Source organism: Vitis vinifera, chromosome 14 (genome assembly GCF_030704535.1).
Source record: "Vitis vinifera cultivar Pinot Noir 40024 chromosome 14, ASM3070453v1".
NCBI lineage: Eukaryota > Viridiplantae > Streptophyta > Magnoliopsida > Vitales > Vitaceae > Vitis > Vitis vinifera.
Window position 1 is genome coordinate 4,323,732 of NC_081818.1, and position 144,179 is coordinate 4,467,910.

The window sequence follows — 144,179 nt, forward strand, 5'->3', positions numbered from 1 at the left end:
CACTTTCTTGAACCACAACTATTCCAAATATTATTGAAAATGAATAAATAAATGAAGCTATTGAAGTAAATTCAGATCAATCTTTGACATGGGATTGGTGCCAAAGGCCCCAGCCCAAGCCCAGATCTCAATGTTAAAGTCCCATTGGTAGCCAACTTGGGCATTGTACCCAAGTTCAGATTTGCCCAACAATAAACAAAGGAAAACTCATTTGATGACAGTGACTTTCCATGGACATGTTGCATAGCAGTGTGACCTTGAACCAGCTAATTAAGGTCCAAAAAAAAGGGGGGCAAGGAAAAGGAAAGAACTAAAATAATACGGCAAAACATAATAAACCTTCAAATCAAACAAACCCAGTTTCTTGTTTCTATCATATTCAAATTTGGGCATGGAAAGTCAATTAAAGAGGACTGCATGTCTCTGTCCAAAGCTTAGCTGTTCCTTGCCATTTTAATATTCTTCGAAAGCAAATACCAGCAGCTTCAAAGCTCTGTCTGAGGCTTCTCAATGTGGTCCCTTCTCAATACCATCCAAAACTCCAACCACCAATAAGTGCCTTCAAAACAAGCCAATTTTTGCATTTGTCTCCATTGCCAATCTCTCCAAACTTATCATCTTCAACATCTGACAAAGAATGAATCACATCAATCTCAAAAGATGGCAAAATTTGCAGAGATATGAATTTGCCTCCAATCATTCATTGCAAGATATTGACCACACCCTCCTTTGTTTTGGGGTTTTGATTCAAACTTGTTTAGGACATTCAGTTAGTAGATGTATTGTCTAATGGCTTTTACTGGGAAGTTTTTGGGCAAATTCAATTGATGGATTGCACACGTATCTATCAATTAAAAAAGCCTTATCTCAACTAGTTGAGACACATAAGAATCATTTATGAACTAAAATCTCAATTAAATGCTTTTGTGGTAACCGAAACCTCTTTAATTTGGCAAAGACAGCCTACTTATGCAGAAAGTTAAGCCAATGGGGCAGCCAAAAAGCTGGGCAAACTAGCACAAGGGTTCCTTTTCCTAGCTACCATAAGCCATTCCTATCATTGTGCATCTTGTGATCATATCCACCATTCACTCTTATTTCAGGGATACAAGACAACTTCTACACACATATCTAGGCAGTTGATTCAAGGAAACGCAGGACAAACTTCAAACACGAGGTCCAGCATACAAATCCTGGAAATTTTATCCATCACCAAAGCTTTCATTTCATAGAAGGAATGGTTCCAAAGTCTAAGCTGTCTTGCAGCGTTCCAAGTTTCAGACTTCACTCCTTTTAACACTAAAAAATTACTAGAAACCAGCTATTAGCATAAAACATGTCCATTCTGTAACAAATTGAATCTCTCAGCAACTCTAAACCAAAAAGAAGCAGTTGGAAAAAAGTATTTACAGAATCATTCAACATAAAAGTCAGGTATATTTGACTGTAAGCCTCCAAATAGAGCATAGTAAGTCTGATTTCAAGCAGCCTTTCTAAAATGAATCTGTTTTTCCTTAAGAGAAAAAAATGAAGCAGAAACAGCAATAGAGGGAAAGATGTGAACAACAGATAAGCAAACATCTTTATATAAATTCTAGAACATATGTATAAACATACAGGTTCACAATATCATGGAAGGTTTCTCATCCACGTCTTAAAATTAGCTATATAACATTAGCCAGGCACCGACCCCAATTGATCGGCCACCAAACGATTACCCGCATGTGCCTGTCTTCCTCTCCTTATGGCCGGAAGTCAGAGGGGTAATCTTAGATTTGGTGGGTTTGCTAAACTTAGTCAACCGGCGGCTCATGCTGCCACAAGAGCCTTCATCAAACCATAACACCCGCAGTCATGCCACTTGGATGTGGATGTCCCAAAGACACAAGATCCTAATCCAGCTAGATGCTGAACCAAGCCTTCTACTCCCAACAGCCAAGCCCAGTCATCTCTATACCAAGAAGAACCAGACCCCATTGGGGAGCAGAATCTTAACATCGCAATGATCAAGAAAACAGTAAGTAGTAATACTACACAAGCTTATCAACTGCAAACAACCCCTTCAGGAGAAATATAACCCCGAGTGAAATGTCAACCTTCTGTTATGTATGGCTGCCTGTCTGTAAAGTTAAGTCTATTAACAGTTAGAACTCACAAAGTTACTTATCTCATCCATGACAGTATAGAAGTGGTCGTTGTTTGGCAACAAGTAGAAGCCGATTGTTGCCTTGTCCAGGTATAGATGTTTCACCTCTTGACCAGCTTTCTTAAGCCCTTCAACATAAGCCAATTGCCAATCCTGAACAAGATCCAACCCAGCAACCACAACAAGACTCTTGGGGAATTTCATTCCTACAAGGCTTTTACCATTGGGACCAAAAGGGTTACAGGCCGCATGGTCCCTATCTTCCCCTTCAGGGAGAAAAGCTCTCCAGTACCAGTCCCGGTCTTGGATAGTGACAAAATATTTTCCATCTAAACGCTTTTCTGATTCAGTTCTCTCTTGTCCACCAAACATTGGGTTCAGTAGTATATTTCCCAATACTTCAATTCCGGATTCTACTGCCTTCAAAGCAACATTGTGAACAATGTTGCCCCCAGAGCTATCCCCAACCATGTATATATGAACTTTTGAGTCCTCCTCACTTTTAAGCCATGGCCTCGAGTTAACCCACTTAAGAGCAGCCCAGCCATCATCATAGGCACAAGGGTATGGGTTTTCAGGTGCTCGCCGATAATTCACAGACACAACAACAGCCTTGCATATGCCAACAAGGCGCCGGCAAAGTGTGTCATATATTGCACTATTAGCAGAGGAATGTGCAAAGCTCCCACCGTGGAAGAAAAGTATGACAGGAACAATATCACCCGTCACCGGCTTTTCAAGCTCCATGATGCTGGGGAGAGCTTCTTCTCCTGTGGCCGGTCGATAGATTCGGCTAAGGAGACTTGTGCTCCGGTCGATGATGACATCAAAAGAGAACACCCCCTCAACTGGGTTTGCATTGGCAGGGACTTTCCTGTCAAGGAACTCAGCCAAGTGGCGATTGAAGGTGCCATCAGGACGGCGCAGAAGATTGTAAGCCAGCTTGAAATTGGATATTAGAATCCATGTATTTAGTGGAACCACCCTCTGTATATACAAGAACAGGAGAAAATTCAGAAATTTTAGAATTCAACTCAGACAATACAGACCAAAAGCGGTAAACTTCTTCCCCTGCATATAGGGTTCAAATGAATCCACAAATGAGGAGAAAATAAATGAAGACATGAACAGAGAAGCCCCAGAAACCACGCAAATACGAAAGAAACCACTTGGACAAAATAACAAAATCGATAAGGACATGCTCATATACAAGAAAATTCAGCATACAAAACCCCAAAAAAAACCATCAAAGCCTTCAAATCATATCATATCAAAATTCCAAAGGAACTCAAAACCCGTACGAAAATCAGCTAATTCAACTTTTCAATGAGAAAATCACAATCCCAAAACCCAAAATTCAAAATACAGACAGGATAGAACAAACCCATCAGCAAATCCAAATTTGATCTTCAGAATTCGATCAAAATCCCAAACAAAACTGATTAAACCATACGCAACAAAAATTTCAACTTTTAGGAACAAAAATGAGGACCGCAAAGGCCACATATTCAAAGAACCAAAAAGGGCAAAACAAACCCATCAACAAATCCATATCTGGTATCAAAACCCCAAACAGAACCTGGCCCAAAACCAAGCTAAAATCAACTAAGTTTCAACTTTTCAAAATCAAAATCACCAAAACTCGGAAAACCAACAAAACAAAACCAACCCATCATTTAATTTTCAAATCGAACCAAATCCCCCAACAAAGCTGCTCAACCTAACCTCCTCCAGCCAAAAATTCGAGTTTCAAGGAAAAAAAAAAAAGAATCACAATCCCAATACCCAAAATTCAACCAACCCACAACAAAAAAATGCGAACTTGATCACCAAACAACAGGCTTGCGCCAAACCAACACAAACACACAAACTAAAAATCAATATACCTTGGACTCACTGAGGTTGACTTCATTACTCCCGGCCATGAACCTGGCCTTTAGGCCCTCCAAGATTCAATAGAACCAAAAACCCTAAAACCCAACAGAGATCTTCCCACAATTACCCACCTCACGACTCATCACCACAATTCCAAACCAAAACCACAACCCAACACAGCACCACACAATCAAACAAAAAATCTCCACTCTCTCTCTCTCTCTCTCTAGGAGCCACACTTATTTAACCCACCCAACAAACAAAATTAAAAATAAAATGAAAATAAAAACGGAAAAGAAAAAAAAAAAAAGAAAAAAAAGGAGGATCAGAATAACAACAGAAAACAAAACCCTAATCTCTGAGAGTGTGTCTCCGAGATTAAAAAATCTCTATTAATCTGCCTGCAATAAAACAGAGGAGAGAGAGGGGAGGTGTGGAGGATAAGAGGGGGAGGCGCAAGATAGCAGGAGAATAGAGACAAATGCTAAAGAACGACTAGGGTGAACGGAGACGAGAGAGACGACAAAGTGAGCGGCCGAAAGAAACTGTTAGGTGGGACCCTTTTTATATAAATAAAAATAAATTAATTAAAAAGAAATAGGAAATGATTTTCTGCGAAATTGTTTTTAAAATAAAAAAGGGAAAATAAAAGTGGGAAGATGGAGACAAAGGAAAACGGAGGAAGTGGGGGGACAAAGGAGTGCGAGCGTGCGGCCGACGCCAAGGCGCGTGAGGACAAACGGAGTCCGTTCCAAGGTGAAGTGACAGTTTTACCCCCTTTCCCTTTCTGTAATAAGAAAAATAGAAAATGTATGCAGGTACCGTTTTGTCATATTATGCGCTTGGCAGTGTGGTTGGGGTTCACTTGTTTTTTTCCCCCTGGACACTTTCCCTCGTACTTCTATCTCTTTCTTTTTCTCTTTCTTTTTTATTTTCTCCTCTTATTTATTTTTAATATATATATATATATCATTAAAATTAGTTCAAATTTTAAATATTTTTAAATTATTTAACATTTATATAAAAATAATAATAATAATAAGTAAAAATGTAAAAAAAAAAGTTAGTGCATATTTGATAACTGTTTTTTAAAATAGTTTTTAAAAATAATTTTTAAGAATATGTTTTTAAAATTGTTATTAATGTTTTGTAAAATAAAAATTTATTTGAAAACCTAAAATATTTTTAACTTGATTTTAATATTTTTAAATATATTTTAAAAATTATTTTTGATTTCTAATATTTTATTTTTAATAATTTTTTTAAAGTAATCCTAAAAAATTAAGTAAAAATAACTAAAAGATGAAAAAAAATATAAAAATGTTCTTAAAGACGTTTGTCAAAGAGGTTCTTACTCTTTCAATTCTTTATTATTATTATTTTGTTTTTTTTAATTAATTTTAATTATATTTTATTTTCTTTACTATTTTCTATATAAATAAATAATAGAAAGTCATGTTTTCAATGTTTTTTTCCTTTTTCTTAATACTTTCTCGAAACCTAACATAATATGAAATATTTTGCATTATAGCATTACAAATTCATATACACTTCTCAAATAGGATCCTAACACAAAAAAGGAACTTCTAAAATGATTTTACAGATACCCTCTCACTTAACATGGATTAGACCATGTATTATTGCCCTCTGCCACCTCTAGTTTTGCATCTTAACTATTGATTGATTCCCGTCTTGGCAATCAAGTTCATTATAATGAACTTTATTTTATATAATTGTTCATCTTTTTCAAGTGTGATTTCTATGTTCTTTTGTTTTACAAGATTAATTTTTTTTTTTTAAATATGCATCAATCACCTAACACTTAAGTCATGTTTGGTACATGAAAACGAGAAATGAGAACAAATATTTCATTTCAATTTTTATTTCTCCTTGAATATGAATGAATTTGATGGTTCCAATTTTTATGTTTGAATGTTTCAATTTCAATGTAAGTAATAATGAAAATAAGAATAAATAAATAAATAAATATAATTTTTAACAATAAAGTGAAAATAAAGAATAGTTTTTAGAAAATAAGTATAAATTATTTTCATCGATTTTTAAAAAAGAAAAAGAAAAATATAAAGAAATAAGAACACAATCCCTTTGTGTTTCATTTTTTTCTCCACTACTCAATATCAATATAAAAAATCTTAAAAATTTATTATAATATTACTATTTATATCTTATTAAAAACTATTTATTTTTAATTTAATGTACATATAAAATTAGTTTTAATTAGATTTCAATTAAAATCAATTTATATTATATAAATTGAATTTGTAATTTTTTTATAAAATCAAAATAAAAAATTATTTTTTAAAAAATATCATCCAAACAAGTTTTTGTTTTTGCTTTTTTAAAACATTTTCTAAAATAAATTACACTATACATAAAGATTAATTGAAATCTCATTTATAATTAACAATTCATTTCCATTTGAATAATTCTTTATTCTATTCTCATGTATCCAAACTTGAAACCAACCAAAAAAATAAAAATAAATGAAATCCCATTTTCATCCTTCACTGTTGCATATCAAACATGACTTTAGTGTTATATAAAAGCGATAATTAATATGTGTATACGATGTCAAATAACATTTTTTATTATTTAACTAATTTGATCAAAACTTTAAAAGATATTTTTGAAATGTTAAAATAGAGAATAAAAATGGGAAATCAATTTCATTCATATTTATTAATTTGTTTAAATCACTTCTTAGAACGAAAATTTCCTTATCATGGAACCTAAATCCTAGTCTCATTGGGATTTTTAATTCTCCTTATTTCACATTGGTTTCCCATCATAATTTTCATTCATATTCCCCACAAAACAACCTGAAGAGGTGGGACTTAGAGATGATGTGTTTTGGGTCTCACCTCACTCTAATTGACTTGTACATTTTTTAAGACTCCATAACCACAATTTTGTCCATTTTCGGAGGACCACACCTTTGCTTCACTCCCAATCATGTAGATGAAATGTGGCATGCACCTAAAAACACTACCCCATTATGTGTTTTCCTCCATCAATTCTCTACCCAAATCATTAATGCCAAAATATATATATATATATATATATATATATATATATATATATATATATATATATATATATATATATTATATGAGTAATTTTGGGTCGTTTCGATTCCCAAAAACTATTTTTTTTATTTTTTATTTTATTAAATCAAATTGGGTTAATCTCACTTGGACACCCAAATCCAATTCAAAAAATATAAAATATAACTCTCTTGTGGATTTGATATTGAAAATATGGAGAAAATTTTATCAAATTTAAATTTTATTTATTTATTTATTTTTTGTTAAATTTCTACAAAAATCAAATTTCTTAAAGAAGATAATCATATGATAAAATGCAATAGGCAGTGTCTGAAATTTGTCTTTTATGGAACTATGAGGTTGGCATGCAATGTGCCACGTCTCAAGTAGCGTCCCACGCGATTCATTCGCAAGACCTCACACACCTTTGCCGATGACTTCGTTTATTTGATTTGCAGTGAAGTGGTTAAGAATTTGGTAACTATTTTGAAAACAGTTTTTGAGCAGAATTTTTTAAAACTGTTGTTCAAAATTTTGTAAAACAAAAATTTATTTAAAACTTAAAATGTTTTTAATATTTTAAATATATTTTAATAATAATTTTTATATTTAATATTTTATTTTTAATCACTCGTCTATATGATTATTGTTTAAAACAATCTTAAAAAAATAAATAAAAATAATATAAAACAACTAAAAATGTTATCTCAAAACACTATATATTTTTTGTTTTTTAGAATATAAAATAGTTTTTATTGTCAAACATTTTTTTTTTTTTTTTACTTCATATGACAAAAATTCTCAATGTTTTTGTTTAGTTATTATTAAAAAATTCATATTTAATCTAATAAATATAGGTTCCGCAATGCTTCTATTCGAAGCATTTTTAAATGTGGTTTACAGTGATTTTAGAAAATATTTTTAACCTTTTTAGCACTTGAATGATAAAAATTTTTAGGCGTTAAAAAAAGTTATAAACACTTTTTTAAAATCACCATCAAATGAGCTCTTAGTAAAAATATTTATTTTTGAAATATTTTTAGGAAAATAATCTATCAAGTATTTCTTCAAAAAACACTATAAATAATTTTCCAACATTATAAATAATTTTTCTAATATTTCTTAAATTTTACCAAACACTTCGGTGGTGTTTGTTTTTTTTGTTTTTCACTTAAAGCAATTTAGTTTTAAAATTTAGGTTGTTTGTTTTTCTACTTTTTTATGACTTATTATAAACTTTTTACTAAATAGAAAAAGCCAAAATATGTAGCTTTTTCTAAATAGAAAAAATAACATATTGATTTTTTTTACCTTTTAATACTTAATAGAAATAAAATACTACAAAAACAAACAACATAATATTTAACACTATTAAGCATTAAGGTTCTATTTAGAATTAAGTAAAAAAACAAACACCATTTTTTTCAAAAACACTTTTTAGGTTAAAAGTATCTTTTAGAACCACTACCAAATAGATTTTAAATATTTTTAAAGAAAAAAAAGCGTTTGAAAAAATTTTAAAAATACTTTTAAAATTTTGAAAAATCACTCCTAATGTCTTTTAGAGAAACATGTGTTAAGTGATTCTCTCAAAACATTTATGGAGAAAACATTTCGATTATAAACATTTTAAAAAAATGCAATCAAATGCAGTATAAACAGATCAATTCGAATATAATACAAATAATAATCAAATTAAAAATATAAATCCAAACACGATATAATTAAAAATTAGGCAATGCATCATGAACTCATTTAAGAATCGGTTAGAGTTAATATAATTAATCTCATAATCTAACATATTTACGATCTAATTCACCTATTTATTCAAAATTAAATTTTAAACAAATGTGGATTAAATAAGTTATAAATAAATTCAAATTATCTATAATTACCAAGCAAAATATAGGAGAACTTTTTTTACCAACGGTGAAAACTGAAAAGAGTTTCCAGGGAGCAGTAAAAATTAAATAGAGGGGGTGGGGAGACGGAAAAGGCAGAAAAAAAAAAAAGGGGTGGGAGGAGGGGGGCTGTGGGCATTAAATGCGTACGGAGGAAAGCACGATGTTCCATCACAGAGACGTGTACAAGTGTCTTTTTCCCCACTGCTTAACTTCACATGACAACTGGATAATACAGCTAAAGTTTGATGAGCTGGCAGCCTCCATGGCCCCCACCTGAAAGCGTGTATCGTGTTTCTGACTTTGTGTGATGCTCAACACGACACCGTTTTCTCTCCTTCTTTTGGGAGTGGGACCCATTTCTCGAAGGCGGTGGGATAATTTGCAAAAATCATCGTTTTTAAGGAATATCAAATATCTGCGTGTGTGTGACACACTCACACCCATCCTTCCTTCTCTTATTTATTATTTATTTTATTTTTCATAACAAATAAATAAATAAATAAGTTGTACCTCTATATTCGTCCTTGGGGAGCTCTGCGTACATATATTTGTACTTTGGATAAGTTGCAACAACTTGTCCCCACTTTTCTCACGATCAAGACCGTCCATTTGGTGGACCATATGGTCCACATCATACATTGACGCTTTGAAAATTTTGGTAATCCAATGGTCCACATAAACCCCACATTCAAATATTATATTTTTTGTTAAGAATAAAAAGTAGTTTTTAAAAATAGAAGAAAGTAGTTCTTATCTATATTATTTAAAAATTTGAAATAAGAAAATATTTTAAGAGTTTTTCTATTATGTTATATGTGTATAATATTTTCATGATGATTTAATTTGAAAATTATAAGTTTGTTTGATAATTATTTTTAGAAATAACTTTTTATTTTTAAAAATAAAAAATTAGAAAACAAGTTGGAACGAAAAAAAAAATTAGGGTATTTTTAGATAATATTTTTTTAATTATTTTTAGTAATTTATTATAATTATTTAAAAATAATAATTATATAAACATATATAATGATTAAAAATAAAATTTTAGACATAAAAATTATTTTTAAAAATATTAAAAATAAATTAAAAATATTTAAAATTCTTAAACAAATTTTTATTTTACAAAACATCTTAAAAAATAATTGTAAAATATGATCTAAATTTATAATAAAAAGTTTACTCACAATAAAAAAAAAATGTTTGAATATTTTTTATTAAAAAAATAATACTAAAGAGGTGGGGAAATGGCTTTTAGAAAATACTTTTATGTTGCAATATAACACTGGTAAACATGTTTGTTTTTCGAAATCATTTTGAAGCATTGAAATATATTCAAAATATTTTATAAATTTCAACAACAAAATAATTTATAAAAATAAATTATGCTTCTAATGACTTGTTTGTCCTCCTTGTGTTAAACCCAAAAGTAGGGTTTTAGTAAGCAATATATTTTTAATACCCAATCATTAGTATAATACAAGACATTAATATCCTTGTTTTTTTTTTTTTCTAAATGACAAATAATTTCAAGTGCCAAATTTAGAGGAAAAAAAAATTAAAAAATGTTCAATCATAGATAGAAAGTGGAACATGGATGAATAGGTCTTCCCATAATAATTATGTGGTCCCAAATACAATTTATTAGCCATTAATTTTATTAATAAATAATATAAATTATAGTCTATGAATTAAATTTCTACTCATCCACACATCATGTCAGACAATTATTCTTTGTCACATCCAAGTGGGTGACGTGAATAATAATTCAAATAATTTTTTTTACTATTTACTTAAAAAAGAAAAAAAAAGAAAAGAAATTATCATATTTTTAAGAAAATATCCCAAAGGGCCAAAAGCCCATGAAACCAACCTTTTGAGAGTCACATGCCCCTCACACCCTTTATATCTATGGACTAAAATACCCTAAATTGGAATTAACAAACATGCCCTTTTTATTTTTGTATTTTAAAATGAAAGTTTGTGTGAGTTAAGATTGCATGTAATATTACACAAATTTTTAAAAACTTTATAACTCATTTTTTAATATCGTGTAATTTTGAAATTTGACAAATATGATAAGAAAATAAAAATAAATTAAATATATTTTATTTTATTTAATACTTATTACTTAATAATTTAAGTTAATGTTAAATTAAATTATAATTGAATTATTGACTTAAAATTTATTATTTAATTATTATTTTAAGTATTAAGATTGTTTGATAAAATCATTTAAAATTTATTACTTAATTATTATTTTTAGTAACATTTTTCATATATTTATTACACTCTTCATATTTATTTTACAATTTTCACAATTTAGTATCTTAGTATTTTTTTTTCTTTATTTCATTTTTATACTTTAGTCACATTTTTTTTTGTGAACATTTTTTACATATAAATTATAAAGTCTTATATCTTCGTTCATGGTCACATGTATTGCTTTTTGATCATATTCTTTTTATCCTTGTTTATTTCATTTTTATTATACTCGTGTATTTTATATTATCATATTTAATATTTTTATATAATTTTGAACCAACAACTCTCATATCTATATGGTTTACTCCAAGTTCAAAAAAGACTCTTGTAAACGTAAAACATATTTACATAATTAAAAAAAATTCATATTTATATAATATTAAAAAATTCCCCCCTATGTAATATAGGATATCGCATTGTTTTTATGTTGATTGTATTTTTTATACCCTAGTTACATCTTTCCCCCCTAATCATGATTTTATACCCTACCTATATATTTTTTAGCACTATAATCACATTTTTCATACCTTAAATCACACTCTTCATACATATGTACAGTACTAATATTTTTTGTACTATACTCACATTCCTTATACCTCGATCACATATTTTGTATCCTAGTCACATTATTTATATTATAATACTATTTTTTTATCCCGTCATATTCCTTATTCCCAATTTATAAATTTTATATTTCATCACCTTAAACATACTTTTTATACGTGGATCATATTTTTCATACTTTGATTACATTTTTTATATAGATACTTTTTAAAAACATCTACTTTGAACATTTTGCAATTCCGAATAAGATTAGACATGAATTAGTTTCCAATGTAATGCATTGATTATGTCTATAACTGGACAATCATCTAACATATGAAAAATTTTAATCAAATGAAGTATTTCATTAATGGATCCAATTGTTTGCCCCATAAAAAATCAGGTTAGGCCGAGGGTAGAGTGGGGAGAAGATTTTGGTGCCTTGAAAGGACATTTTTGGTATTCTATAAAATAAAAAATAAAAAATAAAAAAGAAATAAAATGTGGAGAAAATGAGATGGAAAAGTGGGATGCTGACTTCATCAAATTGGATTGATGTGTTGTCCTCACATATGTGCCACGCCTTCCCATCCTTTTCTTTGGTTCCCTCTTCCTTGTTTGCTTCTCAATACCAAATGCCCCTTTCAAAACAAAAATACAAAGTGTTCTTCCTCCTATAAAATTTTAATCATTTATTCACAACCACTCTTTCTTTCTCACCCATTATTGCAAATCTTGGTCTTCATTTAAATTTTCCTAGAAAATGAAATTTTGTATGAGAACTTCATAAAAATTAGGTGTTGTTTGGATACATCTCTTTTCAATTATACAGATTTAAAATTTTATTCTTATCTACCAAATTTTAACCTTTTTGATGAAAAATGGTCATAAGGGTTGGAGCTTAAAATTTGATATGATATATTAATATATTATCAAAGAGGTATCATGAAATTTTCTATCTTGTTTAGATTCTTGGGATCCAAACAACAGAAAGGAAAGAAAAGTACAGAGCATGCAGTGCAAATAGTGAAAATGAGTTGTGTTGTATTTGGGAGTGATATGGTATTATGGGGAGTATAGTAATCAAGGTGCAGCCCAATTGATGTTGGGTTAGGTTAGGTTAGGTCAACAACTTGGACTGAACAGTTTTTGTTTTCTTCTGCTTTACTCCTTTCTCTTTTCCTTTTTTATTTTTATTTTTTTATATTTTATATTTTTAAATTTAGTTCTTACCCTTTAATTTTTTTTATATATAAAGTAATTGCTACAATTATTTTTTATTTTTTGTGGACTCCATCTCAACACCTCCTTTTTCTTTATAAAAAAGAAAATAATTTTATTTGTCTTGTTGTGCATTTCTGGCTCCTTGCTCTCATGTTATTTCTGTCACTTGCTTTTTGGTCCTCTCCATTCTTATCTTCTAATAATATGGGCATTTTTCAAAAAAATAATATCTTCTAATTATTAAAAAATAATTATTTTTAATTCAAAATTTAAATTAAAAAAAATAATTCCTAATTAAATTCTTAATATGGTCCAGGTATTTGCATTATGAAAATAGAGTTATACACTTGAGACAAAAAATTAATCAGTAAAATAACCAATGAAGATTCTTAGACGTCTTAAAGGCAACTCAAAAGTCTTTGACTATGTTTGATTCCTCGTGTTTAGTTCTACTATGAAAAATAGGAAAGAAAATTAAATATAATTAAAATTATGAAGAAATTTTTATATTTTAAAATTATTTAATCTTTGTATAAAATAGTTAAATAAATGAAAAATATTTTAAATAATATATTAAAATAATTTATGGACTTTAAATCTATTTTTTCTTTCTTTTTATTTTTCTTTTCTATTTTATTTTCCTTATATTTTCATTTTTGAGAACTAAACATAGCCTTAATTTCAATCATTAGGATTGAGAGAGGAAATGAAGTAATTTAAAACAAGTATTTTTAATTAAAAAACATAATTACTGTGAGGAGAAAAGAATTTTTTTTAAAACATTTGAGAAAAAAAAAATAGAAAGAGAAAGTATATATATATAAATTATCTTAACATATTTCATCAAACTTACTTAATTTATTCATTTTTCTGATTAAATCGTTTAAAGATACATAAAATTTTAATTAAATTAAATTATATTCAGTTTTCTTTTATTTTTTTTTATGGTAAATAAAAAATAAGAAAAATGAGCCAAACACAAGAGTCAAGCAAATACACATTTTTCACATGCATAATACAACATTTTTCACATGGTTTTCTCCGTAAAACTATGGTCAAGGTACTTGCATTATGGAAATATAGTCATAAACTTGAGACGAAAAAATTAATCAGAAAAATAACCAATGAAGATTCTTAGGCGTCTCAAAGGCAACTCAAAAGTCTTTGGCTATATTTGATTCTCAAAAAGTACTAGAAAAAGAAAAAAAATGCTAATAAAAATTATTTTTCATGTTTAGTTCTACTATGAAAAATAGGAAAGAAAGTCAAATATAATTAAAATTATGAAGAAATTCTATATTTTAAAATTATTTAATCTTTGTATAAAAGAGTTAAATAAATAAAAAATGTTTGAAGTAATATATTAAAATAATTTATGAACTTTAAATATATTTTTTATTTTCTTCTACTTTTCCTTGCATTTTTTTTTGGAAAACCAAACTAGCCTTAATTTCCATCAATAGGATTGAGAGAGGAAATGAAGTAATTTAAAACAAGCATTTTTAATTAAAAAACCTAATTACTGTGAGGAGAAAATATTTTTTTTTTCATTTTTAAAACATTTGAGAAAAAAATAAATAGAAAGAGAAAGTAAAAAAATAAAAATACATTTAAAATTAATAAATTATCTTAACATATTTCATCAAACTTACTTAATTTATTTATTTTTCTTTTTATGATTAAATAATTTAAAGATACATAAAATTTTAATTAAATTCAATTTTCTTTTAGATATATATATATATATATATATATATGTATATATTATGGTAAATAAAAAATAAGAAAAATGAGCCAAACACAAGAGTCAAGTAAATACACATTTTTCACATGCAAATGTGCTTCTGATTTTGTAAAATATTACAGAAATGGAAATCAATCAGTAGAAAGAGCATATTCAAAATCTGGAAACAAAATCAAACAGTTTCCTCCACAATTCTGCCACCCACTGACTGTTGGTGGTGCAGTTCTTCATATGAGTTTCTGCAGATAATCCTCAATTTCATGCTCTTTTCCATGTATGATAGAGAGCTGTAAATGCAATGGAGAGATCCCCTACTTGGCATTCTCATGAGTGAACTGCAAAAGGGAGGGTTTCTGACTTACCACCAGGGGACTTGGAACAGAACCAAACACAGTGGAATGAGCAGTTAATGGAGGAAAAAGGGCTGAGAAGTCTGCATGTTTGGTGTCAAACTTCAGGCATAAACCCCATCCATTTCAATGTTAAGAAGTGAGTTTGGAGAAGTGGGCTGTGGTCCTAACATGGAGTTATGAATAGAGAATACTACCATGGTCCATGGTCCATGGCCCTCTTTTTCAATGACACCTTGTTTTTTTTGTTTTTTGGTTTTCCCATCATCCAATCACCCCCAAGAAAATTCCGTCACTGGGCACATCAAGAGTTAAAGAGGTGAAAGACCTCTTAAAAGTGAGGGTCTGAAAGTAGGTTCCCCACTTACTACAGGGAGTTCAATTGGAGATCAGAGCTTGAATGGGCCTGTACCTTGGATCAGCCCTTTTAAGTGGGAAAGAGAGTATGGATAGAATTTAAAAAAAGCTCTCCTAGAAAGAACCTTTGGGCATGTTTGGTGGGTGGGAATAGGACAGAAATTATGATAGAAAATGAAAGGGAATCGTGATTCTGTGTAAAAAAAAAATTAAAATCTTAATAAGAGTAGGTTTAGTTTCCACAACAATGAATTTTTTATTAATATTATAATGTTTAAAAGCAATTCAAAAGATAAAATTGATTTCTCGTTTCCATTTTTTATTCCAGCATTCCAAACATGTCCTTTTTGTAGGTTATGTTTGGTTGTTTGAAAGTATTAAGAAAAATAGTTTTTTTCATGTTTGGTTTCATTATAAAAAATATGGAAGAAAAAATCAAATATAATTAAAATTAGTTAAAAATTTAAATATTTTAAAATTATTCAATCTTTATATAATAGATGATAATAGATGAAATGAATTTGAAAAAATATATAAAAATAATTTATTAATTTTAAATTTATTTTTTATTTTCCTTCTTTTTTTCCTCTCTTCCACTTTTCTTTTCTATTTTCTTTCATATTTTCCCTCAAACTTTCTAGAACCAAATATAGCCGTAATGGTTTGAAAGAAAACATTTTTAAAGTTCAAGAGGGAAAACATGAAAATGATGTTTAAACTTGAGCCCAAATGATTTCCTTAAACTAAAAGGGAAAAGTCGGACAATCAAGGCACGACACGAAAAGGAAATTATAAAGAAAAGGCCGGACCATGGCACTAAAAGAAACATAAAAAGAAAAGTGAAAATAATTCAAAATTTTTATTTTGTCATCATAATCAGATAAAAGAAATTAAAATTCCTTCCAACAATATTTGTGCCTTTTTTCGTATAGGCTTTTTTAACAACGAAACAAGGCTTTCAAAACCATTTTGGGCCGGTTCAAAAACTGGGCCTGCTAATGTTTCCTAACAAGCGGGCTGCCGCCAATTCATGAGGCATTCACACGAAACGACGTCGTACTAGCCTTTCCCTCTCAAAACTCAACAACCCCTAAAATCAAAATGAAAATAGTTCCCGCGAATCTAAAGTACCTGCCACGTTGGCAATCCCCGTGAAGGCGTATCAACCAATCAGATCACACACTTTGCTTCTATATAGACACCGCTCTCTCAACATGCATTTCAACATTCACATCCGCCGTCTCATTCACAGCCAAAATTTTAGGGTTAGGGTTTTGGATTCGTTTAAGGTAGAGATTTGAGATTGAAGATGAGTTCCACGGGATCAACCAAGGGAGGTAGAGGCAAGCCAAAGGCCTCAAAGTCGGTATCGCGGTCTCAGAAGGCTGGGCTTCAATTTCCGGTGGGGAGGATTGCAAGGTTTCTCAAGGCCGGAAAGTATGCCGAGCGTGTTGGAGCCGGCGCCCCCGTCTACCTGTCTGCTGTTCTTGAGTATCTCGCGGCCGAGGTAAATTAGGGTTTCAATTCTGGAGCTTTTTTTTTTTCCATTGTTTTTGATCGGGATGTATATCTTTCTTGGTTCTTTCTGTTTGAGCATTTTATCCAATGAAAATAGAGTTTTTTGGATCGATTTTATCAATTAAAAATGGGGGAAAAAAGGTTTCTTTTTGCGATGTTTTGACGAATTGGAACCCAAGAAAGCATAGGATTATACGGGTTTTAGGATTCGCTCTTTTGAATCAAGACTCAGATGGTTTGATGGTGTGTTGAGTCAGGTTTTGGAGCTTGCTGGAAATGCAGCGAGGGACAACAAAAAGAATCGCATTGTACCTCGCCACATACAGCTAGCAGTAAGGAATGACGAGGAGCTAAGCAAACTATTGGGGTCAGTAACCATTGCTAATGGAGGGGTTTTGCCCAACATCCACCAGACTCTGTTGCCAAAGAAGACGGGTAAAGGCAAGGGGGAGATTGGGTCTGCTTCCCAGGAATTTTAGAGAGTTGTGTTAATGGCCTCTCCTTGTCCTTTGTCTTTTTGATAGATATGTAGTATACACATCTTCTCTTCCTTCTATGGATAAAGTTTTGTTCTTCTAAACTCTTTGGAACAAAATGAAGTTCTAAGCTTTTTGAGGTGCTCCATGTACTCTTTTGATTCATGGAAGACGGAGCGGTTGAATGGGTTTTGTTATGTGGGTATGCCTCTCAGATTTCTTAGCACAATTTTGAAGATAAGTGATGGTCTTGAATGGTTTTAAAATCAATTAAATGATTAGGTTGCACTGTTCAATTTTGAAATTGAATGCTTTCTGCAAGATGTATTCTGGTTCACCTAGAGTTTCCTTAATTTCTCACCTGTGAGTAAGACAGTGCTTTGATTGTGAAGGATTTTTGAATTTGTGTTGTTTGCAACTCATCAGTGGGTTGCTTTGATTCTTGTATTGTTGCAGCCAACTTGTTATGATACCATGGTTTGAGGGTTAGGAAAAAGGCTAATCTATGATTCTCGGGTTCAAAAGTGTGTTATGTTTATGATATTAGCAAATGGCAGGATTGTCTGGTCTAATGGTGGAATGCATATGACAGTGGCAGTGTAACAAATATTTGCAAGGGAGAATGGAATTTCCATTACTCAAATGGAGTTGTGGATCATTTTGGGTAGCTCAAAGAAAAGGCGGAAATTTAGTACAGCCCTTCAAGTGAAAATTGTGAATGTTTATTCTTCATCATTGCGATCATGCCATGAAGGAAATTTCTTGCCCACAATCTGGGACTGGTCAAGAAACAGGCATGCACAACTCAGAATAGAAGTTTATGTGAGCTCAAGTCTGATGAGTAGCTAACCCCCCAAATGCAGTGTAGCAATAATCTATCAAGTTACAATGGGAGATCTACTAAACAGCAGGGAGAAATTTTTTAGTTAATTTGATATATTAAACAGCAGGGAGGGTAATCAAACCTACACAAACGATGGCTGATGGCTCTTGCCTGTTTGTGATTTTCATTAGTCAATACCAAATGCCTGGCTTCCTTGGTTCCAGCTCAATCTCTCAGACATATTCATTTCTTCCTCTTCCTTGTGATAATGCAAAGTTGATCTATATCCTAGGAGATGGAGGAACGCAAAAAGCCATAAAAATAAAACAAAAGCCATGAAATTCTCATACAAAGGAGAAAGTAACATGTGAAGAATCAAACCTTACCTAAATTACTTCATTTATAACATTCTCTATTGTATCAATACAGTAGCCTACTGATTTTCCCAATGCCATGGCCTTCGCCAGTCTTAATCTAGCTTCATGGTGACGACTCAATATCAAAACAGTATTCAGTACAGCCCATTTCATTTGGGAGTAAGCTTCACCCTCTGAGAAGCCCAGCCACTTAAGCACTTCGTCCAGCTGTTTGCAATTGAAAATATTTCATTTAGAGATCCCAAGCAGTTTAGTGCAATTCTAGATGTTTTGTTACTGAATGTTAAAACAGGAGTAGTGGGTTCTAACCTGTTCAACATCAGAATGAAGCCCTTCAGAGCATCCAAATACTAGGTACTCTGCTATCAATCCTGCTACTATTACACATGAAAACCTGTTTAAGGTCTATAGAAAAAAGAAAGAACTATAATTAATATTAACATTTGTTAGTAAAACTCTATAATTGAATAATCAGATATTTTACCACAACAAGAGCTAGTAATCCTGAATAGCTAAAAAAATTATTTTCTTGTCCAAATAACCACTTGGAAAGGAATCATACTATTTTACCTTGGAAGAAATTTTGCCTTTTTTGGACTGCATGCCACAGAAACACATATATTAGAGACAACCATGACACTAAAGCAACAAAGTAAACAAAAACTTTCAGGATAATTATCACATAGCACATTGACATCCACTATCAGACCTTTGAATTTTCTCTTTTACATAACTTTGTGATCATGTCATTATTAAACATGACTGATAAAGGAAGTAATGGTGGCTCATCGTATTCTAACCAGGCAATTCTCAGTCAAGAAAGGTGCTTTAGCTCTTAGAAAAGAAAGCATTTATATGGGAATATTTCTTTTGGTGGATTTCATGAGGGAATGGCCAAAACAATAGCAAACACCCTTTTTTTTTGGTGCCTTCATGGTGTATGCAGCCCTACTTCTGAAAGGATTTGGGGCACAGAATTAATCTTGCAGATGACATAAATACCACTCAGAATTACATACATGATTAGTAAATAAAGTTTCCAACATGCAGGTTTGAAGTAGACTATTCTCCCTGTCATTCATTTTATACCACAGATATCTATCCTTGAGAAAAAATTCAAGCAGGATATCTTTTATGAAAAAGTCAATAAAATCATAAAATACATCAAACACCATAATGAAGGCATCAATAAAGTCAACTTTTTATGAGGATGAAGTGAACAAGACAAATTGGTTCACAGATGGTTCTGTTCTAGCAGTCAGATGGATTGCAATTTCACAACACCTGGAAAAGAATGAGATGTATGACAGCAGGAGGGCATAACTTTCAAGAAAATGAATAATGCAGAAGTGATGCTTGTATATTGCAACTTTTCCATGAATAAGGTGAATATAAAAACAGAAAAGTTTCATCCTGTCACATACTTTCCCTTTACTGAATTTTTTCTCTACTATCTCTGTTGTTCTAACCTGCACAATGGTACAATGACAAAATAATTATTAATAAAAAAAGGTTAAAACATATAAATGTTATAACAAGCAGATAAGAATATTTCTATCTCCATGACCAATCTTTAATGTCTCAGCATTTAAATGACAGATTTAGATCAAAATCTTAAACAAATTCAAGGAAAGAGCGAATGATATCTAATGACCACAAACCTATTACCAGCACACAGAAGGTGATTTAGACCAAGTTCATAGTCAACTACAAGGAAAACAAAATCAGAAGTACAATCGGTCATATGGCAATAAAACATGAATTGCAGCCCAATAAATCCAATTTATCCATTGAGAATTGAACCTGAACTATGAATGAAGCTCTAAGCTCAAAACAGAACCAATCTGAGATTTACTAATTCCACCAGAGGTGGTGAGTTCTCTGTTTTGATATCTAGCACTAACCTTTTGAACCAGAACTAGATCCATGGACAGTGGCATGAAACTCGAATTCTGGTCAAATCTAGAATTCCTCTATCTAATGCACTTTTTATCAATTGAAAGCCCAATCCCTGCTTCCCTATCACTCACTATGGCACATAAGAACACCACTATATTTATTCCAAGTCTTGCATCTCGCATTATGTGCCGCTAAATGCTTAATTCATTTAGGACTACCACGTTTTTACCAAAACATATGAAATAAGTTCATTTTATAACCATGCTTCACATTCATCTCTCATCTTTACTATGATTCAAAGTATTAACTCCCCATATTACTATTTGTCCATATGGCCAAATTTGCCAAATGAAGTGTGAGGATGAACCAGCATTTATTTTCTGCATGATCCAAAACATGTCAACAAAATCCTCACACGTATTAACCCCTATATTAGTACTTGTCCATATGACCAAATTTATCTGATTAAGTGTGAAAACGAACCAATATCTACTTTCTACATGATCCAAAACATGTCAACAAAATCCTCTTCATACGTATAATAATCTATTTATTTGTTAATTTATTCACAGTAAGTTCTAAACCACATTGTATACATATAAAAATCCTATAATAAATACAATTTGTTTCACCAAATATAAACTTCGTTGTAAAAGAAAAATGGGAATCAAGGGATTGTAAACCAAATGCTTGAGATTTCTACAAATTGGACCATCTAAATGAAATATGTAGATATGGAAATCACATTCTTCTCCCTCTCTCTCTCTCTCTCTCTCTCTCTTGATAGGCAAACAAGAATATTATTAACAATACCTAATAAAAAAAGGCACACCAAAACACATAGAGCATACAAAGGTGCCAAAACAGTAATGAGATGGAGAGAACAACCGAAGACACCTCTTTGCCATAAAAAAGAGCCCAACCAATCAACAAAATATAAAATAAACACAGAGGCTCCATCTAAAGACTTGGAAATCATAATTATTTGAAGTCTTTGATGGTTCCAAGTACTACTATTATATGAAACAACGTAGAAAAATGCTCAAGCCATTTAAACCAAAACACTTGAGAACTCTACAAAATGAACCATCCAAATGAAATATATAGATATATAAATCATATTCCTCTCTCTCTCTCTCTCTCTCTCTCTCTTCCCCTCTCTCTAGGGAAACAAGAATATTATTAACAATGCCTAATAAAAAAAAGGCGCACTAAAGCACATAGAGTAAACAAAGGTGCCAAAACAGTAATGAGGTGGAGAGAATAACCAAAGACACACCTCTCTTCCATTAAAAAGAGCCCATCCAATCAACAAAATCTAAAATAAACATAGAGGCTCCATCTAAAGACACGGAAATCATAATTATTCTAAGTCTTAGATGGTTCAAGTACAACTTTTTTTTTTTTTTGATAGGTAAAGAAAAGTCATATAAAATGCTCCAAGTACAACTATTGTGTGAAACAAAGCAGAAAAATGCTCAACCCAATGGGTTTCAGTTTGAAAAGAAGCACAATAAATGACAAGAATGTCCTTACTTGTCTAAGGAACTCAAATCCCACAAACTCCACTCTCCCTGCAGCAAATCTATCTTGCCTTAAAGCTTCTTTGCTTGGTATTTCATATCCTCGTGGAAGAACCCCGAGCAAGTAGCCAACTAGAAAATGACCAGCTTCATGCTGCAGATATAAATACATATAGATAGATCAAGATCGAGAGATTGAGAGAGAGAGAGAGAGAGAGAGAGAGAGATGTTAAAGTATTTTATGATGAAATTGTATGAAACCCATATACTAAACTGAAATATCTCTGGAAGTACATTCAGTTTAACTTAGGCAAGTAACAATTATCATGCAGCAGAGTTGCAAGCAAACAAAAAGGTTAGTCATGCAATATGCTGTCCATAACCCTCTGTTTGAAGCATTTCACCAGTAAAAACATGAAAACCGCCACATTTTATTCGCTTGCTGTTGATGTAATTAGAAAGAGAGCATCATGGCCAGAAAAGCAGTTGTTGCACCATGATGGAATTCTCTTCCACCAGAGTACTGGTTGGATAACATCCTAGAAGAAAATCTCCAACTTAGTATCTCTTTACAATTCTATTGAAGCATCCTCCTTTATAACTCCCATATTTGAGTAAGTAGGCAATTATAAGTAAAATCTAAACCAGTTTTCAAAGGGTAGGAATATTTGCAACAGGGAAAATTATGAGATTAACTAGAGGATATATTTCCTTATAATAAATCAAAAGGAAAATAGGAAGAAAGATCCTACACCTAAGAGGGCATCTACCACATTATTCCATAAACACGTGTGTCCTACCAATTAATTGGCCACTGACTTGATGTGGATATTGGGGTATCATTAAGCAGTGCAGTAAGAAAATGATAGCTTACTGAATTTTATAATCCTTCCTTCAGTTTTATGCTCACTAAAATGTCTGCATGCTTTCATGAAATTGCAATTATTTTTAATCTTGTTATATTTGGATCACCTGAGGTGGCCATTAAATTATAACTAGTTTAAAAAAAAGGGCCTTCTTCAAATAGCGAGAGGCAAGTTTATTCACAGGATAAGAGAAAATCAATTAAGATGGTTCAGCTAAATCCTACACAGACTAGGTTTTGCACTAGTAAGGACTGTCATGGTCCAGGACTCTGGGATTAAGGTGCTGCAAGAATAAGAGGTAGACAAAAGAGGACAAGGGTTGACATTGTGACAAAAAACACCTTGAAGGATGATTTAATATAAAGTATGGCAGTAGATAAAGCAGAACAGTGAAATAGCATTATGTAGCCAATCCCAAAAGGTTAAGACAGAATGCTTTGTTAAGTCAGGAACAATAAATGCATATCTGCTAATAACGAAGTTGATGGAAAAAGAAGGAAATTCATCTTACCTGTGTGTACAAAAAATGATCTTCGTCACAATGAGATTCATTGCCTTCATCAGGCATTGACTTTTCTAATGCTTTCACTGAAACCTGTGAAATAGAAGCTGAACAAGCTGGCTTAAATTCACAAATATTATAACAGAGAACAAAGTCATGATCAAGCATTACAATATCAGAAATTATGAAAATATCGCTGGTTGGATTTTATGGAAATATTGGAAAAAGGACAAAACATCTGTGGGACAAAAATTCATCAAAACTCAAAAAAAAGGGAAACTCCAAGAAATGATAAAATAAGTATATATATATATATATAATACAACATACACAAATCGCAAACACATTTACTCTTAAAATGATGATCTATCTTATTTAGATGCAATGAATATAAAGGAAATAATGATACATGTATAATTTCTTTTTTTGTTTAAAAATGTTTACAACCTATTTATAATTTTATATTCATTTGTATGTAATTACTGTACAAAACATAATAAAAAAAAAAACTCAGTGAGAAGATTATCATGATGTTTTTATATTATCAAAAATAAATCAAATAGAATTTAAAAATGATTACGGTTATGGTCCCATAGCTTCCCTTTCTTTTATATTTTTAAACGAGGAGTGCACTGTTGTGGGGCTGCCGAGTTTGGGGCTGAAAAATGACCAAAAAATCAGTGATAATGCTGAAATTCACCAAAAATTTGGCAAAACTCGGTTGGAGCGATTTTTCTTCCCTGATTTCATATTGACCATGACCGATAACCGATATTTTTTAATCACCGGTCATGATAAATGCAAATGTAATATATCCATGTATTCAGATCTGAAGAAAAGAAGGAATCAACCTTTATTCTGCAAGATAAAAAAGTCCTATCTATCACAAGTCACAACCTACCCTCCAAAAAGTGAACTTCTCTGATATACAAGAAGTAGACAGAGTGAGGGAAAAAAAAGTCAAGAAAAAAGAAAAGCCACACCCCAGCCCTGGCACTAGATCAAATTAAACCTGGAGCAATCCTGATGGAAATCTATAAAAAGAACTCTGAACCGAGACAGGAATGAGCACTAAACATGATCAGTTGATCCAGTCACAATTACCCTCATAGATGCACCATCAAAAGCTCTTCTGCTTCTCTCCCTTCAAATGGACCAAGGAATTGCAAAAGGGGATGCTTTTCACAGGTGAAGGACTTTAGCTGTCTAAGCTTTGTATATGCACCAGTTCACAAACTCCTTTGCTGATTTTGACATGGCCCGAGAAATATCAAGTTATTCTGCTTCTCTTTAAAGCAGTAACATACACAACTGGAAAACTAAATGAGACAAATGTTCCCGATATTTTATTGCAATAAAATATTGGGAAATTTGAATTAATATCCAGACAGGCTAAAATCATCCAAGGAATGGCAAAATATTATTTTATGCAATACTCTTCATAACTGCTTGCAATAAATGATAAAAGAAGTATGCTCCAAGTTAGGGGAAAGTATATAACACAGTTATATCCATGATACATGGTTTACCTTCCCAAAAATTGGTTCAAATCTATTGAATATAATGTATTTATAGTGTACAATCTTTCTTTCCTTTCTTAATATAGGTCACATATATGGTAGTTAGTTCAACCTGGCCTTGTATATGTATTTCTCTATTGTAAGAAGTTAATCATATATGAATGAGAATTAAGGTTTTCTCTCTCTCTTTCAACATGGTATCAGAGCCAAGGGAGAAAACTTTATTCTTTCTAGTTTACCCGTGTAATTAATTCCGGGAATCCGTCCAGTGACCGTGTTTCATTCCGGTCACCTTTTCCATCTCCCAAAGTTTTTCGGTTAGTTATATTCTGGTTAGAAAACCCTCATCACCGTCAACATTTTTCTAAAGACTTTTCCAGCGACTTTTTTTTTTTTTGGCGATATTTTCCGACACCGACCACATCATCAGGAGCGCAAAGAGGAGATCTGCCACTTTTGTCAAAGCACTAGAGCCAAAAACCGATCCACGCGCCTCCCATGTGCCGTTTTTCTCCGGCGGACTGAATCCCACGCGCCGGCGCGTGAGGGCCTATGGCCCACTTTTTGGTGCCAAGGTTCTACCAGCAGGCTCATTCGACGCCGTCTTGCACTTCTAAGCCTCCGTCAGTCCTCTCTGAACCCTGTTTCTCCATTTTTTTGGCATTTCAGCCTCCTTCGGCCTCTTACAGCAACTCCCTTCCTTGGCTGAGACCTGTGTGTGCCTTGGGAAGGCCTCTTCTTCATCTCTAGTCACTTTTCTCCTTTGTTTGGGTCCCGACATACCAGGTTCTTCTTCCACAGCTGTGATCCGACCTCCCTTTAGGGCTCTCTTCGATCCAAACGTGATTCAATCTTAGGTGAAGTAGATATGGCGACTAAAAATCCTATTTTTATATCCGTCATCTTTGGATCTCCTACTATCACATCGGAAAAATTGATTGGTAATGAGAATTATCTCTCCTAGTCAGCATCCGTGGAACTCTAGTTTATGGGACAAGGTTATAAGGATCATCTTGTTACACCTGAGGATGCTATACTTGATGTTGACAAAGTGCAATGGAAGAAAATCAATGCACAATTATGCAGCGTATTATGGCAATCTGTTGATCCCAAAATTTTACACCATCTTTGTGCCAACAAAACTTGCTTTAAATTTTGGACTCAGACTAAAGGATTATACACGAATGATATTCAACGATTTTATAAGGTGGTTTCTGATATTGTTCATGTGAGACAGCAGGACATGGATCTGTCTACTTATATTGGCCGGATTGCGTCTCTTAAGGAGGAGTTCTTAACTTTGATGTCCTTCACTAATGGTGCTAAAGCTCAACAAATACAGACTGACAAGTTCTTTATGGTGTTAACCCTCATTGGCCTCCGTCCAGATCTTGAGTCTGTCTGAGATCATATTCTTGCTAGTCCATCAGTACCATCATTGGATGATGTGTTCGCTCGTCTCTTACACCTCTCCTCTACTCAGACCTTGTCGACTGATGGTCCTTCAAATTCATCTGTGTTAGCCTCTCAGACTAACTCTCGAGGAGGACGTAGTGGCAATCGGGGTCAATATTGTAATAAGTTTGGTCACACTCGAGATCGTTGCTATCAGTTACATGGACGGCCTCCTCGCACTGCCCACATTGCTCAATCATTTGATCCTTTGCTATCTCGACCTGACTCCGCTGCGAGCTCCACATCTCAGAGTATCACCCTTACTGGTAGTGATTATGATGTCTATCTCCGATATCAGGCAGCCACATCAGCTTCTGTTGCTTCTGTTGCCCAGACCAGTAATGTCTCTGTCTGCTTTACTCAGTCTCCTTCTCTTGGCCCATGGATTCTAGATTCTGGAGTATCTGATCATATCTCTGGTAATAAACACCTTTTCTCCTCTATTACTACTACCTCTGCCTTACCTACTATTACTTTAGCTAATGGTTCCCAAACTATGGCTAAAGGTATTGGTTTGGCTCATCCTCTCCCTTCCTTACCTCTCCATTCTGTTCTTTATATCCCTGAGTGTCCTTTTAATCTTATTTTCATCAGCAAAATAACTCGCACTCTTAACTGTTCTATCACTTTTTCTAATAAATTTGTGATCTTGCAGGACCGGAGTACGGGGAAGACGATTGGCATAGGGCGTGAGTCTCAAGGCCTTTATCACTTCACATCACCTTCATCTCCTGCAGTTTGCATTTCCACCGATGCTTCTCTTCTCATTCACAGTCGCCTGGGTCATCCTAGTCTTTCCAAGTTCCAAAAGATGGTCCCTCGTTTTTCCACTTTGTCGTCGCTTGCGTGTGAGTCGTGTTAGCTTGGGAAACATACTCGTGTCTTGTTCCCAAAGCGTTTGAATAATCGGGCAAAGTCTCCTTTTGAACTTGTCCACACTAATGTTTGGGTTCCGTGTCAGACCGCATCTACTTTAGGATTTTTAGTATTTTGTCACTTTCATTTATGACTATTCAAGATGTACTTGGCTATTTTTAATGAAAAATCGAGCTGAGTTATTCTCTATTTTCCAGAAATTTTATGCTAAAATCCAAACACAATTCAATGTTTCTATTCGAGTGTTACGCAGTGACAATGCTCGGGAATATTTTTCTACACCCTTTACTTCTTTTATGTCCGAACACGGGATCCTCCATCAGTCATCTTGTACTCATACTCCTCAACAAAATGGGGTTGCTGAACGTAAAAATCGACATCTTGTTGAGACAGCTCGTACCCTCTTTCTCCATAGTCATGTTCCCTTTCGTTTTTGGGGGGATGTTGTTCTTACAGTCTGTTGCTTGATTAATCGTATGCCCTCATCTATATTACATGACCAAATCCCTCATTCCCTCCTTTTTCCTACCCAACCTCTTTATTTCCTTCCTCCTCGTGTCTTTGGTTGTACTTGTTTTGTTCATACTCTCACACCTGGACAGGACAAGCTCTCCGCCAAGGCTACGAAATGCATTTTCTTGGGATACTCTCGACTTCAGAAAGGCTATCGTTGTTATTCCCCTGACACTCATCGTTATTTTCTCTCCGCTGATGTCACCTTCTTTGAGGACTCTCCATTCTTCTCATCCTCTAAATCTCTTCCCATTTCTGAAGTATTGCCACTTCCCTATATATCCCCCCCTTCAGATGCGCTCTTTCGTCCTCTTTAGGTTTATCATCGTCGACATCGTGTTGTTACTCCTCCTCTCTCTTCAGCTGAGGTACCTGATGACTCACCTCCTGTCCCACTGATTTCTCCTACCCGGGCCCTGTCATCTACTGACCATTTGCCTATTGCTCTTCGGAAAGGTAATCGATCTACTCGTAATCCTCATCCTATTTATAATTTTTTGAGCTACCATCGATTATCTTCATCCTATTCTGCCTTTGTCTCTACTTTATCTTTTGTTTCTAATCCTAAGAGCACTAGTGAGGCACTTTCTCATCCTAGGTGGCGACAGGCAATGGTTGATGAAATGGCTGCTCTGCACTCCAATGGCACATGGGATCTTGTTTCTTTACCTCCTGGTAAATCTACAGTTGGATGTTGTTGGGTCTACACTGTTAAAGTTGGTCATGATGGTCAAGTTGATCGCCTTAAGGCCCGCTTGGTTGCTAAAGGTTATACTCAGATTTATGGTTGTGACTATGGTGACACCTTCTCTCCTGTTGCCAAGATTGCTTATGTTCGCTTATTTCTCTCCATGACAGCTATGTGTCATTGGCCTCTTTATCAGTTAGATATTAAGAATGTTTTCCTTCATGGTGAACTTCTCGAGGAGGTGTATATGGAGCAACCACCTGGTTTTGTTGCTCAGGGGGAGTCTGGTTTAGTGTGCAAGTTACGCCACTCTTTATATGGCTTGAAACGGTCTCCTCGGGCATGGTTTGGGCGTTTTAGTTCAGTTATTCAAGAGTTTGAAATGCTTCGGTGTGAAACAGATCATTCAGTTTTCTATCATCATAACTCTTTGAGCCAGTGCATCTATTTGGTAGTTTATGTGAATGACATTGTCATTACAGGTAGTGATCAGGAGGGTATCCAAAGACTAAAGCAACACCTTCTCAACCACTTTCAAACCAAAGACTTGGGCAAACTTAAGTACTTTCTAGGACTTGAAATAGCTCAATCCAGTTCAGGTGTGGTTATGTCACAAAAGAAGTATGCCTTAGACATCTTGGAAGAAACAGTTATGTTAGAATGTAAACCTATTGACACTCCTATGGATCCAAATGTCAAACTTGTACCAGGACAGGGGGAGCCTCTAAGAGATCCTAGGAGAAATTAACAACTTGTAGGCAAACTGAACTACTTCACCATCAGTCGGCCAGACATCTCTTTTCCTGTGAGTTTGGTTAGTCAATTTCTACAGTCACCATGTGACAACCATTGGGATGTTGTGATCCGCATTCTTCGATATATTAAAATAACACCAGGCCAAGGTATGTTGTATGAAGACAAAGGTCATACCCAAATTGTTGGTTACACAGATGCAGACTAGGCTGGTTCACCCTTAGATAGGCGTTCCACCTCAGGGTATTGTGTTTTTATTGGAGGTAACTTAATATCCTGGAAGAGTAAGAAACAAGATGTAGTGGTCAGATCAAGCGCCGAAGCTGAGTATCAAGTCATGGCTTTGGCAACATGTGAACTCATATGGTTGAGGCAACTCCTTCAGGCATTGAGATTTGGAAAAGATGAATAGATAAAGCTAGTCTGTGAAAATCAGGCCGCATTACATATTGCATCCAATTCAGTCTTTCATGAAAGGACCAAGCATATTGAAGTTGACCGTCACTTCATTAGAGAGAAGATCGCATCAGAGTGTGTTGCTACAAGTTTTGTTAATTCAAATGATCAACTAGCAGACATCTTCACTAAATCTATCAGAGGTCCTAGGATTAAATACATTTGTAACAAGCTTGGTGCATATGACATATATGCTCCAGCTTGAGGGGGAGTGTTGAATATAATGTATTTATAGTGTACAATCTTTCTTTCTTTTTTTAATATAGGTCACATATAAGGTAGTTAGTTCAACCTAGCCTTGTATATATATTTCTCTATTGTAAGAAGTTAATCATATATGAATGAGAATTAAGGTTTTCTCTCTCTCTCTTTCAACAAAATCTATATAGGCTTCAACTGCCAACACATAAGTTGTTGAGTATTTTATCAAAGAATGAAAAATAAAAATAAAGAAGAGGCTATTATGGCTATAGATGCATGTTTGCATGCACTAGTACATGCAAACCAGATTTATATACTATCCAAACCAGCACAAAGTTCTTTGCCTTCCAAAACCCAAATCCTACTTTCTAGGCTTTATTATTTAAAAATCAATAAACAGATAAATCTCAAGGCTCACTTCTCTTTCTTATCCTACATGGTTCTATTTCCCTTGCCTATTTATCAATTTTTTTAGAAGTATTTCAAAAGTAAATCTAAAGCTAAGAAGGTTTTAATTCACACACACGTTCTAATTAGTTTCTAACATCTCTCTTAATTTGCTTTCAAACCTACCAAAAATGGAAATCTAATTCTATGATGTTCTGACTAAGAGTTTTATTGAGCACCAATTGGAGAGTGATAAAATAGAGCAAGATTATCCTGAATTTGTCAATCTATTTTCAAGCCTGTAGTTCCTGTCCTCTGCTCCCTCCACTTCATGTGAATCCTTGGCATCAGCACCAAAAGTAATAGCAACCCAATTTCTTTTCTTAAAGCTTGCTTAGAATCTTAAACTTAGAACAGGATTTATTTGCTTAAATGACTATTTCCATTTTCCACAAAGGAGTAGTTTTCTTAAACACCATGTAAAATGCAATGAAATGATGTCACTTCCATGTGACACTCCATTTTTCTAAAGCTAATGTCTTAGATGGAATTTCTCAAACTGCACTTTCAAGTTAAAAAGCTTAACATACCTACCAAACTAAATGGTAAAAATGACCAGCAAAAGATGACTTCCAAAAACCAGAAAACTTCAACTTGAATAGTTGATAATTAGAATAAAAGTAAAGTAATTAGTATACCTCATCCAACATAGCAAACTGACGACACTTTTCCATCAAATCCAGTATTGAATCAACCAGTGATTGAAGAGATTCATGAAGCTTTAAGTCATCCAGTCTGTGGGATACCTACACCATGATTTACTAGCACACTCAATACAAGCGATTATGAGAAGAGTCAGAAGACAACACAAAATGCAACAAAATTGCAGCCAAACTTTGAGTGAGAAAAAGATTTCAGTGAACCTGTGCTCACACACATATCCATAGTATTACACAAGGTCAAGCTCTCTTTATGTGTCACATCTGTGAACATTATAGATCATTTGCTTAAAATTGACATTAGAAAATCCAAAGAAAGGATAAGATAAGTTTAAAAATGATAGATATTTAACCAACAATACTTGAAGGTGTCCCCTCAAACCCAATAAAAAATGCAGTAACTTCTTAGATTTTATTTATCCAACAGGGCATAAATCCCCTTAAATTTGTAATAATTACCAGCCATGTCATAGAGTCAAAATGAGAAGAACAAAGCATTTTGTAAACCAATATTCTAGGGCTTTAGTGCTAGTTGGCTTCATGTACATCATTAGTCAATTAACGAACAACTTAAATTTTAAGTCAAGTTGGCTGCTTAACATGTTATTAGAGCATTGGTCTTCAAGAGGTTATGAGTTTGAATCTCATTAATGTTTATTTCCTCCATTTATTGAATCCACACTCAAATCTGAAAAAGGTTGCCCGTGAGCAAGGTTTGGGGCTTTTGCCTAAGTAGTCATATCAAATATCATATAAATGATATTTCATTTTACAAAATGCATTCAGTGAATAGATTCTTTAAAATCCCAATGGCACATAAATTATGATTATTTAAAAAATGAGAGGCAATGTGGGTACATTCATATATCGCATGGTAGAATTTTGGATAGTTCTTGTTAGTGTGCTGGCATAGCTAAATTGAGTTGACAATTTGCTCCAAATTGTCCTCTAATCTGACTTTGCTTACTTCTAATGAGACTTATCACTTCAAAGCAAGTTAGAGACACGTAGAGAGACAGTTATGGTAGTATGTGCTTCAGATTTGAGTCAAAATAATGGCAGTATAAATATAAGTTTCAAGTTGTGAAAGTGTGAAGAAAATGTTCAACCTCTGAACAGTTTAAAGTTCAAGATGTGAACACTGTAACATCATATCATGAATAGCGCAGAGTTCAAACCATGAACTGTGGACATTCAAATGCACTATAAGGGGCATTCAAACGTCCTTGGATGTTCAAACAATCCTTTGAGGAATGTTCCAACAGTCGGTGGAACTTTTAAAAAATACATATTTTTAAATTATAAAAATTCCATTTTAAGACTTTCCTATTTGAATAGGACTTGAACACCTAAGTTTTGCCCATATATATATATATATATATATATTTGATAAGTAAAGGAAAATTGTATTAAGAAAACCGCTAAAGCAGCGGCTTAAAGATTACAAAGAAGAAACACCCCCCACTCCCTAGCTGGATGCCAAGGACGGAGGAGCAGCCCGAACCCCACCCTCAACGGGTTCCTACCCAATCAATAAAATCAACTAAAGTCGAAAGACCATATTTTATAAACAGTTTCGTCTCCGACCAAAGTAAATATACAAAAGAATTCTTAAGTCTTTGGATTGACAACTCTTCTTCCTCAAAGGCAACTTTGTTCCTTGCCTTCCAAACCGTCCAAAAAAGACACAAAGGGCTTGCTCTCCAAACATCCTTCCTCTTTTTTCCCACAAAAGACCCGTCCCATACCAGTAGCGTCGCCTTAACTGTGGCTGGCAGCACCCACTGCACCCCAAAAAGAGAGCAAAGCAATGCCCAAAGAGTCCTTACTTTGGTACAGTGGAGAAGAATGTGATCTATTGATCTTCGTGCCTTTGACAAAGGTAACATCAGATTCTTTGCCCATATATATATATATTGATAGTCAAAAGAGCAATATAGATTTAAGAGCCAAAAAAGGGCTACACCATGTATACAGGAAGTATACATGTGTGCTCCAAAGAAGAAACAACGAATCCCTCCCCTTATTGGTAACCTAACCAATTGATAAAATCAATCAAAAAGAAGGACTCTTGCCCTAGACCCCCTTTGGACCATTCTAAAAAGTTACACAGAAAAGAGAACTTTAACTCTTCATTTGAAAGCTGAACATTTTCAAAAGCCCTTCTATTCCTCTCTTTCCAAATAATCCAAAACAAACAAAGAGGAGTAACATTCCATGCCTTCTTTCTCCTCTTTCTAATGGTGCAGCTGTGCCAACTAAGAAGTGTTGCTTGGATTGAGGTATGCAACAACCAAAGCACTCCAAACAAGGAGAAGACCAATAACCATAACAAACTTGCCTTAGAACAATGAAGAAGGATGTGATCGCAAGATCCCTCCTCGCCTTTGCATAGAAAACATCTATTCACTGATGTCCACCCTCTCCTCTTCAAGATGTCCATAGTTGAAATCCCTTTCCATGTTGCTTCCCAAATGAAAAAACTCACTTTTGTTAGAGCCCAAGAATTTCAAATAACCATTTCCGAGAAAGATTCTAAACCCCTTTGAACCATCCCATCATAGAAAGTTTTAACTGAAAATTTGTCAACCTTCATGACCATCCACACCCCCTTGTCATCTACCTCCCTATTCACTAATTTACCTTGCAAACACAAAAGAAGCGTCCATAAATATCTGAGGCTAATTCTTTATGAGTGGACACATGTGCTTAATTGAAATATATTGTTATTACTTTGCCTTGAACTCTAACTCTCAAATATCTTTCAAGACTAATCTTGAAAGCACATTTGATCGAAAGGCGATGTGGTGTGCCAATCCGCATGCCTGATATAGTTTTGAAGTGATTTCCTAAGTAGCATAAGATGCTACATTAAAAACATGAAAGCAAAATATGGTTATTGGCTCGTGTAATCTATGGTCAACTAGAGTCATGATTTTACATCTATGAAAGTTTCATAGATGGTTTCCATGTATACCTGATATCTTGATTATTGTGATAGGATTATCGCTATCATTGATTCTTTTAATTCCTAATCATAAATAGATTGAACCTTATAATTATTGCAAAAAATAAATTTGGGATTAAATATCCTGGACCATCTATTCATCCCCTGGCAATTCTTTGTATCAAGAATGCAATTTCAATTCTAGTTTCAACCACTTGTTTTCCCACTTGATTTGTCTTTTAAGTTCACCTACACCCTCTCAAAGTTCACCCCTAAACTTTTCCACTCTACCCTTTTTTCTAACCTTTTTATCATCCTCCCATTTCTCATCCTCATTTAAACCCTAACCATTTAAACCTTTGGCCTCATGTAACTTGAAAAACAGGTAAAGGGATTGATTAGTTCACAGCAAGGCTACCTTCACTTTCAGCAATGGTTTCAAGCAGAATCCATCTGTCTACTTCCACTTCCGGAGTGAGTCAAGTTCAGATTTGCTGACAACATCTTCTTCATCACCAGGTCATTCTACTTCGTACCACCAGGTTCTTTATCAGCATCTGATTTGGCACCAGGTGATTTGCCGACGATAGCTGATTCATCACCAAGGGATTCGAAAAGAGATTCATCAGCTTCAACTACTGATGGGTCTGAAGAAGGGAGGAGGGATGACACAACATCATTTTGAGTAGCATAATTTGATTCAGAAGTTTAATCATGTGTTCATACCAGTTTGCCAATGAATAACTCATTTCAACATCTGCTGAGCTTTAGACACATTCCACTCACTATGCGGTGAGATGACGATTACACTTGATGAGGACTGCACCCTTCGTGGAATTTCTGTGACTCCGTCATGGGAAATGCTACCTCTATCTCTACGTTGAATGCTTTTGGAGCGATTCATTTAGTTCATAAGGTGAGCAACCCTTAATCTCCTTGAAAAGATATGCTTAGGGGCAGCTGCATTGGTGTATCTCTACTGCCAGCTAGGATACATCAGTAACCACATGACAAGAGGTAAAACAAATAGCTGGCTATACCACCCCTTTTGAATTACGCAAACTTACTTAACTATGTATTAATCTTTTATATATTGTAGGTTTGAGTGTACAAACATATTCCTGTTTTCAGGCCTCACAGGGATACCACTTACATGGAGCATTGACTTCTTGTGTTTGATAGATATGGTACAAGGAGACCAGCACTTCACCCATGTACTTACGGAGCATTGAAAAGTCCTTGGATGCTTTGGAAAGGGACAAGGTAAGACATCGTGACGTGATTAGGACCGCATTTACAATTACATGTAATACTGTTTTTCTGATGTATACACATATTGCAGCTTATATGGAACCCTTTTATGGACAGCAAGGTTGGACTCCCAATGCCTAATCTTACTTATTCCCCCAATGCATGAAGTTCTGAAACAATGGAGGAGCCACAGCACCCTGAGAAAGTTTTGAGACAGTTTGAGTTAGTGCAGACCATTCCAAGATTGCCCTTGGCATCTACCTGAGCTCAGAGAGGGATCACCAGTCACCAAGATAGAGTATTATACACCCACTTAGGACCTCTTGAATCAGTAGGATGACCATCTCCTGCCCTTGAGGCCTGGCTCAAGTGGTAAAGGGATGGAGAGGGTTTGTGGGAGGTTCCAGGGTTTAAGTCCCAATGGGGACAAAATTTACCTATCAAAAAAGAAAAATAGTAGGTCATCTACTGTAGGCTGCTGAGCATGATGTCCCTGCCCGTCATCCTTCCAACTGCATTATCAGATTAAATGAAGTGGTATAAATAGGTCTCAGACTTGTTTATGTAGAACCTGACCTGTTATCGGCACCCTTCCCCCAGTAGCAGCATTGGGACTCTCAAACCAATACTTGGGGGATTGGAGATTGAGACTAGATCCATTCATATGGGGAGGTTTCCTAGTTTCGGGAGTGTCTAAAAGATGACAAGTATCCTCCTCTTCTTTTTTTTGATAGGCAAGTTTCCTCCTCTTCCTGACCCTTAGAAAGTCATCTACAATTGCTCATCGTTCAGACACTGCATCTCAGTCATACACTCATACACGAGGAGGAGGAGGAGGAGGAGTGAGTAGGCAATGTTCGTTAGCCATGAATATTTTCGATTACTGAAGAATTTGTCATTTACTCTAGTTTGAACATTTAAAATGAATCTTGACAAACCGTTCATTCTATAATCACTTGTTCAAACAATGACAAAGAGATTGCCCTTTGCCTAAATTACCTTGAATGTCACTATACAGAGAGAGATAAAGAGAGAGGGAAAGAGGACCTGTTTGGCGGCGCCAAAGCCACGGAGGCCACCGGGCTTACCATTCAATTGCTTCACTAAAGACACGGCAGTTTTATAATTGCCCTTCGAGAGTTCTCTGTCCACCATTTTTAGGGAGCGACGACGTCGTGCAGCGTTGCCGGCATCCTTGTGCTCCGCCGAAGCTATGGCTCCGGTAACCGGAAATATTCGCCGGAGGTGGGAGCTGCATAAGCCACCCTGGTGAACTGCGAAGTTCATTTGCGGACAACACTCTCTGTTTGGTTCCCGAGAAACCAAAATGGCGCTGGAAAAGGAAGCAATACCACGCCGTTCGGTGTACATTGCCTATCTTTTGTAGTAGTTTTTCGTAATAGAACTAGATATTGGGGGTGTATTAGTAATTTGAACAATCTAAAAAGTTGCACTTGAACACGTGGCAAGAAACATATATGTATTTTTTAAAATATCTAATTAAAAGAGATAAAATAACTCGAGAAAATCTAATCCATATCATGTTTTTTTTATAAAGTAATCAATTTTTATATATAAATATTATTTTTTGTTTTAAGTATTTATATATAAATTTTTAAAAAATATTTATTTTTATAAAAAAATAAAGAGGATATTTTTATCGAGATGTCCAAAAAGGATTGGGTTTTGAGGGGCATTTTAATCAAAATAATAATAATATTTTTTATTTTTTTTTTAATCCTTTGAATGTGTGGTTGACAATGGGGAGTAGTAGTGAGAAGAACAAAGGCCATGTCCTCAACAATGTCGCTTACCTCTTTCTGGGTGTTGCTATTTCTGTGAATGGGCACTGTGGTGTATCGTGCAGCTGTATGTTCGCATCCCAGGCTAAGGGTTCCAACTCTCAGAATTGTAAGTTCATTGGGAACCAATGTATCAAGGTGGCAAGTATTGGAGCAAGTGGATAAGGAGCTGGCCAAGGGAGATGACAGAACAGCTCTCTCTCTTGTCAAGGACCTGCAAGGGAAGCCTGATGGGCTTAGATGTTTTGGTGCTGCCAGGCAGGTCAATAGCTTGCTCTTTTCGCTTATTTGCATTTAGTTTTCTGCCATGGCTTTGCAATTTAGTAGTTGTGGCCACACTGGATCTCAGGAATCGTAGAATTGTTTTATTAGGGTGTTTTTTTCGTATATTGAAGGAAACCCTAGATGGGTTGTGTTGTTGACTGGTTTTTCAAGGCTAGCCAGTTGGGAAAGATGATAGTTTCATAATGTGAATGCAGTGTATGCTGTTTCATTTCCGTTTTTCCTTCTTTCCCCCTTTTGTTTAAATTTGTGATTTATGTTGTTGAAAATCATGAATCTCAATGTTTAGTTTGGTTGATGGACAAAAAAATATAGTTTGTTTAGATTTAATTGCTTGCTTTAATAAATTAACTCACTATGCAGGTACCGCAAAGGCTCTACACATTGGATGAATTAAAGCTGAATGGAATTGAAGCGTCGTCTCTTCTATCACCAGTGGATGCAACTCTTGGTTCTATAGAAAGAAACCTGCAGCTTGCTGCTGTTTTGGGAGGGCTTTCTGCATGGAATGTGTTTGGGTTTAGTCCACAACAACTCCTATTTTTGTCTTTAGGATTGTTGTTCTTGTGGACTCTAGACTTGGTAATTATTCATGTCTAATACCATATGTTATTAAATGGTTCTGTTTCATGATTATGTTGGTTGGTTGCAGTCAATTGTTAAGCTCTGGATCAGTTAATGTCTCGGTGATATAATCATAATAATGGTATCATAGCATTAGAACTTGGAGTTGAGTTTTCTTTGCTTTCTACATCATTGATCTGTAGATCTTCCATAGCCTCAACATTGTGATGGATGGGAAAAGAAGTCTCCATGCTGCTCTGTCCTTGGATTCACTGTTTTTTTCCTAATTATTGTACAATAAACTTGAACATGGTTTCCCCTATATATTCCTTTTCCCCTCCTCTAATCATGGATTTCCTATAATGGTGGATTTTTATTTTTTTTTTGTTTAGTTCACTGTATTGTGCATGATTCATCGTATTTGTGTTTATATTTTCCTCTAAGAGGTGATGATCTTTCAAAACCAGTACTCCTCTAAATTTCTTTCTTTTCGATTTGTTTCTTAATTGTGTTGAAGGTTCTACCTGAACAAATCATTCCACAAACACCCTTTAAATTGAAAGCCTAGAGTAGGAAGGTAGAGCCCATATATTTCTTGATTTTTAACTCATGATTTTTAACTCATGATTTTTATTCTAGCAACAACACTTGTACCTTGATGCCTGAGAGGACTATCCTGGACCTTTGGACCTTCTGGCCTTCCAAACCATTCACCTTCATTAAAAGATAAAAGTGACTTGTTTGATTCCCTGATATGTTAGGCATCGGTTAGTATCACTTGCATGAAATGCAGATCTATATAACTCAATTTGTAATGGATGAAAATGGATCCTATTTGGACTCATTCACACCTGTCAATTCTGCTCAAAGGATTGAAGGTCGACTTTGTCATATATTGATTTACATTATTTTTTGGGGAAAGTTGGCCTATTTTCCCAGTGCACATATTCGGTTCACGATCCTGGTCTCAGGGAACCCCGATAGACATTTGTGATTGCACAGTTGTTCAATGCCTGACTTGTAATTGAGTGATGTTCCTCTTGCATGCCTTTAATTGTTGAGTGATGTTGGATATTGAAATGCAAGCTGACATATGTTATACTTCCATAAATTGAAAACTATCATGTCCATTTATATTTACTCTTGAAAGTTCTGTAGTCATTGGTTATCCGTGTTTTAACAGAAGAAAAATTTGCTTATTTATGCATGATAATGCTTTTACATAAAAAAAAAAAGTTCATGCTGTGCATATGTTGTGATATTCTATTTATGTAAACTGGCTTAAATCTGTGAGGATTCTTTCCTCCTTTCTTGTGTACACTTATGTTATCTGTTATAAAATTGTTAATGAAGTCATCAAATTGCTAGTTCCGCAGGTTTCTTTTAATGGAGGAGTTGGTAGCTTGGTTCTTGATACAATTGGTCATACTTTCAGTCAGAAGTACCATAACAGGGTTATTCAAGTACGACCTCTCTCTCTCTCTCTCTATTAGTATACATTTTTTTCTTCGTTTGTTGGCATCATGTATTGTATTACATCTATGCTGGTTGTGTCCGTGCTGCTTCTTATTTTAAATGCAAAAAGCGTTTCTCAAAGAGGTTTACTCCTATAGATTTTCTTCATATATTCCTTATCTCTAAGCTGCTTGTGTGTTGCCATGGAGTAACCATCATCGAAATTTTTTATGCAGCATGAAGCTGGCCATTTCTTAATTGCCTACTTGCTGGGCATTCTTCCTAAGGGGTATACCCTAACAAGCTTGGAAGCTTTGCAGAAGGAAGGATCTCTCAATATTCAAGCAGGAACTGCTTTTGTGGATTTCGAGTTTCTTGAAGAAGTAAGCACTGCTTGTATTATTTATCACAATTCACAAGTGCAGTAATTTATTACATCCATTGTGGTCATAACCTTTCCTTACCTCACACAGAAAGTACTAAAAGTTACAGATTTAGATAAAAGCTATTGGTTGTGTTTATTCATGATGACAAGAAACAAAAACTAAAATCCGAAAAAACAAAATTTAACGCATGCACGTTAAGCTTTAAGCTCATAGAATAAATGCGGGGACTGTGATTCAACTGTCATTAGTTGTGATCAACAGTCAAAAATGTAAAAACTTTGTTTAGGATTGGTTTTTTGAATTGTTATGCCATAATTATTGGTTTTCAATCATGGCTGTTCTTCTGCCTTTCAGGTTAATTCAGGAAAAGTATCGGCTACGGTATGGGATCTTTTCACATTTATATATTGCTACTTGTAAATTCTGTTGACTGAATTGGACAAAAAAGAAAAAGAAAAAAGATCTTACTCTGGGCATGCTTCTAAAGATGCTGAACAGGTTCTCATGCATAGCACTTGCTGGAGTGGTAACCGAGTATCTTCTATACGGATATGCAGAGGGTGGCCTTGCTGATATTAACAAGGTTTGTGCTGTTCCTGTGCTCGGTTTTTCTATCAAGAGTCCAGTCACAACAAGGTCCTGTATGCAGACAAAGGTTACAGTATTAGGTTAGTAAATTTCTAACTTAACTTTTATCCCTCCTAAACAGTTGGATTTGTTACTTAAAGGCTTGGGCTTCACACAGAAGAAAGCAGATTCACAAGTGAGATGGTCTGTACTGAACACTGTCCTAATCTTGCGTCGCAATAAGCAAGCACGAGGAAAGCTGGCCGAGGCAATGTCTATGGGAAAGTCTGTAGGAGCATGCATTGGGGTCATAGAGGAAAACATAGACAACACAGACATTTAATTTCAACTGAGTTTTCACCGATGCCTGGAAATCGGTTTTCGCTAACAGTAAACCTTTTACTGATCCATAGTTTGATCACTGAACTCTGTATGTATGCACCAATGAAATATATCAGATGACATAAAAAATCTAATGAAGTTTCTCTTACACTAATACCTTTTTCTTTTCTCAGTGTTGGATATGAAATTTTGACTTGGAGCTTGAAGGCAGTGAGGATGCATTCATTCTCTGGGAAACCTGCTACCCAAACTCCATTTAGTTCATGCATTAATAAAGAACATTTGATGAGCAACTGATATAGTGAAATTAAATGTTCCACAACGGTTGATCATGCTTATCTCAAAAGTGCTTTTAGTGGGTAATTTTCTTTGAAAGTGTTTTTAAAATAATATAAAAGTGGTATAAGTTGTTTTTCAACTTTGTAAAAGTGTTTTCTATAAATTTTAGGATTCACTTAATTTTAAATATTAAGCAAAAAAATTGAGGATTATATGTACAAAATGGAGATGATTTTATCATTTTTAATCAAATAACCATTTTAACCGTTCATAACCAATGTAAATATGGAAAATAATAGAGTATAGAATTATAAATAAAAAAAATGATTGAAAATTAATTAAACACGATGAGATTAAAACTAACATGGTCATATGTGATTTTTATATTTTTTTTCACAATTAATAATGAAAATTAAATAAAATATTTATTTTCATAAAAGTGAAAACTTATTTTCAAATTTCTTTTATTTTTTTGCATGTTAATGTAAAGTAACTTCATGTTCACATAATAAATTAAGATTGAAAGGTGGATTTGGGACCGTAATTGATAATTCACCCTCAACTTTAATCCAAGATGCTTAACCTAGACTTAATCTAGTTTTTTTTTTTTTTTCAAATTTTCATTGAATTTAAATCAAGTATGTACGACTGAGTTTTATGACTTATATTGAATTGAGTTTAAGTTATACACGAATTAGTTTAGTTTTATAGTTTATATTCGTTAAATTTTGATTAATCTGAGTTGAACGTGTTTGTAAGGGTATTTTTAATTTAATTTTTTAGACATTTATATTACAATAAAATAGCTAGTAAGATATCATTTTAATATAAATAACAATGTGTTTGATATTTATTTGTTTTAAAATTATTTTGCATGATATAAATGAAGTATCGATATACATGAAAAATATAAAATTAGGGTTTGATTAGATACTGTTTGTTTAAACCTTTAGTTCAAGCCCATCAAAATCGAGTTTGGATAAAAAAAACTTAAATAAAGTCTAAGCGTTTGACAGTGATTTTATGAGGTATTTTTTTTTTTTAATACTTTAAATATAAAAATTTATAAATATTAAAAAAATTAGAAATATTTTTAGAATCGGGCTGGGTCGGGGCGGTCGGTCAACCCGGCAAGTTTCAAATTTCACAGGAGAATTTTTAAAGGAGCAGCACAAATCAAAACGACGTCGTCTTTCCCTATTTCCAACCCCAATAAATACACAAAAATCCATCATTTCAACATTTACCCGCCCATTCACTGTGCGAACTTTCGCCCATATAGGGTTAGGGTTTTTGCGGGGTTTCCCTCTCTCAGCCTTAGGTTTTCGACTTTTCGTTGCTGATTCGAAGCCAACTCTCATCAATGGCGAGATACAGAAGCCGTAGCAGAAGCTACAGCCCTCGCCGCAGCAGAACTCCTCCTCGACGGCGTCGTTTCGACGACCGCTCCAGACCCAGTCGCTCCTATCGCGACCGCCGCTCCCCTGCTCCCTCTGGCCTCCTTGTTCGCAACATCGCTCTCGATGCCAGGTCTCTGATGTTTCTGCTTTTCGAGTCTTTTTTTTTGTTAGTTTTGTTTGGTTGCAGGAAAAATTTAGAGAAGGATGAGAAATGGGGGGTGTTGGATCTTAGGGCAGTGGTGGGTTTTGAAAACGGAGAAGTTCTACGTTTTTGGGAACAAACTAGTGAAAATGGCGAAGAAATCTTGTGGAACTTTTGGAAAAATTCAAGTTGAAATTTAGAATGATTGATTTCTGGGTTTAGATTAGATTTCTTCGTTTCCGTTCTATTTGTTTCAACGGAAAATATTGTTTGGAAAATTAGCAGAAGTTTCTTTATTAATGCTCTTTTTTCTTGATGTTTATTTAATGCAAATTTCTTGATAATACAAATCGTGTGGACATCATAGCTATGTTTTTATTTATTTTCGGGGTTTTCTTGACTATAGCTGCCGAGACCGGTGAGTATCTGATTATTCGGCCTGAAAATACTTCCAGGAAATCCCCCATCACCAACCCCACCCCCCACAAGGAAAATTTTCAACATCAGCCTGGGACCTTTTTTTCCCCTAGTTTTTTCCTGGAGCCAAATGAGGAGGGCATCATAAATTCCTCAAACCTTTAAAATAAAGCATCCTTTGATATAAAAGAAGCTCTGTTTATTTTGTTTTTTTCCCTCTCTTTACTGGAGAATCTTCCCGGAATATTTTGATAAATAGTTGGAGCCTTAGGGAAAGAGAGAAACAAAAGATTTGATACTTGAGGCCTGACTGGCTGCCAATCATTTTTCCTTCATAATTTTAAATATGTGAATGTTGGTTCTCTTTAATTCAAGTGATAATTATTATTTTTGCAATCTGTATACCAACCTCTGATTTGCAGGCCTGAGGATCTTAGAGTCCCATTTGAGCGTTTTGGTCCAGTGAAGGATGTGTATCTTCCCAAGAATTACTATACTGGGTATGTGAATTAATTTTGTGATTAACTTCTGTGCAACATGTTATTGAATCCAATTTTATGCTTCCTGGTATTTTGTTATAATCATTTTCTAGTGTTTGCAATTTGGGCTTTAAAATTAAGGTTTTTTTTCCCTGTAATGCTAATTGCCATACTTATGCAACGTATCTACTCTGAGTGTTATGGTTAATGCTGTCGATAAAACAACATATTTGGGTGCAGTAGAATTTTTTATTTATTCTGCTTATTCAAAATTTAAGAAAAGATATTAACTGCAATGAGACTAGGAATTGCTAATTCAAGTTCCCCATCCTTGATTTGGAGATTAGATGTGAAGTTGGTGCAACCCCCTTTTACTGCATGTTTTAATATAAAGCTGACCAATTTTGGAGTACTCTTGTGTCTGCATGAAACGTTCTTTTAATAGAATTCATTTAACCATGCTACAACATCACAGCTTGTAAATTTTGTAAGAATAAATAATTGCATTATCCAGAATGGTCAGTGTGTTAAAAATTATGAGTTGAAAATTTTGGGTGCATTCCTCTCATTTTTGGCTCATGATCTGGGTGTCATTGTAGCTCCATGTAAGGCATATGCCTGTTATGAACACAGAACAAACAAGTCCATGGATCTATTTCTTTATAGGTGAAAAAGAAAATGCATTAAAAGTGCCAAAAAAAGCGCATTAAAGTACACATGATGTATACAACAGCTACCAAGAAATGGCCAAAAAATGAAAGGAAAACAAAAAAACTGCTCTCTCCCTTAGTGAGAATCCAACCAATCAATAAAATCACAAAAGGACATCAGGCCTACAACTATGTACAATTTGGTCCAAGAAATAAGTAACGGAGGAACATGTTTTTTAGTCTTAGGATAAAGAGCTCCTTGTTTTTGGACAATCTTGTATTTCTCTCTTTCCAAATTGTCCAAAAGAGACACAAAGGAGTTGCTCTCCACACTTTTTTCTGCTTCCTTCTAATACAGGACCCATGTCAACCCAACAAAGTATCTCTTACCAAGGAAGATGACACCCAAGAGAGAACAAAAGCTGCCAAACAAGTCTGTGGATCATGGATGAAATTGCTGTTCCCCCTCCCTCTTTTGTTGTTTTTTTCTTTACACATAGAATGCGTCCTTGGCCAAGATGGATCATAATCCTTTTATGGATGCCAAACATTATTATCTTGGCTATTGTTTCCTTAATGCTATTTGTCTTCTCATCTCATTTTCCCTATTTCTCTATATCTAAATTCAAAAAACATTGAAGTATTTTATAGTTTGGGCTGGGAGTGATAAAATGAATTAAAAAAATACCTACTTATGTAGGACAAATGCAACACTTAATACACCATAAACTTGAACACGGTCAATCACGAAGCAAGTAGTGCACATTTAATTCAAGTAAAATATGGATTATTTCTTCTTAAATTAGAAAAACACAATTCTTGGCTGTGTTTGGCTCATCTAGAAAATAGCTTTAATAAAAAAAAAATTGCTATTAAAAGAAAAATGCTACCAGGGATGAACTTTAATACATGTGAAATATACAGGGAGACACCAAATGAAAGAAAGAAACAAAACAAAAGTAAGGCAGGCCAAATCTGACCATCACCAAGTTTTTTTACAATTTAATGCAATATAGTTCCCCACTTAATTCCTTGAAGAGTACTGATCTAAAGGTTTTTGAGATTAACAGTTGACATCTCCACTATTTCAAAAACCCTCATTCCATTCCTTCCACAGGCACGAGAATTGGTTAAGGAGAATATGATAGGGAACTCCTTTCTACAAAAACAACAAAAATTTGTCATATTCATATCCCTTTGCAATAGTTGATCAGACGGGGCACTTCCTCGTTTAGGTTTGAAAATATGTGGCTCAAAGTTGATGGGTTTAAGGAGCTTCTTCGGGGTTGGTGGCAAGGGGCGGGGGGGAGAGGGAGGGCCAGTTTTAGATTGGCTACAAAGATGAAGGTCTTGAAGGAAAAAATCAAAGGCTGGAACAGGGATGTGTTTGGAAGGCTGGAAGTTAATAAAAATTTAGCCCTTCAACAAGTTGAATTTTGGGATGGGGTGGAGAGTGAAAGGAGTCTGACTGAAGGTGAGACGGAGTTGAAAAGAGAAGCTAAGGAAATCTTTAAAAAGTGGGTGCTTTTGGAAGAAACGCACTGGAGACAAGTGTCAAGGGAGTTGTGGCTTAAGGAAGGGAATAAGAACACAGGGTTCTTTCACCGGATGGCTAATGCCCATCGAAGAAATAACTCCTTGGAAAAGATTAAGATCAATGGGAGGTGACTGGAGGAGGAGCAGGAGGTGAGAGAGGGGGTTGTGTGAATGCTTTTCAGCAGCCGTTGTCAGAGGAGCCAACCTGGAAAGCTGATATTGAGGGGCTGAATCTTCAAAGGTTAAACCATAATGAAGTTGAAGGCTTGGAGCAACCCTTCACTGAGGAAGAAATCCATGCTTATCTGATGGGAATGAATGGAGATAAGGCTCCAGGCCCAGATGGGTTCACAGTGGCCTTTTGGCAATCTTGTTGGGACTTCGTGAAGGAGGAGATTGTGGATCTGTTTAAGGAGTTTTTTGATGAGAAATCCTTTGCTAAGAGTCTCAATTCTACCTTCCTAGTCCTCATTCCCAAGAAAGGGATGGGGGGGGGGGGGGCGGGGGTTGACGACCTTGGGGACTTTAGGCCCATTAGTCTGCTAGGGGGATTGTATAAGCTTTTGGTCAATAGGTTGAAGAAGGTTTTAGACAAGGTGGTCTCTGTGGACTAAAATGCTTTTGTGAGGGGAAGACAGATTTTGGATGCCTCGCTCATAGCCAATGAGGTGATTGATTTCTGGCATAAACGTAAAGAGAAAGGGTTGATTTGTAAACTGAATATTGAAAAAGCCTATGATAGCATTAATTGGAAGTTCCTCATGAAGGTCTTGCACAAGATGGGTTTTGGAGCTCGTTGGATGGAGTGGATTTGGTGGTGTATTTCAATTGCAAATTTTTCTGTTCTGGTTAATGGGGTGCCAGTAGGTTATTTCTCCAATTCCAGGGGGTTGCTCCAAGGAGATCCACTCTCTCCCTACCTTTTTGTATTGGGTATGGAAGTGCTAAGTGTGCTTTTAAGAATGGGCTGTTGATGGGGGATTCATTTCCGGCTGTAGTCTTCGAGGGAGGGGGGGAATGGAGATGAAGGTGTCCCATTTACTATTTGCTGATGACACTATTATTTTCTACGAAGCAAGGCAAGATCACCTTACCTCTCTAAGCTGGATTTTGGCGTGGTTTGAGGCAGCCTCTAGTCTTAAAATAAACCTAGCTAAAAGCGAAGTAATTCCGGTTGGGGAGGTTGAAGACATTGACGAATTGGCTGTGGAGTTAGGGTGTAGAGTGGGGGCTCTTCCTACTGTTTATTTGGGGCTGCCCCTTGGAGCCAATCACAAGGCTGCGACTATGTGGGATGGGGTGGAAGAAAGAATAAGAAGAAGGCTAGCCCTTTGGAAAAGACAATATTTGTCAAAGGGCGGGAGAATTACCCTCATTAAGAGTACTTTGGCCAGTATACCTATTTACCAATTGTCTCTCTTTCGAATGCCCAAGTTAGTTGCAAAAAGGCTCGAAAAATTACGAAGGGATTTTCTTTAGGGAGGGGGAAGCTTGGAAAGAAAAATCCGCTTAATCAATTAGGAGGTGGTGTGCACCCAAAATGAGAAAGGGGGTCTAGGCATTCAGAAGATTGATCTCTTGAATAAGGCCTTGTTGGGCAAATGGGTTTGGAGATTTTGCCTTTGAAAAAGAAATCCTTTGGAAGAAGGTGATCGGGGTGAAGTATGGCTATGAGGGCTTTGGTTGGAGAACTAATGAGGCTCGCAGAACGTTTGGAGTGGGGGTTTGGAAGGAGATCTTGAAGGAGACGAATTGGTGTTGGGATAATATAGAGTTCAAGGTGGGAGAGGGGACCAAAGTTAATTTTTGGACTGATCAGTGGTGCGGTAATGAGGCGTTGTCCCAAACTTTTCCCCAGTTGTTGCCTTGGCTGCCCAAAGGAATGCCTTGGTCAATGAGATGTGGGATTCTAGCCTTGGTCAAGGGGGTTGCATAGTTTTAAAAGGCTCAAGGCGCACCAAGGCGCAAACTAGTCCTGGAGCCTGAGGCGCAAGGCGCATCTAAGGCGCGGGCTTTAGTGAAGTGAGGCGCACCCTAATTTACATATATATTTTTATATAATATAATCAAATTTAACAATCATTTATTTGTCCTAAACACATAAATCATCAAATATCATCCAAAACTTCAATTTAATAAACAAAAAACATAAAAATAAAGAACTCCAAGCCTAAAAACAAATCCAAATCCATATTGCTAATTGCCTAATACATATCCAAATCCAAAGTTTCCAAACCTAAAGGTCCAAAACATGAAATTTGTCCACAATTCAAAAACATCATTAAAAAACACTTAAATCACAAATTTGTCCACAACAAGCAATCATCACTCCTCCTCTAAATCAACAAAATCATCATCATCATCATTTCCATCACCACATTTGTAGCCTTCCCCATCTTCTTCATCTGCTGAATCAACCATGTCTCCATCTTCATCTTCATCTATTAGTGAATAAGAAGGCAAAGTTCTAGAACTTGAAGCTATCCCCCTTGTTGGTGGTATTATGCTTGAGCTTGCTCTAGCTCTAGCTCTAGTATCAAACCTGGCCTCCTCAGCTCCAGCAGCTCTAGCAACATCACCCCATGTCAAATTGTCATCATCAAATACAAAATCATCTTGTGCACCTCCATGAGAATCCTCATCTTCCATTCTCCCTATCAACCATTCATTGCTATCATCTATATCTTTCAAGGAAATTGGGTCAATGGTGTTACGTTCATTGTATCTTCTCTTCAAGGCTCGATTATACTTGATGTACACCAAATCATTCAAGCGTTGATGATCTAACCTATTTCTCCTCTTGCTATGAATCTGCAAAAATTCATAAGCTCATAAATATATTTTAAAATTTTAACTTTTAAGTTACATTCAAGACTCTAGTAGACTATTACTTGTAATTATTTTGGATTTGGTCACTCACATTCTCAAAGATGCTCCAATTCCGTTCACAACCTGATGCACTGCATGTTAAGTTGAGGACTTTCATTGCAAACTTTTGCAAATCTGGAGCTGAAGCTCCATATGCAGCCCACCATTCAGCTGTAGTATAGATATTAACAATTTAGTGAAACAATTCACCTATTTTAGCAAAAATACAATCTAATCATTTAAATAACTAACCTGGTGCTCTAGTCTTTCTTGTCCTAACAGCTAACTCATTCCCGAATAGTCCTTGGGCATTTGTGAACAAACTCACTTCGGCCACAACTTTTTCTTGCTTAGCAGGGTCTCTTGTTAGCCTTAAGATGCATTTATACAAATCACTCATAATCTCGGCATCATGCTCTATTTCTGGCTTATCATAGAAGAATTCCGGGTTCAAAAAGTACCCTGCTGCATGCAAAGGCCGATGAAGCTGAATCTCCCACCTCTTATCAATGATGTTGAAGATTTCTTTGTACTTCTCTTCATTTCCATTAAAACTTCTCACAATTGCATCCTTAGCTCTATTCATGGCCTCATAGATGTATCCCATAGGAGCTTTTTTTTCACCATCAACCAAACGAAGCACACGAACTAGGGGACCCGAAACCTTTAAGCAAAACACAATAGTGTTCCAAAATGAAGGCATTAGAACTATGTTGGCTATAGTTTTCCCCTTCTGCTCTTTTGCCCATTTACTATCTGACCAATCTGAGCTTGTAAACATCTTCCTCAAATTGTTTTTTTGTTCATGCAATCGCGATAATGTGATGAAAGCAGTTGCAAACCGAGTCTTAGCAGGCCTAAGCAATTCCCTTTGTCCAGTAAACCGCCTCATCATGTTGAGTAGCCCTGAGCGATTATAAATATACCCATTTAGTGATATAGCCCTCTCCAATGTCCTCTTGATGTTTGGTAGCTTTCCAATATCTTCCAACATCAAGTCAAGGCAATGTGCAGCACATGGTGTCCAATACAAATGTGGACGCTTTAATTCTAACAACCTCCCTATATGAAATTGTAGATAATAAATTTACATAAGTTCTCAAGATAGATAATTCAAATTTTAAAAGAAAATAAAAATTCAAGAAATAGTATTTATTACCTGCCATCACATAACTTGAGTGATTATCTGTTATAACTTGAATAACATTCTCTTCACCAACTTGCTCTACCCATTTGTCAAGTAACTCAAACATCTTTTCTCCCGTCTTAATCGTTGAAGAAGCATCAATGGATTGCATGAACATGGTTCCCTTTGAACAATTAACCAAAAAGTTCACCAAAGTTCTCTCTTTCCTATCGGTCCATCCATCCGACATAAGTGAACATCCATTTTTCCCCCATTCCACCATATGATCTTTCCTCAATCATTGGTTGGAAACTCGGATATGTGACTGCATTAAATGGAATAGCGGCCTCATACATCCATCTTGTGATAAGCGTGCAAGCTCTTTCTCTTGCTTCCTTTTTGTAGGCATCATTGATGGTAGTTTGATTCATCTTTCCACTCCTTTGATTTTGAACAACCATCTCTGCATTAGGAGTGAAAAAATGATCCATAGGACCTTTTTGTCTTGGTTTTTTTGAAGAAAACGTCCTACCACCACTTCCTCCTCGGTTACTACCTCCACTAGAAATGTTGGTGATATTCGTTCTACTATTAATCTCCTCACCAATATCTTCATCTTCCAAACCAAACAAATCTTCATTAACATATTCGCTCCCCATATTCATTTGCTCTTTTTGATTTTTCTTGGAAGTCATATACTCTTCCATTTCTTCTTTAACATGTTCCGGACATTTTCTACACTTTTTAGCATTTCTATATCCACCAACAAGATGTTGTTTGTGTCTATAGATGCCTCCTTTGGTTACTTTATCACAAAAAATGCATATGATGGTGTTCAAATCTTTTTCATTAACCAAACGACCATATTTCCACCCCGGATCTCTTCTTCCACTTGCACTAGAGTCCACTTGAGTCTCACTCTCATTATCCATCTTGCAAACAAATTATCTAATTCCACAATAAAATAATTATAATTAAATTAAGAAAAAAAATTGAAAAAAAAATGCATATCACATTATCAAATGTCACATTAACAACAAATATGCATGAGTGCTTTTTATTTATTTATTTTTATTTTGTTTAATTTTCATGTCAAAAACTCAAAATATAATATTTATATTTAAAAAAAAAAAATTACCAATGAGAGTTATGAGGTAAGAATGGAAAAAAATGCAGAAAAGTGAAAAAAAAAGAAAAATACCGAGGTCCGGAAGGTACGTTACTATTTCCCCTTTATTTTTCTCCTATTTTCCCCCTATTTTTCTTCTTCTTTTTCTTCTTCTTCTTCACTTCTCCAGCACGGAAGAGGCTAGGGCAAAAAATGGCAGTGGTCTCGGGTTGAAAAAGAGCAGAAAAGGGGGCTGGATGGAAGGAGATTTTATTTGTTAAAGAACAGGGTCCAAAACGACGTCATTTTGGTCCCTGTTCACTTAAATGAACAGGCTCCAAAACGACGTCGTTTTGGTCACTGTTCACTTAAGTGCACAGTGCTCAAAACGGCGTCGTTTTGGGCCGTTAAAATAAAAAAAAAAACTAAAAAAACCCTAGGGCTCTGCAACCCGACTGAAGAAGAAGAAGAAGAAGAAGAAGAAGAAGAAGGAGGGGCGTACCTGGTCGGGCGTCGGAGGCGACTCGGGCGACCGCCTCGCGCCTTGCTGGAGGCGAGCGCCTTGCGCGCCTAAGCGGCGCCTTCGTGAAGGGGCGTCGCCTCTCTTCAGGCAAGGTGCCGGAGGGTGGAGTCGCGCCGCCCCGAGCCTAGGCGCGCCTTAGGCGCGCCTTTCAGAACTATGGGGGGTTGGAATATAAGATTCTCTAAAAACTCTAACGATTGGGAGCTGGACGCTATTGGAGAGTTGTTTCATATGCTAAGGGACTTGGGGATTTCTTCTGAAGAGGACTCAGTGATATGGAAATGAGGGGGTCACAGTCATTTTCGGATTAGGGATGCTTACAAGTTGCTGACAGTCCCTAGTGCCATCACCTTCCTAAAAAAGAGTATTTGGGTGGACAAGGTCCCAACCAAAGTTGCTTTTTTTGCTTGGGAGGCCACTTGGGAGAAGGTCCTAACTTTGGATAGGCTTCAAAGATGGGGCTGACATCTTCCAAATCGTTGTTTTTTGTGTGGTTGTGAAGAGGAAAATGTAAATCATATTCTTTTACTCTGTATAGTAGTTAGGGTTCTCTGGGAGATTGTCCTTGCCTTGTTTGGGGCTAATTGGGTGTTCCCAAAGACAGTCAAAGAGATGTTACTTAGTTGGAGGGACCCTTTTGTGGGGAAAAAGAGGAAAAAGATTTGGAATTCCATTCCGTTGTGTATTTTTTGGACGATTTGGAAGGAAAGAAATATATTAGCCTTTAGGGGGGGCTCCCTAGCTATACAGAAGTTGAAAAATTCTTTTGTTTGTAATTTGTGGAGTTGGGCTAGGGTGTATATGGGAGAGGAGTCCTCTTTGCTTTTAGGTTTTTTGGAATGACTTGCCGTTCCTTAAGGGGTGGTGAGTGTTTTGTTCATGTGTTTTTGTTTCTAGGCTGCTGTGTATACTTCCTGTATGCTTTGTGGCTTTCTGCCCTTTAATATATTTGCGCTTTTTTATCAAAAAAAATAAAAATATCCCTTTACAATAGTTGATGGGTGGTGAGAATATTTCATAGTTCCGTTTCTCAAGAAAGAAAAACTCACCTTAATGAGTGTCTTGGAGTGTGGAATTGATGATGATGATAAAGATGGAGATGAGAAAAATGCACTTAGGGTTCAAGTGTCTCACTTATTATTCGTTGATGATACTTTGGTTTTCTGTGGGCCTTCTAAGAATCGGTTGATGTATTTAAGTTGGATTCTAATGTGGTTTGAGGCCATGTCGGGGTTGAGAATTAATCTGGACAAAAGTGAGCTAATCTCAGTGGGTGGTGTGGAAAACGCTGAGGCTTTGGTTGTAGATCTTGGGTGTAAGGTTGGAAGTCTTCTGTCCACTTATTTGGGTTTGCCATTAGGTGTGCCTCATAGATCCATGGTTGTCTGGGATGGAGTGGAGGAGAGAATGCGGAAGAAATTGGCTAGATGGTAGAGCCAATGCATCTCCGAAGGAGGGAGGATCATCTTGATTCGGAGCACTTTGGCGAGTGTGCCAATTTATTTCATGTCTGTGATTTCTCTGCCCAGAAAGGTCAGATTGAGGATAAAGCAGATTCAGAGAGATTTTTTGTGGGGAGGTGGGGCCCTTAAACAGAAACCTCATCTTGTTTGGTGGGGTTTGGTTTGCCTAGGTAAAAGCAAAGGGGGGTTGGGGGTAAAGTGCCTTTCTACCCTCAATAAGGCTCTTTTGTGTAAATGGAGCTAGAGATTTGCTAACGTGAGAGAGACTTTTTGGAATCAAGTGATTAGGGGAAAGTATGGGGAGAAGCAAAGGGGTTGGTGTTCTAAGGAAGTGAGGGGTAGGTATGGTGTGGGGTTGTGGAAAGCTTTTAGGAAGAAGTGTGTTGTTGTAAGCAGTAGGCTCTTTTTTGTGGTGGGGAATGGGCAAAGAGTGAAATTCTGGAAAGATAGATGGTGTGGGGATGAACCTCTATGTGTGTATTTTCCCACTTTATTTGCTTTAGTTGTATTCAAGGATGCTTGGGTCAAAGATGTGTGGTGTTCCATTGAGGGTGGGGGGAGTTGGAGCTCGCACTTCTCTAGACCGTTTAATGATTGGGAGATGGATGAGGTGTGTAGGTTTTTTTTAGACCTTAATGGGTAGAGAGTTCAGTAGGTAGTGGAAGATAGGTTGCTTTGGACAGAGACTAAATGTGAGAAGTTTTCTATTAAGTCTCTCTACAAATCATTAGTCTCAGGCCATCCAGTCTCTTTCCATTCGTCGGCCATTTGGAAAGTTTACGTGCAACCTAGAGTGAGTTTTTTTTGGGTGGGAAGCAACGTGGGGAAAGGCTCTTACCTTGGACCAACTTCAAAAGATAGGATGGCCTTTAGCGAACAGATGCTACCTTTGTCGAAGGCACGAAGAATCAATAGATCACATTCTTCTCCATTGTGCGTTGTTGTTCTCTCTTTGGGGTGTAGTGGTGCTGCCGGCCACAGTTAAGGCGGTGCTTTTGGGTTGGGACGGGGCTTTTGTGGGAGAAAAGAGGAAAGGAGTTTGGAGAACAAGCCTATTGTGTCTTTTTTGGACGGTTTGGAAGACAAGGAGCAAAGTTGTTTTTGAGGAAGAAGAGTTGTTAATCCAAAGACTTAAGAATTCTTTTGTATATTTCCTTTGGTTGGAGACGAAATTGTTTATAAAAAATGGTCCTTCGACTTTAGTTGATTTTATTGATTGGATGGAAACCTGTTGAGGGTGGGGTTTGGGTTGCACGTCTTGGCATCCAGCTGGGGAGTGGGGGGTGTTTTCTTCTTTGAAACCTTTAAGTCGCTGTTTTGGCGGCTTTTTTTAATACAATTTTTATCCTTTACTTATTAAAAAAAAAAAAGCACTTAGGGTTGCACCTTTATGGATGTCTTCCAACAAAGTGGCACTCCCTGGTCTCCCTAATTAATAGAATAATTGTGAATGCAAATGAAGAAAGACACCATCTAAAGGTCCTAGTTGTGGAAAAGGGTTTCAATGGCCAAAACGGCCTACTGAACTACAATAACCAGCAACTAAGGCCCCTTGATCTGAAGCAAAACAACAAAAACCTAGAATTGGTTGTTGAAAGGCCTTTTGGTACATCTAACATCATTAATTGCAACCTTTTCCCTTCCTCCCCACCAAAATTCCCTTGAGTATTAATTCTACAATCTGTTTTCTGTTTCAGAAAATTGAATTAACTGAAAACTATGTGTTTTGCTTCCCTCAAATACATTTTTGGGAATGCCTTTCAAAAAAATGGAACCCATACATGCCCTTATCAACAATCTTGAGAAAAAAAAAAAAAATGTGGTGGATACTTTCAAGTTTGAAGAGTCTTGAGAAGGGTTTGATTGAGATGGTTAATTCAGGTTACTAAGACATCCAGTGAAAATCATAAAACGTTCTGACATCTCTGAACTCTACATGGTGCAATTCTTGCTCTTTGTGTGGATTTGTATTGCTTCAACTCTTTCCCTTTGGGAAGATACTCTCAAATCCCATCCTTTATAATTTATTTATTGTTCCAATAAAATTTGGTTCTTGTAAAGTACAAGGGATTGTGCTCTTTAGTAGATAGGGTGAAGCGTAGTGCTAGTGGAGGGGCCTACAAAGTAATTTAATCTTATGTTTGATTGCAAAAGTCCTGATATGTGTGAATAAAGTTAGTAGTCATTTATAGAGTTACATAATTATGCCTAGGTCTTAGTTTTCACTTGCTTCTCATGTTGTAGCTCAACGGTAATGACCTTTGGCATTGAACCAGAGGTCCTGAGCTCCCTGTATTGGCAGTTAGGATAAATGCCTTGATGTCAGGATGGATTCCCCCTTATAAAAATGGTGTTCATTTCCATTCACATTTAGGAAACAGGGATGGAGATACTGAAGGTTGGCAACTGATTAAATTTGATTTGATTTAAATTATGTGTCGGGGTTTCAATCTAATGCTTGGGTTCTGGCCCTTAATGAATTACAATTTTTCATTTGAATGGGATTATACCAAACACTGAGCACTTTGGTGTAATATGTAATTATTGCAGGGAGCCCCGTGGCTTTGGATTTGTGAAGTTTCGTAATGCGGAGGATGCTGCCGAAGCTAAGCATCATTTGAATCACTCAGTTATTGGTGGACGTGAAATAGCTATTGTTTTTGCTGAAGAGAATAGAAAAACTCCTCAGGAGATGCGTACGAATTCACGTGTAAGGTATAGTTACTTTTCTAGTCCTTTTCATTTTGCTGTTATTGTTTGTTTAATTGTTGCTTTTACTTTTTCTTATTGATTTTCTGCGAACAGTGGCAGGCATGGAGGAAGCTATAGAAGGCGAAGTCCACCTAGGTCCCCAAGACGTAGATATCGCTGTCAGTTTCACTTGACTTTTATGACTTTCTAAATTCAGTTAAAATTTGAAATTGATTCTTTCAATAATGAAATTAAAATGAATATCATTGCACTTATTTCTCACTAATTATTTATGTCATTTTCACCATGACAGCCTATTCACGGTCACCTTCACCAGTCAGGCATGATTCAAGGTCTGGATCCTTTGCTTTACTACTATGTTGTCATGCTCTACTCTGATCTAATGTTATTGGTGATATTTCGTTCTTTTTGTTATTAGCTAGAAAAATACTGCTTTGTCATTAACTTCCCCAATCCCCTCCACTCTGTTGTTCACCCACCCAGAGGGATCAAAAGGGAAAAAAATGGAAAGGCAAATTAAATTATCTATGTCTTCATATTTAGACGCAGATAGTTTTATGTGTATGTAACTGAACTGATTGGAGCAGTGTGTATTACTTGCTACTGAACAATGATGCACCGTATGCAACCTGTTCGTTTGAGATTGATTATCGTTTTCTACAAATTTTTAATACCACTTGTGGAAATTTGATCATAAAACTCTCATTTTGCTGAACATAAGCAATTTTAAATCCATTGAAAGCCTTTCTTCGTTCTATTTTTGTCTTGTTTATGCATATTTACAACTCAATTCTTTTTTTTTTCTTTTTTAACTTGGTTTGCTACATGTAGGTGTGTTCTATTTCTTTGGGTTGCTTGGTAAAGACTATAGGTTTTTTTCATTCAGCTTGGGAATGGAAGAGAAAGATGCCTTGTAATATACTAGGGCCGTTGCACACCATTCTTTGATGTTAACTTGCTGACTTCGACAGAATGCACATGTTGGCCAATTATCCATGAATGACATATGGTAATCTTTTCTATGCAGATAATAAAACGAAAAGAGAGATTTAACGATTCATGGAGTGATAAAGACTAGAGAGAAATGTTATAGAGTGACTTCTTATCTTTCAAAGCCCCACTCTTAAAGTATCATTATCGATCTCATCTTCATCGACTGTAACCTACAAACTGCATGGGCCTTTGAATTTTTGGCTTTTGGTTTGTAAAGTGCACTGCCCCTAATTGGAACCATCTTAAGCAGATTATCATGGTTGGTTGTGATAACTGTAGTCCTAACAAAGATTTATATTTCTTAACTTTTTTTATTTTTTTGGCATCTTAGATTTTGATATCTTGCTTTGCATACCATCCAGTTAAGAAAGAATTTAAAGATTATAGTTGCCAAAAGAAAGATTTTTGCGGTCACCAGCGAAAGGAAGTTTTCCAAAGTTCTTATTGCTAGAGGTAGAAAGAAGGTCTCCTTGATTGGATTCCATACTCATCAGTCATCATCAAAAAAAAGATATGTTCGGAATTAAGAGAGATGAAGTAAACAAAGCTTTGCAGTTTTCCGATGCTGACCAACCACTACACCGTTGTAAAGCATAACTCAAACTGTGTTGGGATCAAAAGTCACATATTTTTGTTCAGAAAACTGTGAGATGGTGCAGGTAAAAGTCATGTTTCCAGCACAAATTCTGAATGAGGATTTATGCTGAAGCTTTTCCCACATGTAAAGAAGTGAAATCAGATATTGTTTTCATATTTGTGATTACTTGACATTTATTGTGGATTGTCTTTAATTGAATATGCATTGCATTCTTGAATGGCATACCGATTCTCTCTTGACAATTAAAGATGATTGTTGAGGTTAATCTGTTTTTTCAGTTAGTTAGATTTAGTTTTTGCAATTGATCCTGCAATTCTACATTTGTCCACTCTTTTAACTAAGTTCTGGTAAAACTGGAAACTGCAGAGACAGGGATCGTGGAGGAAGAGATTATTACTCACCATCACGCTCTAGGTCTGTTTCACGATCTGTATCTCCCCGTGATGATAAGCACTACAGGTCTAATCATAACTCAAAGAGTCCAAGGCAGAATGATCAGAGTCCCCGCAGCAACAGGGACCGTGGATCAGATAAGAGGTCATTCAGTCCAATGAAGAATGGTCAAAGTCCTAGGTCACCAAGTCCAAGAGAGAATGACCGCCGTAAGCATGGTAAGAAGAACCAAGGTTCTGACCGGCGATCACCAAGTCCAAGGAGGTATGAGCGGAGTTTATCAAGATCTCCTTCTCGTTCCCGTTCTTACAGGTATCTTGCAATTAAAGTTTTTGATTGAATAGCCTCTAAATGATTATTTTACAGTCTGTTTTTGCATCAAATTCAGTTTGTTCTTTGAAACAATCAAATTTTCAATCAGTTTTATTGCCTGGGATGCAACAATGTACGGTACGGTCATCTAAATAGTACTGCTAGGAATAGCAATAGGTTATCGTACAAGTAACAACTACATCCTTGAACTAAAATGTTCTTTAACCAAAGATCTCTACTACTTTCATTTCAATTCAAATTTAGTTGAATTAAAGTTTAGTTCATTTATAATCTTTCCCTACAAACTTAACCTTGGTGAATGTGAATGTTTGAACAAATTCCATTCATGAGAAATAACTATCTAATATATATAATATAACATCATCAAATCATGAATTCAAAGGGTTCTTTCTTATAATAATTTAGAGGCTAGAGTCAACCAATTGTTAATAGATATAAAGTATGTTGATATTTATATTAGTAGTTTGTAGATATAAAGATTTATATTCATATAACTTTTTCAACTTACCCTGTTTTCTGCTTTGAGTGATTCTTGTATTTATGGGTTTCTGCCCCTTTTGTCATTCATTTTATGATATGTTATTTGAAAAGAAAATATCAATTTTGTTGATTTTTTACATTTCTCTTTGAGGGAAAAAAAATCTAGTATAAAGGTTCATTGGGTCAGGGGTGATGACTTGTCCAAAAAGCAAATTGAAACATACAAACAAACCCAGTATGAGCCCCTATAAGTTACATGTTATAACCTTGGTTTATGTCCATGTTTTAAAAGGGATAAGAAATAGGTTCGACATAAAGCTTCTAGGTGTTAGATTTATGGCAATAAGGTCAGATTTTCAAGTTATAGTTTTATAGTTTTGTTTATCTCATTGCCATGGATGGTTATTGGTATCCTTTTCGTGGCCTAAAGTGTAAAAAGGAAAAAAAATATTACAAACATGAAAGTATTGCATGTACATCAGTATCTGTTAAGTCTTGTGTATATAAAAGATCAGTGATGTACCTTCATACTACTCATCCTGTATAATTTCAGTGTAGTTGTCTGGCTATTAGTTTGACACGGCAACCATGCCAAAGCCTCATTAAAAGAGCATGTATTAAAAAAGTGCCAAAGAGAGGAGGAAGCATCCTATGTATACTGATGGTACGGAAAACATTATAGCACAGAATGGCAAAAGACATTAATAAGCTCCTCTCCCCATTCAAACTTCTTCTTGGGAAATTTGGCATGTCCTGTAAATAGATGATGGCCATTAGGGTTATAAGAGGTGATTAATGATCATGCAAGATGTTGGCTGAATTGGGTATAAAAAATGCCTGCAAACTAAAATTAAAAATCAAATCACATTTATTCCGATAGGGCTTAGTTCCAAAATTACATTCATAGTTTACATCTCACTAAGTGGATATACACTTAATTTTATTGGTACAAACCTGTATATAGCATGGATAGGTACAGAATATCTGGCTGTTTTGACACTCTAAATCTTGAAAATGTCGGAAACAGATACTGTGAGGATAATGCAATGCATGTTATAATTATATACGAGGCATACTTTTGATTAATTCATAGGAAGCTGTGCTGAGTTGCATAAGCTCAATAAATATACTATATGAAGGTATATTGCATATTGCTCAATTATTTGTCCACTTCTCTGCTATAAATGGCATGTGAGCTATTTGATTAACTTTGTTGCCTTGCAAACAATATCAAACAGCATCCATATATCCACGCATGGTACAAGAGCGTCGGCCACGGCTCCTGTTGAAAATTTTCTGGCCTATAGTTCCAAACATTTTAAAACCTGCTTATACTTGATATATATGTATTTTTCAAGGATTATTTGTTGATTACTCTTTTCATTTATTTCTTTTTACATATTTTTTGTGCAGTCCTCGCTGATGATGGAGTTGGCCCTGTTTTTGGAAACCATGCTTGATCCTCTAGCCTGGGAATGAGGCTTCTATTGGTTGCTGGTTAGTGTGAGGAGGTTGTAATATACAGGAATTAGGGCTGATCGAGGAGTGATGCAACTCTTTTGATGGATATATAATTTTGTACGTCTAACTCGGATAATGCAGCTTACTGGGAATTTTTTGTTCATGGTATGCCTATATTAGGTGGGTTGTACATGCAGCCTGCTGACTCTTTACCTTTAACCCTCCTGGGTCTATGGGCTTTTTTTTTTTACTTTCTTTTTATTTTTCCATTTTTTTTGGGAGCTGTGGACATGCAGTTGCTGAGTTGATTGCTTGGGTTTATATCGTGCTATAATTTTCAATGTGGTGATCTCTGGGTGAATTGGGTAAATCTCAATGCCAATGATAGGATAAAAGACTTATCCTACCTAGATGAATGGTTCAATCAAATCTCACCCCACCGTCTGAGTTGCTCCGCCTGTTGGCTTTTGCTGTGTGGTTAGGGCAACATGTGTGTGTGGAATGAGGTGATGGTTTCTAACTAGAGAAGCTAACAGTCGAGCTGGGAGTTTAACAGCTCTTGGACCTTAAGCTATGCAGCAATGGATGTGTTTATTTGGATTAATAACTTGCTATGGGATCAGGTTTGAGGTTGAAAAGGAGCTTTCTAGGTTGTCGTCATTGCTTTAGACCGAAGATAAAGTGAGGCGGAGGTTAAAGTGCCGCTAATGCTGTTGGCAGGATATATAGAAAGGTTCGGTTGCCTGCATGATATTATTTTATGAGGCGGTTTGGATCACTTTTTGCATGTTACCTTAAAACTAGTTATTTGAAGTCTTTCCTAAAAATTACATGTTAATGTGTTTGTAGAAAATATTAGAGTATCGATTTGGTACTTATCAAAAAAATATACCAAATCAAAAAAGATGTAAAACACCGGGTTGTGAAAATAATTTTATTTTTATTTAACAAACTCTCAATCTAGACTTAAAGAAAGCATATTGGGGATGTATTTTTTTGCTAAATAATAAAAGTCTAGCCATGTAAAATAAAAACAATGTTTTGTTTCTAAAAACAAAAAATTGTTGTTATTCTCTAGACATAGCTTTTAAAAACAAAGTGAAATAAGAAATACTTTTTAGACAACGGGGTTGTTTTCATTGCTTTTTAAAAACCAAATAAAACATATAGAAATAAGAAAAAAAAAACCATAAAAAGCAAAGCAAATATGGTAAATCAATAATTTTTTTTTTCATTCTCTTTCTATCAACTACCAATACCAAAATTTTCAAATATATTCTCCTTTCAATTACGTAAATTTGTTTGAATCTTTGTTAACTTCTTTAAATTTATTTATCAAACAAATAGATTCTATATCAAGCGACTTAATACTAGTAATTTATTAAGTTTTAAAATAACTTGAAACTTAAAAATCGATTCAATTAGTATTCACACTCAGAGAACCCAAAACCATTAAAATTAATACTAGAAAGTCACAAAACTATATTGATTTTGAATGACTTTACTATTTTTTATTTTTACATATAGTCTTAATTTTATGAATTTTTTCATTAGATAAATAAACTCTAAATTTAAAATATATTTGCTAACTAGTATAGTAATTTTTAAAAATAATTTAAAACTCAAATAGTAACCTAATAAATACAAAAAATTGATGAACAACAATTGGTCCAAGAATTACTATTTTTTTTTTTATATATATATAGAACCATATTTTTCCAATTTCTTTCCGATAAATACATTTCAAATAAATGAAAATTGTATTGAATTTATTAATGGATCTAATCATTTTTAGAAATAATTTAAAACCAAAAAATATATATATAATAATTACGATTAAAACAAATAGATTATGAGTCATGATTTTACCCTTTATCTTATATATATAACTATATTTTTCTAAATTTTATGCTTTGGTAAACAATTTTTAAATTAGATAAGACATAATTAACACTTTAACTTCTTTAATAAATCTTCTAATTTTTAAGAATAATTTGGAATTTAAAATTTTGATCAATTAATTATAGATTAAATAAAAAATTTTAGAATACTTTGTCCATAACGGAATACTAAGTGGGTGTTTGGTAATCCAACTTAATAGTTTAAAATGATTTAATAACTTGATTTAAGTCAATAAGTAAATTAAGTATGTTTAATGAAATAACTTAATAGTATTACTTAAACCAAAAAACAACTTTAAGTAATAAGTAAAAAATTAACTTATTTTTAAGTTCACATCTTAATTTTATTTTTTTACCCCCACTTATCCTAGTTACCTCAACGATCTCTTTTGTTACTTCACAACATTCATTATTATTCGACTTTCTTTACCTTAATTATAATTTATGATGATAAATATGTCAATGTGATGATTTATAATAAATTTTAAGTTTAATACTTAAATTAATAATTAAGTAATAAGTTTTAAGTTAATGATTTAAGTATAATTTAACTTAAAAGTTATATTAAGTTATTAAGTAATAAGTATTAAGTTTTACTGAACAATGCATGTATATAATGGAAAACTTGACTCATTTATTCATTAACAAAATAAAATTTTATTTGTTTTAAATTCTTTTAAAATAAAATAATACTAGTAGTTATTAACGACCGTAACCCAACCATGTAGATATTTTCGCTTTGAGTCCAAAAGATAGTGACAACTTTAAAATGCGTTTACAAGTTAAAAGAAGTCCATACGCCAAGAACTTTTCATGTGATATGTCATAAACACCCCTCTTACGGACACACATCCTTATTGTGTCCCATGGGTTGCGCGGTCAAACAAACAAACACTCCTATGAGGCCAGAGTAGTAACGAAAAATCAATTAAGATCAATTAAAATTGGACATAATTTTTTATTTTATGATACTATAATAGTATATGCATACAAGATATGTTGGAGTTACATATTGTGTCGAGATCGACTATGATACCATTTGTAATGACTCATACTCAACCATGTAGATATTTTTGCTTTTGAACTCAAAGACCCTCACGACTTTAAAATGCATTTATAAGGTTAACTTTTCCTTCTCTTTGATATGGGATGCCACAAAGTAGTTATTAATTTTAAATTATTATGATTTATTTTTAATAAGATAAATTAATAAATTATTGCTATTTATTTTATAAAATCAGAATAAAATAATTATTTTTAAAAGTAAAGTTTTTGGTTTTTTATTTTTTGAAAAACGTTTTTAGTTTTTAAGAAATTCCATACGATTCCATTCCGATCGTTGATAGGGAGCAGTGAGAGTGGGAAAATACAAAGAAAAGGGAAACAGAGGCCGCCTGGTTTAATTCAGGGGCAAAGACCAGTTCCAACTTCCCAACTTCCCAGTAGTCACTGAATAAAATTGGACACAATTTCCCCCCTGCTTTCTCAAAAAGATCAATAAATTAAAGTAAAAGGCTTGTTAGTTTCTTACTTTCTTCGGTGGGGACATGGCGGTCCAGTGGCTGTTGGTGTGCCACGGCCTGGCGACGCTGCTGGTGGTCGTCTCCTTCCTCTGCGGCCAGTGGCCAATCTTTCAGGGAACTTTCATCGAACGCATTCACTACTTCATCACCTTCGGCGCCTACGATTATTTTCTGTAATTTTAACTCTCTCTCCCTCGTGGTTTATGTGTTGAATCTTTTGATTTATTTCTTGTCACACCCTAATTTGTGTATTCCTGCAGGCGCTTTGTAGGGGTTGTGTTTGGCTCCAAGGGCACCAATGTGATCCTTTCAGTCGAAAATTTCTGCTGCGATCGTCCAAACCCTATTTTGCAGGTCTTTTCATCTTATATATTCATATGTTATTTTTGAAAATTTTGGGATTTTTTCGGTTGACGTCGGAGATGAGTCGTTTGACTTTTGAATTTTCATGCATTTCGGCTTCATTTTAATTTTTAATTTTGGCGTGTTGGTTGTCTGTGGGTTAAGATGGTTGTGGGGGTTTTTGGGTGACCATGGAAATTTAATGAAGTTGTTATGTTTTTTTCTCATAGGATTAGGAATGGGTTTTTTTTTGGATCTGTTTGGCTTTTCTTGACTGTTGATGAGAGTAAGAGCATTTTAAGATTTCGGTAAATGAACTTATTTCTATTCCTTTGGAAATTATTGCGGATTACTCATTTTATGTTATCCTCCTAATTTCTGTTACAATTTTATGGAGACATTCATAATCAGCATTTCTGCAATACTAAGCAGACCTAATGGTGTTTATCCTCTACTTCTGTGCAAGTCTTGCCAGACTATGTTCATCAGTCTTTATGGTGGCTTTGGATGTTGTTAACTTGAATTTCTAAGATAAAATATCAGGAGAAATGCTGTGCTGATAAGATAAATTGGAAATTCATTTCATACCCTAGATAAAACCGTGACTTAGGGAGCTGAATGGGTTTAAATTCCAAGCCTACTTTATGCCCTGCTTACTGTGACCCCTATATATTTTAAACTACTACAGTATGAATGAAATTCCAATTAGAACTGTGATGAAACGAAAACAATATGATTAGAGGTTTGAAATATGGAATCGATCAACCCACCGATTAGAAACATTTGTGGACAAGATGTTTTAACACCTTTTTTTTCCCTGGAAAAATTACCAAAAAAAAAAATAAAAAAAATCCTGTATCTCATGTAACTAATCAAACAAAGGGTAAGTTATATCTCCATTTAGGAGGTTTATCAGAGATCTACAGCTGATAAGAATTGAAGCTCTAGGGTCATAAAATCAATATCATATATATCCAATACAATAGAAAGATGGTGTAAAGAACTAGATAAATCTTGCAAGAACTAAATAAATGTTTCTACGACACTTTATTTTGTATGAAGATATGAGATTGATAGAGATCTATCTATTTTTTGTATTTACGTATATTTAAGTGTAAATTCAACTAGATAAGTAAATACATCTAGTTGTACATGTAAATAGCTCTCCAGTTCTAGTCCTTTGCTACAACCCTTCAATCAAACTAAAATGCTAACATGCGAGGGCCTTCTTGCTAGGCTCTCAGTCCAATGCTTGTTCTGATCAATTTAAAACAATCCAATGTCATCTGAAGAGCTCTAATTCATAGGTTTCTTTACTGTATTTCCAGGTTTTATTGCAATAAATAGATGAATAGCATTGGCCTATACATTATTTAGAAACATAAAGCAACAAAGTAATTTTTTCTTTTTGACCATTTCCAAAGAAGTAATGGATTGAGCCATTAACAGATGATCCAAGGAATTTTATGGATACTTATTAGGTATTACTTTTAAGGAGTAGTATAGGTCTCATATCCTTCAGGCCCTAGCCATGACATGAGTTGAGACTATAATGCATAAAAAGGATTCCTAGGGTTGTCTAAAAAAGATGAGTGTGCAAGGACTAGAATGCATAAAACATCAACACCTCATCAAATACTATGCCTATGTTCCCTCTAGTATGTCGTTCATATCATATCTACCCTATAGCTGAATAACTCTCTCTTTTAACAGTACAGTCAAGAAGGGAAGACAGAGAACAGGGGTTGTTCTTCATTGGTCCTTTTATTTTTGATAGGCAAATAAAGAATATATATTTTTTTGATAGATAATAGGCAATAAAATATATTAAACATCGCTGCCAAAAAAAGGGGGTGCACCCTATGTACACAGGAGTTCTCAGTCCATCATTCTACTAATAAGAAGTTCATTGAAATGAAATATTTACGAAGAACTCAGTTCGAAAAATATTATCAAGAAAATGAGAATAAGTGAGCGAAGTAGAAAAGGTGTGAAGTGATGGCACTCAAAGTTCTTAGAGCTCTCATGTGGGGAACCCTTCTTTATTTTTTTCCTCAAGACCTTCTGGGACAGGAGACATTAGGCCTGGGGGGAATTATTGGTCCTTTTAGAGTGTCTGAGGCAGTCCTTGGTTTTGTATCTGTTATTGACTTGGTGAAGAGGATTTGATTGTGGTTGTCTCTTTGTAAAATCTTCTATTTGCAGCCTTCACATTATGTGCATCTTATGAGGGGTGTGTTTCTTCTCTCCCTCAATCAAGTTTAGATTTTCCATTAAAAAATTTAAGATTCATCCAAAACAGTTTGAATCTGCGCTATAGTTGATAGGAGCATGGAAATCTAGGGATTAACCAAGACAAATGAGAAAATGAAAGGGGAAGAAATATAAGGAACACAAGGTTTTGATCCTTTAATCTTAATTGCAGTATTAGTGTTATGGTTTCATGATAGGTGGCAATGTTTAATATTGAAAATTAGTATTAACCTAGCTGGGCACAGTTTGATGATACTAAATGAAACCAATGCATGTCATTTGAGACCACTCTCCTTTTAGCAAGTCTTTTAGTTTTAGAAGTCGAGCTGATGTTTGATGTTACAATGTTGCAATTTTCCTCAATTGGAAGTTAATGTTAACCTAGCTTGTCATAAATGCAGAGGAATTTGTAGATGTTTGGAGGCCAAATCAAAATGGTTTTTATTTTTTATGTCAAATACAAAATGGGCTGTGAAATTAGTTAGGTTGTGTTGAATTTTTTTTAGTCACACCTTTTCATGATAATTTTTTTTTTTTGTGTTAAACGATTTTTACTTTTTAAAAGCATGGATTTAATTTTGTTAAACAAGTGAAATAGATCTTATGTCTAGCTAATCCAACCTAGTTAAATCACCCAAGAGGAAGGGTGAATTGGGTGATAGTCAATTTTTACAAAGTTTAAGCTTAATTAATACAAGTGACCAAGCAAGAAATTCCAAATAAGTAAATCAATAATAAATGAAATAGGGAGAATGGAAGAAAGAAGCAAACGCTGATTTTATAGTGATTGGGCCAATCCTGGCCCATGTCCACTCTTCTCAAACTCAAACAGAGATGAGAGTTCTACTACTTAAAGGCTTCAATCCAAGTCTTTAACTTTGTACAATGGATTGTGGTTCAAATAAGCCTTTTGCCATGGTTCCTCTAGTGATTCAGCACACTTGAATAACTTTCTCAAGGTTCTCAAATATACAAATAGATCAAAACAATCCTAATATACAATTTTTTTTTCACAAATAACAATGGAAACTAGGCTTGAAACAAGGTGTGCTAAAAGTTTGCGAGTTTTGAATTGATCTGCTCAGCAACACTTACCAAAGGTTCTTTGGTTGGTAAATAATGAATGTGCAATGTTCTCTGTATCATAAATGCAAGTTTTAGCTCATACATATAGGTGGCAAGCTCAAAACAGCTGGTAGGCAAAATTTGGCTTCTACCAGTCGACCATTTGGTTGACTGTTCGGTTTGACTGTTGGCACTCAGGACTTGACCAGTTGAGTATCCGGCTCAACTGGTTGCTTGATTGGTTGAGGTCTAGGCCTCAATCGCTTGCTATTGCCAAACTGGACCAATTTCATCCAAAGTCACCCTTTGACTGATCGACTCATTCGGTTGACTGGTTCCCTTGCACTCAAGCATTTTAGGATTTTTGCAAGTTTAAGGTGAATATTCAAGTGGGGAACACGTCTATGCTTTCCAAACTTTTGATGAACCCTTTTAAGAATGATTTTGAGAAGATTTAGGCTCAGGTTCCATTTAAAACATGAAAAAATACATTTTTTTTTAATTTAAGCTCAATTTAAAATTAATATGGATGAGTTTGAAAATATTTAAATGCTTAATTTTTTTTTTGAATATGACCCTACTGCACTATGAAACAATCTTACAGAAGGTTCCTAATGGTTTTCAATGCATCAGAGTCTTCATTGATTTGAAGTCGTCCATGCTTGGCACTTGATTTAATTCCTTAGAAACTGAAACATTTAGCTCAAACAAACCATTGGTTTCATTAACCTTGTTTTGTTGTCATCAAAACATGATGAGGGGAAATCTTGGGCCAACAATGGAGTCACATTTTCTTTTAACATATACAAGAACATTATGAGAGTTGAATTTTGACCTATCCCATCAATTGAATGCTACCTGTATGCCTACCCCTTTACCAATTGAGACAAGCCTATAAGCAAGAAAACACTGGCATTGTCGATGCGTTTTATGAATTTTTTTTCTTCTTGTCAACAGGGTTGATTTAACACGTCTGAAAAAGAAAATAATTTCTTATAAATGTGTTCGAGGAGTTACATCCAGAACCCATTTTCTTTTGAGTAGCACATGAGAGGATCACATAATCTATATCTAGAAAAACTGAACTCAATCAAAGTTTAGTGTATGATCTTCAAGCTACTTCCTTTTGGTTTAGTAATGAAAATGTAAAAGAAAGGCCTCATGACAAAATCAAGGTCATGATAAATGCCTCATATTTTTTGGCATTAAACTCTTTTTACTTTTTAAAACATGTTTGATTTTGTTAGGCTAGTCAGACAGAAACACTTTTCAATGCATGCAAAAACAGAAAGAGAATTGAATTTTGGACCTATCCCGCCAACCCAACTCCACCTCATGAGCGCCCCTCAACCATTTGAGATAGTCTACAAGCAAGAAAACATAAATATTATCGACTCATTTATTAAAAAACATTTGTTTTTAATTTAACATATCTTGAGAAGCAAATGTTTTCTTATAAATGTGTTAATAGCATTTGCATCCAGAAGCCACACATTCTATCGAGTAACTCATTAGACAATGATGAAATTTAATTCAATGGAACTTAACTGAAGTTTCTTACATGATTTTCAAGCTGCTGCTTTTGGTTTAGGTTTGAAATGGTAGGCTGAATCAGTTGATGCTAGACCACTAGGAAATTTAGGAGCAGGAGATGATGATGCTATTCTGTAGTTGAGATGACTTGTTCTAGGGAAGTTGGTCTGGCCAATTATTTGGTTTGAGCTATTTTTGAACCAGAAAAATCACAGGCTAGATCTATGCAGCCTGAACTACTAGTTGGTACTCAAAGGGTGGCTTTCACCTTTTTTTTTTTTTTTTTTTTTTTTTGCAGTAATCGGCTGAGGGTCAGGTCCTCATTAACTTTCTTCTTTTGCTGTAGGTTGTATATCTGGCAATAATTGGGGCAACATATTATTTCATCGTGCAGTCAACCTTTAGCTATATTCCTGGGTACTATATAAGTGGAGTTCACAGGTATATTAAACAAGAGTTCATATACTTTGTAGCTGATACTTTATGAGGATCCTGTCAAACATCATTTTTGTCCCTCTCAATTTTCTTAACACTATATGTACTTGCAGGTACACTAGCTTGTTGGCAGTTGGTGTAGGTGTTGTGCTCTTTCTATTGACTAGCTTTTCTGATCCAGGAACTGTGAAGGCTGAGAATGTCTCTAAATATCTCTCCGCTTATCCTTATGACAATATAATATATTCTGAGAAAGAATGTTCAACCTGCAGGATTCCAAAGTGAGTTTATTAATGTGTTTGTAAGATATAATCTCATTTGTAATGTGGTTAATAATCTCCTAGAGATATTTATTTATTTTTTTGCCAATTCAGACCTGCTAGGTCCAAGCACTGCAGCATATGTGATCGTTGTGTTGCTCGATTTGACCATCATTGTGGATGGATGGTTCACTTTTATCTCATACTATTTTTCCTCTCTAATTTAATTAAATCTTGTTGGGGATATTTGTTGTTAAATATTAAAATTTGTCTTACTTAAAGTTTCTATTATTGCAGAATAATTGCATTGGGGAAAGAAATACCCGTTTTTTCATGGCCTTTCTTCTCTGGTGAGTTGTTTATGATTTTACCAATAATTTTTTAGCATGCAAAATATTTGTTCATTGGATCCTATGGGTGGTTTCTCTGTTCTCCCATGCCTATGATTCCCAAAAATCTAAGTTTAGGACAGAATGTTTTTTTCAGAGGACATGGTTCTACTTGTGAGAGGTAGAGTTACTTTGATATTCAAACACTCTAGCTAGAATGCCTACCCTTTTGCCCCCTTCTGTTCTTCCTGGGTCAGTTAAGAAGAGGTTTGAAGAACTTAATACTGAATTTAGGAGTCTTGAAGTAATGAATGAGGCATGTCTAGAAAAATGGTTACGAAATATGTGATTTAGAGGGTGGATTTTTGGAAGTGAATTGTGGCTTGTAAATGTGGGAAAAGGTTGATTGGGGGCACATGAGCTCTGTGAGGTGGGGCCAACCTATGAGAGGGAGCTTTGGAGAGGGATTAGTAGGCAAGGGATTTGGGGAGTTCTTTATTCATTATGACTCCAAGATGGGAAATTGGCAGCCTGTATCTTTTGGCTTCATGTTTGGCCTGGAGAGAACTTTTTAAATTAAAGATATATGGGATTGTATGCAATTGTTGTGGATAGAGAGGCCAAGGTTAGTGGTTATTGGGTCAGAGATTGGGAGCACCAGGATCCTAAGTTTTGCAGAGATTTCTATGACTTTTAACTCGAGGAAGTTCTATCATTTATGGGCAACATTTATGGGATGAGGATATGGAAGAGATACTTTGTAATGGTGGTTTACTGAGAATAAAGATTAAGTCCATCTATGAGAAACTGGTTAGTGGAGGAGTGGACTGTTTTCTCTCTACTTAGTATTGGGGAGCAAAGTCTCCTAAGAAAGTGAATTGCTTTGTTTTGCTGCGGTTTGGATTAAGTTTCATTGATCTTAGTTAAGATTGGAAGGATCATTCCTTGTGGCTGCCGAATCTGTAAAAATGATGAGAAAGCGCTGTTCATTTGTTTCTGACAAAAAAAGGGGAAAAAAAAAGCATTGTTCATTTATCACATTGTTGGTTGTTTGCATGTGGTTTGTGGGTAATAATGTCTTATATATTTGCTATTTCATGTATAAAGACCATGAATGGATGATATCTAGATTGGCATGAAAAGTTTATGGTAAGCATGGTAAAAGGAAGGCAGTCCACTTCATGTGTTGTATGGAACTTATGGAAGGAGTGTCACAGAAGAACCTTCCAAGTCATGAAATTGTTGGGATGGAAGCTGAAGGTTGCTTGCCTTTTCTTTGTGTATGAACTTTGAAATCTAGATTATACTCTAGTGGACCTCTTCTGATTTTCTTGACGACTTGGTGAAAAGTTGAGGTGCAGGCCTTTAGGGTGATAGGTTTTTGTTGGTATTTATTTTTATGTTTATTTTCTATGGTACTAGCAACATGTCTTGTTTACTTCCCGTGTACCTGAGTCATGCCCTTGTGTGATTTTCTATATATCTTTTAATTGGAAATTGAAGTATAGTAAGGTGCCAAAGAGGTGCCTAATCCTAGTGAATGAGGGTGTGCAAGGAACACCTGGAAAAGCAAGGGAAAGAAAAAACCATGAGGCTACAAAGAAGACCCCACAAACAAGGCCTTAGGCCAACAGCAACCAAGTGGTGAAATTAAAAAGAACAACCTTTCTTCCCATACGGATCCCTATACCACATGAACAACTACATGCCAAGATCTTTTGCTTACTGCTGAAAACTCCACCTCTTCAAAGGAAAGCAGATTCCTCTCCTTCCAAAATATACCAAAACAAGCTTAGGTGTGCAATTTTTCAAACTGGTTGTGTATATATTTGCAGTACTTATAAGAGAAAGGCAAATGGGTGTACTGGCCTGGGTTGAACTTCTGGCTTTCCAATCTCTTTAAGCGCAAAGATTCTTCTTTTGGAGGTTAAACCAGGAAAAAAAAGATCTTACTGCTTTACAAGGTGTAAATTTCTCTATTGAATTGAAAAGGTGTTACTGTGGAATATTTTCAAATTTTATAAGAGAAGTTCCAAACCATTATTTTTACCTTCATGGGAAAGACCTAAACCCAACAAATGAATTACTGCTCTGTGTCATGTTTTCTGTTATAAATTCATTTTTGACCTGTCCTATTTTATCGGAGTATTACAACATTGCTGCATCTACTTTGGTCCTTCCTTTATTTATGCTAAGTACTTCTTTAGTTCTATTGCAGGCATTTCCTTCTTTGTATATATGGCACAGTAGCTATTGGGTTGGTTCTTGCTGGTCGATTGAAAGAATTAAAAGTCATACATATCCTAACAGGTGAAATTGATTTGCATCTAGGATTTCTTAGTTGAGGGTTTCATACAGATTTGTGGATTTTCACTTTCTATTTTGTTTCTGCAGTTTATTATGGTATTGAAAATTCATTTGCTAGTTTAGCTCCACATGTTGTACAGGTGAGTTTTCCTGTTTTGCTTCTATTTTATTTGAAATTCTCTTAATTTGTGCAATAAAGATTTGTTTTTGTTTCAATTGCCTTTAGAATGATTTGAAGTGCCTTGTTTTGTTTATCTTATAGTAACATTCTTAGAAGGCAATAAGTTCAAGAAACATTTAGTATGTTGTAATTTTTTGTGGTTAGTTATAACAGCTTTTAAAATGAGGGAAAATACTTTTTCTTCAAAAACTGAAAATAGTCTAAATAAAATTGGAAGAGTTCATTTATCACAAGGATTTCTAAGTAAAATGAGTTTTTCTCTTGATAGGCTTGGTTTGTATTACCTTTCTCGGTCTAGGTCTCCATCTTACTTTTGTAGCTGGCACCATTTGATAGCTGAGCTGACATAATGCCTCCAATATCTCTACCTCATATAATTAACATTTTTCTCTCCATTCTTTCCTTCGTTTGAACATTATTTTGTTGTTTGAAAGTAGGAGGTTTTGTTCATATGCAAGAATTGAGCATATATGGTATCCTTATTATGATGAAACTTCGTGAGCAGAATCACAAATGTCAAAACATGAAATTTAACTTCACAAAACAGCTGTCGAGGTCCTCTTTTTATTGTTGTTTTCTATGTCAAATTATTCCACTGATTTCTGATTTGATTCCTCTCATTTCACCCTTTAATGTTTTCCTGGATTGGAACAGTGGCTGTTGGGCTCCTACAACACTCAACTACTGCTTATGGTGTTTCTTGCCATAGTTTCCCTGCTATTGGCGGGTTTCTTTAGTTACCATGCGAACCTCTGTTTTACAAACACCACAACAAATGAGGTATATCTTTCATATCTTTAACCTGGCTTTTAATAGTTTTATTTATTTTTTGCTTGGAAAAATTTTGCTAGGGGTAGGCTGCAGCAAACTTGTTGGCTTGATTTGTTTCTGAAAAGACAAGGGAAGGAAAATGGTTAAAATTTACTTCCTGTCTTTTCCTTGGTTCTTTCTGGAGAAAGCAGGGTTCATAATATATGAAAATAGTCTTTTAGCGTGTGGTTTCAAACAGTAGCCATAGGGAAGACTGTTGAACAGTTTTTTCCTATTTCTTGAGAAAATTTCATGCACTTCATGCTTTTTTTTTTCCTGGGATTTCTGAAAATAGAATGCATTAGAAAAAGAAAGAATTAGATGAGGCTTGAGGGGGAGGAATTGTACAGTGATCCAAGGTCATAGGCTAGGAGCAAAATAATAACTGCCACTAACAAGTTCAGTCAGGAAATGATTCCAATTGAAATGGGTGGAGCCTTTCCTTAGTTGATTCCTTTTTCCAATCTTCAACCTATCTGGTCTTCTTTTGGGTTTGGTCATTGTTTTACAAGGTTATTGGTTAATGATATGTCCCCTAAACTTTTAAAGCTTTAGTCATACAAAATTTTACTAGGTTAGTTGTACATAATTGCTTTAGGATGTTTGGTTCTCGGAAAATTTGAGGGAAAATGCAAGGGAAAGAAAATAGAAAGGAAAAGTAGAAAGAAAGATAAAATGAAGGAAAATAAAAAATAGTTTTAAAGTCAATAAATTATTTTTATATGCTACTTCAAACTTATTTAACTTATTTTAACTCTTCAATACAAAGATTAAATAATTTTAAAATGCATGAGTTTTTTCTACCTAATTTTAATTATATTTGATTTTCTTTGGTATTTTCCATAGGACAACTAAACATGAGAAAATCATTTTCCTTAATATTTTTTTTCTTTCCTTAGTACTTTCTGAGAAACAAACATAACATTACGGTCAAAATTTGGCTTGACCATTGGTGAAGTGAGGATCATTTGAAGGAATGCTGCCTGAGATTGTTCAACCTTGCAGCCCATAAGGAGGCTTGGGTTTTAGATCATTGGGATGGTGCTTGCTGGAAACCTGGGTTTGGGAGGAATTTTTTGGACAAGTGTCTGCCCTGCATTTCTTGGTGTGTATGTTTGGGCTACTATGCTTTTTCTATTGGACTGGTAGACAGATTGATGTGGAACTGCAACAAAAGGGACTCCTTCAGAGTTAGATCCTTTTATAAATCCATGGTTTTGGAAGAACCTCATACATTTCCTCCTAAGCTAATATGAAATCCCAAGGTACCTTCTAAGGTAGAGTTTTTTTTTTTTTTTTTTTGCTTAGTTTGTTTCTTTGTTTTGTGGGAAACTGTATGGAAAAATATTGTGACTAATAATCAACTAATGAGGAGAGGTTGGAGTATGGTTAACTGGTGCTTTCTTAGCAATGAAGACTTAGATTCTGCTGATCACAATATTCATTGCAGTTGGACTTTGTGTCTATTTTTCTTCTTGTTTTCATTGTCTGGTGTCTCTCATATTTTTCCTCGATCAGTTAAGGATGTTTTACTTAGTTGGCATGGTGCTCTTGCTGGAGCCAATTTCAAAATGATTTGGAAGCTGACCCCTCTCTGCACATTCTGGATTACTTGGAAGGATGGTAATAGCAGAACATTTGATGGTGTGGAGATAGCCTTTTTGCTAGTGAATGATGTGCTTCTAATGATTTTGTTCTATTGGATGAAGGGGGATCCAGGCTGAACTGTTTGGCCTTTCTTGGACATTCTTGATAACATGGGGATCAGTGAGCTAGTTGGTGTTAAAGGTTTTACTTTTTGTTTCTGTTTGCACATTGTACATGGGTTGCACCCCATTTTAGTTAGGCAATTCTTCTAGTACATTTATCTTAATTTGCCTATCAAAACATACTTAATTTGCACTTTTTTTATTTCTATTTTTATTTATTTTTATTATCATTTACGCTAATAAATGAATTTTCATCAACCTTTTCCACCCCTGACAATCACACTAAAAACTCTCAAAGGGGAGAAAAGAACTCAGTAGTTCAGCGCCTCAAAGGCAACCTTTCTTCAGGTTTATTATATGTTATGCCTCTTTTAGCTTAGCCATGCATTGAGATGCATAGAGGGAGAGTTTTTACTAGGTGGGTGAAATTTTGGGGGATACACTAATTTCAAATACTCTGAAGGACTTTTCCTAGTCGTAAAAGATACAGTACATCTCTGCCATTTTGGTAATATCTTCTAAAGGTTTGCAACCATCATCACTATGCTTAGCTTGCTAAAAGTGTTGATCGATTTATCTAATATATAATATTGTAGCTGCAGTCATTTACCTGATTACGTCGTTAGCAAAGAAACATCATTCCTTTGCTCTTTTCTGAAACTACAGACATTCAAGTGGGAAGATTACATAAGATGGCAACAGAAGCTAAATGAAGCTAAGGCGAGCACTGCAGCCCTTAAAGCAGGTATCAGTGGACTGAACTGTGAGAGAAAGCCTCCAGAGAGCAAATGGAAGGCTTTTTTCCGAAGATCCCGTCTGGAAGATGTGGAACCTGTCAGTAAGAATAACATTTATGACAAAGGATTTCTTCGCAATCTTCATGAGATTATCTTTCCCCTCTCATCCAGACATTCCTTTTCACAAGCCAAATCAAAGTCTGGCTAAGAATCTTGACAAACTTGATGGCCTGTTCATCTTCATTTATGGTTATTACATGGTTTGCTAGAGAGCCTGAAGGCGGGGGATGTGTAAAATCAGGTAAGCAAGTAACTTTTTAGTTACCATTGTTGTAATTGTTTGGATACATTAATGCTCTGCAGTGAGAAGTAGATGACTGAAAAGACATTATGTAAGAACTCATCTCAATTTGTAAGAATAGAATCAAAGTTTTTTCATAAAAATGAAACAGGCTACAATTGTTTCTCTTCTTCCCTTGTGCATCTTGTGTGAAAAATTCCATTACACTTTTGGAAGTGCCGAGTTGGTAATAGTAGAGCCTGTGGTTTGTATATAAGAAATGCATTGGCACTGGTATAACTGCATCACATCAACATTGGCATTATGCATCCATTTTCAAGTTGGATCTGTTTTGTCTATAAGCATGTGGTTCACTTCGAGTAGCCATTAGTATTACTACATCAATGTCTTGTCTTGTGAATTAACAAGCTCTTGCCAGCCACTATATATATATATATATATATTTAAAACTTTCCGGAAACAAACATAATATCAAAGTTTTGATTTTGAATAAGCTGTCTCATAGACCATCTTTGATCTTTGATCAGCTTCTATCCCTCGACCTTCGACCACCCTGTTGCTACAACTTTAAAAATGTTTGCTCGTAAATCCTATCTTTGGGAGTAGGAGTTGCTTGAATGGGAAGTGCCCCAACTGCTCATCATGCATTCGAGTTGATTGAAGTTTGAGCAAATGAAACATAAAGAAAAAAACGAGTGATGGATTGTCAATAGCAGATTGAATTCCCCAAAAACAGCGTAGAAGTTGTGCAACAACCAATGTTCGTAAGAACAATAGTAATTGAAAAGGAAGAGCCAAGGTCTTCTTTAATTATTTATATTTATTTTTATAATAGTTATTAATGAGAAGTATGAAAATATTATAAATTCATTAGTATAATAATTCTAAAAATTCTGACATAATAAATTACATAAATATATAGATAATGTTAAATATTATAATTATTTTCATCTTAAATATGTCTTCATATTTAAATATTATACATATTCTATTTAATAAAATCTAATATATTAATACATTTATATTTATCTTTATCATTTAATTTGACATATCAATTACACAAAATGAAATATTATTTAAAATTTGAATTATATCTATATATTTTAAAACTTTTAAAATGTTTTAATTTTAATAAAAATATAAATTATATATTTATGACGTCACTGGTTCGACCACTGGTCCGATCATTGAATCGTGAACCGATAAATTTTCTTATTCAATGATTGATCCAGTTTTTAAAACATTGAGAAAAACTAATTTTCATCAATAAGTAATAATAATAATAATAATAATAACGTCTCTAAAATCTTAACTAATAAAATGCCTTTATAGACCTAATAATTCTAAAGAGAAAGATAAAAGAATTAGATCAATAATTAGCTTAATTATTTTTAGAAAATATACTATGCTTGAATTTTTAATATGAAAAAAATTATGCTTTTAATATATCTTTTGAGTTGTTAATTAAGTTATGTTTTGTTGGTATCCCTTTATACCCTAAACACATAGTATACGTTTTGAATTGTTAATGTAGTTTGTTTTGGTCATATATTTTGAGCTCAAGTTTTGTCTTCTTGTTACCCTTTTGTATTTTAAATGTATTGTTTTATACATTAATTATATTATTCATATCTTGATCATATTTTTCATTACATTATTTTAACATTTGATTGCATTTTTTTTTATATATGTAGTAACATTTTTATACCTCAATTATATTCTTAGTTTACACATCTTGAAGTGATATTGGACAATGATATTCAGTTTTTAATGGAAAAACTTTATTGATGCTAAAATGAAGTGTTTAAATAAATAAAAAATCCAAATAAAATAAGAAAACAAATTCCATATGAAAATCAAAACAAATACATCTAAAAATAAGAAATTTAAAATAATTACAATTACTTGAACTAAAAAACAAATCTTCTACGAGGTTGGTTCTTGAATTTGATTTTAACAGAGACATCATCAAATATCTTGCCTTTTCCATGGTAGCACCCATCTTTAGAGTTGATTTGACTTTCTAGATGAGTATGATCTATATTATAATTGATTATCCATGTTAAACATTATTGACTTTGTTGTAATGTTTATCCAATCCATTAAACATAATTGTGCAAAAAGATTTATAATCAACTTTGATATGTTGACATTAAAAGGGAAATGAATCGAAACAAGTTGAGTCTAAATGATCTATTAAGGATGATTAATTAAAGTGCACTGTAATTTGCTTATCATATGGTAGAAAATCACTAAAATATAAAGTTTCATTATTGGTCAATCACTCTTCATAAAAAACATGTAACTTGAGTTAATCAAACATTGTAAAAGAAAGATTCAACACAGATGTGAATTACTTGTCATCATCTTTAGGGTATTCGTAAATAACAACGATAAAATTTATAATTTTATAGAATTTGTTGATCTTTGAAGTCTCAATTAAGAAAGAAAGTAACTTTGCATTGATGGATTCAAAGTGATTCCTTATGAGTAGATAAAGAATGACTTTGTTTTGTTGACTCTTAAACAACTGGCCTGGATGACTAGAGTCCAAAACCATAAACTAGACAACAATAAAAAAAATTATAGTAGAATTAATAGTGAGGGAGAGAATGTGCATGTATGATTTGGGGAATGAAAGATGACATTACACATATATTTATGTAATGTATAAATTGTATATATATAAAAAATATGTTTGGTACATGGAACATGTAGCGGAAAACACAAGCGAAAACCCTAAAATATAAAGTTTCATTATTGGTCAATCACTCTTCATAAAAAACATGTAACCTGAGTTAATTAAACATTGTAAAAGATTCAACACAAATGTGAATTACTTGTCATCATCTTTAGGGTATTCGTAAATAACAACGATAAAAATTTATAATTTTATAGAATTTGTTGATCTTTGAAGTCTCAATTAAGAAAGAAAGTAACTTTGCATTGATGGATTCAAAGTGATTCCTTATGAGTAGATAAAGAATGAATTTGTTTTGTTGACTCTTAAACAACCGGCCTAGGTGGCTAAAGTCCAAAACCATAAACTAGACAACAATAAAGGAAATTATAGTAGAATTAATAGTGAGGGAGGGAGTGTGTATGTATGGTTTGGGGAATGAAAGATGACATTACACATATATTTATATGATTTATAAATTATATATATATAAAAAAGTATGTTTGGTTCTCGGAACATGTGGCGGAAAACACAAGGGAAAAAACTAAAATATAAAGTTTCATTATTGGTCAATCATTCTTCATAAAAAACATATAACCTGAGTTAATCAAACTTTGCAAAAGATTCAACATAGATGTGAATTACTTGTCATCATCTTTAGGGTATTCGTAAATAACAACGATAAAAATTTATAATTTTATAGAATTTGTTGATCTTTGAAGTTTCAATTAAGAAAGAAAGTAACTTTGCATTGATGGATTCAAAGTGATTCCTTATGAGTAGATAAAGAATGACTTTGTTTTGTTGACTCTTAAACAACCGGCCTGGATGACTAAAGTCCAAAACCATAAACTAGACAACAATAAAGAAAACTATAGTAGAATTAATAGTGAGGGAAGGAGTGCGTATGTATGGTTTGGGGAATGGAAGATGAAATTACACATATATTTATATAATGTATAAATTATATATAAAAAAAAGAGTATGTTTGGTTCTTGGAACATGTGGCGGAAAACACAAGGGAAAACACTAAAATATAAAGTTTCATTATTGGTCAATCACTCTTCATAAAAAACATGTAACTTGAGTTAATCAAACATTGTAAAAGATTCAACATAGATGTGAATTACTTGTCATCATCTTTAGTGTATTCGTAAATAACAATGATAAAAATTTATAATTTTATAGACTTTGTTGATATTTGAAGTCTTAATTAAGAAAGAAAGTAACTTTGCATTGATGGATTCAAAGTGATTTCTTATGAGTAGATAAAGAATGACTTTGTTTTGTTGACTCTTAAACAACCGGCCTGGATGACTAAAGTCCAAACCCATAAACTAGACAACAATAAAGAAAATTATAGTAGAATTAATAGTGAGGGAGGGAGTGCGTATGTATGGTTTGGGGAATGGAAGATGACATTAGACATATATTTATATAATGCATAAATTGTATATATAAAAAAAGTATGTTTGGTTCTTGGAAAATGTGGCGGAAAACACAAGGGAAAACACTAAAATATAAAGTTTCATTATTGGTCAATCACTCTTCATAAAAAACATGTAACCTGAGTTAATTGAACATTGTAAAAGATTCAACACAAATGTGAATTACTTGTCATCATCTTTAGGGTATTCGTAAATAACAACAATAAAAATTAATAATTTTATAGAATTTGTTGATCTTTGAAGTCTCAATTAAGAAAGAAAGTAACTTTGCATTGATGGATTCAAAGTGATTCCTTATGAGTAGATAAAGAATGACTTTGTTTTGTTGACTCTTAAACAACCGGCCTAGATGACTAGAGTCCAAAACCATAAACTAGACAACAATAAAGAAAATTATAGTAGAATTAATAGTGAGGGAAGGAGTGCGTATGTATGGTTTGGGGAATGGAAGATGACATTAGACATATATTTATATAATGTATAAATTATATATAAAAAAAGAGTATGTTTGGTTCTTGGAACATGTGGCGGAAAACACCAGGGAAAACACTAAAATATAAAATTTCATTATTGGTCAATCACTCTTCATAAAAATCATGTAACTTGAGTTAATCTAACATTGTAAAAGATTCAACATAGATGTGAATTACTTGTCATCATCTTTAGTGTATTCGTAAAGAACAATGATAAAAATTTATAATTTTATAGACTTTGTTGATATTTGAAGTCTCAATTAAGAAAGAAAGTAACTTTGCATTGATGGATTCAAAGTGATTCCTTATGAGTAGATAAAGAATGACTTTGTTTTGTTGACTCTTAAACAACCGGCCTGGATTACTAAAGTCCAAAACCATAAACTAGACAACAATAAAGAAAATTATAGTAGAATTAATAGTGAGGGAGGGAGTGCGTATGTATGGTTTGGGGAATGGAAGATGCCATTACACATATATTTATATAATGTATAAATTATATATAAAAAAAGAGTATGTTTGGTTCTTGGAACATGTGGCGGAAAACACAAGGGAAAACACTAAAATATAAAGTTTCATTATTGGTCAATCACTCTTCATAAAAAACATGTAACTTGAGTTAATCAAACATTGTAAAAGATTCAACATAGATGTGAATTACTTGTCATCATCTTTAGTGTATTCGTAAATAACAATGACAAAAATTTATAATTTTATAAACTTTGTTGATATTTGAAGTCTCAATTAAGAAAGAAAGTAACTTTGCATTGATGGATTCAAAGTGATTCCTTATGAGTAGATAAAGAATGACTTTGTTTTGTTGACTCTTAAACAACCGGCCTGAATGACTAAAGTCCAAAACCATAAACTAGACAACAATAAAGAAAATTATAGTAGAATTAATAGTGAGGGAGGGAGTGCGTATGTATGGTTTGGGGAATGGAAGATGACATTACACATATATTTATATAATGTATAAATTATATATAAAAAAAGAGTATGTTTGGTTCTTGGAACATGTGGCGGAAAACACAAAGGAAAACACTAAAATATAAAGTTTCATTATTGGTCAATCACTCTTCATAAAAATCATGTAACTTGAGTTAATTGAACATTGTAAAAGATTCAATATAGATGTGAATTACTTGTCATCATCTTTAGTGTATTCGTAAATAACAATGATAAAAATTTATAATTTTATAGACTTTGTTGATCTTTGAAGTCTCAATTAAGAAAGAAAGTAACTTTGCATTGATGGATTCAAAGTGATTCCTTATGAGTAGATAAAGAATGACTTTGTTTTGTTGACTCTTAAACAACCGGCCTGGATTACTAAAGTCCAAAATCATAAACTAGACAACAATAAAGAAAATTATAGTAGAATTAATAGTGGAGTAGGGACTGCTTATGTATGGTTTGGAGAATGAAAGATGACTTTACGCATATATAAATTAATAAATATTTTATTTAATATTAATATAATTTTTTTTATATCATAAACCTCTAAATAATAAATATAATTAAATCTTAAATTATGAAATGTATTATTATAATTATTATTTGAAATTATCTAGTATATTATTTGTGAGATAATATTTTTATTTTTGTCCATTATATATTTATATTTTTATTTAGTTTGTTATTATTAACTATTTATTGTATATTATTATTTTATATTTAATGTGTCCAAAACATGATTAGAAACAATAAATATGGAGAGATAAAAGAGTAAATAAAAATTTGAAATTACAAAGGTTTTATGAGAGAATACATGAGCATGTTAAAAGAAATGTTAAAATGAGGCAAGGGAAAAGTAATGTAAGAGAGAAAAATAGCAAAAAGAAAGATGAAAAATAAAAAAGAACATAGATGGAAGAAAATATATATTTGATGATAAATCATCGATTTTTTTTTATATATCTGATGATCAACGTGAGTTGATAATGGTTAAACATACTACAGTGCTCTGCTAGTGTGCCTCCTCACTGTTAAGGGGACCCGAACCTCAAACAAAGGTTTAGGGTTCAACTCATCTTGCCACTACGGCGAGTTTGCTCTTTGTTAAATATGATGCACTAAATATATATATTCAAAGTCATCATATAAAGAAAATATTAAAAGAATATTTTAAAGAGAAAATTAATTATAATTATTTTATAATTAAATGTAAAAAATTCTTTTAATTGATTACAAAAAATATATAAATTATTATGATAATTTTCTTCATAGTGTTTTTAATATTATTAATATATTAATTAAATATTAAAAAATTATACATATAACACAATTTATTTTATATCATTTAATACAATTGAATTAAATGGATCATAATTTTAATATTAATATATATTTTAAAATTAGACATATTATAATCAAACATTATAATATTATTATGAAATAATATTTGATGTAATTTAATAATAAATGTACACATATATAATTTATATTTTTATTGATGCATATAATATTATTATCAAATATGATAAATCATATTATACATATATCAAATTATTTAATAAAACAACTTTAAAATATCCATTATATTTCTAATTATATTTTTATGAAAATTTTCTTATATTTTTTATAAATTTTAGATCTATTGATATTTTCTTTTTCAAAATATTCGTCGATATATTTCTTATATATTTGATATATCCATAAAATTGAAGTATCAATATATTTATAATTATAAATATATTCATCTTTGGGCACATGACATCAGAGGAGGTGTCGAAAGGGAAACACAAAAAAAGTTGTAGGTGTCATGTTATAGGTTAAAAGAAAAGGACAAATTTGACTTTTTTTTTTGGGACAACTATTCTAGTGCACGTTAGAAGAATCATTTTGGGAAAAGATGGAGTTCTCAAAAGCGTTTTTTTGTGTGTATATATATATATATGTAATTTATTTTTTTTAAATTGATGGATGGAATGATTTTCCCTATTTTCAAATAGTAGGTCAGACCATTATTCTTAAGTTTTTGTACAATAATATACTACCCATAAATTATACTTGCCTTAAAATTGAGAATATGCAAAGCCTTTTTTCATATCCCTTGTAAGATATATGTCTTTGTACTGTAATGTGATGTTAGTTGACCATGGTTCAAAATAGGTATTTTATCTTTATTTAATTGATTAAAAAAGCACTTTATTTGGGGTATGCCTTTTTTTATATGAGCTGTTTACTAATTATCTTTTATCTATAAAAATATTGAGAAGATAAAATTGTAATTTTAGCCTTTTTTTTTTACAAAAATAATATATATATATATATATATATATATTTATTTATTTTAATTAGTAATAGAAAAATTACAAAATTTGATATTTATATCAGTTTTTTCTTCATATTGGCTGTAGTGTCAATTTATTTTCTTTCAATTTTTTAGTTTTGTCTTGATGTAACTCGGTTGGTTAGACTGACCCATATGGCTTTTGCAGTCAGAGTAGGTGACTTAAACAAAATAATAGACCAGAAAAGTTAGCCGACCTAGAGTTCCAATGCAGCGGCACGGCACGGACACCCGACAAACAGTCCGTGACACTTGGATTATATAGAAAATGTTATTTGAACAGGCATTTCTTGGATCTCACGGGCTTTATTTTATTTTTGTCTTAAACATTTGACAGCAATAGAGGAAAATGAATTGATGTAGTGTTTGAACACAAGTTGCACCAAGTCTTTGAACACGTCTTACGCTTGCTAGTTGAATTTTCTTCCTTCTTGTTGAAGGAATCATCTCTTGGCCTTTGTTAAATTTTTATATTCGTTTTCATTTTTTTAAAGGTGTATTGGAATAAGTAGTCTGATGAATGATGCCATGTCCTTCCAAATACTTTTGAAGATCAGAATTCTGATATTCTCCACCATTATCGCTACGCAGAACCTGAACCTTTGCATTGTACTGAGTTTCAATCATTTTATGAAAATTTTGAAACACAAAGTTCACTTCGTCTTTAGTCTTCATCAAACATAACTAGGTCATTCTAGTACAATCATCAATAAAAGTAACAAACCAACGTGAGCCACTCAAAGTTAGGACTTTGGATGAGCCCCAAACATCAGAATGTATAACCATAAAAGGAAGCAAACTTTTATTCAAAATTAACTGAAACGAAGCATGATGGCTTTTAGCCAATTCACAAATATTACAACGGAAACCAGAAATATCACTCTTTGCAAACAAACTAGGAACAATTTTTTTAAATAACCAAAGGAAGCATGTCCCAGACGTCGATGCCACAACCAAATTTCAGACTTTTTCTTCTCCTCTTCAGATCCATCTGCCATCAAGGCATGTTGCAACTTATTTGAATCATTTGACTACAAGTCCAAGTAATAGAGTTTTCCCCACTTAATACCACAACCAATCGTCTGTCTTGTTTGGATGTCCTTAATAACAGAAAATTCAAGCAAAAAAATGACAATACAAGATAAGACTACAGTGATTTGAGAAACTGACAAAAGATTGTAATCTAAAGATGGAACAACTAAAACAGAATCCAAATTCAAAGTATTAGTAAGAGTTAAGGATCCTTCCCCAATGACTGAGGTTGTGTTACCATTGGTTGTGGAAACAATTTTTTGTAAGGAAAGTCTAAGGGGTGAAACTTGTCTAGAATCAAAAGTCATATGATCTGTAACATCAAAATCAATTATCCATGCACTATTAATAACAGGTGTAAAAGTATTTAAAAACTTACCACCATAATCTGTAGCGGCTACCAATGTAGAGGCTTTCTCAATAACATTAGCCTCTGTTTTTATTTCGGCAACAACTACAGTCGAGGTTTTCTTGGAATCCTTCTTCCGTTGACCACGATTATTATCATTAATAACAAAGTGGTGATATCCTAAACATGATCTAAAGGTCCATGGTTCAAACCCTCGGTTCTTCATTGTTTTCCTAGTCATACCAAGAGTCGTTGCTTTGAAATTGTGAGATATCCAGACTGGTGGGATTTGTAGTGAGTGCATTTGAAGGTTGACTTATCAATATTAGGGTTTGTCTTAGAATGGTTGATCGCTGTCGGACTACCATAGCGACAAAATATCCAGGATTTCAATTCCATGACTCTAATACCATCTTCAAATTGATAAATTGAAGTTTTTTCATTCATACTTTCATTCGTTCATGTACAAAGTATATATAGAGGGTAAACACCATTCTAAGAATGGGAAAAAATGATACAAAGAAAGAATGATATAAGGAAATAACAACTAATATCCTAATATCTCAACATTCCTAACATCTCAACACTGAATGATATAAGGAAATAATGATATAAGAAAAACATTCCTATTATCTTAACACCATGATGGTAATCCCTGCAAGAAATCAATTGAATGCATTATGTGAATAATTGGGATAAAGGGTTTCAATGCATTATTTATCTGTATCGTGAATAGAATTCTTTGGACAAAATGAATTGTGAATTTTCATAATAGATATTTAGGTAGCATGGAAAACAATTTGCATATTAACCATTTTTCAGCAAATTGTATTTTATTTGGGTTTAGAAGGAAATTGTGAGAAAATACTTTAAAAAAATTATTCTACGAGATGTTTTTCAAAATAAAAGAAAACCTAAAATATTTTTAACAAGTTTTTTTTATGTTTTCAAAAATAATTTTTATATATAGTCCTTCGTTTCAAATCATTCTCCACATTTTTATAATTATATATTTTTAATGAAAACATTAAAAGATGTTTGAAATCATCATATTTTATATATTTTTTATTAAATATATTTTCCTATTTTTTAATTTTAGAGAATAAAAATTTGTTTTTGAAAATAATTTTCAAACATAGCCATGATTTATATTTTTAATTGTCCAATATGTTTTCTTATCATTTTTTTTTATAATAAAAACCTTTGTTTTATCTGCATAATAAGAAACTATTCAAAAATAAATAAAAAACATCGGCAAACGAAAGCTCAGGCACTGCACTCCATCAAGCTTTGTTGTTGAACTTCACTTTCTTCTGGCTTTACTTGAAAGTAGAAACCATGCATCATCGTGGGGGCCACTTGAATGTTGTGGCTGAAGATAAATAAAGGTGAATAAAACTACATAAAGATGATAAAAGTGGGCGGTGGATAGGATGGGGTATTGAAAGATATTGACTCGTCTTCTAAAAAGTAATTTTGATTGAAGTTCAACAAAGATGAAAGTGGAAAAGTTGGAATATCTGTTCCTAAAGTTTTATAAATTTACACAACTAGTCCTTTTTTTTTCTTCTTAATTTAAAAACTTGGGATCAAGAGATGAATCCACATAATTTCTATTAAATTTTAATTATAAAATTACATCTTCATATTGTTAATCGCATATTTTGCTTAATACAACTTTTAGCATTTTTTTTAAGAGACATGAAGTGCATATAAATAATATAAGATTTGTTATACATCTAATTTAATATAAGTTATTCATTAAAATATGTGATATTATTATTATTAATAATATCTAAAAATATTTATAACCTATCCAATCCTAACCACCTAGCAGATATGAACATAATAATACTAATAAAATTGATGAAACAATATAAAAAAAAATAATCGTGTTTTTTAGTGTTGTTTTCACAATGAATAGAATTTATCAATTTTATAATATTATATTAAAATTACATTATATTATAGAGAAAAAAATATGACATACTATTGTCATCGATAATAATTGATATTTATATACAAATATATTTGAGTTTTATTATAATTCAAACTAATAGTAAATTTCTACTCTAATTCAAATTTTATATTCTATTATAATTCAAACTAATATATAATAAATAAATAAATACGAATATGTAAATTAAGGATAACATTAACTTTCTTTGATATGTATTGCTAAACTTTGTAAGAAAAAATGAGTTTAAGTTGGAAGATTCACATATATTTTATCTTAAAACATGTATAATAAATAAATAATTATTTTTTATAGTCAAAGAAGGGATTAGAATGGAAATAATTTAGTAGGGAAAGGAGGCTGAAAATTGAATGAGTTGTAGGAGTCACATGCTGGAGGTGAATGGCAGACAATGCGATATAGAATCACAGATTGTGATTTCATATGGCTTTGCTGTCTTTTTATCTATTCTCTTCATTGCTTTTATTGATTGAGGCTTTAGTACATGTAAGGGATCCACAACAACAATAATAATACTTGAGTGATCATGTAACAAAAAGGAAACAAAATAATATATATTTTTTAGTATTTTTTATGAAAATTTGTTTGCTTAGAGGTGAGACACCATATTCTTGGTTTAGTGAATAAAAAAATGTGGGTGAGTTGGGTGATGATTTTCCATTTTAAAATTTTATTAAAAAAAAAAATTAGAAGTCAAACTTGATTTTTAGGTCTTTGTTATCTCATTAAAAAATTAAAATAGGATGCATTTGCACAATTTATTTTTAAATTTTAATTTTAAATATAAAAATAATAATAAAAACTAAATATGAGAGAGATTTCATATCTTTTTAAAGCTACATTTTGCATAACCTTCTAACATACTAATAAATTTTATATAAAAAGTAGAATGTCATGTAAAAATAGTATAAATTTATTTAATATTTTTAAAAATCACTTTCAATTTTTTTTTTTAAATTTAAGATAGTAAGGCTTTCTATACTTTAAAATTTTTAAAACCATTATCTTTTTAATGTAAACATCTAAATTTTTTTTAATATATTATATAAAAGATAATATACATTTTTTATTTTAAAAATAGAAAATAAAAAGTGTATTCAAACATGTTGATTTAATTCACATGCAATTTTTAAAACATGTGTAATAAATTATGACTAAGTAATTTTGTAGTCAATAAAATGATAAAAAAGGTAATAATTTTAGTACCCAAAATCCTTCGAATCTTGACCGAGTTGTTGTGGGAGTCACATCCCTCAAATCATGTCTCCATCCTGTTCCACTTTCCATTCAGAGCTCTGTTTCATGTGTTTTTACTTTCTTGAGTTTTAAGTCCAATAATCATTTAGAAGAAAAAAATAGTGAGAATTAGAAGAAAAAATAGTGAGAATAGTACCGTTCCTAAAATATTTGTTACTATTTTTTACTCACATAATCATTCACATGAGTTTTTTTTTTTTTTTTTTTTGTGTAAAAAACCATGATTGGTTACTTTAGTTTTAAAAATTTTATAAATCTCTTTAAAATCATATTCAGAAACTGTGATTTTATGAATTCTTTTAGAACTATAGTTATTAATTGTAATTTCATAAATATTTTTAAATCACATCGGGTTACAAATTTCAATAGTTGATATTGTAATTTTAAAATTATTTTTAAAATCTTCTTTAAAACCATAATTAGTAATTATAATTTTTAAAATATTTTGAAAGTTAACTGTGGTTTCAAAAATATAATTAAAATCACAATAATCGATTGTGATTATATAATTTTTTTTAAAACCATAATTAGTAATTATGGTTTTAAAAATATTATTTAAATTACACTTGTTACAAATTTTCGCAGTTACATTATTAGTTTAAAATTATTTTTAAAATCTTTGTGATTTCAAAAATATCCTTCAGTTGAATTTCACAGTTCTTATAATTTGAACACGCATTGTGCTTGCCAGTTGAATTTTCTTCCTTAAGAAATCATCCCTTGGCTTTTGCCAAATTTTTATATTTGTTTTCATCTTTTTAAAGGTGTCTGTGTCATTTTATGTCTCAGTATTTCTACTCTCTGCATTTGCTTTCTCACTCTCACAGCTGACTCCCATTTTCATTTTCCTGCTATCTGTCTCGGTGTTTCTCCCCTTTGCTTGAAGTAACACAAAGAAACCTTTTCCTTGTTCTCATTACATGTCTTTGAATTTCAGTTGCTTTGTTTGAGCTTTCTCCATCTCTTTACTTTCTACTCATTCTGTCGTTTTGCCAACTATTCCGACTCTCTGCACTCTCCTTGCCGGTAAGTAATCTCATTTTCCAATTTTTGTTGATCTCTATCTCACTTCTAATCACTTGAAAAAGGGCTGAAAAAAAAAAAAAAAATCTGCTTTGTTGTCAAACTGAATCAAACTGCATGCATCCCTTGAGCTTTCTCCATCTCATGACTCTGTACCCCTTTGTCCAATTTTCTTGTTTCACTCATACTCGCTTCTGATTCTCCTTTTCATCTCTTTGCTTGGAGCAAGTCCTCTGCTCCTTTCATCTCCTAGTTTGGTTTCATTTGTTGCACTCTCTTCTTTGTTAGCTGTTATTTCTGCTTTCATTCGTTACTTGTTTTTTTCTTTTTCTCAGTCACCATCTGTTTTCCCAAGCAAGCTAAAAGGGAGGGAAAAAAAAAAAGAAACAGTCCGCCTTAGACGAAATGGCAGACATCGTTATTACCATTGCTGCAAAAGTTGCAGAGTACTTGGTTGCTCCAATTGGACGCCAGCTTAGATATCTGTTTTGCTACCGGAGCTATACGGATGATCTCAACAAGAAGGTTCAGGAGTTGGGGCTGTGAGATTTCATGTTCTATTTATTCAATGATCATACAGGATCATATGTTGAATCACATGAAGAAATTATGTCATAAATACTATTAAAATTGTACCAACCTGATTCCATTTGTGTGTTTGATGAAGACGGTATGAATCTTCTAAGACTGATCCATACCTGGGTTACTTAAATATCTGCCTAACATTCCAACAATGTACGCAATATCCGGACGCGTACAAACTTGTGCATACATGAGACTTCCTACTGCCGAGGCATAGGGAAATCTCTCCATATCTTTCTTCTCAAGTTCATTTTTCGGACATTGGTGCAAACTAAACTTATCGCCTTTTGCTACAGGCGTGTCTCCTAGTGCACAATTGCTCATGCCAAATCTACTCAACACCTTATCGATGTAGGCCTTTTGTGATAACCCAAGTATACCTCTTGAACGATCCCTATGGATCTGTATACCCAGCACAAAAGATGCATTACCAAGATCCTTCATGTCAAATTTACTAGACAGAAATCGTTTGGTTTCATGCAAAAGTCCCACATCACTGCTTGCAAGTAGAATATCATCAACATATAACACCAAGATAATGAATTTGCTCCCACTGAACTTAAGGTATATGCATTGATCAACAGTGTTTTCTTTAAAACCAAATGAAGTAATCACTTGATCAAACTTTCGGTACCATTGTCGGGATGCTTGCTTTAAACCATATATGGACCTTTTTAATCTGCATACAAGTTGCTTTGAATCATTAGACTCAAAGTTCTCCGGTTGCACCATGTATATTGTCTCATCAATGTTGCCATTAAGAAACGCAGTTTTAACGTCCATTTGATGTAGCTCTAAATCATAATGAGCTACAAGTGCCATGATGATTCTAAAGGAGTCCTTTGATGAAACTGGTGAAAATGTCTCCTTATAATCAATGCCTTCCTTTTGAGTGAAACCTTTTGCAACTAGGCGTGCCTTATACCTAACAATATTGCCTTTTGAATCCCGCTTAGTTTTAAAAATCCATTTACAACCAATCGGTTTTACACCTTTAGGCAACTCTACTAGGTCCCAAACACCATTGTCTTTCATTGATTTCATCTCATCCTTCATGGCTTCTATCCACTTTTCAGAATTAGAACTTTGTTTGACTTGACTAACTGAAATTGGATCGTCTTCCAGACCCATGTCAAACTCATATTCTTGGAGATATACAACATAATCATCTGAAATTGTACTTCTCCTTTCTCTAGTGGATCTCCTTAGTGGCACTTGTACTTGAGGTTGTTGAGTTACCTCTTGATGAACTTGAATCGGTTCCATAACTTGAGCAGGAGGAATCTCAGGTGTGTCTTGAATCCCTGTTATCGACTGTACATTCTGAATAGTGTCATTAAACATAATATGACCATGTCCAGTCGTAATAATAGGAATATTAACAAATTCCTCTTCAAAGACCACCTTTCTTAATGGCTCTCTCCCACTTGACTCAACATCCTCAATGAAATTAGCATTGCCCGTTTCAAAGAAGGATCTAGTTGAGGGATCATAAAATTTGAAACCTCTTGACCTTTCAGAATACCCTACAAAGTAGCAGCTCACTGTTTTGGAGTCCAATTTCTTTTCATTTGGCTTGTAAGGCCTAGCTTCAGCTGGACAACCCCAGACATGCAAGTGCCTAATACTAGGTTTCTTGCTAGTCCATAACTCATATGGGGTTTTGGCTACTGCTTTGCTTGGTACTCTATTCAAAATATAAACTGCAGTTTTTATGGCTTCGCCCCAAAGTGATTTTGGTAAGGTGGAATGACTAATCATACTTCTTACCATATCCTTAAGAGTACGGTTTCGCCTCTCTGCTACACCATTTTGGTTCGGAGTCCCTGGCATGGTGTATTGAGGAACGATACCACACTCCATCAAATATTTGGCGAATGGCCCTGGACATTGTTCTCCAGATCCGTCATATCTACCATAATATTCACCTCCACGGTAAGATCTGACGGCTTTTATTTTCTTGCTTAGTTGGTTCTCAACTTCAGCTTTGAAATTCTTGAAAACATCTAATGACTGAGACTTTTCATGAATCAAATAAAGATAGCCATAACGCGAGTAATCGTCAATGAAAGTGATAAAATACTGTTGTCCATTCCAAGAAGGGGTAGGAAATGGACCACAAATGTCTGTATGTATCAATTCCAAGACGTTATTGCACCTATTGGCATTCTTTTTCCTCATATTTGTTTGTTTTCCCTTAATGCACTCTATACAGACTTGAAAGTCTGAGAAATCAAGTGGATCAAGAATTCCTTCTGACACAAGCCTTTGAATTCGTTGATTTGAAATATGACCCAAACGCTTGTGCCATAACATTGATGAATTCTCATTCATTAATTTTCGCTTAATGCCATAATTACTTGAATGCAAGGTTTCATTTCCATTAGTGGCCTTTATGTTCAATTTATATAGTTTGTCTGTTGGACTACCTGTACCAATAATATTTGAATTTAGATAAAGACTAACCATTCCATTTCCAAATGAACAACAATATCCAAATTTGTCCAAACATGAAACAGAAATTAAATTTCGTCTAAACGACGGTACTACAAAAGTCTCTTCCAAATCCAATGTACATCCAGAGTCTAACTGTAATCTGAAAAGACCAATAGCCTTGACTGCAACCTTGTTGCCATTTCCCACATAGATGTATCTTTCACCATCAGTTGGCATTTGGCTCCTTAGGCAACCTTGCATAGTGACACTTATGTGAGTAGTTGCACCCGTATCTATCCACCAAGTGTCAGTAGGCACTACAGCTAAATTAATTTCTGAACAAACAAAGTTGAGAAGTGTACCTTTCTTTTCACGCCAAGCAGCGTATTTGGTACATGTCTTCTTCATATGACCAGCCTTTTTGCAAAAGAAACAAGTGATCTCCTTATCTTGTTTCTTTTGCTCCTTTTGCTTTGATGTCCCAGAAACTGCAGTTTGTTTTCCTTTATTGTCCCTCTTTCTTTTCTTGTTGGTACCAAATCCCTGAGATGTGGAAGCCAAGTGAGCACTTTCTATCTTTTCTTGCTTCAATCTCTCTTCCTCTTGCACACATTGAGCAATAAGCTCATTCAAAGTCCATTTTTCCTTTTGTGTATTGTAACTGATTTTGAATGGACTGAATTGTGTAGGCAGAGAGATCAAGACCAAGTGCACGAGTATGTCTTCCGACAACTCTAACTTTAGTGCCTTGAGTCTCGTCACAAGATTAGACATTTCCATAATGTACTCCCTGATATTCTCTTTCCCTTTATACCGCATAGAGACAAGCTTACTAAGAATAGTGCTTGTCTCAACCTTTTCGTTTGCAGCGAATCGGTTTGCTATCTGGTCCAAGAATGCCTTGGCTTGGGTGTCCTCAGGTATTGCACCCCTTATTGCTTCTGGAATTGAGTGCTTCATAATCATTAGACTCATGCGATTGGATCGTTCCCATTTTTCCATAGTAGACCTTTGCTCAGCAGTGCTGGCACTAGTAAGATCTGATGGGCGATCCTCCCTTAATGCAAAGTCTAAATCCATGCACCCGAGCACAATTATAACGTGCTCTTTCCATTTCTTGAAATTTGTGCCGTTAAGCACAGGAATGTTATTAACATTTGCAGATATAGAAGATGCTGAATTCATAATAATAAAGCTCACAATTAGTCACATAAGCATCATACATACATGAATAAATATACATCATGCAAGATACCTAGCACAAACATTAATATTCAGTCTTTGGACAAAAATATTAACTTGTAATTGGTATCCTTATACAAAATTAATACATAAATATTGACAATAAAATCAAACACAATATGTTTGTCTTTGGACTAACATATCAATACAAGATAAACATTATATGTCATATATTTATGATTACTTTATTTATTATTATATTAAAATAATCCTCCTTTGGGTTGATTATTTTATACAATAATACCATGCTTATATATTTCAAAAACAAATAAAATTATGTAACACGTTACTTTGGCAACAAATATACATAATTTATTTATTTTGAAATAAAGACAACAAACAATAATTTAATCAAAATTATTTATGCATAAACTCATGTACATATCCATATATACATTTATATATAAATTAAAGCATAAATGCAAGTTATGGGCTTTAGTCCAATGGTTCAAGGAGATCCACTAGTACCATTGTTTATGCATAAATACATAGGGTTTTTTTTTTTTTTTTTTAAATCAAAAACGCCATTCATGGCGTTGGCCTCCAACAGCACTTATCACAGGAAATTGACGCCAAACGACGTCGTTTTTTTTTTTTTTTTTTTGGTTCATTGCAGCCCAAACGACCCAAGGTCGTTTGCAGCCATAGCATCGGCACAGCGGCATCGTCAGTGATGCCGGAAGTGGCGTCGCGGCGGCACAAGGCCAGCGCGCCTCCATAGCGCTCCAGCGCCGGAAGCAGCGTCGTTAGTGACGTCGGCAGCGGCCGCGCTCCAGCGCGCCTCCAATGACGCTGATGAAGCGCCCTAACAGCGCTGTAGTGGCGCCGTTAACGCGCCCTAACGACGCGTGGAGATGGCGCCTCACAACGCCTGCAATGGCGCCCAACGGCACCCTTCGCCGGAGACAACGCTTGAGGGCGCGCCTGAAACGCGCCTGCAGCACGCCTGAAACGCTCCAGTAGCGCGCTTGAAACGCGCCTAAACCGTCGCCCTAAACCGCACCTGCAACGGCGCTGCCTGATCCGCGCCTCAATGGCGCCTGAAGGCCCTAGAATGGTGCGCCTGCAATGGCGCCTGCATTGTGCCTCCAAGGTAGGTGAACAGCGCCTCCAAAAGGCGCCTGAATTGCGCCTTGACTGGCGCCTTAACGCCGTCGGAGAGACGCCCTAAAGGGCGCTGCATAACAGCGCCTTTATGGCATCTGAGTGGCGCCTGCACTGGCGCCTTCTCTGGTGCCTCCAGATGCGCGTGAAACACACTTCCAATGACGCTGAATCCAATCAAAAGGAAAAACAAAGGCAGTACAATTTTTTATTGCCTTAACATGCTATTTCTCATTGATCCAACAAAGGCTCTGATACCAATTGTGAGATTTCATGTTCTATTTATTCAATGATCATACAGGATCATATGTTGAATCACATGAAGAAATTATGTCATAAATACTATTAAAATTGTACCAACCTGATTCCATTTGTGTGTTTGATGAAGACGGTATGAATCTTCTAAGACTGATCCATACCTGGGTTACTTAAATATCTGCCTAACATTCCAACAATGTACGCAATATCCGGACGCGTACAAACTTGTGCATACATGAGACTTCCTACTGCCGAGGCATAGGGAAATCTCTCCATATTCCAGCGCTCTAAGACTGATGGAGGGCACCACCTCTGAATTCTCTCAGGCAATGGGAGCGGGAGAGAGAGCGGTTAAGTTCAAAAGATGTGATTGTACAAAAGACACAAGCCAAAGTCCTTTTATACCCTCCTGCCTTAGGGACCATACCCATTGGTTATTGGGCCTCACAGGCCTTAGGCCCATCATCTAAAGCCCGTGATGGCATTGGGCTCTACACATTAGGTGGCCCATACTCAAGATTAAATCATAAATTGCATGTGAAAAGATAGCTTAATCCTGGACAATGTTTAATATATTGTCGGTCCATATTTTTTCTATCAGGAGGGGCGTGTGAGGGATGACCTTCAGAGAACTGTTGGTGACGAAACGAAACGAGTGGGGTATGAAATCAGACCTATTGTTCAAGAGTGGCTGAATCGGGTAGATGGGATTACAGAGGAGGCAGAGGAATTGATGAAAGATGAAAACAAGAGCTGTTTCAATGGGTGGTGTCCTAATCTCAAGTCACGGTACCTGCTAAGCAGGAAAGCAGACAAGAAGGCGCAGGTTATTGTTCAAATCCAAAAAGAAGGCAATTTCCCTCACGGAGTATCAGATCGTGTCCCTTTACGGAACTTAACCTTTAAAAATTATGAACCTTTTGAATCGAGAGCATCGATTTTGAACAAAATAATGGATATATTCGGAGATGATGAGATCAAGATGATTGGAGTATGGGGGATGGGCGGCGTGGGCAAAACCACACTGGTTAAACAAGTAGCCGAACAAGCTAAGCAAGGGAAGCTGTTCACAACAGAAGTCTACATAGATGTATCCTGGACTCGAGACCTGGAAAAACCTCAACAAGGAATTGCTAAAATTCAACAAAAAATTGCAGAGATGTTACATTTGGAGTTTACGGGGAAGGATGAATCCACAAGAGCAGTTGAACTGAAGCACAGACTGAAGAAGGAGAAGATCCTAATTATATTAGATGATATTTGGAAGGAGATTGATCTGGAGGAAGTTGGAATTCCTTGTAAAGATGATCCGACAGAATGCAAAGTAGTGTTGACGTCTAGAGATCTACACCTAATAAGACAATACATGGACGCAGAAACATGTTTCCTAATTCAACAATTGCCTCGGAAAGAAGCTTGGAGTTTATTTAACAAGACATCAGGTGGTTCCTTGGAGAAGAATCTTGAGCTGCGACCTATAGCCACCGATGTAGTTGAAGAATGCGAGGGTCTACCAATTGCAATTGTAACAATTGCAAAGGCATTAAAAGGTAAGAACGTGGCTGTATGGAAGAATGCCTTGAAAGAACTGAGAACATCTGCACCAACAAACATCCAAGGAGTGGAGGAAAAGGTATACTCATGTCTGGAGCTGAGCTACAACCATTTGGAAAGTGATGAAGTCAAGTCATTGTTCTTACTCTGTGGTTTGCTGGGCGATGGCGATATTTCATTGGATGACTTGTTAAAATATGGCATGGATTTGGATTTGTTTGATTACATCGATGCATTGGAGCAAGCAAGAAATAAACTACTTACCCTGGTGGAAATCCTTAAAGCCTCGAGCCTGTTGCTTGAAGTTGAAGATGGAAGCTATCGTGAAGCTCCAAGTTTGGTTTTTGTGGAGGAAGGTAACGGGTTTGTCAGAATGCATGACGTGGTTCGTGATGTTGCCAAAGCAATTGCATCGAAAGATCCTCATCATCGATTTGTGGTGAAAGAAGATGTTAGATTACAAGAATGGGAAAAGAGGGATGGTGAATTGAGAAATTGTACTGGCATATCTTTGAAATGCACACATGTCCATGAGCTTCCAGAAGGGTTGGTATGTCCCAAACTTGGATTCTTTTTGTTGAATGGTAATGATAATTTCTTGAAAATTCCAGACACCTTTTTCAAAGAAATGAAAGAAGTCAGAGTTTTAAGCTTGTTTCGAATTGATCTTACACAACTGCCTTCATCACTTCACTTTCTTTCAAATCTTCGAACATTGTGCCTACACCGATGTAGGACGTTGAAAGACATAACAATACTTGGAGAACTGAAGAAACTACAAATTCTTAGCCTTGTAGACTGGGATTCTAGTGTTTCCCAAAGAAATGATGCAATTGACTGATCTAAGGATGTTGAATTTGGTGGATTCCAGAATTCTCGGTCCAAGAAATATGATATCAAGTCTATCTCGGTTAGAGTATTTGTGTATGAGGATTATTTTATGGGGGAGCGAAGGAGTTGACGGTGGAAGGAGGAATGCTTGCCTTTCTCAGTTGAAACACTTGTCCTGTTTGAGGGCCTTGCAATTGCAATTATCACATTCATGTTTGCCTTCGGAAGATGTATCCTTTGAGAACCTCACTAGATATGATATATCTGTAGGCTCTCGACCGGGCCACTATGGAGGGAAGAAGACCTCAAGAAGGTTGAAACTATATAAGATCAAAGGCCCAGATATGGTGAAGTGCTTCTCCAAGCTGTTAAAGACAACTGAAGTTCTAGCATTGGGCAGATTGCGTGATACCAAACATTTTGTTTATGAGTTAGACTGCGACGGTTTTCCTCAACTCAAGTATCTGTATATCTCTAGGAGTGATGGGATGCAATACATCATGAATACAATGGAAATGGAATGGGTCGACCCACCACATAGTGCCTTTCCTCTCTTGGAGGGATTAAAGCTTAGATGTCTCAAGCAATTGGAAGCAGTATGCCATGGCCCAATTCCGATGGGGTGTTTTGCCAACTTGAGAGATCTGATAATAGAGGAATGTAACAGCTTGAAATATATCATATGGGTTCCTACAACACAAGCAAGGGAATCAGTACTAGTGTTTCCTCAACTGGGATCCTTGAAACTGGAACGTCTGCCAAATCTCATTAACTTCTACTCCACAGGAACCAGTGGCAGCCAGGAGCCATGCAGCTCTTTTTTCAATCAGGTATGTTCAATTTTCATTTTCAATTTCTGCCATTCAGCTCTTTTTAATTTTCAACTTCTCTTGCAAACAAATTAATCACATACATTAATTAAATCAGTAGTTTCCCAATGGTAGTATGTACTACTAAGAAAGCCAAGTAGCCAATCACAACATTTGTCCCTCATCATTTTCTCTCGTAAAATTACATAACTAACCTTATTTTGCTCATGTATCCTAATTTAAGAAAAATAGATTAATTTTGTCCATGAATAATCTCTTATTAAGAAAGTGGATTGTGAGATCCCTCTATCTTTCCTTATACCATTTCAATCTTTTATATTATTTTTTTTTTTCAAGCTTATAAACATATTTATATTATTTAGCCCACAAATATGTATATTTTCTATTTCAAATTTTTAACTTGAAAAGTATTTATATTGTTTCATCCACAAATGTTCTTGATATAACAAATGGTAGTGATATTATATTACCCATATTACCCAAACTGCATTTAGCTACTATAACTATTCAAAGTATTTATATAAATTGTCATATTCATCTTATGATCATGTGTTCAATAATACTAGTAACCACATTATAAAATTAGCTTACTAGAGAACTTATAACGATAATAAATTAATTGGAAGCCTTTTTATATATAGACCTTGTTTATTTACTAAAGTTTTGTTAGCATAATAAAATATTAATGTTATTTATTTGATTTGTCAGAACACATTTCTTAATGTGGAGGAATTGAAGTTAAGCTTAGAGGAACCCAATTTAAGCAATGTTATTCACCATTCAAATGATTTTGATTTCATTTTAGATTTTATAAAATAGAAAGGATAAAATTTGCAAAAATGAGAAAATTGCATTTTGTTGGAAGAATAAAAAAGAATTATTTTTTTTAAAAAAAATTATTAGGGCAAAATCAAGAATAAATAAAGATGGATGAACATAGAGTATGACTCACCTCAACTGAAAATTAGGGCTTAAAAATTAAAATAATATGAAAGAGTCACATTATTTACTTGTTTTATGATATTATAAGTTAATAAAAATTATAGTGGAGAGTGTATGACTGAAAAATAATAAAATAAAGGCATTAAACAATGAGAATCTTAATAGTTTCAATCAATTCATAATGATTGAGTACCATATCAATATTGAATAATTAATTTCAATACTTTTTCAAATTTTAAAAAGTAAATAATAAAATAAAATAAGTTGTACAAAATATACAAATAAAAATAGTGAAAAAATAGAGATATGAAAATTGCATCTCTTATTTTTCTTATTTAAAAAGAGAATTTAGTGGCAAAATCTTAGTTAATTTTGTGCTTTGTCACATTGACATATTGACATTCAATTATATATGTCTAGTTATTGGCAATATATGTGAACAACTACATTAATTATTAATCCTATGTGATAAATTGGACAGGTTGCACTCCCCGGGTTGGAGTTGTTATATTTGGTTTCAATGGATGATGTCAAAACAGTGTGGGACTACCAAGATCCTGTATGTTCCTCTAGCAAATTGAAGGATTTGTATATCAAGGGTTGTAAAAATTTACTAATTGTTTCTCCATCTAATTTCTTAGAAGGGATACAAAGTCTACAAACTCTGAATATAGAAAATTGCTGTTCTTTAAAAGAGATTTTTGAAGTGGGAGAAATATATAAAGTAGAATCCAATGGTATTGCAGTCCCTCCATTGAGAGAAATGTGTTTACATGGTCAAAATATGGAGAGTGTGAGGAAGGATTCTCGAGGATATCTTGCCTTTCAAAGTCTAAATTCATTGAAAGTTGGTAACTGTGCTTCCCTGAAATATCTTTTTCCAACTTCGGTTGCGAAGGGCCTTGTGCAACTTGAGGTCTTAGAGATATTTGATTGTGGGGTGGAGGAACTTGTTGCAAACGAAAATGGACTTGAAGAAGTGCCAATTTTTTTATTCCCTAGACTAACCTCTCTCAAACTTACTAAATTATACCAGCTCAAGAGATTCTATCGGGATAAGTATTCTTTGGGATGTCCACTCTTGGAAACATTGGCGGTGTGCAATTGTGACGAAGTGGAGCTACTGCTGCAAGAAAAAAGTCTTGAAAGTGAAGTTGATAAACAACCTCTCTTCTTGATCGAAAAGGTATGACTTCTTTTGCACATCTAGGTTACTACATTTATAGCTAAATTAATCAAATTAGATAAAAGGACTTGAGAACATGGAGAAAGAGGCACAAATAATTTTAAGTGATGAGAGTTTTGCAGGTGTAATGAGCATTATGTTTTATTATATCCAATAATTAATCATTGATATAACAAGTGCTACGAATGCTATAACTGCATTTAGCTACTATAACCATTCAAGGTATTTATATAAATTGTCATATTCATCTTATGATCATGTGTTCAATAATACTAGTAATCAGATTATAAAATTAGCTTACTAGAGAACCTATAACGATGATAAATTACTTGGAAGCTGTTTTATATATAGACCTTGTTTATTTACTAAAGTTTTGTTAGCATAATAAAATATTAACGTTATTTATTTGATTTGTCAGAACACATTTCCTAATGTGGAGGAACTGAAATTGGGCTTTAAGGGCCCATGGAGATATTGTTGAGCCAATTTTCAAGGGAGTCATTTGGCAAACTAAGAGTTTTGGAGATAAAAGCGTGTCACGATGTTTTGGTTGTGATCCCCTCTAGTAAGCTGCAAGTATTACATAACCTAAAGCAACTCATCGTGAGAAATTGTAGTTCAGTGAAAGAGGTAATCCAAGTGGAAGGTCGTGTGGGTGAGACACTTCCACAGTTAACTATAATGTACTTGGAAAATCTACCTATGCTTACACATCTATCTGGGTTCGGGCCATTTCTTCAAAATCTTCATTCTCTACAAGTATCTAAATGTGGAAAGTTGATAAATTTAGTATCACCCTCCATGGCTAAGACTTTGGTGCAACTAGAAGAGCTTACTGTGAGCTATTGTGATGAGGTGAAAGAAATAGTTGAAAATGAAGGAGGTGAAGCAACGGATGATAAGATTGTTTTCACTAAATTAAAAAAGCTAAAACTTCATTTTTTGCCAAATCTGAAAAGCTTTTGCTCAGCAAGATACACCTTCATATTCCCATGCTTGACAGAAATGCAGGTGAAAAGATGCCCTGAGATGGAAATTTTTTGCAAGGGAGACTCAATCACACAAAGGTTAGAGAAAGTACTGATGAGTGATCATAGACCATGTTGGGAGATTGACCTGAATACTACCATACAGAAGATGTTTATGGAGACGGTACATTATTATTCCCCTGACTTCCTCCTACCCTTAACAACATCTTTTCCCTTCACTATTCTCTATATATTGTGAATTCTAATTCTAGTTCTGTTTGTTTACCATTCTCTCAATTTCTGTTGCTATGAGAAGAAGACATAGAGCAAGCCATAGAATTTTCATGTTTTTCAAGTCTATAAGCATGTTTAATCTCTTAAAATAAGGAATCTACATTGATGGAGGCAGAATTTTCCATGATTAGTGTGGATCAATCCTTTTTTTATCGTATACTTAGGCTGCTTCATTTATTGTTTGTTTGGGCTAAGTTTGTCTTATTATCTGTTTTTGGCTGCTCAAGGATTTAATGCTTCACTTTTTAAAATATGACCGGACTGCACAAACAAATTTAAGATCCATAGGAAAAGGTTGTAGAAAATTTAAAACATAGAGAGATAGCTTATGCTGTGGCTGAAACTAGAAGTTATAATGTACATAAGAATTAATTTTGTGTCTAACTTGGTCCAGTAGTCAAGTTAGAATAGATTGAGATGGAAACTTGATAATTGTGTTGATTATTTAAAAAATGACAGACTTCTCATGTACAATGTTGTTTTAAGATTGGGGTTGTTATGAACCCTAAGTTATTATCATTTGTTTGGAGGTAAATCATTTCAAAAATTGTTTGAGGCTTGATGCTAGATTGAGGATAATATGGGACAATAGATTGAAGGTATTTACCCATTAGAGCTACATGGAGGGTCTCATTTTATGGATAGAGGAACTTGGTGAGACTTAATTAGGTCATTTACTAATAGTTATCAATGTTGACAAAGAACTACAAGGCTACCATGTAGCAGCAGTTTGATTTGGTCATTCTGTGATTCTCTTTTCATATTGAGTACGTTTAAGTTTTGTTATTGTAATTTTTCCTCTTTCCGCTCAATATGATGCTCTACATGTGTTGAATGCCCAGCATCCCAAGGAAGAGGATTCTAAGGAAGAAATTCCTGATGAAGAAAATGCTGAGGAATGGAATTCTAAAGAGCAACATCCCAGGGTACAGGATTCTGTGGAAGAAGACACCAAGGAAGAGGATTCTGAAAGAGGAGAAAGTGGATCCTTAGAACAAAGATCCTCATGAGGAAGACTAAGTTCAACTTTTCACATACAAAACAAAGAAAGGTTTTTCCTTCACATCTGCATGGTATATGTGAGTAAGAAACTGCTACAATTTTTTTTTCCCTTTATATATCTTCAAATGTCAAAAGTGCTTTTGTTCTTATTGCTTTTGGCTTTTGTTCTTCCTGTCTTCATTTTTTTAGGTATGCAGAACTTGGCTTCATTTGAGGACATGTATTGATACCATCCCAGTTAGAGAGATGCTTGTAATGAATTTTCCATTAGTCTTTTTGGTATGTTTTGCTTTATGATTCCTTATCTGTAAGTTGCTAATGCTCCTTTAGCACTTAAGAGACCATTCAACTGCTTGTGGTTCAAAATATGTATGTGATATTAGGCTTTTGTGCACATTTTACTTTATTTGCATTATTCTTATGTGTGTGTATTAATATTATATAACCAAGCTTGTGAGGATCTTTCATATTCATTCAAATTCAAAATTAGTTTTTTGAATAATTTTTTAGTATCAAATACCCTTTAGAAAATATATATTTCAATCATGTCCCATATACTAATGTAGGGATTCAGAATTATCTTTTGATGGAGTTGACCAGCCCTTGAGAAATGCATTAACTGGCTTACAAAATCATTAGTCAACTCCCAACAAGGCTTGTTTGGTTGTGATCTTGTTGTTGGTAAACAATTTCCGAAAGATGATGATATTTGCCTTGTACTATGTAACATTCAAGAATGATTGGAATGAAAAATCCATGCCTTGTTACATAATTGGGTTTTTTTTGGAACCTTAAATCTTAAAGTAAATTCTTTTAAGATTAAAAAAAATGACTGAAGTCTTATAAATTAGCACTTAATTAGAGAGAACCAGAAGGATGTAAGGTAGCATAATGAATTTTCCTACTGATTATGTTCAGCTTACCTTATTGTAAATTTTTCCTCTTTCCTCCCTGCTATGGTCGATGCTCTGAATGTGCTTCTGCCCAGTATTCTGAGGGAAGAGATTTTAAAGCTGAAGTCAAAGAGCTTGGGAGGATAACTCATGTAAGTGAGACATTGCTCACACTTGTATTATTATTATTTTTTATTTTTTTGTGGGGGGAATATACATTAAAATGTCAAGAGGATCTTTTCAGCTGACTGTTAAACTTCCCTTCATTTCAGGAGATGAATTGATACGTGGCCACTGAACTTTTCTTCATCTAAAACCGACTTTGGGTGGGTGGCTCTCTTTCTTCTTCAATGTGTGATACGTGTACCGTGGCACCCAAAAGACAAATGTTCAACATGTGTGTGTAAAATTAAGCATTTGTGTACATTTCATTTTCTTGGCATTATTGGTGTGTAATGTGTCCATCTTATATAATGAATGTCTTGTTTAGGATCTTTCACATATATATTATTAGGAGTTGTTTTCTATTACCATATATTTTTTTTGAAATTGTTTCAGTGATTATATATGATATTCATTTCTTAATTGTGCATGCTGAAAATCTACATCAATCTGGGCTTATGACAAGCTCTCAGTTGTAATTAATCTTGTTTAAGGATGAATTAGGCCCATTTGGTCATGTTTTTTAAAACTTGTTTTTTAAAAAATTGTCTTTTAAGTTAAAAAATTCTATTATTTTATAAAAATAAGGGTGTTTGACAAATTATTTTTAAAAACAGTTTTTTTAAAAAATTGTTTACATAAGTTGTTTTAATTTTTTTAGAAGAAAAACATTACAAATTTAATTTAATTTAAATCTTATTGAAAACAAAATTAGGTTTGTAATTAAAAATAAATTTTTTTAAGATAGTTTTTAGTAAAACATGAATAATAATATTATAATGAAATTATAAATGATTTTTTTTTATCTTATTTAACAATATTTAAAATAATAATTTTTAATAATATTTTATTTAAAATGAATAATGAATCAAGTTTTACTTTTTAACATGTAAAGGAACCAGGTTTTTCATTTCATGTATACATTTAGTATTGAATTACAAGTATCATATTTTCAAATGTTTTTATTTAATCTATAATTAATTATATTGGTTTTTTGAATTCAAAATTATTCTTAAAAATTAAAAAATTCATTAAAGAATTTAAATTTTTAATTATGTCTTATTTAATTTATAATTTGTTTATCTAAATTCAAAAAATATACTTGTATGTAAAGGAGAAATAATAAAGTCTTAACTCATAATATATCTATTTTAATTTATTATGTTTTTTTAATGATTCGATCTATTTTTGTAGTTCCAAATTAATTTTAAAAATCTTTAAATCCATTAATAAATTTAAAACAAAGTGTCATTTAATTTGAAGTTTATTTTTATAGTAAAAAATTTATAAAAATATAATTATGCATAGAAAAAAATGACAAAGCCATTATAAATAAATTTTTATCCATAAATTCCTAGTGTTAATAAGTTTATTATTTGAGTTTCAAATTATTTAAAAATATATATAAATTGGCTAATGAATTCAATACAAATTAATTTTAAAAACCATTAAATCCATTAATCAATTCAATATAAAGTGTCATTTGATTTTAACTTTATTTTTATAGTGAAAAAATTTATAAAAATATAATTTTCGTAGAAATAAATAACAAAACCATTATAAATAAATTTTTATCTATAAATTCCTAGTGTTAATGAGTTTATTATTTGAGTTTCAAATTATTTTTAAAAAATACTAAACTTGCTAATGAATTCAATACATTAAATCTTGTTTACTTTAGAATTTATTTGTCTGGTTAAAAGAATTAGAAAATAATGTTGTTATATAAAAGAGAAACGATAGTCATTTTATACCAATTTTTGTCCATAAATTTATGATATTAATTGGATCATTATTTGAGAAAAATTCAATGCATTAACTCTTGTTCAATTTTGAGTTTATTTGCCTAGTATAAAAAAAATGGAAACTAATGATTTTATATAAAAGTGAAACAATTAATAAAGATGTTCTAGACTAATTTTTGTTAATAAATTTTTTATATTAATTAGTTCATTATTTGAGTTTAAATTATTTTTTAAAATTACAAGACTTGTTAATTAATCTAGCATATTAAGTTTTGTCTAATTTGAAGTCTATTTGCCTAGTTAAAAAAAATTATAAAATAATGATTTTATGTAAACCAGAAACAATAAAGTCGTTCTAGACTAATTTTTGTTCATAAATTTTTAATATTAATTGGTTTACTATTTGAGTTTTAAATTATATTTAAAAATTACTAAACTTATTAATGAATCAGACATATTAAGTTTTAATTAATTTGAAATTCATTTATTTATTAAAAAAAATTGGAAAATAATGATTTTATATAGAAGAGAAAAAATAAAATCATCCTAAACCAACACATTAAGTTTTGTTTAATTTGGAATTCATTTGCCTAATAAAATATTTGTAAAAATATGACTCACTAATTTTATTGAGTTCCATGACATTTTTGTATTAATTAGATCGGTTTTTAAGTTTAGAATTAATAAATTTTATGTATTAAGTACAATTTGATTTGAAATTTATTTCTTTAATGTAAAATTTTCAAGAAGTTAAAAATACTTTAAAAGTATATATAATTTAAAGGAATATCACATTTTAAGATTTTTTTATATTAGCATTAAATTGTGGAGAGAGAAAGGAAAATGATATCATGTTCAATTTTATTTGTTTTTTTTTTATGATTTTTTTTTTAAAATTTCTATGTTTTCCTTTTATTTTTAAAAACCAGTAAAATCAACTTTTATTTATTTTCTAAAAATTATTCTTTATTTCACTTTATTTTTAAACACCCTTTCCATAAAACAATGGCCAAACAGTATTAAAAGTTTTTAAATCACAAGATTAAATTGGCTCTTAATAGTATAGAATTTAGGAATTCCAAACTTGTTATATATTAATGGTTGAAGTAAAGTGGGTAGAAGATCAATGCATCTTACCTGTTACAACGGTGCCATTTTTTTATTTTTTATTTTTTAAAAAAGGAAGTTTGGCTTTGTTAAAAATTATAACTGGTTATCTAAATATTGTACACAAAAACATAGTTATTCTGAAGAATAAAATGTACTAGCTTGTTGATCCTTCATGGAAAACACTTCACATGCTGCTAGCCCATATCCATTGGGATGCAAGAATAAAATGGTGAAACAAGACCTTGACATGTTCAAGGGAAAATTGACATGACATACATCATTAGCTTGCTACCTAAAAATATAAGCTTAAAGGTCAATTGGCATGGATGATACACACTGATGAAATTCTCAATATTTGTAATCAAATCAGTGCATTCCAATGCCATCAATTGTTACTACAATTGGGTCAATTCATCATTCTTGAAAACAGATTGTACCCAGTATAGACTAAGTAATCTCTAACCTTTTCCCTTTGGGGTATTTCAATCATCTGTGGTTCCTATAGACAGCATGTATATTGTTAACCTAGTTTCGGTATTTACAATGCCCTGGAACTCTGGTGTGATGAATGGGAGACAACCCTTACTAGATGGTGGCATGTGAAGCAGATGTTTGAGCTATGTTGACTGCACTGGGTTTAATATCTCTGCTTCTCATGTAAGTCAGGAACTGCCCAGGTAGCTCTTGTAATAGAGCTTGGACTACAGAAGTTTGCCCACCTGCTTCAAGATTTAAAATAAGAAATTACTCTTAAGGAAAAACACTTTCAAATTGATTTGCCAAGAAAAAGTACATCTTTCTTGTCTATGGGATATAAAAGGGAAATAAATATTTCAAATTTATAGACCCAGGATTCAAGAGAGAAAAGAAAATAGAATGGTATGTACAAAAACAAGTTATATGCAAACTGCCCAAACTCTGGAGTTTACGACCTATTCAAGTAGGTCTAATTAGCCTCTAACAGGATGATGTGAGATAGGTGTTTGAGCTGAAAACTCAAGTTTTTCAAAACCTATGCTGGACAAGCTAATGAAAAATATGTACTCACCACGCACTTCCCTCATGGGAACGAACTGTACAATATCTCGAGTTGCTACACGTCCTGTAGAACTCTCTAACGGACAACCGTTATCAGCATCAAGGATCTGCCAAACAATAAGAATCAGAACAAATTCAAACATTGTTGAGACATGAAACCCATAGTACCCATTAAAGCATTATGTACTGAAATGCCACAAAAGCATAAATTAATTGAAGTATTGAATGCTAAATTATGAAAACAAGGGTACACCTCCATTTGTTTAAAATCTGCTCCTCCCACTCCAACTATCAGAATTGATAAGGGCAAATCAGATGCCCTGACCAAAGCATCTTTTGTTTCTTGGAGATCTGTAAGTACTCCATCCTAAAAAGATGATAAATGTTCTGAGTCCCCAAAAAAAAATAAAGAAAAGAAAAAGGAAAAAAGAATACGAAGATAAATGTAACTTTGAAGTTACATTTTCTCTACAAAGAAGTAGAATAAAATAAAAATAAATGCAATTATAAGTCATTCTTCTCTCTACCGTTATGATAAGCAAAACAAAATATTTGCAGCTGTTATAGGAGAGGGACTGGCCAGCAATTTCAGCTGCATTGTTGATCACTTGTCCAAATAAAGTCGGTCCTGCTAGAGCAACATGGTTCAGTGCACTTGCATAGGCAGCCATGATCCCTTGGACCCCTTCAACCTGTGAAATAATAGAAATTTAATAGTGTTCTAACTGCCTATTATGAGGTCCTCATAGATCAGAACATAGTCCAGGCAGGAGGCATCAATAGGCAATCCAGTACAACGAGCAACACTATGCTACAACTAAAGTGTAGCTCATCTAAAACAATATTTGGGATGCCACAATCATAACAACTACGAACAATTCAAACAAACATGTGTCTTTGCTTGATAGGTTACACTATTTCTCTCTTTTTTCCCCCTGCCCTGTTGGAACAAGCATCATTAGTAAATGCCATGAAGAACTAGATAATTTTGAGCATATCAGGACAGTTCTTCCACAGACTAGTTAAACTCTCTCATTTCACCAAACAATATAGAGGGTTATTTTTAATTGAAGAGCAAACATAACAAACCAAAGAGGCAAACTCAGCCAAAAAAAAAAAAAAAAATTGTTGTTTAATCTTGGGTTTCAAGTGTTAGTTTTATGGCCAAATACAAGTAAAAATGTTTTGCTTCCCTTCTTTTTTTTTCTTTTTCTTTTTTTTTTTTGATAGGGAAAGGCAAACTCCGCCAAACAAAAAAAAAAATTGTTGTTTAATATAGGGTTTTAAGTGTTGGTTTTATGCGCTAATAGAAGTAAAAATGTTTTGCTTCCCTTCTTGTCTACACATATGCCATGACATGGAATTCAGTCCAAAACACAACAATGAAAATCTAATTGCAAATGATCAGAATAATATAATCCCATTTTAAAGGATCTTACTTGTAGACATTTCAATTGATAGTCATATTTTCTGTCTTTAATAGTAAAGTCAAGTCTTCAATAAAAAAAATTATTTTCATTTTGAGTTAAAAAAATTTAGTAATACTAAAATCTAGCAAAAAGAGTAAGGTGATGAATGTGGAGTTAAATCCATTTCCTTGAATTAACAAGAATTAGCACTTTCACAACTTGGAAGAAAATCAAGGCTTTCATTATGATAAATTGCAAAGATAATGTAATATATCTTCTTTATTGGTAGTTGTGTAGAAGACAAATTGGAAAAACCTTGAGTCTTCTTACCTCAACGCCACTAGCACTTCCATTCAAGTTAAAACAATGTGATATGGTACCATCAATTGTCCTTCCCCCAAATCCCCACGCAGGAAAGCGCCTATCAGTATCATAAAATTGTATTACCTCTCCGACCTCCATTATAGCCTGAAAGGAATTCAGTCAAGAAATTATATTACCCACTACATCAATAAAGATTGATTTATTTTGTGAGCTAACTTTCAAGCTGTAAACATGGAATTTAGTGTATAAGATTGATTTATTTTGTGAGAGGCTTATGCTAAGCCAATGTTAGGTTAACCCCTCCTCCTCAACATCCTTCTTTTGGCTTGCACATGAGATAAATTAATGGGGGAAATACAGATGCTGCATGCTTTCAACCCATCACCTCATGATAACCAAGTTGATGCTATGTTAAGCTACCAAGTTGTCCCAAAAATTTAAGCTATTAGATAATGGTGGATCAACTATGTATACAAGGCTGGTGTTAGGTTCATAAAATCTACCACACTCGATCATATCCACAGGTTGGTATCAAAAAAACCAAATAATCCTTTTCCATCAACAGAACTCCACCAAGTATACCACTGGATGGTGGGAACACAATTTAAATGAGCATCTCATCTGAGCTCTAATGGTAGATGGGAAGCCTCACCTGTTGGTAAGCATTGAACTGGCCAGAAGGATCAATGTAGTGCAAAGAATCTGGAGTTCGCGGATTTCCATTTGATGCTGGACAAAATAAAACAGCTGCTCATGAAACAGAAAAATTATAAAAACGCAAAAAGATAGCAATCCTGCAAAGCTGAAGAGTATTTACCGGTAAAATCGACAGCAACCATAAAATTAAGTTCAAATCCACTAGAAACATAATCAATAAAACTGTGTAGCTGCTTCTCACAAAACTGATCAACAAATAGCTGGCCCTTCAGAACCTATACATTAATAGTTATAAGAAATGTAAGGGTTAAAAATCACCAACTAATGCAATATGTGGTTCCTTTTTCCAAGTATCAAACAAATACCTTCTCATGACCATGCTGAGCAGAAGAGGGTAAGATGAAACTGGCACCAGTTTTTTGTTTATGAAGTTTTTCCAGGTCTGCCACTGATTTCTGAAGTTTACTGATGAAGGAATTTTCAAAGTTAACATTTATATCTCAAGAAACAAAGGACGATGACATAAAATTTGGTAAACCAAAGTACAAAAAAAAAAAAAAAAAAAAAAAAAAAAACTAAAAGGATGATAATAAAAAACTAATAAGAGAAATAGATTCGTATAATTACCCAATCAGTACATGATTCCCACTACTATTGAAATCAAAGCACTCGATAACTAATGGGTTATCCTGCAAAGCAAATGAGAAACAGAAAGTTTAGTAACCTGTCGGCGGGGGTAGACCCACCAAGACATCGAATTGGTTCCAAAAAATGTGGATTTGACACCCACTATCTTTGTAAAAAAATATGAAAAAAACCAAGCACTCAATGGTTCCTTAAGCAATGTAGTAAACAATAACACAATTTTTGTAAACTGAAAGACACTGTACTCAGGTAGCTCACAAATTATTTGTGTCTCTTTTCTTCCAGAGTAATCACAAATATCTACATTTAGTTTTACTGTAGACCACCATCTAACTAGAATTGTAAGAAGGTGAAAAACTTGCCTTGCTAACAAATTGCTGCATTGTCAGACATAGAGGCCTCCAGATTGGATTCAAGTTGTTATCAACCACTTCTGTCTTGCAAATTGGAACAGAACCTCCATTTTCAACAATCCTAGATATTCTTAAAAAAGGGTCCTAATAAAGAAAAACAAAAAAATGAGAAAAATTTAAGACCCAAACACAAATCAATACACCTATAAGTAACAAAATGCTCTAAGTCATGGGTTCTAAGTACATACACTTTTAGAAAACAAGTCCTTGTTTTCCAAGCATGAACAATGGAATATAACCTCAATAGCATTCCTTGAAGACACTGTTTCCTCTGCATGGACAGTGAGTTTCCCTAGGTTTTTCAAACCCCTGTTCCCATTTCTGTTATGAAGATCTAGGGTTAAGCTCTGGCCTTGTTTAGTCACTATCTGCCATGAGTTAGCAAAACACATACAATAAAGTGTAAGTTCAATAATGACCAAATGATTGTAATAAATGATGTCCCATGGACTTCCTAATACAGATGACTACATTTTTGCATGTGTCTTGCCATGTGTTACACAAACACAACTGCACAAGCTTTAAAATCAGACAATACCACAACTGTATAAAGAAAAGTGCTCTTTCTAGAGATGGACGGCTGCTTTCAACAGCCATTTTTATGCAGAAAATTAATTCTCACTCGAAACATCATAGAAACAGCCAAATAGCTTTTCTGCTACTCAAAAATCTTCACAGGAACATTGCATAATATACTGGTTATGTAATTTCTAATCAACTTTATTGCTATTGTGAACATAGGAAACATGCAGAACTGTGCAGCATTATTAAGTTGGGACAAACGAAGGCAACTTACCTCTGACAGAACACAACCGCCTTCCCCAAGGAATTCTTGATCATTCAACTTCAGCATCTGCAAGGTCATAAAGTAATAAAGTTTAACTCTGAAATTCACCTTCTGAAAGACTTTGAAGTTTAAGTCTGAATGTAAAAGTTTAATCCTAAAATTATTTATGGAAAAGGAAACAATGATTTCAATTTTGAATAAAATCTGCTTAAAGCACATGAATAAAATCTCTTCCTTAAAATGTGCTTTACAAAATTCTTCTACAAATGTCTGATGTATGGCTACAAGCCTATGTTTCTCAGATGAAATTTTTTTAATCAAAGGTCATAACTTAAGCTGAAAAAATAAAAATATAGAAGGAACAAAAAGCACTTTCCTTCACAAAGGCAATTCACAAAATAAACATGGCAAATGGAAATTGTTTAGGAACATTACACCCAGGCACATTGCAAATAGAGAGGGAATAAAAGTGCTGTCCTCATAAGGACTTGCATATTAAGGATGAATTTTCATGGTAAGATTTCTAGATTGCACTACTTTTTGTTTGCACTGGAATATGAAGAAATTAAAAACAGTATCAATTTTTGAAAATTTTGAGAAAACTAGACTTGTTGAGAATATTTGAGGTAAATATTAATCATATCATAGAACTAAAAAGAGAAAGATTTGCTACATTTTCTTACAATGCTGAAACCATGAATGAACAAGGTAAGTGTAAAACCAAGTGAAATTCAAAAAGCAGATCCACTTAAATGTCATGTGAGATATTTAAAACATGAGATATTAGCATTCTTTTTATTTCACCGTTCCTAATGAGAAATTTGTGGCTATCTAACTTCCAGGTTTGCATACATATAACTAAAAGTAAATTATTTTTTCACACGCCTCATGACTAATCAGATCAATCACCAGGATAAAGTGGGAGGGTAGGCACCAAGCAAGTGCTTAGGTTTTTCACTGTCATTGAATGCTTAACATTCTCAAGTATTTGCATATATATTAAATTAAAGCAGAAAATTGGCCTTAGTTTACTATCATGTTGTACTTCGAAAAATTGATTGACATTTTAGAACATGAAGAAAACCATTTGTCATCCTAAAAAAGAGTATGAAGTAGAGAGACCTAACCACCTTATCATTTATTTTTCATTAGAAACACTAAAATCAACGTCCTGAACTCCCTTTTTCCCTAGTTGACCCAAAACCAACATCCAAAACATAGAAAACAGAACCACATGGTACTCAGGAATTTGTAGTGATACGATCACCATGGTATATCTAAATTTGTCCATTTATTTATGCAAATCTTAATCTCCACTAAATTTTGTTATTTGTCCATCAAATTATTGACAGACAGATATTGAACCAATCCCATCAAAAGTGTAGTTTATTGAAGTCAGATTTATATTATAGAGGAACTAAGAAGCAGATGTCAAATTACCTTCACAGGTAAATTGTAATATTTTGTATCAACATCATACACATGAAATCTGGAAAAACACCAATGAACAAACACATGATTGAACCAATGACACTAAAGAGAGGTCTACCAGATGTAGTAAACAGAATAAATCTACATAATGAAGAAATGTACATCGATATATAACATGCTTACATCAATGGCTGAACAATCTCAAAGTGATAGGCAACAGTAATTTTTTTAATCCAAGCTGGATCCAAGCTGTTCATTATCACTTCTGTGCGCCCAAGTTCCTCAAGTGTTCCATCTCTTTTCTTAGTATATACTACTACCATAGGATCACTCTGCAATAGAAGGGAAAAAAGGAACTTTTTCAGTTTAAACCATAACAGGACAAGCCTCAGCACCATATCCCAGCACATGTCATAGAAATATTTACCATATGGAGGCTACTAAAATTAAAAGCTATGCCAGTACATTGATAGAACAAGTCCAGGTATCACAGAACAACTCTCTACATATGCAAGGGGCATGCCACCCTAACAGTATAATTTTTTTGACATGTGAAATAAGTGAAAGATAATGTAGGCATATAAATACCTTATGAATAGCAGTAGGTTTTGAGTCTTTGACTTGTTTCTTTAGACCACCACTGCTACTTATTTGGTTATATTGCCATACAAAGTGCTGCCTAAAACTCATATTACAGCTTTATGTTGAGATGCAAAATATCAAAAACTATGTATGCAAGGACACTTACATGGTTGGATAAATTAAATTTTAAAGTAGATAGATGGTATGTGGTTCGGCACATTATGTATATACACATCACCCATGATCCTTCCGATCTTAGGATTAGTTCCCATGAATGGTGGAGGTTAGTAACAATTCACAATTCATGGTAAAAACTTTATCATATAATGCAAGTACCAAATAGGAAATAAATTAATCAGAGTCTAGGGGATAGATGTTTTTGATCAAGTTTGCAGGGTTGTCAAATTCTAGCCTCTGCAACGAGGCCATTTTCAGAGGGAGTGGCAGGAGAAGGGGAAGTCCCTCTTCTGTAATGAATGTTATGATATTGCTCTTGATAGCAATTCATCACAGTCAAGTAACAATGCAAATAGGACTATAGAACAAATCATAAAGCGTTTCGTTAGTTCCTGATGAAAATTTCCTCCTCATGCAGTGTATACTATGCACAATGTGTTATAAATCACATGCACTCCAGTACTAATGAGCCTGGATTTTTCCCCACCATCACCCACAGCTACATGTTTTTGGTTGCCTTCTTTTCTAGGTTTTCCTGTAGCAACATTTCTTGTCCTTTTATTCTTCATAATTACTCTCTAAGTATTTTTAATAAGTTTTCACTCACAATGGGACACCCAGGTAAGAATTCCATATCCACGTGGACAAATGAACAGCAACAAGCAAGAAATAGTAGCCAAAGTCTTACAAAGCATTGAAAAATAAAGAGGAAAAAGAAAAATCAAACAACCACAAACAAACTGATATTTAATACAACAAAGGAAGGTAGGCCCAATAAGACAGCAAAAGAATATTGCCCTATGAAAACACGTGTGAAAATACATGCCTTAGAGATGATGTCACGATCACGTAACCCGGAACCAGATAAAGATAGCTGCAGAAATCAATGAAAAGATATTAGCACAAGTTGAAGAACAAAATCAAACAGGCAGACAGTGAAGAGGAATCGTCACACTGTGAACAACAGGCCCATCCATGTTTCTAGAATCACTACTGCCTATGGTTAAAGTTAAATGTTGAATCTCCAATTTCCATGCGGTCTTCTTACTCTTGGAGGTGGGAACATTTCTAACCTTTATTTTGTAAAGAGCTGGATCCAAGGTCTACAAAATATATCTCCCTTGGGAATCAAAACAGTGGGATACAAAATGTTACGATCCAAAAAGCATTAAAAAAATCTCACTCTCCAGTATACAAAAAACACATAATTTTCATAATTATTCATGAAATTGATCTCAGAAAATCATGGATTATTTCATAAGTGAGATATTCTTCACAGCACATTTTAAGAGCTCTGTTTTCACTTAAGAAAACATTTGCAATTACTATTATAAAAATAACGATGACAATTTTTTTGGCCAGTTCCTAATGATAAAAGGAATAACAATTTCCAGGGCAAATCGGTTGACCGTGTCCTTATATTGACAATGCAATCCATTTTGGTTGCCTTTGCCAAGAAATAGGAATAGAAAATTTCAATTGACAACGATTTCCTTACTCCACTTTCTCATCAACCAAACACAACATTAGGGATTCATATATGTGATGAAAACAAAAGTTTTAAAAATAATAAGAGGAAAAGAAAAGAAACAAAGATCATCCACAGAAAAAAATTTGCAAAATGGAATAAAACAACCCAAAAAATAAAATAAAATCACAAAAGTTAGGGTTTGACCCAGTGTGTGGCCGAAAAAAAAACCATTCAATATCGAAAAGAAAAGAAGAATTAGGGTTTGGCTACAGAAAAAAACAACGAAGTGTACGGGAGGCACCACCTCGAGATGCGTGAATAGTTGATGAAGGCCTCGAGCTCGAAAGAAGTGGTCAACGGCATCGTTGAGGGCAGCGTCGGTGGTGGGCATGGGAGGCATGCTGGGCCCCGTCAGGCCCACTCCTACAGCCTGTTTCCCTCCTCTCACATCTGAAAAACAACCTCCCATCTTGCTCTCTAAAAAACCCTGGGATTTCTTCTCTCTCTAGAATTTCAACTCCTTTGATTACTCTATCTGTGTAACAGAAGGCAAAGACAGCATAAATGATATTTACATGTATATATATGAAGGCCGCTTACTTTTCTGTGTGGTTCTCGAGAACGTTCAAGGAGAATTTTGGAGAAAAAAGAGGGAAACGCGCAGGAATCAGGATCAAATCAAAAACTTGTTGCACTAAAACTATGTGTTTGGTCATCTAACAATAATATATACTCCATGTGGATACGAAAGAGCATTTGAGGGGTATATTGAATTAAAAATATTATAAAATTAAGTCTGCAAATAATTTATAGGAAAAAAAATAATGAGAACCAACCGCAAAGAGAAGAATCTTAGTTTGGGTGGGATGCAAAATTACCCAAAACAGATAAATAAACAGAGAGAGAGAGAGGGGGGTGGGTGGGGGCTATATATGTAACACTATGCCTTAGGTAACATCTATAACTAATTTTTAGGAGTTGTTAACGTTGCTATATACGTCCTAACAATATTCTACCTAAACCATTTTATGGTCTTCTTTGATAACCAACCAACCTACCTTTCCGCGCTTTGGATTTTAGTAGATTATTTTGATTGGATCAATTAAACTTTGAATTATAAGAGGGATTTTATTTCCATTAAAATTATTTTTTATTTCATTCTAACAATCTACCAAAAATCCCTCATTGCTTCCTCCTTTCTGCCCTTTGTTTTTAAATGTTGACGGACATTGGAAGTCGTAACTTTCCGTCCAATGAAAAGTTCCAACTTTTAGTTTGAGATCATGCATGAGAAAGTGACGTCCACCTTACTTCCATTGATACAAAACTATTAAATTTATGAGAAATTGCACACGACTTAAAGTAATTGACTTTTCGTCTCCAATCACATGATAAGGAAAGGAAGAGAGAGAAGAAAAATAAAATAAAAAATACATTTAAAATTAATAAATTTATTTTATATTTTTTTAAAATTCATTTTATTTATGTAATTTTTATTTAAAAAATAAATAATTTAAAAGTATATAAATTTCTTATTAACTTTTATTTGGAATGGTTTTCTATTTTTACTATTTTTAGTTTTAGTTGAAAGCAAACATAAAATTAATATTATAAAAATTTTATTAAAAATGAATAAATTTTTTTGTATAGGTCAAATTAGAGTGCGTTTAACCGTGATTCTAAAAAATATTTCTAACTTTTTTAACATTTTAAAATTTTATCTTTCAAGTATTAAAAATATTTTTTATAATCATTATCAAACACATTCTTAATACAATATTAGCTTTATAAAATTGACATAAGTTTAGAATTTCTACAAAAAATAATATTTTTCGATCTATTTGTTTAACTCTTTTTAATTTGTAAGTGTTTTTAAAAAAGAAAAATTGGCCAAATAGACATGTTGATATTGATCTTAAAAATGAGTTTTAAACTTCTCATATACAACCAAGCTTAATATAGATTATAAAAACTAGCAACCCCTTACTATGTAACTATTTCAACAAATATATCTTATTTTAGATTTCCAAACCCTAAGGCTTTGTTTGGGTTTTGAGAAACTTGGAATGTTTTCATCCTATTTTTTAAGTTTTAAATTTTTTTAAAATAAATTTTCTATATAGTTGTGGACCCTGCATTTCGGCTCATGCGTTTCCCACTCGATGGCGAGCTCGATTTTTATTTTGAAAAATTGATTTTTATTTGATTAAGAAAATTGACTTGGAGTCGCCACTTATTTTTGTTTTATTTTTAAAAGGGTAAACAAAATAAGAAAGAAAAACCCTAAGTGTGACTCCTTGTTTCGGAAAAGGTGGTCTGTGAAAAACCGGATCGGGTTCAGGGGTCAGGTTACTTATCGGGAAGGTACGGTAGAGACCGTAGCACCCCTCTAAGTCCCTAAAAATGGGTCTCTACTAATAAAATGAAGCAATCATGACAATCGATGAATAAATCAATGAATACCTAGAATGACCATGTTCATGTGAAAATCAAAATACTAAATAAGAACGAAGTGGGAGCGGAGCGTACCTGGGCATCAAACGATCAGCGCACTATCAAGAAAAGGGGGTTAGCGCACAATTAAGAAATAATATCATGCATGTATGTTAGAGAGTAGGGTAAATCAATCATGTATAGCAATCGATAAAATATTGGAAATTAGAAAATGAACAAACTGAATGAATAAACGTGAGGATTGGAGATTAAATTTAAAAATTGAAATTTTGATGAATTTTAAAGATGGAATTTTACATAAGAGAACAAGTGGGCAATCAAACAAATCGAATAACGGCAATGACAAAAATAAAAATGATTAAGTAAAAGATCGTGGAAATTTAGAAATTTAGGGAATTGTAAATTGAATTTAGAAATAGGAAATTTGGAGGATTGATTAAGGAAGGAATTTTTGAATAAATAAATAAGTGGGCATATAGATAATTGAATGATGATTATAACGGATATGGTAACAATTAAGTAAATAAATGCGAAAATTTAGAAATCGAATTAATGAATTAGGCAATTTGAAAAATCAATTAAGGATTGAATTTGAAATAAATGAAATAATGGCCAAATAAACAAATTGGATGATAATTATAACGGAAATAATAATAATTAAGAGAATAAATGTGGGAATTTGGAGATTGAATTTGTGAATTTAGCAATTTGAAAAATCAATTAAGGATTGAACTTTAAATAAATGAATAAATAAGCAAGTAAGCAAATTGGATGATAATCATAATGGAAATAATAATAATTAAGTGAATAAATGCGGGAATTTAGAGATTTGGAAAATTATTGGGTAATGGAATTTAGGACCTAAAACTTTTTAAGGATGGAGAATAGTGGAATTAAATTAACTTGGGAGTTAGATTTCTTTTTTTTTAGGATAAACAATTCTTTAAACTTGTGGGCTTTTAAAAAGGGGTCAAGGATGGCAACCTGACAGCATAAAGAAAAAAACTCCCACATGTGCACGCATGAAAATGGGCAACTAAAAGAAACTAAAAAAAAAAGAGTAAGTGGGCTTTGGAAATGGGCTCGGGATGCCGAACATGCAAACTGGAACTGTTCACACGGGCTCGATTGCACTCAACCTCTTTCAAATGACACCCCCTCCATTGGATGGCATAAGGGTTAGATAGGCGTCCTCCGCGTAAGCCAAAGGACCCATTTTCTGATTAGAATAACCCAACAAAATGAATTTTCCGAACTCTATCGGGCCTTCGTTCATGGCCTTTAATGACACCACCATGCATGGACATGTACTCCTCAAGCTTCTAGGCTGGAGGTCGACGAACTCCATATCCTATGCTCCAAACTGTACCTCAACGAACCTGGCCGTGCCCGCGGGAGCTCGCCAACTGATCTGCATGCGTGGCGTCCTAATGACTCTGAAGACCTATCATTGATGACGCCGCTTCAAGATCTTGTTCGTCCTCGTCAAAACTGCAACCGGAAACGACATGGGAGCTTCTGAAGGCAGAAACGGCGGAGGTGTCGACGGCTTGACGGGGCATTGACTGTCACCAAGTGTGCCTTCACGCTCGGCTCTTGGAGGACCATGGAGCGGCAGCCATGGAGTGGTCATCACCAGAGACCAGGTCAGCGTCGGTTAGAGCTTTGGCTTGAGGAAATGGGCAGAATGTGGGGGGAGGGGGGGACGCTTGGCAAGGGATTTGAAAATGGTGGGAAGTGGATTTTATAGGAAGGCTTGGGGAGAGTGCTAGCAGGCCGTGTGCATGAACCGCATGCACATGGGAGGATATGGGATGGATGAATGGGGGATAAGTGGGAAAGGTGGTGGATGCGGTAGTGAGGGAGAATGGATATGGCTGCGGTGTAGAGAGAGAAGTGGTGCGTGGGGGGTATTTCGAGTGGGAGTATGAAGTATGTGAATGATGGCCAGGTTTGCATGGTTCCCATGCATGCGAATGAGTGCAGTTGGGACCTTAATGAAGGCTAGGGATGAATTTTGTGGGCCATGCGTGGTGCAAGAAATGGGCTATGGGTTGGTGGAACGAGTGGTGAAGGCTTATGAGAGAAAATGGGTGGTAACGGGTGTGATGAGTGGTGACTATGTGCATGGGATTGGTGGAATAGGTCTCATGGGTATTTAAAGAGCGGGTATGTGGTGTAGAGAGATAAGTGAGCATGGAGGGCATGAAACGAGTGGATTAGTGAGAAGTGAGGGTGGCCGTGTGCATGGGCATGAGGAAAATGGGTATGGAATGGAGGTGGCCATGCGTTGGGGCTTCACGCGTGCATGTATGAAATGGACGAGGGGGGTAAGGAGAGAAATGAACACTGTAATGGACATCATGACGGGTTTTGACAGGTATGAAGTAATGAAGGTAGAGTAGTGAGGAATAGAAATGGCCATGCATAGGTGAGAATGAATACATCAAATGCAACTATTGGCATGACTGTGGAATATTTCACAGTAGAAACATGGCATAGTAAGATTAACAACCTCAAAAACATGAGTTTAGGATCACATCTTCAACAAACAACAGGTGGCCTTCATTATCCACCCTAAGCAAACGAATATCCAAACATCAATAAGAGATATGGAAGAGAGGTAACAGCTAAAAACATCAATAAGCCTGCAGTAACCATACCTGAGGAAGTATTTTTTTCTCCAGCAAAAACCAACAGGACTCCAAGCTTCTTCCTCTAACTCCCAGAACCTCCCTGGACCCTTCTCCACAGCAGTCTAAAAAAAAACCCCCCGACCCTCTCTTCAACCTCTCTTCTTGCTTTTTAAACCTCCTCTCCCCCTGTCTTCCTTAGCAAGCCACTGAAATATCTCCCTTGTCCCCCTGCAGCCCCCCTGCTCCTTTCACCTCAAACTCTTTCGGCTGCTCAAGAACAGCTCACCCATCATCATCTTTGGCTGCCAGCCTCCTTTTGCTGCCCGAGAAACGGCTCCTTCTCCTCAGCCGCTTTCTTTCACTTCCCATCCCCCATTTAGCTGCCCGAGAATCCCCTCTTCCAAGTGGCTAGGTGAGATAATCAAATAATAATAATAATAAAAAAACGAACACCCTTTGAGGGGGTCTACAAATATGCCCCTCTTCGGTAGAGTTCACGAGTGTAAGGAATGTGAACATTGGAGTGAAAAGCAAGTGTGAGTAATGAGTGTAACGAAGTGAACTCTATCGAAGAAAAAGAGAGACCCCTAAAGGTATACACGTAGAATAGAAACTCATCCGAACCATCAGAGGTACAGAAAGTGTCCTAAAATCCTAAAAGGAGAGTGGATCTCTCAAAATGCCTCTGAAACCGCACCAAAGACCCAGACTCCCTCTAAGACGTCTCTACAGGTGACTCAAGAGATCAATGTCAAAGATGAGTAATGGTCGAACCACCTTGGAGTACGAGCAAGAAAGCGCCCAAAGGGGACTACCCTATGTGGACTACGAGATGAATAGGCGATAAGCACAGGATAACGGAGTGAGGAAAAACCGAGGGAGAATGTAAAACCATGAAGGCAAGATGCGCAAAGCCAGTGGATATGAACGCGAGGAGTTGTGACTCTGGATGACAAGGCCGACTCTAAGCACTAAACTGAGAAAATAAAAGCTCTGGAAGCCAAACCAAAAAGCTAACTCTAAACACTAAACCAAGAAAATAAAAGCTCTGGAAGCCAAACCAAAAGACTAACCCTAAAAGCTAAACTAAGAAATAACAGCTCTGGAAGCCAAACCAAAAACTAACTCTAAAAGCTGAATTAGGAAATAACAGCTCTAGAAGCCTAAACAAGACGACAATGATGGCTCTGGAAGCCTAAACAAGACGATAGTGATGGCTCTGGAAGCCTAAACGAGACGACAGTGATGGCTCTGGAAGCCTAAACGAGATGATAGTGATGGCTCTGGAAGCCTAAATAAGACGACGGTAATGGCTCTGAAAGCCTAAACAAGATGACGGAAATGGCTCTGGAAGCCTAAACAAGATGATAGTAATGGCTCTGGAAGCCTAAGCAAGATGATGGTAATGGCTTTGGAAGCCTAAACAAGATGACAGTAATGGCTCTGGAAGCCTAAACAAGATGACAATGATGGCTCTGGAAGCTTAAATCGAAAATAATGATGGCTATGAATGCCAAAACTGAGAAGCAATGATGGCTCTGAACGCCGAAACTGAGGATGCGACTCTGAATGTCGATCTGAAAACCGATGATGGCTCTGAACGCCAAACTGAAAACACGGTGATGGCTCTGAACGCCGAAACCTAAAAGTGATGATGACTCTGGACGCCGGAGCTCAGAAATGATGATGATGACTCTGAATGTTGATTTGAAAACCAATAATGGCTTTGAACGCCGAAACTGAAAACACGGTGATGGCTCTGAACGCCGAAACTGAAAAGTGATGATGGTGACTCTGAATGTCAAACTGAAAAAATAATAGCTCTGGAAGCCTAATCAAAAAGCTAACTCTAAACACTAAATTAGAAGAATAATGGCTCTGGAAGCCAAACAAAAAAAACTAACTCTAAATGATAAACTGAGAAAATAATAGCTCTGAAAGTCAAACCAAAAAGCTAACTCTAAACACTAAACGATAAGGCCCATAGGTGAAGACCTACGGTGGTGATAAATCTGAAACAAAGGGAGATGCCCTAAGCGAACTGACGGTAGGGGAATGCCCTAAACAAACTGAAAATAGGGGGATGCCCTAAACAGACCAAAAATAGGAGGATGCCTTAAACAAGATGACGGTAGGGGGATGCCCTAAACGAAATGATAGTAGAGGAATGCCCCAAACGTAAATAACAGTGGGGAGATGCCCCAAACGTAAATGACAGTGGGGGGATGCCCCAAACGAAATGACAGTGGGGGGATGCCCCAAACGTAAATGACAGTGGGGGGATGCCCCAAACGTAAATGACAGTGAGGGGATGCCCCAAACGAAATGACAGTGGGGGGATGCCCCAAACGTAAATGACAGTGGGGGGGTGCCCCAAACGAAATGATAGTGGGGGGATGCCTCAAACGTAAATGACAGTGGGGGAATGCCCCAAACGTAAATGACAGTGGGGGGATGCCCCAAACGTAAATGACAGTGAGGGGATGCCCCAAACGTAAATAACAATGGGGGGATGCCCCAAACGAAATGATAGTGGGGGGATGCCCCAAACGTAAATGACAGTGGGGGGATGCCCCAAACGTAAATGACAGTGGGGGGATGCCCCAAACGTAAATGACAGTGAGGGGATGCCTCAAACGTAAATGACAGTGGGGGGATGCCCCAAACGAAATGACAGTGGGGGGATGCCCCAAACGTAAATGACAGTGGGGGGATGCCCCAAACGTAAATGACAGTGGGGGGATGCCCCAAACGTAAATGACAGTGGGGGATGCCCCAAACGTAAATGACAGTGAGGGGATGCCCCAAACGTAAATAACAGTGGGGGGATGCCCCAAACGAAATGACAGTGGGGGGATGCCCCAAACGTAAATGATAGTGGGGGGATGCCCCAAACGTAAATGACAGTGGGGGGATGCCCCAAACGTAAATGACAGTGGGAGGATGCCCCAAATGTAAATGACAGTGGGGGGATGCCCCTAACGAAATGACAATGGGGGGATGCCCCAAACGAAAATGACAGTGGGGGGATGCCCCAAATGAAAAGACAGTGGCAATAGGGGGATGCCCTAAACGAAATGACAGTGGGGGGATGCCCCAAACGTAAATGACAGTGGGGGGATGCCCCAAACGTAAATGACAGTGGGGGGATGCCCCAAACGTAAATGACAGTGGGGGGATGCCCCAAACGAAAATGACAGTGGGGGGATGCCCCAAACGTAAATGACAGTGGGGGGATGCCCCAAACGTAAATAACAATAGGGGAATGCCCCAAATGAAAAGACAGTGGCAATAGGGGGATGCCCTAAACGAAATGACAGTGGGGGGATGCCCCAAACGTAAATGACAGTGGGGGGATGCCCCAAACGTAAATGACAGTGGGGGGATGCCCCAAACGAAAATGACAGTGGGGGATGCCCCAAACGAAAAAACAATGGGGGGATGCCCCTAACGAAATGACAATGGGGGGATGCCCCAAACGAAAAGACAGTGGCAATAGGGGGATGCCCTATGTGATAACTCATAAAGATCGACAAATGGGTCCGACAACCATGAAATCAACAAGAGACACGGTAAACCCAAAGAGAGGGGGTATGCCCTAGTAGAAAAGCGCTAGAGGGGATATGCCCCAGTATGATGACTCGCAAAGATCAAGAAATGGATTGAGTAGTGAGGAAGTACACAAAAGGCCTGATAAACTCAAGGATGGGGGTATGCCCCAGTGTGACATGCCGCTGCAAATCTCAATCCGCTGGAAATGGCTGAAAGGGACTCTACGAGTCTCGAACGATGCTCCGCTGAGAGCTTATATCGATGAAAAGCTCAGGAATAATGGTCAGTGAGGCGAATACAATATATTTCGATCGAGTGATGGAAACTGTAACGGATATGTGAGAGAACGATCGCCTCCAAGGCTAAATGAAGGCAATATGCCCCAGTATGACATCAGATGTACCCGATCTGTCTTGATGACCCGAGAATAACACCAATGGGACGCATAACAGATCTGATATGTACCCCTCTGGAATGATGACGCGGGAAATCCAGGCACCAGAGACAACTCCATCTAGGAATCACGACCATATCAAAGGGTATGAACCTGGCTGAATGACTCAAGAGAGGCTCCTCGGAGTATCCGGACAAAATGAAATCAAACATCGACCTGGCATGTATCTCATAACCGTGGATGATCATGTAAACCAGTGGGGATCTATAAATCTCGATCAAGATGGGGAATATGCCCCAATGTGGCATCGAGAATGCAATACGTCGAAAAATCAGATGAGCTCAGGTCATCCATGCCTGGCTAGATGGCTCTCGATAGGCTCCACTAAGGAATCATCGTGAGGATAGCGAATATATCATCATCTCTGCATACATCTCGCCAAATAAGGATAAGCACGCGACTCGCTCATGATCTATAAATCTCATCCGAATCGAAATATGCCCCTGTATGGCATCGAAATGTATGATAGGTCGGAGATCAGATAGCATGGAATCATCTATCCTCGAACCTATGACCTCTGCGAAGATCCATAAAGATCATCCGAAACAAAATATGCCCCAGTATGGCATCAGGTGCGCGACAGGTCCGAAGAACAAATGTCATGAAAACATCCATCATCGCACATGTGACCTCTATGAAAGTCCGTAAATCTCATCCGAAACGGAAAATATGCCCTAGTATGGGCATCAGATGCACGACAGGTCAGAAATCAAGCGACAAGAAATCATCTGTCATCGAACATGTAACAATGGTCGTCCGAATCCATAACTGAATCATGCACACATATCCAAAATGTATCTCCCAGATAGAGAGGCATGATGGCATCCAAGTGTCGAGAAGCGCGGACCTGGCTGGGTGGATCTCAGAGGCTCTGTAAGGTAACGATCATGTCCACGTCTCGATGAGCATCCAGTAAGTGATGATCGCGCAAGTCCGTGAGGATCCATGAACCTCCAAAATGAAATGGGATATGCCCCAGTGTGGCACCAGAGGTATGATAGGTCAAAAAATCAGGTGACACCAAATCAATCATCATCAAACTCACGATCCTGGTAATCCGAACACAACTGAATCAGACCTACACATCAAAGAGGCGACTCCCAGAAGAAGAAGCATGGCGATATCTAAACATCAACCAGACCTCAATCACCTGTCCAAGTATAGGCTGCCGAAGACGACATCTGATCCCATGGCCTCAGGGTGGTCTTAAGACACGGGACGTAACGTAGGCCAAGGTGATAGGGTGATAGAAATGAAAGGAAACTAGGCTCAAATACCCAATGATCAAAACTCATGCCCTCATATATGAAATGCAACATGTATAGTGAACCCCATGAGCCATGGACTTGAGAATGCCTAACGTGAATATGATATCGATAAGGAGACAAATGAAGCAAAATGAACTGGTAGTGATATGTGTAATGATGATGCGAAGTATCGAACCCGAGATGGGTCGCTGTAAGGGGAGAATAAGATGTGAAGGGAATGAGATGAATCACAAGCAACGATAAAAATGACAGCGAAACAATGGATATGTGAAGAAAGGTAGTGATCGACTCAGATCAAACATGAAGTGAAGTCACATCAATAATGAATATAATGATGGGAAGGACAATGACTCGGAGTCCTTAGGAGAAGGTCACTCATCTCTCTCACAAATAGATATGACGAAGCAATACAAATAACATGGGATCTCAGAGAGCTCACATACGAACTCCCAATAACGAACATACTCGATAAAAATGACCTCCAGACATCAATATACATACCCAATGATCGAGAACACTATGCACATATACACATGTGCTAATAATAATAATAATGATTTTTTTCTTTCTTTTCTTTTTTCTTTTTTGGTTGATTTTTTTTTTTTTTTTTTTTTTTTTTTTTTTTTTTTTTTTTTACATATATACAAATACACATACCCTGAACATGAACAAATGAACCCCAAAGGTGATGTCGATAATGGACAGACACCGACCCAAGTGCTAAGGCAACCCAAAACTCTCTCTAACGAGATGACCTTCTCAAACTAAGGATCTCTAAACCAATGTCCGTGAGATAGATGGTGGAAATGATGTGACTATCCTCCATGTGATGAACTGAGGAGGCTCACCACTCAGGGTGGAGAGAATATGAGACAAACAAATAGTAGATAGGATAAGGAAGAAGAGATGAATAGCATAACCAATAAGATGAGATGAAAATGCAGAGGTGTGGTGATAGGAAAAGATAATGAGAAAAACATGCCCCTAGGTCCAAAGCTCATGAAACTACCAAACAACGCATGCATACATTAAAGGGCCCCTATCCCGGTGTGAAAATGTGAGCAAGACGATAAGAAAGAAAGGTTATAATGCGCATGCGAGGCTCAATGGGCTAGCAACGGACTATATATCACAAATGAATAACAAGGTAATGGCTAACCGAAATGATGGCCACCCATCCTGCGACCATGGTCTCAAACATAGTACCTCTTTAGCTGATCCACATTGGTTGGCTCTGAGAATCGGTTTCCGTCTAAATCCATCAGCCATGCAGCGCCCTCTGGGGTCAACTCCCTGATGAAATAAGGTCCGCTCCAGTTGGGTCTGAACTTCCCTCTAGGATCTCTGATCAATCCCCTGATGACTTTCAAGACTAAGTCACTTACATGCAGTGGTCTGGGCTTGACCCGCTTTTTGAAAGCGCGGGCCATCTTCCTCTGATATGCACGAACATGGTCTGCTGCTCTCAATCTCCTCTCATCTAGGAGATTGAGCTGATCAAATCGAGTCTGAGCCCAATATGTCTCGGGAATCTGCTGCTCTAGTGCTACCCTCAACGAACCCATCTCAATCTCAACGGGTAGCACCGCCTCCATGCCATATACCAATGAGTAGGGTGTGGCGCCTGTAGAGATGCGAAAAGAGGTCCGATAAGCCCACAATGCAAATGGGAGCTTCTCTGACCAATCCCGAGAAGTCTCGACCATCCTCCGTAATATCCTCTTGATATTCTTATTCGCGGCTTCTACTGCCCCGTTCGTCTGCGGCCTGTACGCAAACGACCTATGATGTTGGATGCTATATTGCTGCACCAAGGTGTCAACCTCTGCCCTGAAATGTACCCCTCTATCCGAAATCAGCTCATGAGGGACTCCGTAGCGACAAATAATGTGCGATCTGATGAAACTAGCAACTCCAGACGATGTCAATCTCGCATACGAAGCGGCCTCCACCCACTTGGTGAAGTAGTTGATGGCGACCAAGATGAACTCATGACCATTGGAAAATTTCGGCGAAATTTTCCCGATGATGTTGATACCCTATACTGAAAACGGCCAAGGTGAAGTCAGTGCGTGCAACTCTGAAAGTGGCACATGAATGAGGTTCCCATGTATCTGACACTCGGGACATCTCTGAACAAACTGGCAGCAATCCGTCTCCATGGTCAACCAGAAGTAACCGGTCCTCATGATCTTACGGGCCAACATATGTCCTCCCATATGTGGTCCGTAGACTCCCGCATGAACCTCTCTCATCACTCGATCGGCGAAGGCACGGTCCAAGCACAATAATAGCATCCCATCAGCTGATCGTCTATATAATGTCTCACCACAAATCACGAATCGGGCGGCTAACTGTCTCAATGCCCTCCTATCCTTGGCCGTGGCTGCCTCAGGGTACACGCCAAGTCTCAAGAAGTGATATATGTCATGGTACCAGGGCAGACCATCATCTGGCTCCACATCATCGATCAGGCAACAGTAGGCAGGAGCAGATCTCGACTCGATCAACAAAGGTCGAACAGTGGCGTCAACGGGAATATCGATCATGGAAGCTAGAGTAGCTAAAGCATCAACAAACTGGTTCTGTGCTCTAGGCAGATGGGTATATCTCAAATCATCAAATCTCCCAACCAGTAGCTCCAAATATGCATGATAAGGCCTAAGCTTCACATCTCTAGTCTTCCACTCGCCCTGAATATGTCTCAACACCAGATTGGAGTCACCAAACACCTCCATCTGTCTAATCCCGAGCTCGAGGGCTGTCTCTAATCCCAATATACAAGCCTCATACTCAACAATGTTGTTCGTGGCAGGATGTCGATCCGAGAATGCCAACCGAACAGATCTGGGAATGTGATCACCATGAGGGGATATCAACAGGACGCCTATCCCGTATCCAGAATGGTTGGCTGCACCATCAAAGTACATGCACCAACCTGACAGACTAGTCACAGCAGCGACATCCTCGTCTGGAAAATCATCGTCAATAGCTTTGGCATCAGAAACTGGTAATGAGGCTAGATGATCTGCTACAATGCTCCCTCTGATGGACTTTTGAGTGACATAATGGATGTCAAACTCAGTCAAAAGTACCAACCATCTCATGAGGCGACCAACCAGAGCGGGTCTATCAAACAAATATCTCAGAGGATCCAAGCGAGATATCAAATGCACGGAATACTCGGTCATGTAATGTCTCAACCGACGAGTGGCCCAAACCAATGCCAAACAATAACGCTCAATCATGACATACCTCATCTCGTAGTCTAACATCCTCTTACTCAAATAGTAAATGGCTCGATCCTTGCCCGAATCATCGAGCTGAGCTAACATGCAACCCAAAGCCACGTCTGATACGGACAAGTATAAGAGTAGAGGACGACTTGGTGTAGGAGGCGCCAAAACAGGAGGTGACAATAAGTACTCTCTGATCCTCTCGAAGGGACGTTGGCACTAGTCACCCAAACAGTAGGTTAACTCTTCCTTAAGAGTCGAAATATGGGCTCGCAGATGTCTGTCAACCTAGCTATGAATCTACTGATGTACTGAAGTCTGCCCAGGAAGCCTCTGACCTCTCTCTCTGTCCTCGGCGTAGGCATGTCAAGAATGGCTCTAATCTTGTCCGGATCTACCTCTATGCCTCGCTCACTGACCATGTATCCCAAGAGTTTCCTAGAAGTCACTCCGAAAGTGCACTTCTTGGGATTCAGTCTCAACCTGAACTGTCGGATCCTCTCAAAGAATCTCTCCAGAGCTCCTAAATGATCTGATCTACCTCGGGATTTCACTATCATGTCGTCTACATAAACCTCGACATCCCGATGCATCATGTCATGGAAGAGGGTGGTCGCTGCTCTCTGATAGGTGGCTCCTGCGTTCTTCAATCCGAATGGCATGACTCTATAGCAATAAGTACCCCACTCGGTAATGAAGGACGTCTTCTCCATGTCCTCTAGAGCCATCAAGATCTGACTGTACCCGGAAAATCCGTCCATAAAGGACAACATCGAATGACTTGTCGTACTGTCAACTAGCATGTCGATGTGTGGAAGAGGAAAATCATCCTTAGGACTGGCCTTGTTGAGATCTCGGAAATCAACATAGACTCTCACCTTGCCGTCCTTCTTGGGAACAGGGACGACATTGGCCAGCCACTCCGGGTACTCAACCACTGATAAGAATCCTACACTGAGCTGCTTCTGGATCTCCTATTTCACCTGCAAGCTCCAACGAGGGTGCAATCGTCTCAACTTCTGCTTAACCGGTCTGGCATGGGGCAGAAGTGGCAAACGATGTTGGACGATAGATGAATCAAGGCCTGGCATGTCCTCATAGGACCATGCGCAAACGTCCAAGTAGGATCTGAGTAGCTGGATGAGGCTATCTCTCTCATCTGTAGACAAATCCGATCTGATCCTCAACTCCCTAAGCTGATCTGCCGTGCCAAAGTCAACAATCTCGGTGTCCCCTACAGTAGGTGAAACTCTCTGATCAACGGGGTCTGAATCGGAAGCAGAAGACGAGTCATCGTCTGAGTCGTGCTGCGCAATCTCATCATCAATGTCAAATATCTGTGATGTGGGTGAAGATGGTACAAGTAAAGCAATATCACGAGACGCAGGCGAATACTCAAACATGCTCAAATCCATAGATGAATCATCGAAAACAATATCAGAACGGGAGACGAACCCTGACAGAATGTCAAATGAAAGAGGTGGGTCCACAAAGTCGGACGCTCCTTCAACAATGCCAACATGGATATCAATCAAATCATCAAAAGTTATAAGGTCCTCAGCAGACTCCAGAGCAGGGGTAGTCAGGCTCTCCTCGGCAAGCTCGATGACGAATACCCCAAAGAGATCAAATGATGAAGCAAGCCCAGGCTGAATAGTCTCCTTAATCTGGCTCAGGCTCAGGGCGAGCATCTCGTCGATGTACACGTCATGTGGGGCGGCTCCGTCCACTATGTACCAGACCTCAGCAAAGGTCTCATGCTCATCGGTCTCGTCTGGGAAGCAAAGCGTCATAAGGCTAGTGCGATCTGGAGAGGAATGAGCGATCAACGCAGAAGTCGAAGGGCCAGGGGCTCCGTCTCTCAATCGCAACTGCTGGACGAGGTGCTGAAGCTCGGCCTCCTGGGTGGTGCTAAGTCCTCTGATGATCCCATCGGATGATGCATGCAGCTCTGATGCCTTCACAAAGTAATCTGCCAGACTCCTGGTGTATGGGCGAACAGGATAATAAAACGGCGCATGACTCAGTCGAGCCCTCACCCTCTCCCTGCGCAATCGTGCCATATATCTATAATCAGCCTCAGTGGGGATGAACCCGAGCCCAAATGGTATGTCATGATCAGGAATGGTGATGAACTCGCTCGGTCCATGCTGACGTCGGCCCAACCCCATGCCGGGTAGATAGGACATGCCTCCCATGATGTCAAGCACCACTATGCTCCCATGCTGGTCAAAGGACATAGCGACGAAGTCCCGGCAAAAGTCCCCCAGCTCAAGAGTCTGTACCTCATCAAAAGTGAAACCGGTCAGTAGTAAATCATCGTCACTGTGGCTGATCTGGAGCACGGGCTCAGCAGAAATGAACATGTCCCTTGCCGACTGTACGACGACTACCTGGCCCTCATGGATGAACTTCACTTTCTGATGAAGTGAAGAAGGAATGGCTCCAGCTCGGTGAATCCACGGTCGGCCCAAAAGCAGGTTAAAGGATGTAGGAATCCTCAAAACCTGAAAGATAGTGATAAATGTGGTCGGACCTATCAGGAGCTCAATCTCTAGTGTACCCATGACCTCTCTACGGGTGCTGTCATAAGCTCGAACGATCTGAGTGGATGGACCGAAATCGGATGGCGCGTACCCAAGAGCGATGGCGGTGGCCAGAGGACATACGTTCAGGGCCGAGCCATTGTCCAGAATGACAGATGGAACTCGGCGACCTGAACAACCAATAGATATATAGAGAGGACGCGTGTAGCCAGAACCCTCTGGTGGCAAGTCATCATCGGAAAAGACGATACAAGTGGCTCTGTCAGCCGTCATCATATGAATGAGTCCCTCAGGAGTGGTCATGGTATCAACTCTGATCTGGCTCAGAGCTCGAGTCAGTGCATCCCGATGAGTACTAGAGGACGCTAAAAGGCTCCAGATAGAAATACGAGCCTGAGTGCTCTGCAACTGCCTCAAAATCTCGTCATCCTCTGCTTTGACCTCCTCCTGGGATGACGTACCCCCTAAGGGTCTAGCAGCAGCAGCTGGAGGTGGCTATCTCATCAATCTACCTCCTCGGAGAACATACTGAATGTCCAGAGTCTGAGAATCATCAACGTACGGAGCCTGAACCCCCTCATCATCCGGGATCAAGATGAAAGGCGTCTGGACACTGTAATGCGGCAAAATCAATGGCTCAACGGTGGCAGCCTGCACGGACGCCGCCTCGGGAACTAATCGGAATGGAGCAGGCATCCGAGGACCCAGAGTCACCCCACTCGTCTCATAAATCACATCTGGCATGATGGGCTCTGGGTCTGAATCATCATCACTCAGCATGTGGATGTGGTCATCGATCACATCAAACTCTAAGAAATGAATGCCATCGGCTGGTGGAGGGACTGCATGTGTGGTGTGAGCAGGCAACGGGTTCGTGGTCACACTCGGCTGACCCAAGTGTACCAAACCCTGGTCGATCAAATCCTGAACGGCATGCCTCAAAGTGGTGCATCGATCGGTCTCGTGTCCAGGCCCCTGATGGTATGCACAGTGTAGATCCATCCTGAACTGGAGCGGAAGCGGCTGAGGCGGTGGACGAGGGGTGAGAGTAGTCAATAACCCAGCCTCTGTAAGCTTCCGAAGAGCCTGGCTCAACGGCATACCTATCTGTGAGAACTGCCTCTGCGTCCTCAAAGCAAAGGGAGCAGAAGTCTGCTGAGCTCTGGGTCGAGGACAAGGCGCTGCGGGTCTCGCAGCGAACTGAGCAGCATAGCATGGCTGTCCTGTAGCTGTGTAGGAAACCGAGGGTCTCTCAATGCCCTGGGAGGCATAATAAGGCAAAGCCAAAGTCTGCGGAGTATATGTCTGATCATAAACCGGACGAGGTGCCCGTGGCCTGTACTGATGAGATGCATAGGACGAATGAGGCTCGAGAAACTGTGGGATCGGCTGATGGCGCCTGAGAAGCCTCTGACTGGAAGAACCGATAGCGCTCACATCTGCTGGCCTCGATCCTACGAAGGGCTTCTTCCCCTTAATATCACTAGGGGAAGAATCTGTCCATAATCCTCTCGAGATGCCGTCCTCGACATCGTACAAAGCCATAACCAATGACCCAAAATCTGCGAACGGTACCCCGACCACATGCCTGGCGATCCTGGGCTGTAAACTCCTCAAGACCATCTGTATCTGATCTCGCTCTGAAGGTCTGTCAATAATCTCTGCAATCTTCCCGCGCCAGCGGGAAATGAACGAAGAAACTGACTCGTCCGATCTCTGCCTAAGAGCCTCTAGCTCTCTCCTCGATACGTCAGCGACTGTATTAAATGCATACTGTCTCAAGAACTCCTGGGCCAGATCATCCCAAGTCCGCCGACGTGATACATCCAAAGAAGCAAACCAACGCTGTGCAGCGCCACCCAAATACATGGGGAAAAGCATAATCATCTGAGCCCCGTCCAATCCATGAGCCCTCATGATCGTACTGTAAAGCCTCAAATGGATGCGAGGGCACCCAATCCCCGTGTATCGCTCGATCTCTGGCATCCTGAACTTGGCCGGTAAACTGGCCACTGGCACTCCATCGAAATCCTCCCAAGTAATGGCTCTGTCGGAAGTCCTCAACTGCCTCAACCCCTGCTCAAGCCTATCCATGCGAGCATGTGGGTCCTCTGAGGTCGGGGTAGGCATGGTGACGGGAGGCGGAGCAACCTCGGTCTGGCTATGTAGGGTGAACGACATGGCCTGTGGTGCTGACTGACTGGGTGGAGGGGGTGGTGGCACTGTATGGTCATACTGTGCACCATCCGGGGGTGGGACCTGCTGGGCCTGCTGCCCATCTATTCTCCGGCCAAGGCTAGCTATAGCCTCCTGAATTGAAGCCATGGCCTCAGCGAACTGATCGACGGTAACTATCTATGAATCCATATCCCTCTGATATGATCTCTGGTCTAACTGGTCCGATACCCTGATCAATCTACCCCCAACTCTGATCCAAGAAGTCGAACCCAGATTGAACGCATCGGTACTCCTACAATAGTGGAAATACTAGATAAGGTGCGGGGTAAAGGAAACTTCACAAAGAATGTCTATCAAATGTGTCAAAAGGTAGCCTGGAAGCAATCAAACTGATATCCAATCCTGAGCAGATATATAAGAGACTACTGCGAAGGTAACCAAACCTGTTACTACTGAACCGGCTCTGAAGGCCCACAGATGCACCCACGTGTAAGGAGGGAGTCCTAATCAGAGGATCTACTGCTCAACCTACAAGGTGAAGATGGCTCTAAATGGATATGGGTGGACTTTAAAAGATCCCTAGCAGAAGCGATCATACCCTCTGACGGTACACAACCATCTGCACGCCTCAAAAAGAGACGGGGTGCTTCCATGCAAGGTGGTCATCACCTCCACACATGCACTACCTTGACATCCCAGGGGGTTTCCTATGGTGAAATCCCTCAAACTCTCAATGCTCAATGGTCAACTAAAGTGCACAGTGAATGGTGTGGGTGCATCCGAAAACCCTAAGAATCTAGAGTAGAAGAGGAAACACACTGGTCGCACGACTATCCATGAAACCTAGCTCGGGGTATACAGGTCTTCAATGATCGGTCTCCAATCGACATCAAAGTGTCGCTCTCCTCCAGAATGCTCCCGTGCATCGATATAGCCCGTCGCTAGACCCTACTCCTAATCTCTGGCTCGGTCAGAGAGCAAACACACAGAAGGTCTCACACTTGCAATAGTGAGAACCGAGATGAAAAGAATGACCGAAACCAAGAGAGTTGGAGGTAGGGGGATAGAAGTGAGACCCACATAGACAGACGACATGCAATCATGCAGAGGGAAGGCAGTCATGCATCATACAGTCAGGCAGAGCAGGATATACCACTCATGTACACACAAGATAAGCGAGAATACGACCATCAAGACGAATAGTGATACAAACATCATGCTCAAAGACGGTCAAGATAGTATACAAGTCAGAGAATCAACATGTCAAGTCGAGTGATATACAGTGGTGAGTGTATGCATGTGAAGTGATCAAAACAAGCATGGCAAAATCAGAATCAATGTGCTAATCAATGCAATAAGATCAATCATCAATAATCCAGCATGTCAAAATCTCAAATGAATACGACATCTAAGCATGCATCAAGAAATCCTTAATGTACAATCAAGAGATGAGCATCCACTGATCGTCCAATCAAATGCCACGTTTGCTTCATCCTAAGTTCAAGCTTGACCCTCTAAAAGAAAAATCCCCAGCGGAGTCGCCATTTTGTGGACCCCGCATTTCGGCTCATGCGTTTCCCACTCGATGGCGAGCTCGATTTTTATTTTGAAAAATTGATTTTTATTTGATTAAGAAAATTGACTTGGAGTCGCCACTTATTTTTGTTTTATTTTTAAAAGGGTAAACAAAATAAGAAAGAAAAACCCTAAGTGTGACTCCTTGTTTCGGAAAAAGTGGTCTGTGAAAAACCGGATCGGGTTCGGGGGTCAGGTTACTTATCGGGAAGGTACGGTAGAGACCGTAGCACCCCTCTAAGTCTCTAAAAATGGGTCTCTACTAATAAAATGAAGCAATCATGACAATCGATGAATAAATCAATGAATACATAGAATGACCATGTTCATGTGAAAATCAAAATACTAAATAAGAACGAAGTGGGAGCGGAGCGTACCTGGGCATCAAACGATCAGCGAGCTATCAAGAAAAGGGGGTTAGTGCACAATTAAGAAATAATATCATGCATGTATGTTAGAGAGTAGGGTAAATCAATCATGTATAGCAATCGATAAAATATTGGAAATTAGAAAATGAACAAACTGAATGAATAAACGTGAGGATTGGAGATTAAATTTAAAAATTGAAATTTTGATGAATTTTAAAGATGGAATTTTACATAAGAGAACAGGTGGGCAATCAAACAAATCGAATAACGGCAATGACGAAAATAAAAATGATTAAGTAAAAGATCGTGGAAATTTAGAAATTTAGGGAATTGTAAATTGAATTTAGAAATAGGAAATTTGGAGGATTGATTAAGGAAGGAATTTTTGAATAAATAAATAAGTGGGCATATAGATAATTGAATGATGATTATAACGGAAATGGTAACAATTAAGTAAATAAATGCGAAAATTTAGAAATCGAATTAATGAATTAGGCAATTTGAAAAATCAATTAAGGATTGAATTTGAAATAAATGAAATAATGGGCAAATAAACAAATTGGATGATAATTATAACGGAAATAATAATAATTAAGAGAATAAATGTGGGAATTTGGAGATTGAATTTGTGAATTTAGCAATTTGAAAAATCAATTAAGGATTGAACTTTAAATAAATGAATAAATAAGCAAGTAAGCAAATTGGATGATAATCATAATGGAAATAATAATAATTAAGTGAATAAATGCGGGAATTTAGAGATTTGGAAAATTATTGGGTAATGGAATTTAGGACCTAAAACTTTTTGAGGATGGAGAATAGTGGAATTAAATTAACTTGGGAGTTAGATTTCTTTTTTTTAGGATAAACAATTCTTTAAACTTGTGGGCTTTTAAAAAGGGGTCAAGGATGGCAACTTGACAGCACAAAGAAAAAAACTCCCACATGTGCACGCATGAAAATGGGTAACTAAAAGAAACTAAAAAAAAAGAGTAAGTGGGCTTTGGAAATGGGCTCGGGATGCCGAACATGCAAACTGGAACTGTTCACACGGGCCCGATTGCACTCAACCTTTTTCAAATGACACCCCCTCCATTGGATGGCATAAGGGTTAGATAGGCGTCCTCTGCGTAAGCCAAAGGACCCATTTTCTGATTAGAATAACCCAACAAAATGAATTTTCTGAACTCTATCGGGCCTTCGTTCATGGCCTTTAATGACACCACCATGCATGGACATGTACTCCTCAAGCTTCTGGGTTGGGGGTCGACGAACTCCATATCCTATGCTCCAAACTGTACCTCAACGAACCTGGCCGTGCCCGTAGGAGCTCGCCAACTGATCTGCATGCGTGGCGTCCTAATGACTCTGAAGACCTATCATTGATGACGCCGCTTCAAGATCTTGTTCGTCCTCGTCAAAACTGCAATCGGAAACGGCATGGGAGCTTCTGAAGGCAAAAACGGTGGAGGTGTCGACGGCTTGACGGGGCATTGACTGTCACCAAGTGTGTCTTCACGCTCAGCTCTTGGAGGACCATGGAGCGGCAACCATGGAGTGGTCATCACCAGAGACCAGGTCAGCGTCGGTTAGAGCTTTGGCTTGAGAAAATGGGCAGGGGGGGGGGGGGCACTTGGCAAGGGATTTGAAAATGGTGGAAAGTGGATTTTATAGGAAGGCTTGGGGAGAGTGCTAGCAGGCCGTGTGCATGAACCGCATGCACATGGGAGGATATGGGATGGATGAATGGGGGATAAGTGGGAAAGGTGGTGGATGCGGCAGTGAGGGAGAATGGATATGGCTGCGGTGTAGAGAGAGAAGTGGTGCGTGAGGGGTATTTCGAGTGGGAGTATGAAGTATGTGAATGATGGCCAGGTTTGCATGATTCCCATGCACGTGAATGAGTGCAGTTGGGACCTTAATGAAGGCTAGGGATGAATTTTGGGGGCCATGCGTGGTGCAAGAAACGGGCTATGGGTTGGTGGAACGAGTGGTGAAGGCTTATGAGAGAAAATGGGTGGTAACGGGTGTGATGAGTGGTGACTATGTGCATGGGGTTGGTGGAATAGGTCTCATGGGTATTTAAAGAGCGGGTATGTGGTGTAGAGAGATAAGTGAGCATGGAGGGCATGAAACGAGTGGATTAGTGAGAAGTGAGGATGGCCGTGTGCATGGGCATGAGGAAAACGGGTATGGAATGGAGGTGGCCATGCATTGGGGCTTCACGCGTGCATGTATGAAATGGACGAGGGGGGTAGGGAGAGAAATGAACACTGTAATGGACATCATGACGGGTTTTGACAGGTATGAAGTAATGAAGGTAGAGTAGTGAGGAATAGAAATGGCCATGCATAGGTGAGAATGAATACATCAAATGCAACTATTGGCATGACTGTGGAATATTTCACAGTAGAAACATGGCATAGTAAGATTAACAACCTCAAAAACATGAGTTTAGGATCACATCTTCAACAAACAACAGGTGGCCTTCATTATCCACCCCAAGCAAACGAATATCCAAACATCAACAAGAGATATGGAAGAGAGGTAACAGCTAAAAACATCAATAAGCTTGCAGTAACCATACCTGAGGAAGTTTTTTTTTTCTCCAGCAAAAACCAACAGGACTCCAAGCTTCTTTCTCTAACTCCCAGAACCTCCTTGGACCCCTCTCCACAACAGTCTAAAAAAAAACCCCCCGACCCTCTCTTCAACCTCTCTTCTTGCTTTTTAAACCTCCTCTCCCCCTGTCTTCCTCAGCAAGCCATTGAAATATCTCCCCTGTCCCCTTGCAGCCCCCCTGCTCCTTTCACCTCAAACTCTTTCGGCTGCTCAAGAACAGCTCACCCATCATCATCTTTGGCTGCCAGCCTCCTTTTGCTGCCCGAGAAACGGCTCCTTCTCCTCAGCCGCTTTCTTTCACTTCCCATCCCCCATTTAGCTGCCCGAGAATCCCCTCTTCCAGGTGGCTAGGTGAAATAATCAAATAATAATAATAATAATAAAAACGAACACCCTTTGAGGGGGTCTACAAATATGCCCCTCTTCGGTAGAGTTCACGAATGTAAGGAATGTGAACATTGGAGTGAAAATCAAGTGTGAGTAATGAGTGTAACGAAGTGAACTCTATCGAAGAAAAAGAGAGACCCCTAAAGGTATACACGTAGAATAGAAACTCATCCGAACCATCAGAGGTACAGAAAGTGTCCTAAAATCCTAAAAGGAGAGTGGATCTCTCAAAATGCCTCTGAAACCGCACCAAAGACCCAGACTCCCTCTAAGACGTCTCTACAGGTGACTCAAGAGATCAATGTCAAAGATGAGTAACGGTCGAACCACCTTGGAGTACGAGCAAGAAAGCGCCCAAACGGGACTACCCTATGTGGACTACGAGATGAATAGGCGATAAGCACAGGATAACGGAGTGAGGAAAAACCGAGGGAGAATGTAAAACCATGAAGGCAAGATGCGCAAAGCCAGTGGATATGAACGCGAGGAGTTGTGACTCTGGATGACAAGACCGACTCTAAGCACTAAACTGAGAAAATAAAAGCTCTGGAAGCCAAACCAAAAAGCTAACTCTAAACACTAAACCAAGAAAATAAAAGCTCTGGAAGCCAAACCAAAAGACTAACCCTAAAAGCTAAACTAAGAAATAACAGCTCTGGAAGCCAAACCAAAAACTAACTCTAAAAGCTGAATTAGGAAATAACAGCTCTGGAAGCCTAAACAAGACGACAATGATGGCTCTGGAAGCCTAAACAAGACGATAGTGATGGCTTTGGAAGCCTAAACGAGACGACAGTGATGGCTCTGGAAGCCTAAACGAGATGATAGTGATGGCTCTGGAAGCCTAAATAAGACGACGGTAATGGCTCTGAAAGCCTAAACAAGATGACGGAAATGGCTCTGGAAGCCTAAACAAGATGATAGTAATGGCTCTGGAAGCCTAAGCAAGATGACGGTAATGGCTCTGGAAGCCTAAACAAGATGACAGTAATGGCTCTGGAAGCCTAAACAAGATGACAATGATGGCTCTGGAAGCCTAAATCGAAAATAATGATGGCTATGAATGCCAAAACTGAGAAGCAATGATGGCTCTGAACGCCGAAACTGAGGATGCGACTTTGAATGTCGATCTGAAAACCGATGATGGCTCTGAACGCCAAACTGAAAACACGGTGATGGCTCTGAACGCCGAAACCTAAAAGTGATGATGACTCTGGACGCCGGAGCTCAGAAATGATGATGATGACTCTGAATGTTGATTTGAAAACCAATAATGGCTTTGAACGCCGAAACTGAAAACACGGTGATGGCTCTGAACGCCGAAACTGAAAAGTGATGATGGTGACTCTGAATGTCAAACTGAAAAAATAATAGCTCTGAAAGCCTAATCAAAAAGCTAACTCTAAACACTAAATTAGAAGAATAATGGCTCTGGAAGCCAAACAAAAAAAACTAACTCTAAATGATAAACTGAGAAAATAATAGCTCTGAAAGTCAAACCAAAAAGCTAACTCTAAACACTAAACGATAAGGCCCATAGGTGAAGACCTACGGTGGTGATAAATCTGAAACAAAGGGAGATGCCCTAAGCGAACTGACGGTAGGGGAATGCCCTAAACAAACTGAAAATAGGGGGATGCCCTAAACAGACCAAAAATAGGAGGATGCCCTAAACAAGATGACGGTAGGGGGATGCCCTAAACGAAATGATAGTAGAGGAATGCCCCAAACGTAAATAACAGTAGGGAGATGCCCCAAACGTAAATGATAGTGGGGGGATGCCCCAAACGAAATGACAGTGGGGGGATGCCCCAAACGTAAATGACAGTGAGGGGATGCCCCAAACGAAATGACAGTGGGGGGATGCCCCAAACGTAAATGACAGTGGGGGGGTGCTCCAAACGAAATGATAATGGAGGGATGCCTCAAATGTAAATGACAGTGGGGGAATGCCCCAAACGTAAATGACAGTGGGGGGATGCCCCAAACGTAAATAACAGTGAGGGGATGCCCCAAACGTAAATAACAATGGGGGGATGCCCCAAACGAAATGATAGTGGGGGGATGCCCCAAACGTAAATGACAGTGGGGGGATGCCCCAAACGTAAATGACAGTGGGGGGATGCCCCAAACGTAAATGACAGTGAGGGGATGCCTCAAACGTAAATAACAGTGGGGGGATGCCCCAAACGAAATGATAGTGGGGGGATGTCCCAAACGTAAATAACAGTGGGGAGATGCCCCAAACGTAAATGACAGTGGGGGGATGCCCCAAACGAAATGACAGTGGGGGGATGCCCCAAACGTAAATGACAGTGGGGGGATGCCCCAAACGTAAATGACAGTGGGGGATGCCCCAAACGTAAATGACAGTGAGGGGATGCCCCAAACGTAAATAACAGTGGGGGGATGCCCCAAACGAAATGACAGTGGGGGGATGCCCCAAACGTAAATGACAATGGGGGGGTGCCCCAAACGAAATGACAGTGGGGGGATGCCCCAAACGTAAATGATAGTGGGGGGATGCCCCAAACGTAAATGACAGTGGGGGGATGCCCCAAACGTAAATGACAGTGGGAGGATGCCCCAAATGTAAATGACAGTGGGGGGATGCCCCTAACGAAATGACAATGGGGGGATGCCCCAAACGAAAATGACAGTGGGGGGATGCCCCAAACGTAAATGACAGTGGGGGGATGCCCCAAATGTAAATGACAGTGAGGGGATGCCCCAAACGTAAATAACAATAGGGGGATGCCCCAAATGAAAAGACAGTGGCAATAGGGGGATGCCCTAAACGAAATGACAGTGGGGGGATGCCCCAAACGTAAATGACAGTGGGGGGATGCCCCAAACGTAAATGACAGTGGGGGGATGCCCCAAACGAAAATGACAGTGGGGGATGCCCCAAACGAAAAGACAGTGGGGGGATGCCCCTAACGAAATGACAATGGGAGGATGCCCCAAACGAAAAGACAGTGGCAATAGGGGGATGCCCTATGTGATAACTCATAAAGATGGACAAATGGGTCCGACAACCATGAAATCAACAAGAGACACGGTAAACCCAAAGAGAGGGGGTATGCCCTAGTAGAAAAGCGCTAGAGGGGATATGCCCCAGTATGACGACTCGCAAAGATCACGATTATATTGGTACTTGAATTTTACAAATATGTTGAAAATATCAATGGATATTTTAACAAAAATATTGATGGAATGAAAATTATTAAAAATTCATGAAAATACTTAAAAAAAACTTTAAAAAATGATAAAATATATAAAAATACATATTTTATAACTGTAATTGATATAAGCATAATCAAATATAATATTAATCAATTGTTTTAAGAAAAAATTAACTTAAATTCCTTTAATATATTTGTATTCATTTATTTTAAAAATTAAAAACTACTTTTATTAAAATATATTTTATTACATTTTAAATAAAAATTAAATCGATTTACATAAAGTATTTTATTTAAGATTTAATTTCTAAAATTTTGTTACAAATTTGTAGTGACAATTTTTTGCTATTAACATTAATTTATTTAAATAATTAAAGTTATTAAAAATATATTAATAATATATTTTATCGAATTAATTTTAATTTATAAAATATTAGAACTTTATTATTATTATTTTTTATATTTTATCAATTTTTGAATAAATTTATATTTTTAATATTTTAAAATAAAAACATTTAAAATTAAATGAAATTAAAAGGGAAAATATAAAAAATTTAAAGTAAAGTTATAGTAATTTTTTAAAATAGGATTAATGAGATAAATATGAAAAATAATTAAAAATAAAAAGATGATACAGAATAAAAGGGTGATATAAACTTAAAATAAAAGATAAATTGAAAAAAATAATTTAAAAATATAAATATTTAAAAAAAAAAAAAAGTCTTTTTGAAAGAATGGTCGATTTTGGCAAATTTTTCGGTGAAGTTGTTCCCCATGCACACTTGCTCTCCAAATGATTGCCGAGATTTTCATTTTTTCCAATTTTTCACCAATTATTGATGATCGATTTCAACCACTGCCTATAACCGATTTTTCATCCATATTTTGACAACTTTTCCCAAATTTTCAAACCTTGTTTATTCCAATATTTTTCTTAAAACACCTCAGATTATTATATTATAAATCTTAAATCTTATGATTTTTTTTTCTTTATAATTAGTGTGGGGTTTTTCGAATAAAAGTCTTTGTGTCATGTGTGTTCTATTTATTCATTGATTATCCCTAATATCTTCAAGTTTTAATTTTGATTAAGCTTTTCAACTCTTACATTGTAATATTTATAAATCATTCGTTTGTCCCCGTTAGTGTTATTATATTGGATAAGCTTTTTCAACCAAACATACATTTTGTTAAAACCATTATTTAAATATATAAAAAAAAAAATTCTAACTTTAAAAACGCATTTAACAAAAAAAATATATTTTTTTTTAATAATTTGTTATAAAAACAATTTATTTTATTTTTATAAAATATCTTGAGTAATAATAAAAAAAATACAAAAAAAAAAATAGATTCCTGTTTTGATTGTATTTCTAAACAAGGGATCCATGGATTTATCGGCAGATAAATGACAAAATATAATATTATTAAATTTTAAATTAACATGTAAGGAATCAAATAACCAAGGTTTCTTCCTTTTCTACCCTTTGTTTATAAATGTTGATGGAGAATGGGACTATTGGAATTGTTACTTTCCGCCATAAAAAAAGTTCCACTTAAGAGGATTTAATTACATAAAAACGTTTGTGGGTGCTTTTAGTTTCAAAGAGTGCTTTAGCAAATAAAGCAATAATATGTGATGTTGTCCATGTGATGAATAAGACCTTCAAGTTATTTCCTTGAACACAAAAATATTAAATTTGTGAGAAATCGCATAGGATAATTAACGTTTGTCTTCAATCACATGATATTGATTTTTAATATTTTTTGTATCAATCTAATGTGATCATGACTAGTTTCAATATTTTTCCACATAAGATTCTACATACCGCAAAATGTCGAAAATTCTCATTGTTTTGTTTTCAAATTTTCATTATTGTTTCACCAATTTATTGATATTTTGATTTATTATACGAGTGATGTTTTTCTTTTAAAAAATTAAATATTTAAAGGAATGAATTTAAATGACTAAAAATAAAAATATCAATTTTTATGTATATTTTAATAATTGAATTTTATAAATATATTGAAATATATAAGAATTACGAGGATTACATGATTACGTAGTCGATAAAATACTCAATTAAGAATTTTCATATCAATCCAAGATCACCATGATTAGTCCCGATATGAGCATCTGAAATCAAAACTAAACAACTTAAACTTAGAAATAATGGATAACAATTAAACAAGTCATCCATATATTAAGGGCTCGTTTGGAATAATATTCTATATTTGGTTTTTATTTTGAAAAAAATTAACCAAATCGACACAAAAGTTTATATTTCGAAAACCGTTTTCAATATTTGAAAATAGTTTGTAAAAATGAAAATATGATATTTTTTAGAGAAAAGTTTATATGTTTTCGAATATTTTTTTTGAAATAAAGTCTGAGCAACTTCACCGCAGCAACTTCACCGCATTGATGCAGAAGAATCAGTTTAGTGGCATAAGAAAATTAATGAGAAACTGAGGGCAAAACTATATGGGAGATGCATGGGTCAAAGTCAAACCTCGTACGTGTACGCGCACGCGTTCATCGAAAATTAAAAATTCTGTAGGTGTGGACTTGCAAAGCTTTCATTGATTAATATCTTCTTTTCTTTTCTGTTTGTTTTTTCTCCTGTTAATGGTTGATGGAATTGAGAAAATATGAAAGAAGGCTGCTTTTCTCTATTGATTCCTTGCCATAATCTTAGATTGCGTAGAGTTAAATGATAAAAAATTTTAAATATTAGAAAACTTACAATATTACTTAAAATTATTATTAATTAAAATTTTAAAGTGTATTTGATAATGATTTTAATAAATATTTTTAACTTTTTTAACACTTTAAAATTTTTAT

At 35.6% G+C, this 144,179-nt stretch overlaps 8 protein-coding genes and 1 long non-coding RNA gene across 17 annotated transcripts; 5 read left to right on the top strand and 4 right to left on the bottom strand.

The window, feature by feature from the left end:
• Positions 1-1,560: 1,560 nt before the first annotated feature.
• Positions 1,561-4,401, bottom strand: GID1A (gibberellin receptor GID1A). The gene is given in 2 exon segments (NR_104004.1): positions 1,561-3,133; positions 4,033-4,401. It is a non-coding gene; the product is annotated as a gibberellin receptor GID1A (long non-coding RNA).
• Positions 4,402-16,693: 12,292 nt separating this feature from the next.
• Positions 16,694-36,606, bottom strand: LOC100257204 (uncharacterized). 3 transcript variants are annotated; one of them, XM_010661728.3, is made up of 9 exons: positions 36,268-36,606; positions 31,002-31,109; positions 23,464-23,547; positions 22,100-22,240; positions 20,089-20,133; positions 19,235-19,261; positions 18,974-19,069; positions 18,674-18,871; positions 16,694-18,575 (listed from the first exon to the last, which is right to left on the bottom strand). In XM_010661728.3, the coding sequence occupies exons 1-8, from the start codon at positions 36,589-36,591 to the stop codon at positions 18,674-18,676; spliced, it is 1,023 nt and encodes a 340-aa protein (XP_010660030.1). In that variant the 5' UTR covers positions 36,592-36,606; the 3' UTR covers positions 16,694-18,575. The 3 variants fall into 3 exon arrangements, with proteins under 3 accessions (XP_010660030.1, XP_019080726.1, XP_010660031.1); XM_019225181.2 differs by having other exon boundaries at positions 18,669-18,871; XM_010661729.3 differs by lacking the exon at positions 16,694-18,575 and having other exon boundaries at positions 18,610-18,871.
• Positions 16,780-17,610, top strand: LOC100257319 (histone H2AX-like). Its single transcript, XM_002265842.5, has 2 exons — positions 16,780-16,977; positions 17,246-17,610. Exons 1-2 carry the CDS (start codon positions 16,780-16,782, stop codon positions 17,465-17,467), a joined length of 420 nt encoding a protein of 139 aa, XP_002265878.1. The 3' UTR covers positions 17,468-17,610.
• Positions 36,607-36,908: 302 nt separating the features above from the next.
• Positions 36,909-40,956, top strand: LOC100267587 (uncharacterized). Of its 3 annotated transcripts, XR_787493.3 has the most exons (8): positions 36,979-37,284; positions 37,668-37,886; positions 39,245-39,331; positions 39,560-39,706; positions 40,064-40,090; positions 40,197-40,292; positions 40,419-40,706; positions 40,792-40,956. XR_787493.3 is itself a non-coding variant. In XM_002266069.5 (7 exons), exons 1-7 carry the CDS (start codon positions 37,063-37,065, stop codon positions 40,617-40,619), a joined length of 999 nt encoding a protein of 332 aa, XP_002266105.1. In that variant the 5' UTR covers positions 36,909-37,062; the 3' UTR covers positions 40,620-40,772. The 3 variants fall into 3 exon arrangements, 2 of the variants coding, with proteins under 2 accessions (XP_002266105.1, XP_019080234.1); XM_002266069.5 differs by lacking the exon at positions 40,792-40,956 and having other exon boundaries at positions 36,909-37,284; positions 40,419-40,772; XM_019224689.1 differs by lacking the exon at positions 40,792-40,956 and having other exon boundaries at positions 36,978-37,284; positions 40,197-40,377; positions 40,455-40,772.
• A 1,167-nt stretch (positions 40,957-42,123) lies between these two features.
• On the top strand, positions 42,124-59,920 carry LOC100262434 (uncharacterized). Its single transcript, XM_002265915.4, has 7 exons — positions 42,124-42,427; positions 43,279-43,356; positions 55,160-55,324; positions 55,415-55,479; positions 55,614-55,653; positions 57,279-57,617; positions 59,532-59,920. The coding sequence occupies exons 1-7, from the start codon at positions 42,261-42,263 to the stop codon at positions 59,539-59,541; spliced, it is 864 nt and encodes a 287-aa protein (XP_002265951.1). The 5' UTR covers positions 42,124-42,260; the 3' UTR covers positions 59,542-59,920.
• On the bottom strand, positions 47,693-50,937 carry LOC132255018 (uncharacterized). Of its 2 annotated transcripts, XM_059742423.1 has the most exons (5): positions 50,717-50,937; positions 49,549-50,463; positions 48,642-49,451; positions 48,442-48,560; positions 47,693-48,332 (listed from the first exon to the last, which is right to left on the bottom strand). In XM_059742423.1, exons 2-5 carry the CDS (start codon positions 49,796-49,798, stop codon positions 47,847-47,849), a joined length of 1,665 nt encoding a protein of 554 aa, XP_059598406.1. In that variant the 5' UTR covers positions 49,799-50,463; positions 50,717-50,937; the 3' UTR covers positions 47,693-47,846. The 2 variants fall into 2 exon arrangements, with proteins under 2 accessions (XP_059598406.1, XP_059598407.1); XM_059742424.1 differs by lacking the exon at positions 50,717-50,937 and having other exon boundaries at positions 49,549-50,675.
• A 2,849-nt stretch (positions 59,921-62,769) lies between the features above and the next one.
• LOC100252189 (probable protein S-acyltransferase 17) lies at positions 62,770-75,435 on the top strand. Its single transcript, XM_002266531.4, has 10 exons — positions 62,770-63,176; positions 63,264-63,357; positions 68,543-68,637; positions 68,745-68,912; positions 69,006-69,078; positions 69,189-69,241; positions 71,439-71,530; positions 71,615-71,667; positions 72,363-72,488; positions 74,894-75,435. Exons 1-10 carry the CDS (start codon positions 63,028-63,030, stop codon positions 75,170-75,172), a joined length of 1,182 nt encoding a protein of 393 aa, XP_002266567.1. The 5' UTR covers positions 62,770-63,027; the 3' UTR covers positions 75,173-75,435.
• Positions 75,436-94,718: 19,283 nt separating this feature from the next.
• Positions 94,719-103,467, top strand: LOC104881442 (probable disease resistance protein At4g27220). The gene is made up of 8 exons (XM_059742494.1): positions 94,719-94,772; positions 95,024-97,637; positions 99,061-99,765; positions 100,184-100,917; positions 101,870-102,106; positions 102,219-102,308; positions 103,018-103,074; positions 103,195-103,467. Exons 1-2 carry the CDS (start codon positions 94,719-94,721, stop codon positions 96,815-96,817), a joined length of 1,848 nt encoding a protein of 615 aa, XP_059598477.1. The 3' UTR covers positions 96,818-97,637; positions 99,061-99,765; positions 100,184-100,917; positions 101,870-102,106; positions 102,219-102,308; positions 103,018-103,074; positions 103,195-103,467.
• A 2,720-nt stretch (positions 103,468-106,187) lies between these two features.
• LOC100247065 (protein BONZAI 3) lies at positions 106,188-115,779 on the bottom strand. Of its 4 annotated transcripts, XM_059742634.1 has the most exons (17): positions 115,474-115,753; positions 115,178-115,378; positions 114,229-114,276; positions 112,827-112,975; positions 112,653-112,701; positions 111,222-111,278; positions 110,614-110,793; positions 110,375-110,509; positions 109,995-110,056; positions 109,733-109,832; positions 109,528-109,642; positions 109,363-109,439; positions 108,717-108,854; positions 107,505-107,669; positions 107,231-107,344; positions 106,988-107,084; positions 106,188-106,661 (listed from the first exon to the last, which is right to left on the bottom strand). In XM_059742634.1, the coding sequence occupies exons 2-17, from the start codon at positions 115,340-115,342 to the stop codon at positions 106,525-106,527; spliced, it is 1,788 nt and encodes a 595-aa protein (XP_059598617.1). In that variant the 5' UTR covers positions 115,343-115,378; positions 115,474-115,753; the 3' UTR covers positions 106,188-106,524. The 4 variants fall into 4 exon arrangements, with proteins under 4 accessions (XP_059598617.1, XP_002266991.2, XP_010660022.1 ...); XM_002266955.5 differs by having other exon boundaries at positions 106,188-106,658; positions 115,178-115,779; XM_010661720.3 differs by having other exon boundaries at positions 115,178-115,779.
• Positions 115,780-144,179: the final 28,400 nt, after the last annotated feature.

Excerpts from the sequence above, each read along its gene's own strand:
- LOC100257319 (XM_002265842.5), top strand. The coding sequence starts at position 16,780 with ATGAGTTCCACGGGATCAACCAAGGGAGGTAGAGGCAAGCCAAAGGCC. Across the intron at positions 16,978-17,245 it reads TTGAGTATCTCGCGGCCGAG|GTTTTGGAGCTTGCTGGAAA; the intron begins GTAAATTAGGGT and ends GTGTTGAGTCAG.
- LOC100257204 (XM_010661728.3), bottom strand. The coding sequence starts at position 36,591 with ATGTACACCGAACGGCGTGGTATTGCTTCCTTTTCCAGCGCCATTTTG. Across the intron at positions 31,110-36,267 it reads GCTTTGGCGCCGCCAAACAG|GTATCCCACAGACTGGATGA; the intron begins GTCCTCTTTCCC and ends ATCATGGTGTAG. Across the intron at positions 20,134-22,099 it reads GATTTGAGTTCCTTAGACAA|GTTAGAACAACAGAGATAGT; the intron begins GTAAGGACATTC and ends ACCATTGTGCAG.
- LOC100267587 (XM_002266069.5), top strand. The coding sequence starts at position 37,063 with ATGGGCACTGTGGTGTATCGTGCAGCTGTATGTTCGCATCCCAGGCTA. Across the intron at positions 37,285-37,667 it reads GTTTTGGTGCTGCCAGGCAG|GTACCGCAAAGGCTCTACAC; the intron begins GTCAATAGCTTG and ends CTCACTATGCAG. Across the intron at positions 40,091-40,196 it reads CAGGAAAAGTATCGGCTACG|ATGCTGAACAGGTTCTCATG; the intron begins GTATGGGATCTT and ends ATGCTTCTAAAG.
- LOC100262434 (XM_002265915.4), top strand. The coding sequence starts at position 42,261 with ATGGCGAGATACAGAAGCCGTAGCAGAAGCTACAGCCCTCGCCGCAGC. Across the intron at positions 43,357-55,159 it reads CCCAAGAATTACTATACTGG|GGAGCCCCGTGGCTTTGGAT; the intron begins GTATGTGAATTA and ends TAATTATTGCAG. Across the intron at positions 55,325-55,414 it reads CGTACGAATTCACGTGTAAG|TGGCAGGCATGGAGGAAGCT; the intron begins GTATAGTTACTT and ends TTCTGCGAACAG.
- LOC132255018 (XM_059742423.1), bottom strand. The coding sequence starts at position 49,798 with ATGGTGGAATGGGGGAAAAATGGATGTTCACTTATGTCGGATGGATGG. Across the intron at positions 48,561-48,641 it reads AAGAAAGACTAGAGCACCAG|CTGAATGGTGGGCTGCATAT; the intron begins GTTAGTTATTTA and ends TCTATACTACAG. Across the intron at positions 48,333-48,441 it reads ATTGGAGCATCTTTGAGAAT|ATTCATAGCAAGAGGAGAAA; the intron begins GTGAGTGACCAA and ends GAATTTTTGCAG.
- LOC100252189 (XM_002266531.4), top strand. The coding sequence starts at position 63,028 with ATGGCGGTCCAGTGGCTGTTGGTGTGCCACGGCCTGGCGACGCTGCTG. Across the intron at positions 69,242-71,438 it reads TTCATGGCCTTTCTTCTCTG|GCATTTCCTTCTTTGTATAT; the intron begins GTGAGTTGTTTA and ends GTTCTATTGCAG. Across the intron at positions 71,668-72,362 it reads TAGCTCCACATGTTGTACAG|TGGCTGTTGGGCTCCTACAA; the intron begins GTGAGTTTTCCT and ends GGATTGGAACAG.
- LOC104881442 (XM_059742494.1), top strand. The coding sequence starts at position 94,719 with ATGGAGGGCACCACCTCTGAATTCTCTCAGGCAATGGGAGCGGGAGAG. Across the intron at positions 94,773-95,023 it reads TGGGAGCGGGAGAGAGAGCG|GAGGGGCGTGTGAGGGATGA; the intron begins GTTAAGTTCAAA and ends TTTTTCTATCAG.
- LOC100247065 (XM_010661720.3), bottom strand. The coding sequence starts at position 115,342 with ATGGGAGGTTGTTTTTCAGATGTGAGAGGAGGGAAACAGGCTGTAGGA. Across the intron at positions 110,794-111,221 it reads GCGGTTGTGTTCTGTCAGAG|ATAGTGACTAAACAAGGCCA; the intron begins GTAAGTTGCCTT and ends AACTCATGGCAG. Across the intron at positions 109,440-109,527 it reads GGTTGCTGTCGATTTTACCG|CATCAAATGGAAATCCGCGA; the intron begins GTAAATACTCTT and ends TATTTTGTCCAG.